The 107,893-nt window shown below is 36.2% G+C and overlaps 7 protein-coding genes and 1 pseudogene across 12 annotated transcripts; all 8 read left to right on the forward strand.

The window, feature by feature from the left end:
- The first annotated feature begins 13,298 nt into the window (after positions 1–13,298).
- Positions 13,299–25,106, forward strand: LOC149005857 (early endosome antigen). The gene is made up of 8 exons (XM_089167841.1): positions 13,299–13,403; positions 16,448–16,593; positions 18,410–21,688; positions 21,837–22,079; positions 22,182–22,340; positions 23,070–23,228; positions 23,507–23,650; positions 24,582–25,106. Exons 2-8 carry the CDS (start codon positions 16,513–16,515, stop codon positions 24,807–24,809), a joined length of 4,293 nt encoding a protein of 1,430 aa, XP_089023967.1. The 5' UTR covers positions 13,299–13,403; positions 16,448–16,512; the 3' UTR covers positions 24,810–25,106.
- A 3,193-nt stretch (positions 25,107–28,299) lies between these two features.
- Positions 28,300–45,048, forward strand: LOC149005858 (uncharacterized). Of its 4 annotated transcripts, none has more exons than XM_089168376.1 (9): positions 28,300–28,568; positions 30,050–30,128; positions 30,348–30,422; positions 30,563–31,305; positions 31,435–31,581; positions 31,694–31,840; positions 31,944–32,034; positions 44,307–44,433; positions 44,541–45,048. In XM_089168376.1, exons 3-8 carry the CDS (start codon positions 30,410–30,412, stop codon positions 44,402–44,404), a joined length of 1,239 nt encoding a protein of 412 aa, XP_089024502.1. In that variant the 5' UTR covers positions 28,300–28,568; positions 30,050–30,128; positions 30,348–30,409; the 3' UTR covers positions 44,405–44,433; positions 44,541–45,048. The 4 variants fall into 4 exon arrangements, with proteins under 4 accessions (XP_089024502.1, XP_089024503.1, XP_089024504.1 ...); XM_089168377.1 differs by having other exon boundaries at positions 30,076–30,128; XM_089168378.1 differs by lacking the exon at positions 30,050–30,128 and having other exon boundaries at positions 28,300–28,564.
- A 2,406-nt stretch (positions 45,049–47,454) lies between these two features.
- Positions 47,455–59,590, forward strand: LOC149005859 (alpha 1,4-glycosyltransferase family protein). The gene is made up of 5 exons (XM_089168543.1): positions 47,455–49,304; positions 50,472–50,621; positions 53,538–53,672; positions 57,135–57,329; positions 58,529–59,590. Exons 1-5 carry the CDS (start codon positions 47,836–47,838, stop codon positions 58,713–58,715), a joined length of 2,136 nt encoding a protein of 711 aa, XP_089024669.1. The 5' UTR covers positions 47,455–47,835; the 3' UTR covers positions 58,716–59,590.
- Positions 59,591–60,086: 496 nt separating this feature from the next.
- Positions 60,087–61,013, forward strand: LOC149005860 (LOB domain-containing protein 23-like). The gene is made up of 2 exons (XM_089169213.1): positions 60,087–60,242; positions 60,684–61,013. The coding sequence occupies exons 1-2, from the start codon at positions 60,087–60,089 to the stop codon at positions 61,011–61,013; spliced, it is 486 nt and encodes a 161-aa protein (XP_089025339.1).
- Positions 61,014–61,862: 849 nt separating this feature from the next.
- On the forward strand, positions 61,863–64,990 carry LOC149005861 (uncharacterized). Its single transcript, XM_089168410.1, has 6 exons — positions 61,863–62,174; positions 63,201–63,425; positions 63,516–63,692; positions 63,792–64,016; positions 64,117–64,245; positions 64,540–64,990. The coding sequence occupies exons 1-6, from the start codon at positions 62,097–62,099 to the stop codon at positions 64,771–64,773; spliced, it is 1,068 nt and encodes a 355-aa protein (XP_089024536.1). The 5' UTR covers positions 61,863–62,096; the 3' UTR covers positions 64,774–64,990.
- Positions 64,991–66,592: 1,602 nt separating this feature from the next.
- LOC149005862 (LYR family of Fe/S cluster biogenesis protein) lies at positions 66,593–76,115 on the forward strand. Its single transcript, XM_089168735.1, is given in 4 exon segments — positions 66,593–66,845; positions 70,397–70,696; positions 70,698–72,178; positions 75,067–76,115. Coding segments are annotated over 2 exon segments (288 nt in total). The 5' UTR covers positions 66,593–66,845; positions 70,397–70,555; the 3' UTR covers positions 70,845–72,178; positions 75,067–76,115.
- A 4,223-nt stretch (positions 76,116–80,338) lies between these two features.
- On the forward strand, positions 80,339–82,729 carry LOC149005863 (toll/interleukin-1 receptor-like protein). 2 transcript variants are annotated; one of them, XR_016175604.1, is made up of 3 exons: positions 80,339–80,955; positions 81,302–82,408; positions 82,701–82,729. XR_016175604.1 is itself a non-coding variant. In XM_089168887.1 (2 exons), exons 1-2 carry the CDS (start codon positions 80,468–80,470, stop codon positions 81,675–81,677), a joined length of 864 nt encoding a protein of 287 aa, XP_089025013.1. In that variant the 5' UTR covers positions 80,339–80,467; the 3' UTR covers positions 81,678–82,694. The 2 variants fall into 2 exon arrangements, 1 of the variants encoding a protein (XP_089025013.1); XM_089168887.1 differs by lacking the exon at positions 82,701–82,729 and having other exon boundaries at positions 81,302–82,694.
- A 5,501-nt stretch (positions 82,730–88,230) lies between these two features.
- On the forward strand, positions 88,231–92,660 carry LOC149005864 (TMV resistance protein N-like; annotated as a pseudogene). The gene is made up of 5 exons (XR_016169961.1): positions 88,231–88,749; positions 89,150–90,258; positions 90,548–90,832; positions 90,919–92,042; positions 92,153–92,660. The product of XR_016169961.1 is annotated as a TMV resistance protein N-like (transcript).
- The last annotated feature ends 15,233 nt before the right edge of the window (positions 92,661–107,893 follow it).

Here is a 107,893-nt window from a genome sequence, read left to right on the forward strand (position 1 = left end):
CGTGGATGGCAGGCAGGCCTATACAGCAACACACCCACACTCACATGAGTAGATATGCAGTTGTATAGGCAAGTTGTATAGAGAGGATCTGGACTCATGGTACACTATATCAACCCAACTCAGAAAGCGGGGAGATGAGGCGACGGCTTGATCGAGTGGAGTGGATCTAGACTCAAGCTTTATCTTGGTATGGACAGCCTTCTTTCAAGGTTTTTAGACCAAATGCAAAAAGATGTGTTAGGTTACCATTATTTTTTATACGACCATCAAACACTCTATAAACGGATTAAGCTTGTGTTAAGGAAATGACCTTTTTTTCCTTTACATTTGATGATAAAAAATACAGTAATATGTTACTCATATGAAAGATTATGAAAAAAATATCAACATCATGCATGAGAGAGCATATACAAACAAATGTATCCAAAGAGTGTATATATACTCTGAATCTATCTGACTAAAGTTTAAGACTCGAAAGAAATTATTGGATTATGTTGATATCAGCATGATATTGATTTATTTTTCTTTTGGGGGGGGGGTGTGTGGTGGGGGACCATGATAATGATACGTATAGGTCTTCTACCAAAAAAATAAAAAATACATATAAGTCTATATCATTTTGTAAATAACATGTACTGAATACTGTAACGATAGGTTTATCAAAAAACAAAAGAATACTGCAACGACAGGAGTCACATTGGAACACATATGACCAGTTAGGTACCAATACCTAAAATCAATTATCGACAAATATCGATGTAGTTGTGAATTAAATTAATCATTAATGGTTGGTGAGTATTTGTTAAAACTAATATAACCACTCATGGATTAAGACACCAAGGGAAGGGAGTTGAATATAAATGTGCTGATGTGAAATTGGATCTGTTGGTGTAACATTGAAGCTTACATTGTGCTTGATAATGATGTCTTCAGGACTGCTAATGTTCAGATAATTTGAGGGATTGAGATTTTTTCAGTGATTGTCGACCAGGATTGACTCACAACTTTCACATTCCTCATATTGACTAACTCTATGTGGCTGAATTTGACTAATTAGAATGACTACCACCAAAATTGACCTGATCCACATGCTTGAACCCCTTATTAGATCTAAGCTGTGTGAATTTCCAATTTGAATTGGATGAACTGATCAAAGCATGTTGGTTCATTCCATGTCAATTAACCAAACCAAACCAATATCGATTTGGGTTTCTATGAATTTAGTAGAAAATTGAAAAAAAATAAAATACCAACTACGGAGAGAGCAATCTACGGCAATATGTGGGCTTTGATTATTTATTGGGGTTAATAAATTGATATGGTCTTAATACATTAGCCACGATACATGCATTGTTATTCAGTTTAAAATATATTGGATCGATCTATTGTAAAAGTGGACTAAGATTTGTAATTCCCTTTATAGAAAGTCATGATAGGATTCTTCCAATCTTTGCGTCCTTTATTCTCTTTTTCCCACAAGTGAGGGATACGTAAAGAAAGAAAATTAGGTTGGAAAAGACTTCACCTTTCTTTAGATTCCAATATTGAATGTTTGAAATAATTATCTTCAATATACATGTGGGGTAAGGTATAGTTATTTGTTCCAAACTTTTCACAATGTATTTATTGTTTTCTCTATTTTTCATTAAGGTTTTCAAAAAGTCACATAAATGTTATAACAAGAGCACTAATAATAACCAAAAAAAGTATAACAACCTGAAAGAGATCAAATAGACCCTGATCGAATTGATAAGTATTGAATTGATTTCTACCTAATAGTTTGTTCTGTTGCTATCCCTTAAGGAGTGTGGATCATTCCCTAATTTGTGCTCTTTCTACAATATTAATGGATTATAACTACAAATTATGTGAGGTCTATAAGTAAATAATAATAAATGTTTTAAAAAAATAAAACTCATTACCCTTATTTGTGGTCAATGGTCGTCGGGAGAGCACAAAATACTTTCCATGAGAAAAATGATCTGTACTTGCCCTTAAAGGGTGCAGCCCAACTAAAATAGAATTCAAGCAAATGACACCCCCACACCCAAACAAGGATTAACTAAATCAGAGAGTAGAATAATATATTCAAAACAGAATGGTGAAAGTTTCTTCTCATGGTCATCATTGTTACTCTCATGATACTAAAAATTTGAAGTATTTGAGATTACTCAAGAATTCCATTCAATTTGCACCAGAGTGATGGTCAAAGCGAGAATCAATTCATCATCTGAGAAATAAAACTTTTTCTACAAATAGAACTAAAAGTGAAGGAGACTCATATGACATTAGAAGCTATTAATTAGGGAAAGTGAGTGGTTATGGAATGAATTGTGACGTGAGAAACCATTAATGAGCATAAATATTAATAGGGTCCACAAGTGAAATGTGAAAATGCGTATTCTTGTAGTTGAATTTAAATCAAAGACCCAAGGGGTGGTTTGATTACACCATGAAAATCATACGTATAATATGATAGTATTTGTCGATTAGGAAAAAGAAAATGGCGAAGATTAGCTTTTCTTTTCTCACATAAGGTTATCAAAATGAAAAGTGTTTGATTTTTTTTTTTTTTGACACTCATATTAGTAGAATTTAATTTTATTGGAACCAAGGTTTCTCTCTTATATCTAAGCTTTCCTTAGAGGATTATTTGAGGTGTACAAAAACTTATCCGAGCAACCAAGAAACGGATGAAAAAGAAAAACAAATTGAGAAATTTCAACTCTATGACTCTTATCTTTTGATGACCTTGCTTGTATGGTGTGTTTGACATACTGGTTCATATGGTATCCATTGTTAGATGCATGCTACATGGATTTCATTAAATTATAACAATTGAAAGTTTTATGTGTATATTTTAACCAAATTAAGTGAAATAAATCAACTTTTTTAAATGAACCAAACCATATTTTGAATAATTGAAATTTAATAAAACCTAGCACCACCACGTCAACCGTACTACATGTGTAAAATTCCTCCATTTGAAGCCTAGGTTGAATGGTTGGTTGGCTGCCTTTAGAATATCAAGCAAGGAACGGAAGGTAACTTCTAAGATTGCAATATTTCATCACCGAGTCAACCCGTTTTCATCTACCATTAGACTATGAGAGTGGTTATTTATCAGATTAGCTAGCTAGTAGCTCTTCGCATCTAAGCATGACTTTTCTTCTTTCCCGCTTTGCACCCCATTTACTAGTTAATCCCGGATTGAATCGGTCTAGGTTCTAGGTTTTCTTCTTAGGTGTATTTGATTTTTGTTGAAACAAATACTACAAAATAGTGAATTAAAAATAAATAAAAACGAAAACACAGAGTTTTAACGTGGTTCACACACTAATATGGTATAATACGTCCACATACGAAAAAGAAGAGTTTTTTCACTATACAGAAGAATAACTGAAAGAGATTTCACAACCAATCGCCAAGAACAGCATTACAATAACTATCACTCAAAACCTTAATTGAAAATCCTAAATCTCTCAATAATATAGTAAGTGAATCATAAGATACATATATATTGACTCCAGTTGAGTAAATGGGTTGACTCATCGAATCGGGTCCATCTATTTACTACTTTCACTACAAATCTCCACAAAAATATATCAATGCAAGTGCATCTTCCAAATCGGGTATAAAACATAACAATTCTTGATTTTCAAAAGTAGGCTACCTTGTTCCAACAACATTAACGAATTCACAACTTTTATTGTATTGCACGTTTGGTTGCTTTCCACCCCTAAATGGAGAGAGGATATGACTTGTCGTGAGAACAATAAAAGTTTCAGGTATTAGCTGAAGTGCAATTATGCTGTCTCATCCGCCAAACTACCCGTCTATTTTGCAAATAAAGAAGAGAAACTGGCAGGTATGGGTGTTTTTCATAAGGTATGGAGAACAAAGAGGAAAGGATTATGTTGTTGTCTTGTTGATCAGGCCTTGGAAACAGAGGTGAAAGGACTATGAGATGTAAGAATTGGTATTGAAAGCTTGTAACCTTATGAGTTATGACCCATTTGATAATTCATGGTGTTTATTATTGCTTCGAGAAACAAAAAAAGTCGTTGAAAACCGTCACTGGGTTTAAGTGAAACAATTTTAACGAGGGATATTCGTGGAATTTGACATCCTTAAACATAGGAGCTTTGCTAAAATCCTTATATATCGCGATAGAACTCTTCCATTCGTTGCTTTTTCAGCTCTAAAAGGGGATCTTTCGCTTCATTTTTTCTCTATCTCCATTGACCAAAGTTCATCTTCTCTACTTCTAGCAAAGCCCTAGCCCCTGTTTTCGCAAAAAGGGTTCCTTGATCTTTATCTTCTCCATCAACTGTTACTGTCACAAATGCTTGCAAATGTTTCTACTTACATAAACAAGCCTTATCTAATGTTTGTAAGGTGTTTCTGTTTTCATAAATACTCAAAACTGTCTCCGATATTTCTCGAAGCATAAAGAATTGGTGAGTTATTAAAAGCATCCTTATTTGGCATTAGTTAGGTCTAATTAAAGAAACAATTTACTTTATTGCTTAACGGAATAAGTCTCTTCCTTTGCACTTTGTACAATTCAATGTTTCATATTGGCATATACACTTAAAGAATGTTAATGGAAAAAAGGAGGGAGAAACCTTGAAGCTTCGATAGTTTTTGTGAAGGACGATATGATATGAAACCTCAAAAGAACTTTTTTTTTTTTGGGTAAAAGGAAATATGTAATTTCATTGTTTATGTAATTGAGGATTTACAACTTAAATGCGTAAGGATGGACAACCTAGATGACCTTTAACTAGTTAATGCTACATGTTTTATTTAAAATATGAATCAAAAAAGAAAAAGAAAAAGAAAAAGAAAAAGAATTTGAATGTTTCTTGACCCTCCATTTTCACATGTATGGTCTTAATATCCAGATGAAATAATAGTCCCTTCCATTTATTTTTTATATTCTAATTTATCATTTAAAATTTGAGTCAAATTAAATACATTTAAAATGTTATTTATTTATTATAATAGATTAATCATATAAAAAATATTTTGTCATGGTAGACCATATCTTAGCAGTTACCGCGAATCCCTAATATATTAAAGGCTCTTTTTTATATCAGTTTTTTACTTAGTTCTAAAATAAATCAATACTAAAATCCATTCTTGACCAAAAATAAAAATTGATTTGGTAACTATCATTCATATGAAGTGAAAATAAGTATGTTAAGTGAATAGCCGTCAATAGTTTTCAATTAAGATCCAAGTGACGGTCTTTAAAATAAGCCAAGACAAACGTGTTTTTTTCATACATTTTAGAGTAAATGTCGTTCTTATCATTGTTTTTCACGTCATATGAACATATGTTCATTCAAAGCTATTACAAACATGATAAAAATGAAATTTTGCCCAAAAACTATAATAGACTAAAAGCTTCTATTTTTTTCTCAATAAAAATAAATTTCATAATAGATATCAGAAGCATACAAAAATAAAATACTAAATAATAAATAAATGAGAATAAAAATGTATATAAAAAAGCTCTTTTATGTCTCTAAGTGCTTTTGTTGGTAACCTAAATAAAATATTATCTCAATGGATGAAGAATACCACCGCTAAGATTTTTCTTTTTTATATTTTTTTATATTTTTTTATATATTTTTTTATTTTAAGGTGGAGAGGGAGGGGGTGTGTCAATTATGGGGAGTGAGATGAAATTTAATGTGAAAAGACTTTTTAGACTCAATTTCTGATTATTTTTCCTTAAAAAGTGATTTGAAAATGATTGACTATTGTTATTATAATTTTTTAAAAAAATTAATCCTAATATAAAGAAGGCAATAAGAGCAACGTGCAAGGTTTGAATTGAAAGTCAAGAAAAGGATAAGCTGACAGTCATTGGTAATGAATTTGATTAGTCAGTCATTATGCTATTGCTTTTGAAAACAGATCAAACACCGTATGATGCAATTCCAACTTGTTCCCAACCCCGTTGCCCCCTTTGAATAAAATCGTTGTTTACAAAAAAAAAAAAAAAAAAAACAATTCCAACTACAATTCAAGCTGTGAGCTTGAAAAATGATAACATTCATTGTGAAAGACTTTTTTTCCTTTTTTTTTCTTTTTTTTTTTTCAAAGTCTATAACTGCCAACGGCTACGGCATCCGCTTAACTAAAACCATGTTTCTAGGAATAAAGTTCAAACTAGAAGAAAAAAGAGGCATCCATGAGTTTCACAAAAACGTTTGTTTATATTGCTTGTGTGGGTCAATATATTCTCTTTGAGCAAGTTATAGTTATATTTGGGGCAAAATTCTTTATCACTTACTATTGTCTCATAAATTACATTATACGTAAATTACAAATTACCTATAGTTAACTTTAATGTTACAATGGATTATAAAATTATTCTAATGCTTTTATTTTTATTTAAAGTTCCTCCCGCCATATGCCTCTTTCAAAGTAATCCACTTATCATCTCTGTTTCACGTTTTTTTTCCGGGGGGGGCCCCCCTTTTTTCCCCGTTTCCTTCATAAATCCCGTTACCAAAAAAAAAAAATATTGCTTGTGTGGGTCAATATATTCTCTTTGAGCAAGTTATACGGCGTTAGTTATATTTTGGGCAAAATTCTTTATCACTTACTATTGTCTCATAAATTACATTAACGTAAATTACAAATTACCTATAGTTAACTTTAATGTTACAATGGATTGATTTTATTATCCTGCTTTATGCGAAATGATGCTCCGAATCAAATTCAACCCCCCCTAACTAGCTCTATCAATAAGAGTTCGAGTTATAGTTAAAGTATCAACAAGTTGTAGAGTTTGATTGTAAACAAGTTGTAGTTCAAATTCAAATATTTGAATTGTAATTCATATAATATTAATATACATCTCCCACTTATTAATCTTAATGTGAAAGAGTTTTCTCAAAAAAAAAAAAAAAATCTAACTAAAGCATTTAGAATTTGAATTTTAAATTACCTAAATAACATCTAGGTATAAATTGATGATAATATCCCCCTTTTTTATTCAACAAATGATATTAAAACCCTCACTGTAAATTTAGTGATTCAAAAACTGAAGTCCAATTACGAAAATGTTCTCCGTTAAGTGAAATTACTAAAATACCATGCATTTACATGTAGGTGTCATGTAATTACGAGGCAATAGTGGGTGGTCAAGGGTTTTGCCCCAAATATGGCATGTCGTGTAAGTTGTTCATTTTATTTTTACCAAAAAAAAAAAAATATTGTGATGTAATTTTAAAAACCATTATTTTTTTTCCAATAACTTTCTAAAAATGAAATAAAATTTGGGGGTATTACATATTTGCTGCTGGTAGGGTTTGAACCCACACCTCTCCATTAACCGTCCATTGGTTTAAAAACCATTATTTTTTGGATTTGAAGTTCATCTGGGCTAGCTTGCGCGCACCTCAACTACATCCTTAGGGAAACTTTATATAATTAAAAATCATTATTTGTTACTTAAGCTCTTGTTCTTTGTTCATAGTCATTGGATCATTTGTTATGTACGTGGCGCAATCTTAATGAGAGTGTGCCTAGCAACCGGGTACTGCTACTGCAAAATGAAGAGTCCGGCTAGTTTGTGTTCCCCCTACGGCTATTGACCACAAATTACAGGGGGACTACAAAGTTAAGGTGATGGGTTTTATTTTAATGTTATTATATTATTTTTTACATGTGAGCCCCACATAATTTGTGGTTGTAATACCATTAGGGGAGCACAGTTCTCTCTCAGGGAAGATGATACACACTCCAAAATGAGGACTAGGATTGTTGAAACCAATTGGTCTAGGGAAAAAATTGGACCTGGGGTAGTAAGACGGTGGGCTTTTCATGGGCTTAATTTTCTTATGTAAACATAGCTAAAGCCCAACTCAGTTCTCCATGCTTAGCACAATGTATCATGGCAATGAGAGAGAGTCTTCCACTGAAGGGACAGTGAATCAGCAAAATCTAAAATACCCAATTTGTCCTTACAGTAAATTTGATGCATAACATTAATTCTCCAATTATTTTAATCAGTAAAAGAATGTTTATGCATAAATTGGTCTGGATCAAACCAAACCAGTTTGTGTCCAGCCCATTCATGAACCAATCCAACCAGCTAACTGGTCCAGGTTGTCAAATACTCTCAAATTGTTTAAAACTGGTGGCGATCTTTTAAAAATTTGTATCATGTCATGTGAGTCCTGCCATGCCCAGTTGAAAAGCAGGACCCACACACTCTTTGCTGTTTCAACATGCATGCAAGAATAAGTAGCATCACTGTAAAGACAATTTGTCTTTCTAATTAAAATATAAAAAAATAAATAATTTTCTTAATCCATTTCAGTATTAAAGAACCATGGCCATATCTAGGCCTGTGGGATATCTATTTCCCTAGAGAGAAGAATAATTAAATAATTGCCATCTTGCTGTTATGATGCTTCCTCTCATTTCTCCCCCCCCCCCCTCTCTCCAAATCCTTCTTGTTAAGACTGTTTGGTCAGATGTCACTCTATGACTCCGGAAAAGTCTAAATTTGTTCTACTTAAGCAAATTGTTCACTCATCCTCCCACCTTTGCAGTGAGTTTAACACATACTTATTTGTGGTACATACGCAAGCCCATGTATAAGGGTGGAGAATAGAAAGACAGACAGTTGGGAGGATTTGTACTCCGCTCCAAAAATCCCCTAGTCTTGTAGTATGTGTGTTTCTATTAGATGAAAACTTACTTACCAAAAAGAAAAAGAAAAAAAAAACTCCCCCCCTTATTTTATTGGACACATGAATTTTATCATATATTACATTCTTTCATGCTCTCACTTTTAGGAGAGGGAGATTTCATCCTACATGGAAGCCCTAAATTTGACTCATATTAAAAAATTTACATCAATTTCTTAAAAAATTAGTATATTTGAAGTGAAGTAATCTATTCTTGGGCATGCTTGAATCAGAAGTTGTATGACGTTTTTCTTTGAATGAAACCATTGGTCTTGAGTCTGGACTATCTCCCTCTGATGATGCTTCTTTACTACAAAATTATGTGGGGTCCATGTGAAAATACTGGAGATTTTACGTCTAAATTTGTTTATTATTATTATTCTAGATGCGGATTTCACATCAATTTTGTGGTGAAGAAGCATCTGAACAACACATACTGCTCTTCTGTCGGAAAGATGATTCGGATTCATTGGTCCCACCAGTATTATGAAAGGTAGGAAATACTCTAAATTTAGTCTAACAAGTTCATAGGGGTGGATGGAAACCATCGGTGATGGAGACTGGAGAGAGAAAGACTGCTCTTTTAAAATGTCTACTCTTCAAAACAAACATTCAAATATGAATCAGCCGGCCAGAATCGTCAAGAAGGGACGGTTACAGACTTACAGCTTACAAATCGGAGCAAACCGTCTTTGTCAGTTTGTGAGTTCAAGTTGCAACATCTGCCTACCGAAAGAGAATTAAAAAGAAAAGTAGTTTTTATCGCCGGTAGGAAAGGTCGGTTTGGACGGTCGGCGGGGGACCCCACTGATGAGAAGAAAAAGTGATTTGGTCCAGTTGGGATCTAATTACCAAACGAGCCTTAACCAATTTTCTAAATAACGATTCCCCTCACAACTCTATCTTGGAGGCTTGCACGCAATAATTGAGTTTAATTAACGGCAGTAGCAACTAGCAACTCATTCCTAAAATTAAGTTTGAGGAAGCTATCACTTCAGTCAAAGAGGCTTCTTGTGGTGTTAATTAACCTTGATTTAGTGTCTAATCTTTTCTAATGGCTATAGTCTTAGTCAATAGGGTAGACAAAGTGAATAGATGTAAATGGGGTCTTATGTAATTAATATATATTTTCTTATAGTTTAAATAAAAAATTTATATTGTCATTCTACGATATGATGCTAAGATAGATGAGTGGAAAAATTAAGAAAGATAAAATAATGAATAATCATATTAGAGTTAAACTTGGAGTACTTTCCGATAAATAATAAACTACGAAGAAGTCAATTGAGGTGGCACGAGGATGTTCAACAAATGCCTTTAATGCCCCCTATGTAGTAAATCAACTTACTCCAAATGTAAAGAATTAAAAGTAATCTTAAGAGAAATGGTAAGAACAGAAATGTGTAGCTTATATCTTTTGTTTAGTCTGACTCAAATAGAATTAACTGAAAGACAATTGTAAATAACTGACTTCACCTAATTCGTAAAAAGCTTGTTGTTATTGTTGCAATTATAATCGTGATCCGTGGATAATTTCTTAACATGGTAAAGCACCATGAGCAAGAGATAATGCGATAAACCAATTGGGTTAAAATATTAAAGGTGGGGTTTGTTTTTTGGGGGTGGGTGGGGGTGGGGGGTTCAAATCTTAAATTTGATTCTAAATATGTAGTTGTTTAGCAACAATCCCCCCCCCCCCCTAAATTACTTGTTAGATTCCTCACCAGTGGTACTAGAGTGGTTGGCCATTATCCATATGTTCATATAAAAATATTTTGAAAGATAATAAATTGTAATTGAACTTTTATGTTACTTTTCAACTAAAGCAAGAGATGTCATTAAGATCATTTAATTATAATGATCCCCACACCAATCCCGGAGATCATTATGCTAAAATATGGTGATATGTTTTTCTTCCCTATTTACTTTTTTTCTTACAATAGAAAAGAGATGGAACACAATTACGATAAAACCATAAAACCAAATGTCCAATTAATGGATGGGTGGGGAAGGATTTTTTTTTTCGCAAAAGAGTCATTTTATAAAGCAAAGAAAGAAAAAAATACAGCAATTAGAACCTTAAGAGGAACCAACCTCGCTCACCTATAATAACAGTTGCCCCCAATACACCTTTCCTCATTGGTTCCTACTCATGTTTGATAACTATTAACCATTAGAATTGGGCACTTACTGACATCCACTTTTGGTTTTTTTTTTGCCCAATAAAATGTCTGGTTGATGAGTCATTAACAAAAGTTTAAGAGCCTTCCTTCCAGATGCATTACCAATGCCGCGAATATTCCAGAAGAAAAGCTTCATAGTAACAGTTACATAACAAAATTGTCCTCTCCCAATGAGAGGCTCTTATTTACTATAGATATTTTTCTCTAAAGCTGTATCTATTTTCTTGAATTCATTTGCCATAGAACTTTTTTTTTTTTTCTACATAGAACTCTTTTTTACTTGTTAACACTTTATTCACTGCATGAGCCTTCTTAGGACGACCAGGCTTTGGACGAAAAAAAAAACTACTTCCAATTGCAGCTGGCCGAACTCTGATTGGTCCCACTAGATTCCAAATCATCCTCCCTAGTTGCCACATCAGCCCCCATTGAGCTCCCTCTTAAACACTTTCATTCATTAACTGAATTTCTAATTACCTTCTTAGCTTCTGGTTTTCAATTTGATAAGAATTTTTACCGTAACAAGGCGTTTTTGAAATTCAAATGAATTAACCGAACAAAAACTTCATTCTTATCTAGTCCCACCAGTGAATTCCTTTTTTGAAATTCACATGTATTTGTCGAATCACAAACTTCATTCTTATCTGCGGGTCCCATTATTGAATTCCCCAGAGAAAAGTTACCGATTGATTTAGAACTCCTAGCCGCATCGAATAATTTTTTAAATTCAAAATTGTTGGCCGAACCACTAAACCCCAATTTATCTTCGGGTCCACTTGATAACTCCTCAAATTAGGGTTTTCAAGTAGTTTAGAACTCTTTCATGGTAGGATTTTTTAAATTTCAAAAGGATCGTTATCCTGGGTAGGAGACGAAGAAGACTGATTCGCATAAGAATCCTTACCCAAATCCAAAACCTCGTAAACTCTGGATTTGAAGAGGAATTATGTAAATTGCTATTGGCTGACGGAGAATCTACCAAACCTGCCTCCATTAAAGCCGCATGAACCACTCAAGAGGACGAATTTCTTATGGGGAATGATGCTTACTAGAGCATAAAACCATATTGAATATCAAAATTTGAAGAGAACTTCAACAAAAATTTTCTAATTTAAAAAATCTTAACAAAGATGCAATTAGAGAGCTTTGTTGCTAAGTTTCACTGAGAAATATAATAGGGTTTAGACGATTACCCAAAACAGAAAAGACATAGTAGGGTTTAAATACTCGGAATCAAAGTCCAAATGAGCATATGAAGATTCCTATAGGGTTGGAGAATTTCTCTCTGTGGTCGTATAGGTTTCTCGTTTGCAACTTAGTAACGTTTTGGAAAAATTATATGGTTAGTTACAATTGGGTTTCTTTTTTCAAGAGTAGTTATTCAATGTTTAAATTAATAAAACTAGTTAAAATTAACTTTGAGTTTGAGAACTAACTAAAACTATAAACCTTTTGAACACTTTTTTTTTTTTAGTTTGCCAACCCGGTGGTTCAAGGCTTTTATCCGTGCTGCCGTCGGGAGTCTTCCAAGGGATTTTTGCATCCACAAGGTTTCTCCGGAACCATCATTGCTTACCACTTGAACACTTTTAACCCTAAAACTAACCATCCTAACATACAAGGCAACCATCATCTTCTTACTAGATCCCCGGCCTCTTTTTTCTTTTTTTCGTTTTTGTTTTCATTACTCTCTAGATTGCCTTCAATACATATTGTTAGTTTTAGGGATATAAATATCAAAAGGGGATGAAAAATCATTGTTATCATTAGATTTTTAAACCAATAAGCAGTTTTAGCTGGTTTTATTAGTTGAAACATTAAGTGACTACTTTTGTAAAGAAAAATCTAAAAGTATCTAATCATGTAATTATTCCAAACATTTTTCAAATCCGACGATTGTAATTTCTTTGCATTTGGAATCACAGTTTCTGAATCTTGAAAATGTTACATGTCATGATGATCATAAAGCCATGTGCCAACAAACAAAGGCTCGGGATCAAATCAGAATTGGTCCATACAGAACCTACGTAATTTGAATTGGTCCATTTTCAAAGCATTAGAAAGAGAAGAGGAATTTGGATCACCTTGTTGTTATGAGAGAGCAATGTACTTCTCAGATGCTTTTCCACCACCATGCCCTTAGTGACCTTCACGTGGGCCCCACCACTATTGTGTTTATGGAAACGTCAGGTGAGCACATTGTTCTCCCGACTGGAGAGCTAATCTGAAGTTCCTTACCCAGAACAGAGAGGAATGTAAGGTTAATTTGGTAATTTAGTGCAAATATAGAGGTCAAAATTGGCCCGTTACCTACCCTCGAACCCGAGTATCCGGTCGTATCAGCTGCTCTAGTGGGTCCACTTCGACAGCACTCCTAATTCCTTAAAACTAAGAATTTTTCTCTTTATCTCTCTCCATTTCTCTTTCACTCCTCCTCACTCGTCAAGCCTCATCAATTCAGAGGAAGAAACTTTAATCCAGAGTTGCGTCTATCGATCTTCAAGTAAGAATTTCGGTTTTCTTTTCCTGATTTCGATATTTTATTTCTTCTTCTGCGGTTCTATGTATCTTCTCTATGATTTTTTTTCCCTCATCGATGAATTTTAAAGCTACTAAAAGCGATTGCTCTTCTAAGTTAAGTTCCTGAGATCAGAATCGTGATATTTTTTCATCTTTATGAATCTGGATTGAAACGCTTTTTGATTTGTTTCCATAGACTGCAATCAAGTTTGATTAGAATCCTAAGTTGTTTATTCTTTTCAAATTCCCGCTTTATAATCTGTAATCATTATGTGGCTGATTTTCATCTGAATCATTGTTCACAACTTCCATGATGCAGTAATTGAATTGTGTGATGTCTGTCTGTTCTGTGTGTCTTCAATCGATTTGATGAGCTTACTTATAATACTTACAATTTTGCTTGAAAGGAAAGGGTGAAAAATCCTTTTGATTAATTTATTTTGTGCTAATCGATTCGATTACCGTCGGAAATGGTTTTATGGATCGATGATCATTTGCTTTTGAAATTTTTAGTTGAAATGAATCTATGCAGAAGCTCCTTTGTATTCTGTTCCTGAAATTTGAGCAATTCGACTTTTCTTTACTCCGTGAACTATCGGTATTATTAAGATGATCTGTCTTGTTTTGTTATTATTTAAATTTAGATCTGGCAGCTTAGATCTTACGGTAAACCTTTCGTTACTCTGTTCCGGCCTCTTTTTTTCCTTCTTTTTTTGGGTTAAAAACTCTGTTCCGATTTGATGCATTGGTCTTGCAGTTTCTTTTCCGGTAAAACAGTCTTAAACTGTTTCACTCATACAAATTGAATATTAATTAGAGCTAATGGTATTATTTTAGAATTTACATACCGTTTTCCCATATTATTATTATTTTTTGGTACAAAATTTTTAGTTATTATTATTATTTTTTTTTTTTGCCAACCTGTTTTTCAAGGTTTTTCCCTGACTAATCCGATTTAACCACATCTTTTAGTGAATAATTTTTTCATATAATTTAAATATAAAACGGGAATTTATCCGTAGCATTGAGGAACTTTGAAGGATTTTCGATTGTTATTTTGTTTGTATTTTTTTTGTGATTCACATATCCGATATGTACCATTTTTAAGATATAATTATTGTAATTTTCTATTATTTTAGTATAAGTATAGCTATTAAATCTTATAAATAACACATCATAATCCAAAAGCTACGCAGAAGATACCCACAAGATGACCGAACAACTCCTTTAGACCTCTCTTTTCTCTTTATTTCTGTTGAGCCCTTAAAAGGTTTTCTGTCAGTGATGAAAGAGTTTTTCTTTTTAACATGAAAGAGAGGTATATAATCATATAAAGCTAGGTCGTGCGAACCATGCTTTTGGTTTTACCAAGATAGGTTAGCTATTAACTTATTAACGGTGTGCACTGAATCTCGGCCGTCCGTCTATGTCAAACCTGCCAAAATAAAAAATAAAAAAAATGGAAAAACCTATATGAAACATGATTTTTGATGTAGGATATTGTGAATCGTGGTCCGTTGAACAATGAACTTAAAGAAGGGTCGGTGATTCTTTTTGGAGCTATCAACCACCCTTCTCTTTTAGGAAAGAGCATTATCGGTCATAATTTAAAATTATGCTATTAACCGTTTGATTTCATATTTGCTGGAGAAAATAATTTTGAAAGATGGATAGTTGTTCATTGAGAAGAAATATTCAATATTAATGCTCTAAAGATTTGATAAATTTAAAGCAGCATCCAACCCCCGCCAAGTGATCTGATCCTACAGATGTTAGGATTCTAACTTTCGAATGGGGAATGCAACCGAATAGATTTATTAGCCGCCATAGTTATCCAGTGTTTATGATTAAGGAGGTCTTCATATCTAAAGAGTTTTGGGTCCTAGATACAATGACCCAGTTTCACTATTCAACAAATCGGCTTCAAATTGCTCAATTCAACAGCCAAATTTTAACATTTAAAACCTGGTTTAGGTATTTTGTTTATATAAAATTTTGGCCTCTTAGTTTAGAGAGATTTAGGGGGAAAAATATCTTCTACTATGTATTACTCTTTCGTGTGCAGAATAAAGCACATATATACCAAATATGTGACTACGAAACAAAGAAATAAGAAAACTATCTTTGAGCTTTTTAGTTTTAAAATTAAAATTTTAATCTCAGTCTTTTATTTGGTATAAAAGCTGTATTGCTATACACAGCGGAGTGATGTGCATAATTAATGATTTTTTTCCATTCATGTACATGGGATTAAGATTCTCTAACTTTCTAAAATTGTATTATATACCAATCCAATGTTCAACTACTCTAATTTTAAGTGTTAAATTTTGAATATTAAATAAGATCAGTTGTTGACTTTTAGATTAATATATTTGTGTTTTTTTTTTTCTTTCATTTTTCCTCATTTCTTTGAGAGATTGATATACTTGTTGAGGTAGAGATTTAGTGCACCACACGTGTATTTACAGAAAAAGGTACACCACACGCGTTGGATGACATTGTTATTCATTTGGATTGGATCGGAAACGATCTATGGGCCCATCCTAGCAATGGACTCTTTTTTTTTTATTTCCAAAACAAAAAAGCAGCAATAATAGCAATGGACTCAAACCCCGAATTTGATGACAACGGTCTATCAATTGAGTCTGTGTGCCCGGTTGAGGTGGTTGAATGGAGTCACTAGTTAGTCAATGTTACAAAGGGACATAGAGTTAAAACATCGACCAACACGAACCGGGTTCAAGTGATTGCAAGAGCAGACTTGGACTCTTTGGTTGGATGTTTTGTCATTTTGTGTTCTGGCCTGTCATTTTCCACTTTTGGGTTAAAAACGCCCACCGAACTCAAAGGGGGGACGTCCTGGGTCCCCGCCCGTATACTGCGGGCAGGTGGACAATTCTGACTTGGGTCCACGTTCACCAACTCTTTTCCAGTTTCCACTGTTCTGTACAAGTGTAATTCCGTATAAGGTATAACCTTCTTGTTATCATCGGATTCTGACTTAAAGTTCGGGTTAATGCTTTACAGGTTTTAGAGGAACGATAGTGCTGGTTGCTGGAAAATCACGCTGCTTTTTCTAGAAACGGACAGCCATGGAAGGAGAGGTTCAAGCAAGTTCAGATGTTCAGGCGAAGGTGGCTGAAAGCAAACCCGACGGCGATGTCCACGTTAAGGTATAATCGTTGTTTGATTTCTCAGATTTGGTTGAATTTAGGATGAAATGGTACACGAGGGTTGGTAGGAAATAGGACATAAAGAAGATGACTAAGAGATCTGCAGCAGTGTATCATGGCGCTGGACTCTCTGAAATGCAAAATTGCCTAATTAAGGGGTGAAAGATTACTTGTCAGGAAGTTACCTACTAACACACACAGAGTAATGGAAACACGCATATAAGCATCAACTAGGCAGACATTTCTATTTTCATGGGTTAGGATGGTCATTTCCTGCTCTGCCTGCTAAGGGCCTAAGGCCAACCTCACCTTTTCTCTTTTGTAAAACATCTCACGGAGAAAATTTTCTAATTCGTAAGAGCAATCTGATCGTGATAACCATTATACCAATTACAAACTGGATGGTCCTTTTCTCGTTTCCATCCGAAGTCGTCGTGGTTTTATCAAAAATTACTTTCACTTGAATGTATAGGATTCGATTAGAGCCTTGACTCTAGCTGACCAAAACATTTGATCACCGAGGCCTGTTAAATTTAAAGTGCTTTCTTTGACGTATTGGTATCCTGATGGCTGCATTGTTCTGCAAGCTCAATTGTGGATAGTTTACTTCTAGGCAACACTATTGATTGTTTTCTCAACTGCTCGTAACCTGGTAATTAGGCTGTTGTACTAACCTTGAACGAAGTATGGTTTAAACTGTACTTATTTTTGGTGAAGCTTGGTAACTTGCCTCTTTCTCCTGTCCAAGTTCAGTACAAGTTGGACTGGAAGCATTTACGCATCGGGGAATGTGCCCACGTGGTCATAGCTCGTACGTCAAGAAGCATGAGACTCCTTGTATCATTTGTAAACGAACAAAACAGATGGTAGCTCCTAGTTTATACAGTTAACCAAATCTGTTTTCACTATGAGAATGCACGTTTCCATATATAAACTAGTTTTCTAAACTCGTCTAACAGGAAGTAAATGACTTAGACTGAAATAATTAAAAGCAAAATGCTTTTAAACATAACATGATTAATTAAAGATGTTTGCAAATGTCTAATGTATTGCTATGTTTAAAATTTTTACTCCATTGAATACATGATGTAAACTATGTGTAATTTTGACTTAGAAAAAGGGGAAGTTATGATATGCTTTCATGTATTTGTTGTGGATACTTTCTTCCATTTATGCTGATAAATTTTATTGAACATTTGCTATGGCAATGTATTGAGGAGTATTGGAAATTGTCATTTCAAAAGACCAGGTCCTGTGTTTCTCCATTATACATTACTCCTGTTTTGATAACTTGACCATGAGGTCAATTTGTAGAACCTGGACCTTCCAATCAGTATTATCCATGTTCTAGAGCACTTTTGCTCACTTTTTTAATGGACTAATTCAAGGTTATGGTTCGCCAGTCCTGCCAAAAGGTCTTAATCATGAACAACTCAGTCATCCCTCCCCCAAAGGATAACTGTATTAGACATTTCAGCTATTTATTGATTAAAAATAAATAATGGTACAAATGGAGCGTCGGGATTCCAGTACTGCAAGTGTAGTATTTAGAATTAGTATTTGTTTCCGCGTTTCATTTTTATGGTTGAGGTTGTCATTAATATTGTGATGCTCCTGTAATTTACTTGCAAACCAGCCCAGATTCATAGCTGCACCTGTTCCAAATTTGTTCTGTATATCAAAGCGTATGAAGTCATCCAATGTCTTGCAGTTGGTTTATGGGACTACACATAATAATGATTTAGTTAAACAATCGATATTTGTTGATTCAATCTTTTACTTGATGATTAATGGCCGTAATGATTTCATATTGTAGGTGGAAGGAGGTGAAGAAGATATTCTAGTGAACGGGATATTAGAGAAAGAGGTAAAAGGACACAAAGAAGATGAGGAAGCTTCTCTAGATGGAGAATTCATAAAAGTGGAGAAGGAAGGCTTGGAGGTGAAGGACAGTTCCCATTCAACTGAAGCAGCTGAAGCTGGAGATAAACCAGCAGTCACAGAAAGAAGCTCAGGCACTCCAGTTACTAGCAGAGATCTGTTAGAATCTCAAGAGAAGATCAAAGAACTTGAGTTTGAATTAGAAAAAGTGGTTGGAAAATTAAAGCATTCTGAAACTGAAAATGCACAGCTGCAGGAGGAGGTTCTACTTACAAAGGAGAAACTGAACGAAAGTGTGAAGCTCTGTGAAGAGCTTGAACTTGGTCAGAAAAGATTGCAAGAACAGATTTTACAAGTAGAGGATAAGTACCAGTCACAGCTCAACAATCTTCAAGAGTCATTGCAAATGCATGAAGAAAAGCAAAAGGAGTTGATCAATGCAAAAGAAGCACTTGAACTGATGACTGTAGAGATTGAGAAATCAAAAAATAACATTCATCAGTTAGAGGAAGAGCTACAGTCATCGGCAGGCGAGGCACGGAAATTTGAGGAGCTAAGTAGGCAGAGTGGCTCACATGCTGAATCTGAGACGAAGAGGGCTTTAGAATTTGAAAGACTTCTTGAAGTAGCAAAACTGAGTGCAAAAGAGGTCGAAGATCAAATGTCTTCTCTACAAGAAGAACTCAAGGGCCTCTATGATAAGATTGTGGGAAGTCAGCATGTTGAAGAAGAGCTAAAGAATACTGCTGCACAGCTATCTGTAGTTAAGGAGGAGCTGGCGCTTTCTAAAGAACAGCAGCTGGATCTGGAACAGAGAATTTCTTCCAAGGAAACTATTGTAAATGAACTGAGCCAAGAAGTGGATCTGCGCAAAACATTAGAAGCACAGATGAAGGAAGAAATTATGTCTATAGAGAATCTGTTTGCCTCTACTAAAGAAGATCTCCAGGCAAAGGTTGTTGGGTTGGAAGATGTTAAATTTAAACTTCAGGGGGAAATGGAACTGAGAAAAGAGGTCGAAGATGGGTTGAGAAATCAGGAGATACAGCTCTCAACAGTTAAGGAAGAATTAAATAAGGTCACTAGAGAGAAGGATGCTCTGGAAGCTGCAGTAGCCGATCTAAACAGCACAATAACCCAATTGAAGGATCTGAGCAGTGATCTTGAGACCAAGTTAACAATTTCGAATGAAAATTTCTCCAAAGCAGATTCTCTTCTAACTCAAGCTTTGTCAAGTAACACGGAGCTGGAACAGAAGTTGGTGTCTCTTGAACAGCTCCATCAAGAATCTGGTACAGCAGCTTCCACTGCTTTGCAGAAAAACGTTGAACTTGAGGATATCATCCGTGCATCAAATGCAGCAGTAGAAGAAGCCCAGTCACAGGTAAGAGAGATCGAGATGCGGCTGATATCATCAGAACAGAAGAATGCTGAGCTCCAGCAACTGCTGAACTTGGAGGAACTCAAAAGCAGCAACGTTGAAAGAGAACTAAAACAAGTCTCTGAGAAAACAGCTGAGCTCAATGCTGTGTTGGCAGCAATTGAGGAAGAAAAGTCACAGCTGGAGAAGCAAACACAAGAATATGATGGAAAAATAACTCAACTGGAGTCTGCTCTGAACCAATCATCTTTGAGGAACACTGAGCTTGAAGTGGAGCTGAGGCAAATTGCCGAAAAATGTGCTGAGCATGAGGGTCGAGCTAATACGACACATCAACGCGGCCTTGAACTGGCAGATTTGATCAAGCTGTCTGATGCCAAAGTGGAGGATGCTGGCAAAAAGGTGGGTGATTTGGAGTTACTGCTAGAAGCAGCAAACCACAAACTACAAGAATTTCAGGAACAGATAAGTACATTAGAAGCAACATGTGGGAATTCTGAATTAGAATCCAAGCAATTTTCTCAGAAGGCTTCTGAACTTGCAGCAGAACTAGAGGTTTTCCAAACAAAAGCATCAACCCTTGAAAATGCACTACAGGTGGCAAGTGAAAAAGAAAGAGAATTGGCCGAATGCGTAGGTGCAATTACTGAAGAAAAGAAGAAGTATGAAGATGAATTGAACAGTTCCACCTTGAAGCTTTTGGAAGCTGAAAATAGGCTCGAGTCCTTGCAGAACAAACTGAAATCCACACAAGAGATTCTTGAGATTGTAGAAGAAGATCTTAGGGCTTCTGGAATCAGAGAGAAAGAGTTACAGGAGAAGCTCAAATTCACAGAAGAAAAATTACTTGAACAAGTAAGTGCAATAGAACAGGCGACCACAAGAAACTCTGAGCTGGAGTTATTAAATGAATCTCTAACCCGGGATTTAGAGGGAAAGCTTCAGGAAGCAATATCAAACTTCACCAGTAGAGATTCTGAGGCTAAATCCTTGTATGAAAGCCTGAAGACTCTTGAAGACCAGTCAAAGTTTTACAAAGAGCAAGCAGCTGAGGCAGCTGAAAGATCAGCCTCATTGAAGGCTGATTTGGATCAAAGTCTAATGAAGGTATCTACTCTAGAAAGCACCATTGATGATCTCAAAAGAAATGTCTTGGAAGCGGAAGATAGAGCTGCCCAGACCTCCTCAGAGAATGATCTCTTAGCTGAGACCAACTTACAGCTCAAAATCAAGGTTAATGAGCTTCAGGAACAACTAAGTTCTGTTCATGATGAAAAGGAAGCAGCTGCTCAACTACTAGCATCACACATGAATACCATAACTGAATTGACAGATCAGCACTCAAGAGCCTTGGAGGGTCAATCTACTGCAGAATCCCGAATTAAAGAGGCTGAATTGCAGTTAGAAGAAGTTATTATGAGATTCAATCATAAAGATTCAGAAGCAAAAGCCTTAAATGAGAAGCTGAATGCTCTTGAAATCCAGGTAAGGAAGTATGAAGAACAGGTGCATGATTCATTGGCTGTTGCAGAAACTCGGAAGTGTGATTTGGAAGAAACTTCACTGAAATTAAAGAATCTGGAAAGTACTTTTGAAGAAACAAACTCTAAAGCTAGTCAATATGAGAAAGATTGCAAAGAGCTAGCTGAGGTGAACATGAAACTCAGCCAGGAACTTGCAGCCTGTGAATCCAAAATGAATGATCTACAAACAACCCTGTCAGCAGTTCTTGTTGAGAAAGATGAAGCCCTTGAACATTCAAAATCTTCTAAGCAGGCAATAGAAGATTTGACAGAACAGTTAGCTGCTGAGAGGCAAAGCCTACATGCTCAGGTATTCACTATGAAAGCACCATTTCTCTTAATGCTGTGAAACGTCGTTTCCATTCTAGATGATTGGTTGATAAGCCTAAATGGAATTATACTCAAATCATTATTTTTTTCTCCAGTTGTCTTAATATTTGCAAGAAACTTTTTTGCAGATATCTTCACTTATGGAAGAGAACAACATGCTCAATGAAACACATTCAGGTTCCAAAAAAGAACTTCAAACAGTGATAGTCCAACTAGAAGAACAACTGAAGGAACAGAAGGCGAGAGAACTCCAGTTAACTGGAGAGCTGGAAAGTCTTAAAGCTGAGCTTACTGACAAATGTGTTTTGCAAGCTCGGGTGACTGAACTTGAACAACAGCTGGTGTTGGTTGGGACTCAAATGAAAGAAGAGGTATTGCAGTTATTATTTTTTTCCCTGAAAAAAAAAACCCCTTCTCATCTTTGTTATATTTTATATTAAATGATCTAAAAGTGCATAATACACTGGTTTAAGGTTGAAAGAGTCAAAGTAGCATCCACTGAAAAAGAGGCTGAGCTAGCCAACAAACTGGATGAGCAAGCATCGAAGATCCAGGATAGAGATGTTTTAGGTGAAAAAGTGCTGCAACTTCAGAAGGAGCTAGATGTTGCATACTTGGCAATTGATGAACAGGTTATCCCTTGCATACAGTTTCTTTTTCTTTTTTTTTGATGAATAGATAAATTAATTACCAAAGAAGAGAAGGGGGGGTGGGGGTGGGGGAGAGAGAATACAAGAGCACAACGGCAAAGCCCAAGCAAAGCAAGATAAAGAGCTCAACTAAATGAGCAACAAGAGAAAGGCACTGAGCCAAATAACAAGCCGGGCACACTAGACAAAACTCTCTTTTTTTTCCTTCTTATTTCTTGATGTCTTGAAGTCATCAATAAATTCTTCGCCAATTTGGTGATGCCCCTTGTTTGCGTGACTAGTCCTCCTACAGCCCTCATGATTGGAGGTGGACATAGGAGTCTAGATGTTGGTCTCGGTAGCATCCTCAATAGAGTCCTTGTACGTACAGTTTATTATTCTTTCTAAAACCTTTTTGGTAGGCAGATCAATTTTGTTTTTTCCCCCCTTTTAAAGGCCCACTTTTGCTTTAATCTTGGAAGTAAATGTTAGATATGCTGATCTACCAGAGTACTTCATTGCTGCTAAATCTTTGAAGTAACTAATCTCAAATGCATAGCATGCATGAGAATAGTTCCCCTTGTGAAGTTCGAAGGAATGGCTTTGATATCTATATATTGGTTAGAAACCTAATCTTGTGATCTAGTCTAATGTCCTAAAAATAAATTAGAATATGCTTTTTGAACCGTTGAAGAGTTGTGCTTAACGGGTTGAGAATGTCCAATTGAACAGAAAAAAGCAGAATCTAAGAAAGAGTTCGAACAAGAATCTTCTGTGAAGCATTCACTTGAGGAGCTTGAGACAAAGAGCCAACAAATCATGCTTTTTGAAAAACAAATTGAAGAGCTGGAGAAGCAACTGCAGCTTGCCAATGAAAAAATAAAAGAGAAGGTCAGTTATTTATTTTCTGAATATAAACTTGGGGTCAAAATAGGTTCTTTTTATTTCCAAGTAAAGTTTGGTCTCCAAACACAACTGAAGCCCTTCTTCATTAGTCTGTTGTCCAATTTCCTAAATTTCTTTTTTTTTTGACCAACATGGTTTCTTCTGTTCATTGCCTCTTAATGTCTTCAGAGTTTCAAGAGAAGATCATTCTTCTTGTCTCTTCAAGAAAATTATATCTTCCTGTCAGAGATTCTCTTGGTCATTGACATAATTCACACTTGCAGGATGAAGAAGAGAAAAGGCTAGCTTCTGTCAGTGCAGAGTTAGATGATTTGAAGAAAAGATCCAGTCAGACTTCTGAATTAGAAAAGAAGATTGAGGAACTTGAGAACAAGCTGAAGTTAGCAAGTCACAGTGCCCAGGATCAGGCAAGCACAAAAATTATATCTGAATTCTATTTTATTAGGGCTTACTGAAGGCTGAATATGGTAGCATAGACAACTATTCAATTCCGTAAAATAGGACAAATGATTAAATATACATTCTACAATGGAAACATATCCATGTAAGTTGGAGTCCAAGGCATGTAGATGATCTTGGTGCAATGGTAAGATTTCTCCATCGCGACCTAGTGATTGGGAAACAGCCTCTCCATGAAGTGGGGGGTAAGGCTGTCTATATATTATGATACTCCACAGACCCCACAGTTGCTGGTGCATGCACTAGTATGCCTTCTTTTGGTGTTTCAAGGTAAGATTCAGAGTACATTCTTAACTTATTGTGCTGGTGTACAATATAATTGGAGAGGAAAGCTAAAATTTTTTGGCATTCCTTGTATCAAAACATGTGGCTTCTGTTTGTCCAACCTTACTAAATTGACCTCAACTGAAAGAAATCGTACTTCTAAAGTTCCATCGTCTCTTCATATCACTAGCTTACTCCATTTTCATGTCACCCATCTACAAAATAAAGCTCTTATTTCTCATATTAACTGAGTCACTACTCACTAATAAAGGTTAGTATCTGTAGTTGCAAAGTGTGTGCTTCTCGTTGTCAACATGCATGTAGATTGTTTGGTGAATGGATATTCTTCTTAGTTGTATCTAGTGCTGAAGAGACTATCAAAGATGGTGTTTGCAGTGGTTTCTTAATAACGAGTTGAGAAAATTAACATTAAATCATTGATGATGTAGTAGATGTGGAAGCTTTATACGCCTACTTTGTGATTCACTCATGACAAATGATTAATTTCTTTCAGCTATCTTCATGAAAGATCTTTCCTGGGCATCAGCCCTTATCTTGTATCTGTTCTTCCAGTTTAATCAGAATATCCTTTTTTTACATTTTTTTATTTTGCAGGGTGGAGTTGAGGTCAAATCTAGAGACCTTGGATCAACTGTATCAACTCCGTCAAAAAGAAAGAGTAAGAAGAAAACTGAATCAGCATTTCCTCAAGCATCTTCGTCTTCTGGCCTTCATGCTGAAGCGCGTGAGGCATCTCCTTCTCCTCTTATGAACTTCAAAATCATGCTGGGTGTAGTATTGGTGTCAGTGGTCATAGGCGTTATACTTGGAAGGCGTTATTAGTTGCTTTGCTGTGTATATTGCTCCATTTTTGAGTGTCTAGATTGAGTATATGTGGTTAGTTTTTTTAATTTTTATTGGGCCAAGGAAAGGAAAGTTTGGTTATCTTTTCCTTTCTTTCTTTCTTTTCTTTTCAAGAAATTGGGTGGGGAATTTGTTTTTATCTAATACCTACCTGTATGCAGCTCTTCTAGAATTTGATTCTTGTATTCAAGTTTGCATTACTCCATGGAGTCTCTGCTTTGCAAATGCTTTTATTTATTTGTTTATCTTATTCAATGAGTTCGTGAAGTTTCATCAGCTCAAGGTTTTGATGATCAAGGCATGCAGAAAATTTAATTCTAGAGATTCTGGGTTGCGACTCTGTATTGTGTTACAAATAACGTTGCCTTATTTAGTCAGCTAATCCCTGATAGAATCTGGTCTCAGACCATAAAAAGTATTAACAAAGGAAAGTTGGTACTGCTCTAATTGGGTTGCTACAACATCCGGACTTGGTAGGTCTTCTCAGTTCTGGAGGATATCAAAGCCCAGATCCATAATTTTGCTTTTATCTCTAGGGATTTGAACATGGTAGCTCATCCCTTTGCCTGGATGATCTGGCCGTGTGTGGAAGAGTCTGGACCGTCTTCCAGTCATCTGTGCTCCGTGATGGCTGTTGATCACAAATTAAAGAAATTAAAGAAGACCTCAGGATTTGGTGATGGGATTTATTCTTTTAAAATATTTTATTATTTTTTATTTGTAAGTTTTACATAATTTGTGGTTGTAAAACTGTCAGGAGTACTCTTCGTCAGGGGAGATGATCTACACTTTGTGTGGAATGACAGTTTGGTTGTTTAGATCACCTCCCCATCTATTTCTTATACCATCACATAATAATGATAGGGTTTATGTGAGATTTATTAAGATTTCATTTTTAAATTATTTTATTAATATTTAAATATAGACTTTACATTTATTGTGTGATAAAAAAATGATAGAGATCAATATGTGTGATTTTCATTCTACATTGAATTAATTTTTTTCTAATTAAAATGAAAAAAGAAAAAGTAAAGTTGGTTTTTACCCAAAATGGAGAAAGGAACCAAAAAAGGGAAAAGCAAAGTTGGTTTGGTGCAACAATTAAAAAGTTGTACGTAATTTATCATAAAAAAAAAAAAAAGTTGTATGTGGCACCAACTACCATGAAATCTTGTTGACTGTCAGGTGGACCCCATGCTAATAAGGGTGCTGTATTCTTTTCCCTGAAAAAAAGTGTTGTATCTATTGGAGGGGAGGGTCCTTCTAGAATTTCTTTAATGCCATTAACATGGACGGAAAGTCTGAATGTAAAAAGGAAGAAGCAACAAAATTTGACAATTAGGAATTGAGTATGAGAGTTAATTAGAAGGGTTTTTTCCCTATATATTCCTTAAAAGAAAGAAAATAAAAATTAATGATGGTATGTGCACAGTGCACCCAAAGCGTAATTAAAGAAACACTTACTTTAGAAAAACATAAGTACATAACAATTTATATTGCAAAAACAATTCTTTCTATGGTAAAAATTCATAAATAACTTTTCAAGGGCACAAGACATTGGAGTAGTGGGTGAAGTAACTCCTAGCTGTAGCATAGGAAGTAAGGCAAACTTGCTTCAGTTTAACACGCACGCGACCGTCAAGCAAGACTTCGGTCTGTTAGATCGAAATGTTGACCGTTAAATTTTAAAAGTGGTGATCAAATCTCGATCTCAATTTAACGGCTCAAAATGTTTAGCTTGATTGTTTTACGCATGACTGAAGCAAAGTCCAGAAGAAAGGGTGAGGGTTGTGGGTGTGTCCGAATTTGATTGGTAATCTATCTTTTTTTGCCAAAAAAAAAACCTTTAATAAGTTTTTTGGTTTTTCTTTTTATGTTTAATTAAAAATTAAAATATAAAATTAAGGGTATCTTTATTATGATTATAAAAAGGTCCAGTTTGATGATGTTGATGGAAGAATCTCATGTGTATAAGTATTTTATATTTTAATTATTTTTATATTTATATTTATATTCTGGCAATAGGTTTGAAAGTTCGAGATGTCTTTTGGAACATTATAAGTATTGCTTTTTCTTTTTTCTTTTCTAAGTAAAACTTGAAAGTAAGGTAATGGTATTTTTGGGGTACATTTGAAGGATACTTGATAATTGATGAAAAATACAGATGAAAAATACAGATACCGCAAAATTATGGTAAGTTGGTAATAAACTTTCAAAATGTATCTTAAATTTGTATGAATAGTCTATTTTGCTAAATCATTATTAAATTATTCATAATTTCTAAATTGTCTTTTAATTTCTTGTGACTTAATTTCGATAGCCTACTTTGTCTTCATTTGTTCATTGTTTTATATTATTAGACATAATATAATACAATTAATGATATATTTATTATTTTTCAATTCAATTAATAATTCTAACAAAAAAAAGGAAGGACTACCAATTTGACATACTTTTGAGATGTCTATACTTTTGGCCAATTATTATGAAATGTCTCTAATTTTTTTTTAATATTTTTCTTATTAGATATTCACAAATGTATTGAATGATTGTTCTAGAATAATAAAACTATGCACTTTGGAGAAGACGTGTAAAATTCAGATTTGATAATTTTCTTACCAAAAAGTTTTGATAATTTGGACTTAATACTGGAAACTCTTAAGTGGGGTCAAATTGATTTCTATAATTTGAATATGGATTGGAAATGAAATTCTACCTTAAAAAAAAATTCTTAGAATTAAGTTTAAATTTAAGATCCAACTTTCCAACCACCCAAAAATATAAATTAATCAATCAATTTAGGTTTAAGATGCTCTATGATCAATCAAATCAACCAATTTTGATTAATCAAATTCTCATTGGTAAAGCAAAGTTTTGCTCAGATGAACTCCCTTTTCGTTACTTACTTGAAGGCCGTTTCAGTTTCCAGTCCAAAAAATTAACCATATTCCTCGGTTAGTCTCGCTCCTGATGAATAAAGCACTTTGTTACCAAAAAACAAAAAGATACACTATAGTGCACAATCCATGATATAATTAATTAAATAAAATGTCAAATCTAATTGTAATTAAACAATCTATTCACTACCAAAAAAAAAAAAAAAAAAATTAAACAATCTATTTTGATAAAAAAAAATCCAATAGGAAGAGAAGAAATATAAATATATAAATAAACTACAAAAGGAATACTTGCAGACGAAGTAGGAGGTGGTGGTGGTGAGTGAGTGAGAGTTTGACAAATAAAAAAGAAAGGGTAATTTAGGTATTTCAATAAAAAATGGGGGCAAAATCGTCACAAAAATTATATTAAAAACACTGCCATAACACCGAAATGGGCAAGATACGAGCCGTCTAATTGGCCAAAATATGGAATCCCTAACGTCACGCCGTCGCAATTTTTGTTTTTTAATTCAAAAAGTTAACCAATAAACTAATATCTTTTAGAATCTTTGAACGCGTTCGGAGTTTAACACCTCCATCAATCTTCATTTCTCTTTCTTTTTCTTCTCTTGATCGCGACATCAAAAACCCATCTCTGTGTCGTCGCTGATCCGTAACCTTTCAATTCTCCGGCCGGTGACAATCCTTCCACTTCTATCTCTTTCTTCTCTTTCTAAAAAAACTGTTTTTTTCTAAGTGAACTAGGGTAGCGAAGAACGAAATCAAGTGCTCCACATTGTTGATGGGCAGCTGTGGTTGTGGTTCACAATCATACATAGAGATTAGAAAGCTTGAGTAGGTGATTCTCTAATTTTTTTTACTTCTATTCAGTAAGCTTTTGTTGTTCGATCAAGCTTCAGGTACTGAAATTTTACCTCTCCCAAAATGGCATATGCATATCCCTTCTTCTTTTGGGGTTAGATAGACCATGCCCAAGTTGAGAAATTTATTTCTTTTGTACTTGATACTTGATGATTTGGTTGTGAAGGAATCTTTAAACCTGATATTGCTGCTAATTAGGGTGCTCTTTCTTTATCTAGGAAGTCGTAGTTTCTGGGTTAGTGTTTGTTAGTGCATTAACTATTGTTTCTGTTCCTTCTACACATCCATGCTCAGCTGAAAGTGCCTTTGTGATACCTATGTACTCCTCTTACCCTACCTTCTAGCATCTTCGTATTATAAATTTGATTCCCTTTGATTCCTAAGTGGGTTCTGCATTTCTCAGTTGTGGGCTTAGCATTCTCGAGAGTTCATTGCTGTTGTTATAGTATTCTGTTTGCTGGTTTTTCGTTGCTGCTGTGAATGTGAAGAAAGTGTCATTTGGTTAGTGTAGATGATTAAAACATCCATGTCATTTTGTAGGCAAGAATCTAATTCATTTAATCCCTTGGAACAGTAAAAGTTTATTGTCTTCTCATATAGTCTCTATATGAAGTACCAGAGTCTACAATCATTAGTTGGAGAAAAAGATGATACAGTAATTTTGCAGGGGAGAATCTAATTCATTTAATCCCTTGTAACACGTAAGCCTGTTGTCTTCTCACATAGTTGCAATACGATGTACCAGAGTCTACTGTCATTAGTCAGAGAAAAAGATGACATAGAGCATTACCAGCTTCTCGTTTCCAAAGATGTGCAGTTTGCTGCTACCCATTATTTTTCAGATTATGAGGCAGTTATATGTGACTGGTTATTTAATACAGTTAAATTAATGCACCATGTTTAACCCTAACCATCACCAGATTGTGTAATAAAAGTTCAGCTATGCACACGTGGTATAAGCTACAGATTTATGATGCAGAGAGATGCATATAAAGAAGAAAAAGACCAAAATACTGTTCAGGTTGCTGTTCACATAAACAGTGTTACAGCCCTGTCAAATTATATTTATTTGGCAAGCATTGAACCTGATTAACCAAGCCCATTTGTGCTTCCATAAAAGCTGCAAGAAAAGTAGTGCTGCATGATTTTTTCACAAAGGTGGTCTTTGACCTTTCAATTTTGAGCTTCCCAATTTTTATTTTTATTGGTTACTAATTCTATTATTCTTGCATGTATACAAGCTGGATTCTAAAGCCTTTAGTGGTTTTACATCTAGTTAGTTTCTATTTTCAGTCAGTTACAATTGTCATTAGTTGCTAAGTTTTAGTAGCTGTTATTTTTTGCTTTCAGTTTTAGTAGTTGTTATTGTTTACTTTCTATTTTCGCAAACTAGGGTAAGTCATCAAATAGGAAGTTTCTCTAAGAGATTGTCAAGTAAATTAATGAATAAAATTTCAGGCAATGCTTACACATGAATTTTTCAGAGAGTCCCTAATCGACAGCTGAGATAGCTGTGAGTGAGGGGCCCGAGGTCGAGGTAGCCTACTATCTTGCTATCCATTACTATTTTAATCTTTTGCTATGTTCCAGCCTATTGATTGTTTCAACTTCTTTTGCAATTTATCATCGATCCTACTGTAAAGTGTTTCTTAATTGTGCGACCTCTACATTATTTTTTCCACATAAATAGTTTATTTGGTCTTGCAACTTCAAAACCTGCTGGGCTGAGTAACTAATGTGAACATTTCAATTGCAGTGCTGTCTATAAGTATTTGCGAAGAACTTGACTGTACAACTTTTTGTTTCTATTCCATGTGAATGAAAATGCTGGGTAAGCTGCTATTGTAGTTGTTTTTGTTAAAGGAATTTATTCTTATATTAACAGAATTCTGAGCTAACAATTCTGTGTACCCCTGGGGATGTGGAGGTTGGAAGGATACTTATTCAACCATGTTGATATGGATGTTTCAGACCTTTCAGGAATTGAAGACAGCCCTCATGGTTTGGATAATGGAGCGAGTGAGAAACCCATCCGGGTACCGGTTGTTGGTATGACATTTAAGAGTGACAATGAGGCTCACAGGTTTTATAATGCATATGCAAGGACAAAAGGCTTTGGTGTAAAAAAATTGCACCTGGAACGTACTCGTAAGGATGGCATCCAGGGTGAGGCTGTTATTCGAGTATTTACTTGTCTTGAGGGGTCAAAAGATGATAGTAACAAGAGTTGCAAAGATAAGGAGGTTCAGTATCAAGATACAACAAGGAGTGATTGTAAAGCTACCATGCAGATTAAGAAATGTCCTAATGGATGGGTCGTCACAAAGTTCATTGAAGATCATAATCATGAACTTGTTCCAAGTCTATGGCATTTGCAGCGTACATGTGATATACTTATTCATATGGCTAAAGATTCGAAAGAGAGATGCAATGTTGCAATGGAATTCCTTAAAGAAGCCATCCAAAAATGCTCTCGCATTGAAGTGAGGTCCTGTGCTGACCCCATTGCGAAACAAGGGGGTGCACAAAATAGCCAACAAGAGAGTACTAGATTACTAAATTTTGACTATAGCAGCGTATCTGACCCGGGAAAGACCAAAGGGTGGTCATACTCCTCCAGACCTAAGTCATGGTACGATCAACATGCATCCAAGAACCGCAACAAGTGTGGGAATTGTGACGAACTTGGTCATAACTTGAGGACATGCCCCCTGGTCTGTGATATTCAGTAGTTCATAGCCTTCATTTTGTCTCATTTAAGTCTCCATTTATATAATTGTTCCTCCCTCTTTATTCGATAATCATAATCATCTTTATTCTTATTTTTGTTTGTACTTTTGCAGCCCCTAAACCCAGAACGTTTGAAGTCTTGGAAACCGGCAACATGGCCAGCAAACTCTACACCAAAAGAATTGTATGATGAAGCCAAGAACCGCAACAAGTGTGGGAACTGTGAGGGACTTGGTCATAACATGAGGACATGCCCCCTGGTCTGTGGTTTAAGTGGTTTGCACTCAGCATTTTCTTACATATATCTATAGTTAGATTAGTCTGGATTATTACATTAGTCTTAAGGTTATTTTTTGTTTTAATTCATGGAAGCCTCCAAATCCACACCGTGACAAGTCTGGCAAAGCCTCAACACCAACCACATCAAAACCCAAAGCATGGAATGACCGAGCCAATAGTCATGACAAGGGTGGTAACAGTGATGATGGACATGATAATAATCTGAGGACGAGCCCCTTGGTTTGTGATTTTGGGTTGTTTAATTCGTTTTATTTACATACTCTTTACTTTTATAAGTACATCTTAAATAACTCTGATTGTTTCTTTTATTTGTTTATTTCAGCCTTTAAACCCAGACAGTAGCAAGTCACAGAAACGTCATGCAGCACAATCCCCCTCAAATATGCAAGCCTTTACTTCAGGCCATCGCTTAGGTATAAAGTCATTTTGTGAAATAATTATTGTTGAAATAAATTGAGTTCTTATGTTTGGTTCGGTTTCTATTTTATTTCCATTTATCAGACTTCTATTAGAATTAGGATCGCAATACTTTCTTGTAAATTAATTAGTATTATATAAATAAAGGTTGTGGGAGAGTAACTGCTTAGTATGGCAGTCCATGTTCTCCTGCCCATTCTTCTCATCTTTATTTATACTCGGTTCTGGTTGTCCAGGTTTTTAGCTCAGCCAATAGGTGGGTTGTGAATTGCGATTCTGGTTTGAGCCTCTTAATTTCATTCTTCTTCCAAGGTTGCTGCATACCGATACTTCATAGTATTGAATATTAAATCCTAGTAGAAGCTTTTCAATTGAAAATTAGGGTTTGAGTGCTATCATTTACCTGAAGTAAGGTGAAGCTGCTGTTATACTTAAAGACTTTTTATCTATTAATTCTAATCCAGCCAGTGGACCATTATTGTTCTTGAAGACATTCTCTGTTTCCTGTGGGCTTGACATTTATTGGTTTCTCCAAATTGAATCTTAAAAGAGGTCACTGTGTATTATTGACTACTGGTTCTTTGCTGCTTTAGGTAAAACACTTGAATTAGGTTGGATCGTTTAAGACCCTAATCTGGTGATTGTGTTATTTTCCCTAGAAACGAATCTCACAATTGCCTTATGCTGCACATTTCCTTTTATTCTTCTTTCTTGGGGGTTGGGTATTTTTTTTGGGGGGGGTGTGCGAAACCCTAATCTGCAGTAGATGCATGGTGCAATTTGTTCTTGGGTTTCAAACCTATTTCTGCTGAGTCATCATTGCTATTATATCTTAGGTTTTCAAACCCTAAACTAGCTTGGTGTCATTGTGTTGCTATATTGGGTTTTATCAAGCGTCAACCCTTCTCTGGTACTTGTTTAGAGCCAATTGCATTTTTCCTCCTGCTGCTTTATTTTTGGGTTTTCAAAACCTGATGATTATTATATTGTTGCCTTCATTCGTTCTGGTTGAGTGATTGCATATTATTACTGCGACTCTTTGTTTTTAGAGTTTTCTTACTTGTAACTCACTTAAGTGGGGTTGAAACTCTTGTTGCATAACTTAAGTAGGAATTTTTTTTTGTAACTCACTCCTACATTACTAGGAGCTCACGCATAATAGACTCAGTTAGATTAAGTTTCAAAATGAAATGACCAAAATGCCCTCTAATATTAATTCCCTAAACTATCCTTGTGTCACATTCCATACCCAACCCTTAGGTGGGTGAAATGATTCTCCCTTCACCCATCTTCTTCCTACACCTTACCGGAAACCAGCCACCGCAGCTTGAAACCACCTCTGCCCCCACATTCCCCCTTCCGGAAATCATCCATCATCCACCGGTGGCTAGTACCGTGACAAGCCATTCCTCTCTCTGTTAGAAGGGTGTAGTGATCGGTCAAGGGTGGCTGAAAACTCAAAAATCGATGGTGTTATCATCAAATGGCTGGAGCATGGCCTGATTCGAAGCCACCAGCAGAGGAGGCTTCTTCTTAGAAATTCCAACGGCGTCCTGAACACCGATCTCCTTCAGAGCGAAACCTCTTCACCAGTTAGGGTTTCGATGCATAGGGCTTTGGAACATGAAGACAGGTAGAGCTTCGCCTCTAAAACTCATCCTCATCAGTTGACACATTGTCTCTATTCCTCAGAGAAAACTCTCCATCCAACTTTGCAAGCCTCAAGTTATTCCTTACAATTATCATAATGGACAAAAAGAGAAAAAAAGGGCCTCTGCAACGGTATCTCAGTTGTTGCCCTCTTAGTGAAACTTACTGACTTCCAATTAAAGGCCTACAAGTGAAGATAAAAGGCCAAAAAAACTTGTAACTGCAGAGAAGAAGAATCTTCTTGCAATGCGACAGGTTGATAAATCAAAAACCAAAAGAACTGCGAAAAAGAATACAAAAACGATAAGCAAAAATTCAGAAACAAGAAAGGCAAGAAACAGAGAACAAAACAAAGTAACCAGTGGAATCATACCTAATTTGTCACTCCAGCAGCTTAAAGGTAGAGAAAAGTTGAGATCTTCAACTGAAATATGAGTGTGGAATCATAAAGAAGCGGTCAATCTCGTAGGCAACTGTTACTTTGCCCTTATGTTGCATCTCTGAAAACCCTAGAACAAACGGCGATGTTGAAACTTTCAGGAAGGAATCTGTCGGCGATGTTCAGATTTAATGGAATTCGATGTTTATATCTGCTTTTCTGTGTGATGTTTCAGAATGAGTGGCGAGCGATTGGTGTTCAGCAAAGTCGTGGATGGGTTCACTATGAGATTTCCAGTAGAGTTTTCTGTTAGTGGGTGGTTGATTTTAGTGTGGAGCTCGATGATAAGAAGTTCTTTTGGGATGAGAATTGTATAGATTTCAGAAAATTGTTGAAGGAAGTCAGAGACATTCGGGCTTGAAACGGTGGATGGAGTGGCTTGCAACGGTGGATGGTGGGTGATTTTTGATAGGGGACGGTGGTGCGTGATTTCTGGCTGGGGGAAGGTGGGGGTGGGGATGGGGATGGTGGTGGGTGGTTTCCAAAAAGTTGTAGGAAGATGGGTGAAGGGGTCCCCATTCACCGACCCAAGGGTTGGGTATGGAATGAGACAAGGACAATTTCATCATTTAACATTCAAAATTTGAATTACTCATCAAAATCTAACTGAATATGTTATGTGTGAGCTCCTAGTAATGTGGGATTGAGTTACAAGTAATTTTTCTCACTTAAGTGAGGTAACAAGAGTTTCAGCCCCACTTAAGTGAGTTACAAGTAAAAAACTTCCAAAAACTCTTGTTTGTACCAAGTTATACTTATGGCTGACCCTACATCTGATACTTCATGCACTGTGTCCCATGAACATTGCAACTTGTTTGTTAGATAGTAGTGTTTTAAATTTCGCGAAATCTAGGCAAAATTTCACTGAGATTTTGGTGTTTCGGTACACACTAAATCAAAATATCGGTCGAAATGTAAAAGTCTGAAACTTCGGTGGAATTTCCAAAATTTTGGTTTCATCATGGAAGTCCTTACCCTTATGACACTTTGTTTAAGATGGGTTGGCTGTTTTATGAGGATGATGCTTCCTACAGAAGGGCAATGTCTGACTATGTGGAGCACTGCATGGGTCTGATGACATGGGCTGATTATGTATACCATTTACAGAGGTAGGCCTACGGGGTTGAGACGATGGAGCCACCACCACGTAACAACTATTATTAGGTTATTCATAATTGTGATGTGTATTGTAAATTTGTAATTTGTAATTCATTCATATACTGTTATGTTACACATTTATACTGTTTTAACTGTGTACTACTGACTATTGACTTCTACACTTGTACTTGACTTACTTGTATATTGAATTTCAGTTGTTTTCTTTTTAAGGAAGATTTTAGGTTTCTCTTGCATCATATCCATATTTACATTTGTTAAATTCATGTTCCAATCTTCTACTTTCTCCTGGATATAGCCCAACATTTCCAAACAAAAATACCACTTTGGGTTAGGTTTTAGGCAAAAATAACGGACCCAATGTGTTTATTGGCATCAAATTAGGCTGGACACAAAAAACCGGACCAGAATGACCCGTAAAATCCACCAAAACTTAAATGGTGTTCTAGTGATGGTGAGCCTATGTTTGAAGCTTGGTTATGTTCTGACCGCTGGAATGATGATTTTGAAGGGAAACTGGAAATAGGAAATTATGAAGGTGATTAGAAATTAGAAAGTAAGGGCCCATTTGGTAGTCCTTTTGTTCTAAAGCAGATCTGCAAAAATGTTTTTCCCCCCTTCTTTTTTGTGCTAAAATATGTTTTTGAACCATAAAATGGTGTTTGTTAAACATATTTCCGAAACTCTTTTTCAAAGGCAGAGGTAGAAGATGGAGACTTGCAGGTGTTGCTCTTCTTTGTTATTGTTTAAGCCTCTGTTCGGGAAAAGATGTCTTATTGGAGTCTCTTTTTCATTTAAAAAACGTTTTGAAAGTCAGCAAATAAAAGTTTTTAGTGTTTCAAAAATCTTGTTTCTGGCACAAAAAAGAAGCTGGTCTGATTCGTTGGCACACCAATCAGAAGTTTGTGTTTTTCTGTTCTACTATCACAGAAAGAATGCCAGAAACAAGGAGCAGAAACGTTAAAATATGGGCCCTTAGTGTCTATAGGGGATACTGTAGCTGTCTGTAGGAGAATGAGTGGATGATCATATGAAGGATATTGAATGGAATGGGAGTCTTATTAACCCATCTGCATTTATGATTGGATGAAGGGTTTAGAAGCTGGAAAGTTGCAGCATGTAGTCAACTTACAAAACAGTTGCAAGGCCTTTTTAGTTGGAGGGTCAACAACAGACATCCAGTACTCAATGGCTTGAAGAATCTGCACCAGCCTTCGTCTTTTCTTTGTGGCAGCAAGAATTTGGTTGGAAGAAACAAACATATGCTTTTGCAGTGGCAAATTTGCAATTACAAACAAGTGTCTAGGGAGTTGAATTTAGTAGTTATGCAATCTCAAATGAACTAGGCTAGTTCTTTCAAGATCTTTAAGGGAATCAAAACTCACTTAAGGTGAATAGCGTTGATTTTTTAGGGGAAAAAGTTAAGTTAGGGCTTTGTGGTTAAAAATCACTCTCTTAAATAATATTTAGGATACCAAGGATACATGCCCCATCCCATGGGAGATGTGGGATAAATTCCTTGAGATGAGAAATGGGTCTCATAGGTGTCAGAAAAGTTTGGTTGGGTTTGGATGGTTAAATTAGAAGATATAATGGTTCTTGTTTTGAGGGTTTTAGGAAGTACAAAAATTCAAATATTATATCTTGAAATTGAATTGTTAGAATGGGGTCAAACCAATGTTCAAAATTTTGTCTCGTCTAGATATTGAGATTTTGCTGATATTTCGGTGAAGCATGGTACAATGGTGTACCATGTTTCGGTTGACTATTTTAATGGGTTTTAGGTGGTTTTTGGGGCTGATTTTTGGCGTGCAGCCTAATTTAAGGCCAATAAACACAATGACAATGTTATTTTTACTAAAATGTAACACTAAATGGTGTTCTTGATTTGCACATGCTCGGCTGTATTTGGTCGAAACTAGATCATGTATTTTCATGAATGTAAACATGGATAAGATTTTGCAAAATTTTGTACATGGGTCACACTAGGATTTATGGTCACTGGGGTTGGGGGAATGATGATGTACCTATAGTGTCTGCTATATCTAATGGTTAGATTGGTGTAACTTTGATGTTGAATTTTGAGTTTCTTGAATAGTCAGAAAAAGGGCGAATCTGGTACCTAAGGTTTCTGCATAAGCAGAGTTCGATGGCAATTTTCCTATGCGGTCTTACTCGAACAATTTTTGTTGAGAGGTTGTTACAGTGTCTTGACCTCAGAGTTGGGACTACAATTGTGGTCCATAGACCATTACACTAAGGCCTGCCCCTCTTGAAAAGTCCAAAAGTTGAAGAAAATTCGAGGAACATAAAAAAGGGTGTGATGTGAAGGGGAATGGATTGTAGGCAATCAGATACTTGGATGAGGAGCCTTGTACAACTTTGGACTGAACATAATGACTTCTTGACGGCTGTCTATTCAGCCATGGCAGGGATTTGGCTTGACTTCACCAAGAACCTCAACTGAATACTCAAACTTGGATCTCTTTGACCAAAGTTGATATAAAGCAATGGTTGCAGCAGCAACACATACAAAAGCACTCAAGGCTTGACTAGAAAATAATCTTTGAAGTAAGTGTAGTCCATTCTAATCATTGGGGAGGCTATTTATAGCCTTACATAAGAAGTCTTAATGATGCTGGACCTGCAGCCCACGGCATTGCCAGCAGCGCTATAGCATATTTTTGGCACCAGGGATATTTTGGGGTAGTCCTATCCAAGCCAGCAAGGCCTGTAAGGACTGAAAGAAGGCATAGGGCTGCTGCCTAGCACCCTGTGGCACTACTCAGCAGCATAGGAAGTTTGGCCCAACATAGGGGTAATTTTGGGCATTCCTAGTCAAGCTCAATTATGTCTAGTTGAATTTGGAATTTTATTAGGAGCCTAAACCTATTTTGATTTTATTATTTGAGTGACTCTGGGTTTAGATAACTAAGAGTCCTATTTGAAGTAAGAGTTCTATATAAAATAGAAGTCCCTTATGGTTTTGGTTTCTAAGTTGAGTACTAGTAGTAGTCTAATAAAAGCTATAAATACATAGCCTGTGCTTGTCACCTAATTAATTTTCACAAATAAAATTATTGCAAATGAGTTTCAACAGGAGATTGAAGGTTCGACTAGGGTTTCTAGCATTCCTCAGCGCAGGAAAGGCCTGTGGTTGCGTTAATTTTGTGTTTTCTTCTCCAATGTCTTTATCCCACTTCACCTATCAGTAGTAAGTATTGACTCCTTGCCCTTCCCCCCCCCCCAAAAAAAAAAAAACATCCCATTGCACCTTAGTTTTTTTCCTCTCTCCTAGCCTGCGGCACCGTCTCTCTTTTTACACAAACCCTAAATTCTCTATCTCTTAATCGTCTCCACAAAATCCCAACTGGTCCCCTTCCCTAACACTCGATTCCTAGCAGCAGCCCTAATCATTCCCTGGAAACCCTAGAAATTGAAACCCTTGTTCTCCCAAAACCCCTAACCCTAGGAATTTGAGTCTGAAAATGAAATAACCAGAATCAGATTTAAGATTCAGGCAGCCTGACCCATTACCCTTCTAGCTGAACCCTATTTACATGTCCTTTCAACCTTAACATCCTTTTAAACCCTAGGAAACCTAATGTGAACATGGGGACCCGCTGTCCAAAACCCTTAGTGGGGCCCTAGGATGGATCCTGGAAGCCTCCATAGGCTGGCCAAACCCTTTATGGGGGGTTTTTTGGCCTTTATTTTATCTTATTCTATATCTGAAATTATTATTATAATTTCCTTAATTGCCTTTATTTTATCTTATTCTATTTCTGAAATTATTATTATAATTTCCAAAATTTTAGTTGAGTCCAGTTTGGTAATTTGAGTCTGTTTAGAATTTACTTGCAGTATTATATTTTGAGTTGAGTTGTTTTAAGTTGGTTGCTTTAATCGTAGGTTATTTAATTAGCATGTGCTTAAAAATAAAGTGTGTTAGTGAGATTCCAATCGAAGGGTTGAAATCTCGTAGTAATTTGATTCCTTTGCTAAGTGTTAAAAAGAATCCAGTTTGAGTTGTAATTGGATTTCATCAGTTAAGGAGATCCCAATATGAGTTAAGTGTGTTTAATTTAGGCTATAAATAACCTATATCTGCATTGTAATTTTTAATCTTGGATGAATTCATGAATCGGGTGTTTGAGGTTCAGGGTCTCCTGTGTGGGTAGGCCTTGATGGGTGAAAAGCTTTCAAGTTCTCCTTGTTTTCTTCAATTCAGCAGCTCTCAAGAGATCTTTAGGCATCCAAGCAACCATTCCGGCAAACATTCCCATTCCCAGTAAGTACAACCCCCTCCCCCTCTGTTCGCAAAACCCTAAAAGCCTTCCTATCAACTGTAGCAGTCCCAGCCCCTTCCCCTTTGTTTCAGGCCTGGAAAACCCTCCCCACCCCCATCGCAATTCTCTACTGCACCTTTCCTTTCAATTCCCTGCAACTCCAGCCCTGTCTCCCAACACCCGAGACCCTCCCCCTAACTCTTTCTTCCTCATGGCTTCCCAATCCCAACCCCCGTAGGATTCCCTGATTCCCAGCCCTAAAACCTGCCATTCTACCCTCAGTAGAATAGCAGAGACCCCTAGTTTCATGCCTTTCATGCCTAACATCGAGTTCATAAAGCAGGCCTATTTCTGAGTTTTAGAAATTCCTGCACTTCATCTTCTTCAAGTGAATTGCAAATTTTGATAAATTTTAGGAAAACCCTAATTGATAAAAATTAGGGTCTGAACTGCAAGACAGCAAACCCTACCTTCCCCCTAACCCCAGCTGAAAACCTAATTGCCTTTGAATTTTGAAACTCAAATCTGAATCTCGATCCTAATAGAATTCAGATTTTTGAGTTGCACATTCAGCAGGCTTAAATTGTGTTAGAAAACCCCCTAGAACCCCTCCGCCATTGCTGGAATGTTCCTGGGCAGCCATATCCTAGGAAATCACAACTCTAACCCTAACCCTAGATCTGTGGTAAAAACCCTAGCTGAAGGATTTAGAAACCAAAATTTTCTGCTGGTTCCATATTAGATCCTGGATATTTGACCTCCTTCTATTCAGGTCTACATCAAGTGGTATAAGAGCTATGGGTTTTTGAGGTCTAATATCCTGGATCTAATTTGGAAGCAACAGAAAATTAGGGTTTCCTAACCCTGCGATTAGTCGCTAGTGTTTCCTAGGGTTTAAAGGGATGTTAGGGTAGGGTAGGATTCAGCTAGAAGGATAATGGGTTAGGCTGCCTGAAACCTAAGTCTGATTCTGGTTACTTCAGTTTCAGATTCAAACTCCTAGGGTTAGGGTTTTGGGAGAACTAGGGTTTCAATTTCTAGGGGTTCCTGGGGAATGATTGGGGCTGCTTCTTGGAATCGAGTTTTAGGGAAGTGGAGGGGGTGGGATTTGGTGGAGGGGATTGGGAGAGGAAAATTTAGGATTTGGGGAAGAAGATAGAAGATGTGTAGGCTAGGAGAGAGGAAGAAGACTAAGGTGTGATGGGATTTTTTTTTGAAAGGGGGGGGGGGGGGTTTAGGAGTGATGCTGTTAAGTGAAGGAAGTTGAAGACTTGCTTGAGAAAACACCAAACCAAATGCAAGCCGCAGGCCTTTCCTGTGCTGGGGAATGCCAAAAACCTTGACCAAACCTTCAAAACTGATTTAGTTACAAGCGTAGGCTATGGATTTATAGGCTTTGTTAGACACCTCATACTAGTACTCAACTTTGACACTAGAACTGATTCAAATAATAGTAGGACTGGACTCCTAATAAAATTCCAAATTCAACTAGACCTAACTGGCCTTGACTAAGACTTGCCTAAAATTACAAAATTGCTCCTATGTTATTCTGAACCTCCTGTGTTTTTGACTATTGCTGCAGTACCTGGCAGCAATCCTAGGCCTTCTTTCAGTCCCTGTGGGCCTTGCTCGCTTGAATAGCATTGCCCCAAAATTACCAGAATTACCCTCGTGCCAGAAATGTGTTTAGTTCTGCTGGCTTGCTGTGGGCTGCTGGTTCTGCATCACTTGGTGAAGTTAGGTCTTAGAAACTGACTTAAACTATTAGAACAAAATTTTGTCTCTTAAATCTAAAATAAAACATAAGAAAAAGACTATTCTACCCTTATAACTTGAGTTGGGAAAAATTTACTCTATTAGAGCAAATAAACTAATAAGCTAACCCATTTTCGTACTTGGCCTAGATGCTGAACTTTTGGGCCATAGAATAATTCCATGACTGCACAAATGTGTAAAACTAAGGCTCAACTCCTATATCAATCAACCCTTGGTTGATTTCAAAGAGAAATAGGTCAATACGGTGCTGGATTTGCATCAAGGAGAAGTAGATAAAAGTAGAAGAGGGTTGGGGTTGGCTATATCAACCCCAGGTTTCTCATGCATGGCTGGCTTAGCTGTTGAAGAGGGCTTATTCCATGAGAAGTGGTAACATGGCTTGCAAATTCGGTTCCTCCAGATTCTATTTTTTCACTGCAAAGAGGAACAGAAACTATATTAAACTTCTAAATCTCCAAAGTATAATGCCTCTACAGGATTTGATCTTGAGCCCTAGAAATCTTCAAGGAATATTCCCAGATAATGGGCTGTGACAATGTTTATGTGAACAGTGTTTTTGCCTCTTTTTGGCCCTTCTAGAAGACTATATGTGAACAGAGGGATATCCCCTGTTCGAAACCCTAAGTGGGCCCCCCCATGATGGATCCAAGAAGCCTCTATAGGCTGGCTGAACCCTACAAGAGGGGGTATGTTGGACATTCTAGCCTTCAATCTACTCCTGAATTTAATTTAGGATTTATTTCAGAAGGAGAATCAAGTCCTTGAAGTCCAACACAGGTTGATTGACAAAGATGCCCTCACAATGTGTAGAAGCATGACCAAACGAACAATGCCAGTCAGAGTTAAAGAGGTACCTACACCATTGAGGACCCCATATGTTCCTAGCACCTTGGAGAAGATGCTGCCCCCATACATTAGGGTTGTACCAGCACCAATTCCTTGTGAGACAGGCCCTCCCTTGGGCCTCATACTACTTCCTGGGAGGGACACTATCCAAGCCATAGTCATGCTGCTCAGAGAGGTGGTGATAGAGAAGGACTCTAGAAGCTTCACCAGCCACTAACTTATGCACTCCTAGTTCATTGGAAGAGAGATTCCTAGACTTGGATACCACATCCCCCAAGCAATCATTATTCTAGAGTTCTGTGTAGGAGCAGTATTGGTGGCCCTCTGCCTAGTACTTCCTCTGGATCGCAAGATGCAACGAAGAGTCTCCACCAAGGACTACGAAGGCAGTGATCCAAGAGCACTAGAGCATCACATTTGTCAGGAGATGAATGTTTTTAAGAAGGGGGAGTATTGATGTGAACATAGGCACCCCCCATTCGAAACCCTAAGTGGGCCCTTGAGGATGGACCCAAGAAGCCTCCATAGGCTGGCTGAATTCCATAGGAGGGGTATTTTAGTCCTCAATTTTCTCCTGAACTTAATTTACGATTTATTTCAGAATTTCGTTAAGTCAGTTCAAGTCTAATTTGGATTGTTTCGATATTTTATAGCTGAGTTGAAGTTGTGTTTGAAAGAGTTCAGTCTGATGTAAGTTGGTTGCTCAAGTCTTAAGTAATCTGTTTAGTATGTGCTGAAATAGATAACTTAAAGTAGGTAATGAGATTCCAACTCGTAAATTTGATTCCTTTTTAAGTTTAGGTAAGAGTCCAATTTGTTATGTGATGGAATCCTTATTTGATAAAGATCTCCTAAGTTGAGTCTGAGTTTGTTATTTTAGGTTATAATTAGCCTGTTATAATTAGCCTCTTCATTGTAAGTTATTTTCGGATTTGATGAATTAAGAATTTTAGTAAATTGCCTGAGCGTGGCAGGGTTCCTAAGAGGGGGACCGTGCGGTTGTCTTTGAAGCTTTCTAATTCAATTCCAGCATTCAAGCATTCCATCTCCAAGTTCAGAAGCATCAAACAGCAAGTACAACAGCCACCTTCAAGTCTTCAAACCATCCCAAGTAACTCAGAGCCCCCCCCCAATCCTCCCCTACCTCACGCACCTTCCCCAGCCCCTTCTAGAGACCCTCCCCCTTCCTCCTCCTTCCCCACTGCTTCCCAGTCCCAACCATAGCAGGGATTCCCCCTTCCCTTGCTCAGTTTTAACCCATTCAACCCCTATTAGAATTGGAATAACCTCTAGAACCAAGTCCTAACCTTACTTTCCCCTAAGCAGCCCAAATTCTGGTTTTCAGAATTCCTGCACTTCATCTTCTTCAAGTAGTATTTGTAGAATTTTGAGAATTTACATAAAAACCCTAAACCTGCAGAATATTGCATCATTGGCATTCTGGCTGCAGTAGAACCAACCCTAAACCCATCCCAAACCCAAGTCGAAACCCAGTTGACCTAGGACTTGAAATCTTGAATCTCAATTTCAACTTTTGATATAGTTCAAATCTGAGTTTCACATTCAGTTGACCTTGACAGTTGAAGAAACCCCAGAATACCTATTATACCTTTGCTGGAAACTCCTGGAGTCCTGGGCAGCCACATTCTAAGGAAGTTTATCTCCTAAACCCTAACCCTGATCTGTGGTTTACAACACCGGCTGGGCTGGTTTGAACTCGCATGGTCCAGTATTGGTATATATGGTCCTGTTTCCATGGTCCCAGCCTTTGAATTGGCATCTTATATGCTTCAGCTTTAGGGGGAGTGTTGACAAGCATCTGGTTCTACTTGTTTAGGATTATTTATGTTTGGTTTGATTTCTATTTCTATTTATGAGATTCCTCTTTTCTTGGTAGAAATTATGAGAATCCTGTAAGATTTAGAACGTTCTTTCTTTGTGATTGTAATTAGCACTATATAGATAAAGGGTGTGTGGAGGGGACTCTTAGGTTTGGCAATCCCTATTTTTTGTCTCTATTCTCCTCATCTCCATCTTCTAAATAATCCTGGTTGTAAGTTGTAACAGCACTATGTGATTATTTGTTTTGTTGTTTCCATTGTAGTTCCAGGTATATGTTGAATACTTTCACAATTCTTTTTTAATGATACAGGAGAAACAAGAAATGAACTTGGGATTGATACTTGGAGAGCTGGGGTTTTAGCAACGCAAGCTGCATTGCAAGCTTCGTCGGCAACAAGGAACAACTAAAGCTAGTTTTCTGTGGCAGTTCACCCTTGGTAATTTTCACGTTGCTGTGCCCCCATGAAGGATTTGAGTTTAATTAGGGACCTCTCCCGTTTGCAACATACCATTACTAATCATGAATTATGTGATATCTTCTCAGGTGAAGGCAAAATTCAGGTAGAAGGGGGAGGCTAAGTGCAGATGAAGTAAAGCTTTCTTTGGTTGTCTGCATTGTGTATAACTGATTGCCTCATTGGTTCACAAGGGAAAACAAAAAGGATTGACATTGTTGTCGGTTAAACTTGGTCTTAACATGATTGTTGAGTGATTTTGTTTCCGAGTTGTAATTTGACTAGGTTTAGGGATAGATTTTCACTTGTTAAAGCGGGACTCAACTTGCTTAATTTCATAGTGGGACCTCTGTTATCTGTCTGTATATACATTCCGTTATGAAATTGAATTCAGTGTTGAATTTTTAATTAATGTTCTTAAGAGCTGTGTTTTCTTTTTTCCTGAAGTTCCTTATTTTCTTGCAATTTGACGACTGAATGGTGACATAATGTCTTTATAATTTTATGTTTATATTTATATTTTCAATGTTAATGAGAGGAAACGGTAGCATTTACATGATCATGGATCTTCTGCTATAATATACTTTTAACATTTAGAAAAAGAAAAAGGAAAAGAACACCAGTAAAAGAAAACAAGTAAATAAAGAGAAAGAGGTTATGCCATGCATGCTTCTAAGAATGCTGTTTCAGATTGGTGGTTTATGCCATACATGTGTCTAAGCTTACTGTTTTAGATCAGTGGTTTCAGCTTTTCTAGTGAGTAAAGCCTTGAATGTAAGTCAATTCATCATAAAATGTGATCTGTGTCATTTTCCATGAGGTGGTTTGCTAAGATAACATACATGCATTTTGTTATTTTCCTGCATACATTTGTATTCTTGAAGTTATAATATGTAACAGAATGATGTACTCTTTTCCTCCATCATGATGTGAACTGTGAAGATGGCTTCTCTTGCTGGTCATTAGGCTACCGAGCAATTTAAAACAAGGAATTAGGATGGGAACCAGTCCTTGCCGATGCTTCAGTGTTGTGTCTACTTTCTTGAAGGGAACAAATATAGCAAGGAAAGGTGGAAGTTTTGGTTGACTGTTGTAGATTCTTTGACCTGTGTGGACATGTATTATCCACATTGGAGTCCAAACCAAGAGCCATACCTAAATGTAATATTTTGTTGATTTCATTATATTTTTGTAGGTAGTTTATGTGGGTTTCTTTTGGTAGTATCTGTATTTGATACTCTTCGTAGATTATTTAGTCTCCTTTTTAAGTTGGGTTTCTACTTTCTATTACTATGTAAGGAAGTTTTCCCCCTTTACATTGGTGATGAAATACAGTTCAAAGGGAGAATAGAATGAATATGAGATGAGTGAAGTGAAAGTCAGCAGGTTGCTGCATCACCCTTCATGAGTTTGTTGGTGTGATATTTCCTTGTTCTCTTCCTGGTTCTTCTCATTTCTTTCTTCCCCTGTTTCTTATTCTTAACCAGTTCTTTCATCTGTTGCAGCAATGGAAGCTTGACTAGACTAATTTTTTTATTTTCACAGCAGAACATCTCTGTTGTTCTTAATCGATTGCTGCCCTCAAGCCACCTCTATTTTCCCTACTAACAACTATTTTTGACCTTTTTCCCTACTAGCTTGAAGTCAAGGCATCAAAACAGCCTCTCTACAAAATTTCTGGGGTAAAGCTGCATGGAAAAATTGCCCTCCCGATGTAAACTGTTTCCAGGGGCAGCATAAGGCCGAAGGTTTCTTTGCGCAGACCCTATGGCCCCTAATCATACCGGGGATGTTCTTGTTATTTTGACAATATTTGTAAATTGGATTGGCTCAAGTCTGGGGTGACAATTGCTTTTTGTTTATTCAGTTCAGAGGAAAGATTTCTTGATGGACATGCAGGTCGCCGGTGGCGATTCCCTGTAAGCTTTATTCTTTGGTTGTATACTCAATGGATATAGTCTTATTATTGGTCAGAAACTATGGTTACAGTTCTCTGAAAATGAGAAATCTTGATGAAAAGGTGGAACATGATGATTTTGGGAGACGGATATGTGAATTAGAGACCACCTAGAGATACAGTAAAACACTTGGGAATCGGTCAAGAGAAATCTGAGATTGGTCTCTAGAGATACAGTAAAACACTTGTGAATTGGTCCAGAGAAATCTGAGATTGGTCTCTAGAGATACAGTAAAATACTTGGGAATCGGTCATTCTGAGATTGTCACTGCAAAAAAAAAAAAAAAAAAAAAAAAAAGAAATCTGAGATTGTTTTTTTGAGAGATCTCAAGGCTTCAAGAGTTGGAGGATGAGCAATTGTTGTTGCAAAATGCAAAGATCATCAAGCTACAACAGTGAGGCTTGCAAACTGGTACAAAGGCAGAATCAATATGGTATTGTATGCTATTTACATATCTAAGTCACGAGTACCGCTTACTTTGTGGTGTGTTTTCGCCCCTTAAGGCGCTTGTGACGGTGGATGCGTTTTTTTGCATTGTTTGAGTTTATCTGCAGTTGTACGCATAACTTTATTTTTAAGGTTCTATTGGATTTTACCCATATCTTAGCCTGGAAGATCCTGTTTATTTCATGTTTGATTCCTCTCCTTGGTTGGAATGTTCCTGTTCAAATCTTGTGTTTCATGCATCTACCTTTTTGTTTTTCTTTTAGTAGTGTATCTTTTATGTTATGTTTATTTACTCTTGTTCAGAGTTCACTGAATGAAGTCCTCTCTTCTAACCCAAAAAAGAAAAGAAAAAAGCCCTAGTCATCGATTGAGGTGTAACAAGTCAATTTCATGCCTCGAAGAACATTGAGTTGGGATCCACTACTCGACAAGGTACTGCCAACCTTTTCTTACATTTTCCACCACATACTAAAAATAGAAGAGGAGGTTTTTCCACTTCTAAGTTATAACAAAATGAATTGAAGGTGAGACTTCCTGGATGCTGCCTCCAAATATGTGAAGAATAGGTGTGAAGGGAACATAGACTTCCACCCTAATGAGTCGATCCGGACGCAAGAACACGAGCTCGGATCACCTTCCTGGCAAAACAAAATGTTCCTTGACGCTTTCCCACCAACCAGTAGTGGTGGTTCCTGTTTATAAATATCGATCGATAAAATAGTAAACACATATTGTTCTGTGCCTCTCGCGAGGTGATCCGGACTCCAAGAACATCAAGATCATTTCATGTAGATTTTGTTGGCTAACTAACTACAATGTGGCTGGATCATTTGGTGCACCGTTGGGTCCGGTTCGCCCAAAGAATTTTATTTATTGTGAAGACAGCTTTCCACTGAGATGGCAATCACGGTCCAAATTCAGTTTTCCGAAAACGTTTAACGGAATTACCTAATCGTCTTATTCTTTGATTCACCGGAAAATGTTCAGAACTCTCCGTAATCGTCGGCGACCTCGTTATGGACCTCAACTCTGTGCCGTCGCCGCTGCACTGCTTCTCCTACTCTCAGTTTCCATTCTCTACAGTCGTCTCGGCTTCGATCGAGGAGCTCAAGCTCAGCCATTCTCTTCTTCAAGACTAGCCGATCCGGATCTCAAATTCTCCCAACATTCATCCAACGATATCGACGATGTCGTTGCCAATCCATTGCTGCAAGATGTCGATAACGATGGTTCTAATAAGAACGACGATGATCGCATAGATGAGCTTGATGTTGTAGACGAGGATGATAAATCTAGGGTTTCAACTGAAGAGGAGATTCTCACTGGAGTTGACTTTGAAGAGGAATCGGAATCTGAAGGACTTGAAGTGGAGAAGAATAAGCTATCAGGATTTGTGTGGGATCATGTTCTTGGAGTTAGAAGACGAGCTTTTGATAAGCGTTCCATTGATGACCATTGGGAGGATTATTCGAGTTCTGATTTCAATCAGAATACAGAGGATCGGAGTAAGATCGCTTTTGCATCCGATGACCAGCCTGTGGATGAGGACGTAAGGAGGAAGTTGCAGGAGATTAAGGGGATCGAGGATGCTTTGTTGTTGAAGACGAGTTCGAGGGTCTCACCCTTAAGAGAAGGTTGGGGGACTTGGTTTGATACGAAAGGTGACTTCTTGAGGCGTGATAGGATGTTTAAGTCTAATTTGGAGGTTTTGAATCCTTTGAATTATCCTCTTTTGCAAGATCCAGATGGGATTGGCTCTACTGTTTTAACTAGAGGTGATAAATTAATGCAAAAGGCGTTGTGGAATGAACTTAAGAAAGTGCCTTTTCCTGTGAAGAAGCCATTAGGAACTACACAAAGTAAAGATGGTGGTGAAGCTGCCACTAAGAAGGGGAAGATTGTGAATTTGGGAAATAGGGGATTAGGGGAAGATAATACAAGAAGTGAAAATGAGATTAAAAGGGCTGAACGTAGATCTTTACATGACACTTCCGGAAAAAGCGCTGATGCTAATAACAATGTGAATCCTTCAAACTCTTCAAAATTAACTAAAACTGCTGATGACAGGAGTTTTCCTGATGGGAAAAGCAGAGACGAAGTTATGGATTCAACTAGGGGCAAGCAGGATCATCAGGGAGATTCTAACAGTCTGGCTTCTGAAAAGATTAAAACCAAGTATTTAGGTCATATTTATGCTGATGGCAAGAGATGGGGCTACTATCCTGGCTTGAATTCTTCTTTAAGCTTCTCTGATTTTGTTGATGAGTTTTTTAGACAAGGAAAATGTTCTTTAAGAGTTTTTATGGTGTGGAATTCTCCACCTTGGATGTATAGTGTCCGGCACCAGCGAGGTCTTGAAAGTCTTCTACACCATCATCCAGATGCCTGTGTTTTAGTGTTTTCTGAGACGATTGAACTTGATTTCTTTAGGGACTTTGTCAAGGATGGGTATGCTCTCGAAACATATTCCCCTATATACATATTAAAACAAATTTTGTTTTCAATTTATTGTCTATGGCTTTGATGTTAGTTCTACAAATTCTCTCTAGAAATGGACTAAATGTCACATTTACTGAATTAAATTAAATATGGTGAAGAAGGCTTGGTGTGAGAACGTCAGAGAACTATAGAACAGAATAGCTTTAGTGTCTCTATAAATCTAACAGTTAGTAAGCCAATTTAGTCATTATGCACTGGTAATATAGAATGCTGATTATGCCAATCAGAGTGGGTTATAATTCACTCATGATTTTACGTTTGGAACAGTAGCATAATGATGAAGTTAACTTTTTATACTTTGAAACAGTTATATTTCTCCATATTCTTTTGGGATGGTCTTTCACTTTGGGCTTAACAAACTACTAGTTCATTCGAAAAAACATACCCCTGCTTTGGGGGGGGGGGCGGGGTTGGGGTTAAGGAGGAAGGGAGGGATGGTAAATTAGCTATATGGACAATTTTCCTTGAATGTTTTGAGAGATTGTTTTCCCAAATTTTCCAGCTGTTCTATGGTTGCAGGTTTTTCTTTCTTCCTTTCTTTCTTGATCATTTATCAAAATGTGCTGTTGAGTGGTACTTGAAGCTAAGCCAATGAAATCAGGTAATTTTACATGAGAAGTCAGTAGGTTTATGTAAGAAAACAGATTGTCATTTTGTGGATCAGCCTAACCCAGCCATTTTTTTATCTTCTATTAAATCATTCTCATGTTTCACCTTAGGCAACCCAGGCATCTTTTGCTAATTGATCTACTCAGTGACTCTCCATCTGCATTATCTGCTGTCAAGCTAGGATGTTTGGCTGGGCACCAGGCAAAGGATAAGATTAGGGTGGGTTACTAAAGTTACACTAGTAATGGTGTAGGGGACGAAAGAGATTGTAATGATTGGATGTCAGCATTTAATCTAAGAATTATAGTTATTTGAAATTCCTAGTTTCTTTTTCTATAACAAAAATGAAAATTGTTGACTTTTTTAGTTTGTATAATTTGATGAATTTTACTTAGCTTTGAAATATGGAATATGGACAGCTTAAGAGTTTTGCATTCAAAGCCTCTGAAATGGTTATGAGGAAAGAATTCTTCTATGGTTGAAAACCGCTTCGTTCTCTTTTTCCAGCTACAAGATTGCCGTGGCTATGCCAAATTTGGACGAACTGTTGGAGAATACCCCCACCCATGAATTTGCATCAGTATGGTTTAAGTGGAGAAAGACAAAATTTTATTCTACCCACTATAGTGAGCTTGTCCGACTTGCTGCTCTTTACAAGTAAGTATACCTAATCATGTCTTAATGTTGTTTTGCGTTTTCTACATCTGGAAAGGGAGAGTGCCCTTCTTCATTGCATGATTGTTTGGAAGAAATTGTGTTTTTAGTATTTCTTTCTGATAAAATGTCAAGTAACATCTGTATAGGGAGTGTGGTTAGGTGTTATTGTAATATCATACTCTTTTCTCACTGTAGAAACAATTTAATCAGAAAAGGTCACTTTGTGGAAGAGTTTTGTTTACATTGTATGATGATAATAGATATCCCTTCCCAGATGAACTATAGTACAGCTCTGGAGCCTCTTTTGTTATCTTACTGGAGTACTTGGGACAACTCTTATTCAGTGAAGACACGAATACCATGAAATTGATATATTTTGGCAGAAATGTAGGATACGGTGATAGCTGACATTAGAAGTTCTATTGATTGCGTATCACAGGACAATTTCATAAAGTGTATTTGGTAGCTGGAAGCTTTTCTCAGTGGATCTTTGCCTAATAGTATGCAATTCCACTCCTATTGTCTTAAATGCTTGAGTATAGGGATTTTGTGAATGACACCTCTGTAGGTGCTTCAGTTGTCACCTTTGAACTGTCCTTTGACTTATATGGTTTTTAAGACAGGTCTATAAAACAGTTCTTAAATAACATCATCATCAAAAAGTTGTCATCGTCATGCAGATTTTTCAAGCATGGATATGACATGAAACCATTAGCCTCATCGTAGGAAAAATTGTATACCATACCAAAAGGGAAAATTGTTAGGTTACAAATTATTTGAAACCCCTAATAAGAAACCATACTCATATGACCATGTAAATTATGCATTTGTAGGCTGTATGTATGTATGGTAACTAGACGAGTGAAAAAAGAGTTGTTGTTTCTGGATAATATAAAATGTGTAGTCGTGCAATATTGATTACAATCCTGATTTACGATGGAAAAGAATCACTGGCTCAACACTTTGTCAGGTTAAAGTCTTGGTAACAGCATCTCTGAAAACAAGAGTAAGGCTTCGTACATTTGACCTTGTTCACTGGGATGACCTTAGGAATCCATCCATGGATCTTATGTTTGTTTTGTGTTTCTATTTCCTCTGTCATTCGCCAGACTGGAGAAAAGCTACTAACATAATCATAAGGATGATCAATCTTGATGGATTTTTAATCCAGGTTAAGTCTGTAAATTTAGATTAGGCCTGATTGGCATGGAAAGAGGTTCTTCAATCAGTTTAGGCTCTTGGGTATCAATGATCTCTCAGCAATGCATGCGTTGATCGAATAGGGCTGCAGCTTCAAGGATCTCTACTGCTAGAGTGGGATTCAAGGCCCAAAACCAGGTTTAGGTTAGGCTGTATAGGTGGTTGTTTCCCAATTAGTTTCAAATAATTGTGCTCTAATTCCTTGGCTGGAGCTCGGTTTGTTTGATGGGATATTGATGGTTAAAAATTGAAGGATATTTTGGGTGTGTAGGATACTTTAGCCCATCTCATGGGAGGTTGATACATTCCTTGATATGGTGTAGATTTGAGATGGGATGAAAACTCAGGGGAATGGGATAAAACTTGAAAGGAATTTGTATTTTGTTCCTTAAAATGGTCTTCTTAAGTTTCAATGATTTTGGATGGGTGGTGTGGGAGATATTGAGTTTCTGGATTTTGGAGGGAAATAGAGTGAAATATCAAGAATGGGCTGGTCCAGGGTTTGTTTGGTCCGATGGGGCTCAAATTGGGATGGATGGTCTCTTGGGTTGAGGAATGAGGTTCCTTCGGTTGTCAGATCTAACGGTTGGATTGGCATATACGTGACCTTGAATTTTGGGTTACTAGTAAAGCCTGGAAATTCTAGAAAATCCCCCCCCCCCCCCCCCAAAAAAAAAAAAAAAAAAAAAAAGAGAGGAAGAAGGAAAGAGATGTGGGAAGGGACGGGAATTGATGAGGGGTATTAATAGTACCTGGTTTAGACCTGAGTTCCTGAATGGAGCGTGGATAAAGCAGGAATGTTGCTGTTGATGATGGTTGAAGGCTGTCTCCTACACCCACTGTAGAGGATCTGAGGTGGACTTCACTTGGAACCTTGTTAGGGTTGATTCTTCAAACTTATTGACACCTGCTGCTACAACTTGAATCCTCAAACTAATTGACTGATTCAATACTAAAAAAGTAAAAAAAAAAAAACAAATAGTGCTCGAATGAGAAGTTTTATTACTCAATAATCAGAACTTCCTCTCCGCATTGAGTGTAGGGGTTTATTTACACATGCTAGGGGCAGCGTTTCCTACTTGGACTTGGATTCCCAGCCCAATACTACTAGAACAATACAACTACTATGTCTTGCAGTCTGACCTTTACAAGGACTGATCCAAAACTCCTATTTAAACATGATTTCTAATAGAAGAGTATTACATGCCAGATATACCCCTCACACAGACAGTATTTACAATTCTTCCTCTGACCTGAGTAGGTTTAATGAAAGGAATTAAAATTGAAACTGACCATCTAAAACTGGAAACAAAGCAATTGGGCAGCAACCCTAGGTGGCTCCCTTGGCCCTTCATTTGGTCTTGGAGTGGAGGGCTTGGATACTGCATCACTCAATTTCCACTTGTGCTTTTGGAAACTTTTTCATTCAATTTCAAGTACTACCTTCTTTTTTCTTATCTTAACATAACTAGAGCTTTGAATTACCTCGTCAAAGATGGCATCTGTTTGCAAATTTGGAAAAGAACAGTTGATCAATTATGTTATTATTTTTTCCCATTGTTTCATTTATCTGGTGAAGATGATTTATGATCTTATTGTATTTAGCAATGTGGTAAGAAGCAGATTTGATTGACTGCATTTGATTTTAAAATGTTATACTTTTGAGTCCTTCTATTCATATCTAGCTTGAATCTTATTTTTTTTTTCTGCTTCCAGGTATGGAGGACTCTATCTTGATTCTGATGTTTTGGTGTTGAACCTGTTGTCATCACTTAATAATTCTGTAGGCTTGGAGGATCAAGTGACTGAAAGCTCTTTAAATGGTGCTATAATGGCATTCAGGAAGTTCAGGTACATTGCCGTCCTATTACCGAGCAGATTATTTTTTGTTGCTTGTGGTCTCTTCTTTTTCAGGAGACCAGAGGAACAATGTCGATTATATTTTGGAAGCTCATAGTAATGAATGTATTGTGTTTCTGATTCAATTTCAAGGCCATCTATTTAGTTCCTTTTTGCAATTGGAATGTTTCGTAGTTGACTTAAATCAAGATTTTTACCGGTTTAAGTATACAGAGGAGTCATTATTCCTTTATTACATATGAGCCCCATTCAATAGTTGGGTGTAAGTTCAAGAATTTTTACTGCATTTCTTATCTTATATGGGGTTGCAAATGGAAGTTGAGGGAAACTGATGGTACTCGGTTTTTGTTCATAATATAATTTGATAATGCCAAGAGAATAGTTGAAAAGATCATTTCCGTCAATACCCTCTAGAGTTAGTTTTTGGTGCACCAAAATGAGAATGTTTGTGATAAATTAGTAAATATAAAATAAGAATGACAAATTCTGAAATCAGTGCTAATTTACAAGTAGCTTTATTATATGAACTGTTGCAAGAAAGTCTCATTTGAGGTGAATGGATATTCAATGGAGACTTTTCATGCGTAGTATGGATGGGTAGTTTATTTGGATTAAAAGAGAAAAAACAGCCGGGGTAGGCCTACAAGTCTAGAACAATACTAGGAGAAGTGGTGAAGAAAGAAATGTAGCTTGGACTGGTATGTAACACTTGTTGGAGAAAAAGGATATGTGTGTCCAACCTGATTGGTTGGGATAAGGGTGCATTGAGTTGAAAACAACTCATGTCAAAAGGTAACTTTAGAATAATTGGTCTTCTATTTAGTTAATGCCCTTTTAATCTTGAAGTGTGGGAGAAAGTTGTATGACTTGTAAATAACATATAGTATCTTTTCATAGAATAGAATTTTGACTGTGTTCTAGTTTTATTGATTAGTGGTATTATGGTGGCCATTAAGGATAGATAACGATGGAAGAGTTATTGTTTGTCATGTTAATTGACTGTGTGCTATGAATTCCACATGTGACAGCAGGACAAAACCATCCCTCTTCTTTTGTCTTCTTTTTTTTTTTTTTTTCTAGGGTGGGGGTTGAAAAGGGAGAAAACTCCCCCCCCCGGGATGCCCCTGGGAAGGTTTGTTTAATGCTTGCATCTGGAGTCTCTCTTAGTAGCTTTTAGTTGACCCTGTGAAAATACTGTATAACTAGGGTATATATTTGTGATATAGAATATAAATATCTGTTGCTCATTTGTTCCATAAATTAAATTAGCTAAAATTTTCTTGTATGCCTTTTGGGGAAGAATATCCTTAACAGAGCACTGAGGATTTTGTGTGTAAGAAAGTCATGTGGCATGTCTGCCCTTTAAGATTTCTTGAGAATGGTCTATGTGAAAATTTTAGATACTGAGAGCCAATGCTGTTGAAGATATAGTTGACAGGAAGAGTTTAAGGTGCGACTACCTTGGCAGCGAATGGCAATACTAGCAGCCTGTCCTCCCAACCCCAAGCCCATCCCCCCTCAATCCCACCAAATTTTTATTTTTTTTACTTATAATCAACAATTCAATATGTAGTACATAAATATAGAATCCTATTTGCAGTAGGTTTTTGACATGAAATATAGAAATAGCTCAAACACTAACATAGAGAGCAACCCATTCACCCAATAAAAGAACTTAGAGACCAGGTCCTGAACAGACTAATACTGCAAGGCACCAAATCTTTTTGGAGGACTGAATCTTCCTATCAAGTTACAACTCATTGTACCGCCATAATACATATAATTAGAAGTCTGAATGGGCCAAGTGTCAAATTTCAGTGCAAATTCAGTTGCTAACATTCCCGTCTAATGCAACCATTCAGTGCATCCTGTAGGAACTCTAATTTATCAATGGTTGCAGCTTTTGCCAAGTGACAAACTCTATTTGGCTGAAACTTAACATGTTAGCAGGGGAGCACCTTGGATTCTTTCTGCCCCACAAATTTGAGCTATCTGACCAGATCTGCTTGATGAGGAGAGTCCTTAATGTCCATGTAAGAAAACCAGGTCCATAATGTTATATACTCTCCATCCCACGAATACTGCCTGTTTAGAGTTATATTATTTCTCTGTTTGTTTTTCCCCTTTAGGGTAGCTGGTCTCAAATTGTTTTTCCACTTTTATGGGTTTTTTTTTGGCATGTCCAAAATACCCTTTGTTATGCATTCTGTAGAACTTGAAAGGTATGATTGCGTGAATGAACAGTAAAAAACAGTTATGTACATAATTGGAAGCCTTGAATGGATGTAGTTGGTAATTGGTGGTTGGATGATATAATCCTTAAAAATTGAGGTTTGTTAAAAAGAGTGTCATTATGAGTTGGGTAGAGTCAATTATATAAAGTCATGCAGAAGGTGGCCCTGTACCACCATGCTTTGGTTACCAGTCCCTAAACATTTAACATTGTTGATTGTTAATTGCCATTGAAGAGATTTCCTAGACCATTTTTACTCCAAGCTCCTAACAGATTAGATGATCTCTTTGGATGGCTTACTGTTTCTAAGTGCAATCTCCATTCTCACCCCTCGAAAACCCCAACCCCCACACAAAACAGGAAAAACCTCCTTGTGTGAAAGTAGGCATCCTACTTGGTACAGCACACAACTATATATACCTCTATCATATGAAGACAAATGTAAGAGTTACTATAATACTAGCCATGCTTAATATTTTTCATCAGTAAGTCACATCTATATTTCTATTTTCAGGCAAAAGATTCCTGGCTATGACCCTACATGTAACACACTGACCTTATTTTAGGTGATAATGGATTATCTCATTTTTATAGTACTTATTTTTGTAGTACTTATTAATGCTGGCTCTTTGTTCTTTTTTTTTTTTTGGGGGGGGGGGGGGATATATGTCTGTGTTTCCTGTAGCTTTTCATTCTTTGATTTGCCGAGTATCAACGAATAGAGAAAGTCTCTTTTGTTTGTCATTGTGCTAACTTTAACAAATTGCAAAATTGGATTCAAATGTTTTTCATTTCCCCATATCCCACTATTTAATTTCTTTTTAGATCATCCTTAATTTCCTGAGTGCCCACTGTTCTGAGACATTCTACTGAAATTACATGAAGCTTCCAGAATTCCCTGGTGTGAAATATCCACCTCACTCATGAGAACTTCAAAATTATAAACGTAGAACTTACTGCGTTGTCTGTATGGTATATATCAGCAACAATGGATCATTAGTTTCCATAAACAGGCTTCATTGATTTTTCAAGTAGTCTTCAGATTTTGAAAATGCATCTGGGAGCGGGTTAGATTTGAGATCTTCCTTGACCCTTGTCCTCCCCTCCGCATATGGTTGGTTATCTGTTGAAATTATTGCCTTCACCTGTGCTTTTTGACTGGATTTATTCTGTTATAGTTTTTGTGTCATTTTCTATGCTGACCTGAATTTTATATACAGTCCTTTCCTGATGGAGTGCTTGAAAGAATTTTATTCCACATATGATGCTACACAATTGCGATGGAATGGGGCTAATCTGTTGTCAAGAGTAGGAGAAAGGTTTCTCACAAATGGGAATAATTTGGATGAACAGCCAGAGCTGAGAGTGCAACGATCTTTTCTTCTGTTCCCCATAAGCCAGCAGAATATTGCAAGGTACTTTCTACTTCTACTGAAATCCTCTCTCTCTCTTTCTATATATATGTGTGTGTGTGTGTGTGTGTGTTGACTGGTGAGTCTATCTCTCCATTAAGATTCAGCCCTACCTGGTCTGTCATGCTTCTGATTTACATTCCTAATCATTGATTTTGCATGTTTTCATTTCTTCTTCGTTCACTTGTTACCCAGACCAATGGATTGTACCTTTTATTATTGTTCCATACTGTGGGAAAAACATGTGTACATTAGATTGTTACTTTTCTGTTCAAATAAATTCCTCTGCTATTGATGATGGTCTCTGGCTGTCTTTGTATCTGTATGTGACACAAAAATCTGTGAAGTTCTGGGAAGTGTGTTTCTTTCTTCTAGCATAAACAATTTTATATGTTGATGCCAGGTAATTGGTGTCACTCCAACTATGAACTTGATCTCTGCTGTCCAATCCATTTTCAGGATTTATTATTCTGATCAGTGTCCATAAACCATGTTTTAATTGCATGGTAATTTCCATCCTAATTCTTTCCCCATCTTTTAGAGTAAAATTGTGTGTTAAAATAAAATAATACATCCTTCTAAGCAATTAGAGGTTGACATGGGGCACCAAAAAGCTACTGATAGAGCTCTGGGAATTGGATCTCCTTCCTGCATGGCTTACTGCTTGTATTGAATCGACCTGTGAGTTTGAATCTTTATGGACAGTTTGGGTGGACATGAAAGCGATGTGTTTGACATAGAGGCTCTTGTTTAGTTTTTCTCCCGAGCCCTAAATAGATTCTGACATGATTTGTTCCTCTCAAATGTTATTGTTTTGGATTTCCAATCAAAGCGGTCTATCTTGGCTCAGTTTCTGGTCTGACCAATCTATTTTTGGGGAATTTAATTTCCAAGAAGATACCTGATTTTCCAGAATTATCTGTTAACTGTTTGTTGATTTGTATGAGAGAATAATTGTATGATCAACAATGTAGCTGTCTATTGTTTTTACTTCTTAGTTATTTTATGGGATAATTACGTTAGCAGCTTTGCAATTCAGGTAGGATACTTAGGGTTAGTTTTGGTTAATTTTAAATTGTTAAGCATCCTAATATAGTTGTCTAGTTCCCCGTCATATGCTTCTCTATTCTCCTCTTCTCGTCCTTTTAATTCATTTTTCGTCTCTCCCTCATTGCCTTTTTTTTGTTTTGATTTGAGAACAGATACTTTGTTGCTCCGGCTGATGGGGCTGAAAAATCTCAACAAGATATTCTTTTTACAAGGATCCTGGATGAGTCACTCACATTTCATCTGTGGAACAGTATTACATCTGCTCTTATTCCGGAGCCTGATAGCCTTGTAGCAAGGCTTCTTAATCACTATTGCCTCCGTTGTCTTGATGTGTTATGAGTTTGTTAGAAGACATCAATTTCCCCCCCCCCTTCAGCAAGCTCAATAACATCGATGTTGGACTTCGTGTTCCAGAACTGATTTATCTAACGGAAGATCCCCATCTTTCAACATCCAATATGTTCTGTGGATTAGAAAGGAATCAACCAAGAGATCTTTTGGGTAATGTGATTTGGGACCTGACTTGGGAATATGAAGACAACATTATTCAGTGTACAACTATTATGTGTTGTAAATCGTTACATCGTAGACCAGGTGTTTACCACCTCGAAATTATACTGATGATACAAGATGGAAGCTGGTGAGTCAATGCAGCTTTGGTGTTTACTCCTGAGATGTGGAGATTGGTCAATGAGCCCTGCGCACGTTGTATTCCTACACTAAGCGGTCTTGGTTGCACAAGGATCTGGTCTGCTTGGTCAACACTCCCCATGTTAGGGTTTCCGATGCATTGTTAGAGGATCAGCACTTATTGCAGGAATTTTGTAAGAGTACTGTAATACTGGTGCAGTTTACAAACTTCTCTTTTGTGGAATTTCAGCTTCCTTACATTAAATCAAAATGTATTAGATAACAAATAGGGTTTGTCTCTTTCTTTCTAATTTTTTTTTTTTAAATGATTTCCTTCAAAATTCAAGGTGTTTGCCTAACCACATGTTAAATTTCACATTGTGGAAGAAGGTTATTAGCTCTCGATGCTGAAAACTATTGTTTGGTAATTTTTTCTTGATTCTATTTTGGCTGAAGATGCAACAATGATTTCTCTGTGGCTTGTGTGGTAAAATATCTGGGTATCCACTTGACCTCTTAAACTGCACTTTAAATAGATAAATAAAATAATACTAAATTCAGGCAGTGTGCGGCATTTCCCCAATTACAAGGCTATTTAAGATTTTTCAAATTTGAAATAAAGTTATAAATCTCAGCAGAGGATTTTCTTCCCCTAAAAAAGAAAAAAAAAAGAAAAAAGAAAAAAGTTGTTTTAGAGCTCCCTTTGATATAAAAGAGACGAATGTGAGAGAAAGGAAGTCCCTTACATGTTTTGGTAGTTTGGTTTCTAGTTACCATTCAAGAAATCTGTCATTCCCATATCTAAACTTACCTTTTATCCTCAAAAATTGTTTTAGATTTCTAGCTGTTGTGACCTTTCCAATCATAACTCTAAAGCACCCACCTAAGTTTTTAAATTTATAGCCGTTATTGCCTTCCATTTTGAGACTATATGCAGCTCCCATAGCAAACCATGGAGGCTGATGATGTTCTTTGTATATTTGAATAAATAAGAAACAAATCTATTACAAAATCTCACAGTAAGATTTGGCCTACAGAGACTAAATCCATCTCTAGATTTTCCAAAAAATCTTCCAAGAAATGTCTCATTCCACTCGCTGTTCAGCTTGCAAATCTCTAAGAAGAAGGTGCCCTCAAGATTGCATTCTGGCTCCTTATTTCCCTTCAAATGATCCTCAAAGATTTGCTTCTGTTCATAAAGTCTTTGGTGCCAGCAATGTCACTAAGATTTTACAGGTAAATCTTTACATATTTCCCCCCTATACCTATAGGCACTGAATCTTCTATCAATTGAATTTAACAAGTAGAAACCCATCTAAATCGTTTCACCTTCAATTTTCTTCTTTTTCCTTCCAAAACATTAGTAATATAACAGATTAGTTATCAGTGAATATATTTTTTTATCTCAATTCTAATCGTATTTCTCTCTGGAGAAGTTTGTGCTCCTTTTTACGTCGCTTCACCATACATTAAGGGTGGGTCCACCTCTAAGTGCGGATAAATTAATCAGAGGTGGAATTCCAATAGACCACACTTAGCCTCTCCTCTTAATATATGTGAGGGAAGCAAGACCTCTACTGTGACCGATAGAGCATCTATAACTCTCTCTATCAAGATATTTTTTTATTCAAGTTAACAAGAAGTAAGTCTTAATGCTTCATTGTTCTTGTGGAACAGCGATTACCAGTTCATCAACGAGCAGAAGCAGCAGATTGCATGTCATTTGAAGCAACTTCAAGGATTCAAGATCCAGTTTATGGTTGTGTTGGGATTATATCTAAATTACAGCAAGAGATACTTACAACTCAACGTGAACTTGCATTGACACAAGCTCAACTTTCCTTCCACCATGCACAGCAAGAAGCCCAACAAGAGAAACCAATTGTTCGATCTCTAGTTAAGGTAGATGGACCACATGTACCATCGTGGTTCAGTCCGAACCAGCAAGATTTGTTTCATTTGGATCAACCCTTACTAGATTTTCATCAGCCACCTGGCTTTCTCTAGTTATTTTCCACTTTGGCGATTGTTTAAATTATTCACATATATTCGAAAGTAATGTTCATTGACCTGTGGTGCATTGTCAATTTAAAATTCGAACCAAATTATATTGTTTGATTTTAGTTTTAAAAAATAAAATCTAATTCGATTAGGTATGATTTCAGTTTCATTTTTTCAAAGAAAAAAGGAAAAAAAAAAAAAAAAAAAAAAAAAAAAAAAAAAAAAGAAGAAGAAAAAGAATAAGGGTTTAGTTGAATGAATATATACATATATTTTGATAAACTGGTTGAATATAATTAATTATTGAAGAAAGAGTACCTATATAGTGATTTAGGTTACCGGCTAATCCTCAAATGAAGATCCTCTCAAGATCAACCCTTTGAATTTATTTTCTAAACAAAGGAATGATGTTTAAAAAGACACTTATAAATAACTAAACTCACCCCAAAAGTCAATTGTATAATTATGATTTAATTTATTTTTTTGATAATAGATTTTATTAGTTTAGTTTACAACAATATTACACAACAAAACTAAAGAAACAACTTTTGCAAATCAGGCTCATCCCCTCCTCCTTCGATTCTGTTTATGCAAAAGCGTTGGCACTGGATTCACCTTTTTATTTCTTTTGTGCTTTAAAGAAACACTTCAATTGGATTGATTTCAGTGTTTAAGAAGTTACATGATTATTTGGTGATTCGAAGAATACGTTTGAACCAACTAAAATGAACTGGCACAACTTGAAAGGGAGAAGCTAGTTAGATTAAGAAAAATAAAGTAATTTAGGTATTTAAAACTATGAAAAGAGAAGTCAATGCAAAGAGAAGTCAATGCAGAACTGTTCTAGTGGTTGAAATCAACACCTCTTAGTGAAGAGATTGTGGGCTCAATTCTCATTGAGGCAATTTCATCTACTATTGATGCAAGTAGTGATTTGTTTCACCAGTTCTGTTTCTCAAACATAGATGCCCCGTTCAACATTCAATGGTTTAAATTTAATAATTTTCGTGGTAGGAACTTGTGATTGAGAACCCCCAACAACTTCTGAGATTAAAGACTTGATTGATCCAAATTCTGAAACATGTCTGGATGATCTCTGCCTTCTCAAAAAGTCTCATACCTTTTGGTTCGCAGAAGATAAGCTCATCCATCAAATCTTTTTCTCAGGTAAATTTCCCTCTGAACCCTCTGTTCTGTTTGGCTCTCTGAGTTCTAACTGATTTCCCTCTTTGTTGCTGTTGTTGATCTGCTCGAGTTATTACAATCAATTGTTTTTATAGAACAAAAAAACTAACTGGGTTGCTTTTAATTAGTGCAGCATTTTGATGAATTATTTGGTTTTCACCATGGAGACATGCTTTTTAACTTTTTGCATTAATGTAGTGGAGAAAATAAAAATAGAAACTGAAGCCCGCTTCAATGGAATTTCTTGTCCTTCTTCGATGAAACTTTTTTTTTCTTTTCTTCTTAACGGGCGACTTCCGTCGAGTTGAATAATTCTTTTCCTTCTTTTTCTGAAATGGGTCTCAGTTTCTTCATCAAAATGAACTTGTCTTTCATCAAGAACATAATCAATTTCTTAATGGTCTGGGGAAGCAGAGGACTAGACAAGGCAGTCAATGAATTAAGTTATAGAACAAATCCTGAAAGCGTCACTATTATGGGGTCAGCCAAATTAAACATTATGAATAACATCTTTAGGTATATGAATGCATCAAAATAATCGCTAAATTGGCAGGATGTGCTTAGTTGAGGTACAATTTTAGGGTTTGAGATTAAGACTTTAAACATTATGAATAACATCTTTAGGTATATGAATGCATCAAAATAATCGCTAAATTGGCAGGATGTGCTTAGTTGAGGTACAATTTTAGGGTTTGAGATTAAGACTTTCAGTTTCCAACAGCGTTTTGTTTCTGCCTTCTAATGATTTTGCTGTACTTCTAATATTATAAGAAGAGACTCAGATGATTTGATGTCTAAATGTTTAGGGATGAGGGATAAGATTGCATCTTGATTCTTGCATCACAAGCATGTTGGTTTGTAATGATACTTGGGAGTTCATTGGGAACTTAGTCTTGTGATTTTGTTTTAGTTATTGTTCCATCGATTTGGGGAGTTATAATCTCCAGTATGGAAAGCACTCTTTCCTCTGTATCTGGTAGTACTAAATCTGTTGGTATTGTTGTTTAGGGTACTACTCAAATGGCTAAATCAGGACTGGATGAGATATCTGAAACTGGTCATTTCGACCGTAGTCCATCAACATTTCGCAATTTTATCTCCAAGCATCCGTCCTCTCCTTTTCCTGCAGAATCTGGGAGGTACCATTTGTACATATCATATGCTTGTCCCTGGGCATCAAGATGCATTGCTCATATTCAATTAAAGGGGCTTCAGAAAGCCATCAATGTCACAGTATGTTATTACTCACCATCATCTTAGGTCATGGATAGTCATGGTCTGTCACCATATTACATATGATTTGTGTGTTCATGCTTTGTGTAGTCAGTCCAACCCAAATGGGGAAGAACAAAGGAAACCGATGATCATATGGGATGGGTTTTTCCTCCTTCAAGCACAGAGGTGCCAGGTGCTGAACCTGATCCACTAAATGGAGTGAAAAGTATCAGAGAACTCTATGAGCTTGCTAGTGCAAACTATTCTGGAAAATATACTGTTCCTGTATGTAATTAAACCCTTTGTTATCTTCTTTCTAAGGTTTACTTTCTGCATTTCTGTTGTACTTTCTCAATCATGTTATATTATTTTCCTGCCCAACAGGTTTTATGGGATAAGAAATTGAAAACAATTGTGAACAATGAGAGTTCTGAGATCCTCCGTATGCTCAATACTGAATTCAATGATATAGCTGATAATGCCAGTTTGGATCTTTATCCTCCTCACTTACAATCTCAAATTGATGAGATTAATGAATTGGTATATGATGGGATAAACAATGGTGTTTATAAATGTGGATTTGCCACCACGCAAGCAGCCTATGACGAGGTAGCTCATGCTATATAGTGAGGTATCTCAGTACATAATCTTACTTAGTCCTTAACATTTGTTATCTAACATTTTCAATGCATCTCTTCTTATTTTAAAGGCTGTGACAAAATTATATGAAGCTTTGGACAAATGTGAGGAGATACTCAGTAAACAACGCTATTTATGTGGCAACACACTCACTGAAGCTGACATTCGGTTGTTTGTCACTCTGATAAGATTCGATGAGGTATTAAAATGTGTTACAGTTAGACTCAAATGCATCTTTGTAGCTTTGTTTATAGGGGCAGAGCCAAGGTTCAACATTGGCTTTGGGGGGGGGGGGGGTTGAGTTCCCCTGGCCTTGGGGAGGCTCTCCCCTACTTGTTTACCTGGTAAACATGAATTCTTTAGGTGTCCAAGTGAACTTGCTTGATCCACTTAATTTCTCATTACAATGAGATAGCTCTGTATGGTTATTACTGCACTTTCATGATTCTTTCAGTGTGTTTTGGTATCTTACTCTTCAAAAGTTTTTGAACAGGTTTATGCTGTTCACTTCAAATGCAACAAAAAGCAGCTGCGTGAATACCCAAATCTGTTTAATTACACCAAAGACATTTTTCAAATTCCTGGCATGAGCTCCACTGTCAACATGGAGCATATCAAGGGACACTACTATGGAAGTCATCCTAAGATCAATCGATATGGTTTGATTCCTATTGGTCCTAATATAGATTATACTACTCCACATGATCGAAACAAATTCTCTACCTAAAAGTATAGTGTATTTCTCTTTGTAATTTTTGAATGCAAAAGGTTTATTTTCTTTGTTATTTGTTTCCCAAGATTGTAAGAAGAGGTCTTGACATGTCGAAACTGTAATAAGCTTTGTCTTTGCTCTCTCATCCCATTCTCAAATACTTTTAATGAAGTTAGGAGTTTCAAGTTCTTGTTAAATATAAAGTGATATGTCTTATCAAGTTTAGGAAAAAGTAGAGTCACGATCAATAACATTAACAACAAGACTTGTTCTAATTCTGCAAATGGTTGCTGCTGGTTTTGAACTCGTGTAAAAAAGGGTTGGTGTATTAGGTTTAAAAAAATTCAATCAAATCGTTTTATATGAATTTTAAGGATCTTAAGTGATAAAGTTTGTATTCATGCATTATGCTTTACCTCTAAACTTGTATCGAATAATTGCATTTAAGAATCCAATAGTTACATGTTTGAACTAATAATTTTCATTTGTTACCCAAAAAATAAAGTAAAATAAAACTAATGTAGTTTGGCATTTTACCCAGAAAAATGTAACTTGATAAATTAGAAAAAAGAAAAGAAAAGAAAAGGAATTTTCTGTGCTCCCTTTGATATGATTTATATGTGTATTAATATCCTAATTTTTATTTTCACTAAGTGTTTGGTATAATTTGTATTACCATTTCCTATTCGCCATAAGATTTGGACAGATCACAGATAGCTCAAATCCATTCTTTCTATTGCTTTCTTTTTGGTAAGCCATTGTTGTTATTTATGCCTTTCTTTTTTCTCTTGGGTGTGGGGAGATTTCAACATCACCCCCTTCAGTTATCCCCTAGAATTTTTGTCATCCCTTAAATTATCTAGTGTGTCAATCAAATCCCTTATAAAGGAAAAAAATATATCAAAGAAACCTCCTACGTAATGTGAGGAAATCATAGATAAGTGTTAATGTAGGCATCAGTCTAAAGTTTGATTCTTATACCGTCCCAAGAATAATCTTAAATGAAAAACTTATGCTTGACTCATTTTCTGGTCTCGCTCTCTCAAAAATAGATCTTCACAAAGTTTGAAGATATGCATCACAAATAGCATTTTTCAATTTAATGTGGGGGTAACATTGTAAATAAATAAATAAATAAAAACTTCTAGGACCGCTGGAGCTAACAACATTAGTTGTGTTAGGCACACACAAAATATACTAATAACAAGCAATAGCAGATAATGTAAAATAACCATCTTAGCATAACTTTGTCAAGACATTGATTATTAGAACCGGTCTAAACTGAAATCAAAGATATTTGAAAATTACTTTGTTTAGTTTTTTCCTTGAATTTTTCCCACCGTCCAAATCCTCCGCGTCTATTCGCACGTGAAAAGAAGATGCCAACTTGATTTAGCACAGCTACCGCAAAGTAAGCAGTGAGTACCGCATTTACCGGATATCCCTACATTTCAAAAGTCGCCACTAAATTTGAATTGTTATTTAATACCGACTTACAAATATGGGTTCATACCTATACTTGATCATTAAACAGTGGGAATCATATACTTCAAAAATGATATGGATCCAATCAAAAGAACCCTAAATGATGTAATAACACAATCGGGATATGGGGCCATGTTGGTGCCCACGCTTATGCTGTAAGCGCAACTAACTGCCCGTTAGTTTCGGCACTTAATCACGGCCGTGGAGTAATAAATGACTTATATGGTCCATTAATGGGACACCCAACATTTAATCTTCGCAACCCAATCAGATTGTTCGTGAAAGAGCGAATTAATGCTGTTTTTTCGTCTGTGCGTCCACCGATTTTGAATGATGTATTCCAAAACCCATCGAGAGTGCTCCCGACGGACGGGGTGATGATCCGGATTCTTGATTGTTGTTGCCTTTGGGTTAAGGAACCCAGTGCTCTTGTTAAGGCCTCTCTACGAATCTAAGTGCATACGTGGATTCAGTTGGAACAAGTTTCAGAAAGAAGACGAACTTCGCACAAGGAGTGGCGTCAATCCTCCAAGGACATCTCGAAATCCAGATCTCTCAGTTTCAACCATTCAAATCACGCTCTCTGCAACAATTTCGTTCTGGTAAATCAATTTCTCACTTACCTTATTCAACTCAAATCTGTTTAGAAACCAGAATCGTTGGATTAGACATGTTCATTTCAGCTTTCTTAATTGTATGTCATCATCTCAAAACGCAAAAGGTAAGGTTGTGTGACCCAATGGATCTTACTTTGGATTAATCATATAAAGACTGGCATAATCTCTTAACTTGAGATGAATATCCAGAGCGCATAGGCAGTGGTTTGAATAAATGTCGGAATGAAATTTTGGGGATTTTGTTGTTTACGGATGTAGAATAAAAGCTTTGAGTTTAAAGAATGTATTCTTCTAATAAAAATCATAAACCTGTTTTAGTTATACAATAAATTGTACAAATTGTAAACATACGGGGATAATTTGTAGGCCATAATTTGTTGTAACAAACGATTTAAAAATAATCAGTAATTACAAATACCAAACATACCAAACATACCAAAGAGGGCCTAAATCCAAACTAAAATTAATGGTTGATTAGTAAAAGTGGTAAGGTGAATTAACAAAAAATAAATGGTTATTTAAGATGGAAATGTTTCATTCAATTGGACACCATCGTCGAAGTAGCTTTTCCAAAGTTCTAAAAATCATATAGTTCAATATTATCATGTGCTAGCCCTTATAAAATTCCATTTGAGATCCATTTACAGGAGAAAAATATGGACAGAGGACCACATCTCATTGCAAAAGAACAGCCTAAGAAAATGTGGCTGCTACTGTTAGCCATCATACTGCACCTAGGACTAAATGATCAACAGGAATGTGGTGGCCAGCAAGAGATATACTAGTTGGTAGTCCTTGATCACATGTTCTTTGTACTAATGGATGAACTTTGGGGGAGAGTCTTACCCAATCCCTTCTTCTAGAAGAAATCTTTAACTGTGTTGGCATGAGGTTTATAGGTTATTCAACAAGTAATAGGTAGACTTGACTGGGAATGCACAATTTCTTGCCATCCCCCACAATAGCCAGTTTGGGGAGGGTTCAACCCCAACTTCATTGACTTAATGGCTTTATGGCCTCAGATAGGATGAACTAGTGATTGGCATGAAGTTTATAGGTTATTCAATAAGTGACACGTAGACTTGACTGGGAATGCACAATTTCTTGCCATCCCCCACAATAGCCGTTTTAGGGAGGAGTTCAACCCCAACTTCATAGACTTGATGGCTTTATGGCCTCCAATAGGATCACCATGTTAAGGAGATCTTCATTCCTAACATTTTTTTATGATTTGGATATGAAGGGCCAGTATATAAAGGAAATCCCAGCCCAGCCAGAAGTTTTTTGGTTTTTGATTACAAATGATTATATCATTAACACCATAATTGGGAAGCCCAGTCAAAATTATTTTTAGTTTTTATGAATAGTAATTTACCCAACCCAGCTGAGGGGGAGCTTTGTCGAACTTCATGGGCTTCTCACTGTCAAGGAGTAGATTGGTCTAACCAATCACATAAGCTTAGACTTGAAACACTAAGCTGAAAACTCTTTTGAAGTTGAGAAGGCAGCAACTGGTAGAAGTCTGCTTGAGCAAAAATTTAATTAAAAGTCTGTTTTCCTCCTCTGCTCAAGCTATAAACAGTGGGGCTTAAAGCATAATTCTAACAAGGAAAGCAACTTGTAACAAATACAATAAACTGCCTTCCTTGAAATCGTGGGTGGTGTGAACAAGTCATAATTACATTCTACTTTATTATACTGCTATCTGATGACAGCTTAGATTGAACCAGCCACAAAACCTAATTGACCCACTTGAACTGTGGTTTGATCGAATTAACTAAAAATTTCTAAAAAGATGTGGAAAATTTCATACTCACCCTTCGTGCCCCTACTTTAGGCCCTTAAAAGTTGCCCACTGTGTAGGAAACTAGAAACCCATGGTATCAAGCACCCAAAACATACGTGTCCCCAGCCTAGGCTTATTCGTAGTCAGAGATGGCCAATTTAGTAGTGGATCTGGGTATCGAAACAGCCTTTTCTGTGTAAGGAATGCCCCTCCAGACTCTGCTTGTTGGAAGCCTTCGGCACCGGGTATGCCCCTTTTATCTGTATAAAATCTAGGGTGGTGGTTGACAGGATCCAAGGATCATTCTCGACGCTATACTCAAAGCAACTACTTTGTTGGCGTGTAAGTATTGGCCCCGATCTCATTGTTCCCAAATCCCACTATGAACTATCAGTGCTTGGGGAGGGGAGAAAAATGAGGTTGTCTTCAACCTCAGTCCAACGGACCAACAAGATCAACATCAAGGTTGATGGAAGGATTGCAGTCAAGTTCACCATGGGGTGGAGGTTCAAACCTATGTTTCTTCAAAAGGAGGCAAGAATGTCTGATGGCTCTACAGACATGAGGCTTAACAATAAGTCTCCTTTTACCACCAGAGGCGACTCTTGAAAAGGTTTCAGTTTATGTCACAAAAAGGGAGGTTTTGGGGATGTACTTGAATTGCACTGGGGGAGGAAGCTTATTCCCTGACTTGAAGAGAGTGAAGAAGGATTGAAGAAGGTGGATTCAGTTATGCAGACTACAAGCGTTGCCAAAAAAAAAGGTTCATAGTAAAAGAAAAACAGCAAAAAATAATGGAAGAAAGAAAGATAAGGGGAAGAAAGTAACAAACATCAGGGAAGAAGATAAAAGCAGAGATTGATGGGGAGGAAGATGGTAGAACCTTGGTTTGATACCAGATTTGTGGAGGTCCAATGAGAGAAGGGAAATAATTAAGATGGAACTTAAGAGTTCTACGGTGAAAGAGAGTCGCAGAGCCTCACCTTGAGCATTAACTCAAAATCAACTTTCCATTTTCAAAATCTGTTCATCTGGCACAGGCAAATTTCTATATTAAAATTGTAGAACTCCAAACTAGAGTGTAAGACTCAGCAGACTCAAAAACTCTTTTATCTATCAACTCTAGAACTATAATAGAATTTAAACCTAACTATCCAATCTCTTATGAGTGTCAACATGAATAAGAATATAAAAGGAAATAACTCAAAAGGACAGAACCTATGTTGGGCTCTGGGTCTGTTATGCCTGTGTTTGGCCAATTGGGTTTGCATTTCCAAACCCAATCGAGTGCTAGCTCATCACTGTTTCTCTCCTTTTCTGCCCCTGCAACTCTTCTGCAATTTCTGTCTTGGTTCTTTTGGAGGATTCTGCTTTCCCCTTAACATGTGTTCATTATGCAACATTAGATCAGCCAATCCAGATAAGGGGATTCAAAAGAGTTTGTTTGTGGGAGGGCAGGAGGGGTTGGTTTTGGGGAAATCTCTCCAATTCTGTCAATCTGTTCCCCAGTCCCAACACCTAAAACTGCATGTGTCGAGTTCAAAGTTGAACTCTTTAGTTCATTTCAGTAGTTCAAAAGACATTGTTCAAGATCTTGATTGTTCCTATATTCAGTATTATCATATTTAAAGATAAAGATTCTACTCTACCTCAACTCCATAGAATTTTTTTCCTCTTACAAGTAAAGCTTTGAAATTCAAATTGGGTGTTCTATGCTTCTGATATCTCTTTGAATTTCTATCTGTGACAGAAAAACAAAATTTGCATCTAGGATTCTTTATTCTTCTATCACATATTGTGTACCATTCACACTGAATCCTCAAAAACTTGGAGACATAAAGAACTTTTGTCTGAGATCAACAGTGAATCAAGATCAAGAACAAGATAGAGAGAGGGGGGTTATTTGACGATGGGATCAAAGGGAGGAGTAAAACTATCAGGTATGCAGAAGCAGGTGCTGTCGTTGTACAGAGGGTTTCTAAGAGCAGCTCGTACTAAATCCCCCGAAGAGCGCCATCACATCGAATTGACTGTCTCTAGTGAGTTCCGGCCAGAATGCGAAATCCGTGGATCGTAAGAACTTTGTGTACATCGAATATCTGCTTCGCCGTGGAAAGAAGCAGCTCGATCAGCTTAAGAGCCCTGCGATCGTTGGATTGTCTTCTGTTAAGATCATACCCAATTCTCAATCCAAATAGTGAAGTCTAAGCTCGGTTAAGTTCAACAACTCAATTTTTTGCCTATGTTAATTCCCCAGTTACTTTAATGTCATAGTTCAATTAAAAGTTAAATAAATAACATTTTTTTTCTTTTTCATTGCCTTCTTTTTGTAACACTGGATTTGCTCATTTCTTCTTCTGGCAAAGATGCAACATTATAAATGTAATGTCTTGTTTTGATATTTGACATTTGTGATCAGCTTGTGTATGTCTTACCTAATTCAAAACCTGATGGATGAATAATAATGGTTCTCAAGTGAGTGGTGACATAGGGGAACACACCAATGAGGAACGAGGAAACGGTTTCATAAATAGAGGGCATATAGGTCATTTCGTGTGAGGGGAGACAATGGGAGATGTTGCGGGTGTATCCTTGCAGTCGGCTTAGACAACTTTTTCCCAGAATGACAATAATGAGATTGTATTCGTCCAAAGAGAAAGAAATAATAAGAGATGGTCTATCATAATATTTGTATTGGGAAAAGGGTTCTCTCTTTCTCTGTACTCACATGAAATGACCTATTTTCCCTCTATTTATGAATCGTTCTGCCTTATGGGTTCATTTCCCTTGCATTGCTTGCTCAGAAACCCCTCTCCCTATTTTTAACATGAAAATGTTCTTCAATGGCGCTATCCTTACTGACTAGGTATTTCAATCTCTGTGCAAGGTTGAATAACCTGCTAGGAATATTACAGCTGATGTCAAAATATTATTTGACGGTGATATGCGTCCTGGTTTTTATAGTCAAAATCCGAATGGGAAAAGACAGGATATTGATGAACTGGTGTGGGTCTTTCCTGCTTCAAGCTCAGGAGAACAAGGTGCTGAACCTGACCTATTGAATGCCAGAAGTATATAAGAGAACTCTATGAGCTTTCTAATGTAGTTCTAACAGAATTAAGGGAAGGAGAAGAGACTTGTAAGCTGATAGAGTTATGAGATTTTCTGTATGCAGAATATTGAATTCAATCGCATAGTAGAGAATTCCAGTTTGGATCTTTATCCTCCTCACTTACAATTTCAATTTGATGAATTAAAGTTGCTGTATGTGATGGGATAAACAATGGTGCATCCATATGATGAGGTAACTCTTGCTATGGTGAGTATTTGTATATTTATTTATTTACAGTCTTTAGTATATGGTATATTACTAACATTTTGTATATCCTAATATTCTAATTAGGAATGCTGTGCCAAATCGTAGGAAGTTTTGGATAAATGTGAGGTCAAACTCAGTAAGCACCATTACTTATCTTGGAATATGCATACCAAGCTGGCATTCGATTGTTTGTACTTTATAAGATTTGACGAGGTATGGAAGTTTGTTATCCAAGTTAGGCTTAAGGTTTGCTTTGTTTAGCTATTTTCATCAGGTACCCATACTGTGTCTTAATTTATTTTGGTTCTGAGTGTGTTGTCTTGATCCATGAAGTCTCTTACTACAATGAGATTGCTTTGTCAATTGTTGGTACTGCTAAAATCGAGGTGCTAGCATATGCTATGCTGCCAGGCAGCATTGGTGTCCCTTGCACTTGATATCTTAAAAACTGCACTGCATCACTATTTCAATCAATCGTGTTGTTATCTTACTGTTAAAAGTTTTTGAACAACAGGCTTATACTTTTCACTTCTAGTGCAACAACTATCTATAGCATTAATACCCAAATGTAGCATTACACTAGATGCATTTTTGAAAATCTGGGCATCAGGACCGCTTTAACATGAAGCACATCAAGCACCACTAATATGGAAGTTGTGGTAATATTAACCTATATGCTATAATTCTTGTTGGTGAGGAATCAGACTCTCCCAAAAGTAGTGGTAAGGCGGCAATTCAACTATAACCTTCTCATTAAAAAAATAAGTAAGTAAAAAAAATAAATTCTACTATACCCTTTGGTTACGAGGACTTTGCTAATGCTTGCATAGTTTGGAGCCACTGGCCTGCAAGGGAAGTTATGACTTGATTCTGATATACTACCTCTGGCTAGCTCACTGATCCAGGTGAGCCATTGGTTTGGCTTATAACTTCTTAGATTTGCTAGCATTCTTCCATTTCCTTACTTGGGGGGGGGGGGGACTTTCTTGTTGGTGTAGTAACCTTAAAGCTCTGTTGTTGGATTTGAAGTTTATCCAACTTTAAGGGTGTACCTAGTGCACCAGGTTCTGACCACTGCATGATTTGCGCCACTCATAATATATGTAATATATGTAGCTTTACTTTGCTTTGTTGAAGAGGTCATTTCTAAACTTAACCTAGGAACACTTGATCACAATGAGAAGAGGTAGACACCTTCGGAATTTTTTTGGCTCTCGTTGGTCGGCCCTTTTCCGTTTGTGCCAACAAATGGAAAAGAATTCTTTGCATGCTTGAGTCTGCTGAACCCTTTTTCCTGCTAACAATATCTGAATACGGATAACCAACAAAGGGAAAAGAATTCTTTACATGCAACCCCTCTGAATTGAAACCAAACTCTGTGCACCCGCTCCAAAATCAAAACCGTATGAATACCCCCTCCAATTCTCACACAGTTAATGGCCGTTTGCAGCAAACAGTTAGAATTTATTAAAATGGCCATATTACCCTTACAGGGATAATATGACCAATTTATCCTACTACCCTTTCTTCATCTGCTAAACCAAATCCCAAATCCGTTCCATTCTGACAATCCTTTCATCTCTACCGGCATTGTCAAGGAGTCCCATGGAACTGCAGTAGAAACTCAACTCTTGCCCCATCTGAGGAAGAAGAAAACTGGAAACGGAAAGCAGAGGGACGGGGTGGTTTTTTTTTTCTTTCCCCCTTCTCTTTTTCTGCTCACAACTTTTTCCAACTGCCCTGTGCTAAAAACTGAGAGCTTCTATAGATCCCAGATGTGTTTTGAAATTATGGAGGAGCTCTTCTAACTTGTTCAGGACTCCTTTAATTAAGCTTGGAGGGAACTTTTTAAGGTTTTGGTTTTGGAGGAGATGACCCGTGTTTCCAATGGAAACAATGGGGGCTCATGTAAAAGACTCAAGCAGAAACAAAAGATAAATCATTAGGGCAACCCCGTTCTCATTTTTCCTTTCTTTCTTAGAATCAAAGTTTTGGCCAATGTCTGCAAATTCATGTACAAGACAAGGTTTTACTCAGAAAGAAAAGGTAGAAACAAAATAGCCCATGTCCATGGAACAAAATTTGTACTGCCATGCTTGGTTTTATTCTCTTGAAGTGAAATTGTGGTATTATCTTTAAAACAAATAATCCATCATCTGTTTCTACCTCTTCCTTTTTCCTTAACCATTTTAACACATTCTAGCCTCTAAAAAAATGTGCATAACATTCCAGATTTACCTTGAAGATTTTCTGTTCTGTTTCAAGATAGGTACTCTAATGAAACAGAAACTAAAATCCAAAATTTTCTGATATTTATTTATATCAGGGGAATCATTAGAACAGGTTACCATCTTAATTCTGGTGCATTGTTCAATAACAAATTGTGTTTGTGCTTTGTTAATCTTCTATTTTTTTTTAACAATTTGTATACTGAAGCCCCTAGCCTCTTATTTTACTATTACAGGGAATTTTGATTATAACTATTGATTTTTATTCCCCTACAAGTTTGTAAAACAAAAATTTAAAGAAAGATGTGTTTTTTTCTTTTGACGGGTAAGAGAAGAGGATAATTTTTTTTTAATAGAAATTTCAACCTGAGGCCCCTCCATTTCCATTGTGGTATTATCTTTAACAAATCATGCATCATCAAAGGCCACATGCTTAGCTCTGCATTTCTTTCGCATTGGTGCAATGAAGGCTCTCTGTGTCATTGACCAATAAGGAAACTGCGTTGGTCTAGTAGGGTCTTTTGCCTTTTGGTTCATTTGGGTTGTGCTAATATTGTATCTTCTGGTTTGATTGTATCGTGGTGTGCCACTTGTGCCGGTGTTATGCACTTGTTGTATTGAGCCTATCTTTGGCTTTGTGTTTTTCCATTCCCCTTTTTTCTTCTTTGGTTAATGAATTTATTTATTCATTAAAAAAAAATCATGCATCATCTGTTTCTACCTCTTCTTTTTTCTTTTCCCATTATTAACATATTGACTTGCTTAACATTTAGATTTAGCTTGAAGATTTTCTTCTATTATGTTTCAAGGTAGATAACCTGAAAAAGAAGCTAAAATTCAATTGTTGTTTGGATATTTATTTTTATATGTCAGGTGACAAGCAAGGGCCACATGGACTGCCTAATTTCTGTCCAGATGAGCAAAGAACTCAGGTACACAAGTGTGATATGTAATGACCTCATTTATGAATTGATTTCAAGTTGTGGTGGAGTTCAAATCTCCTTTCATGTTCTGGGAAATGAAAGGCAAATTGATATCAACATATACAGCTTCGTCACAAATCTTGTGTTGAGGCGGTACATACCCACTAAAGAAAGCTCCTGATTTTAATTATGGTCTGAAGAGGGTCAAATGTATGAAGTGTTAACTTTTTTCAGAGGCTATTTCTACTTTAATTATTGATAAGGTATCTAGCAGTTGAACCCTTAACTTATGTCAAGCACATTCCCCGTAGGGTATGGAGTAGGACTCTCTCTCTCTCTCTCTCTCTTTCTTTTCTAATTTCAGTTTTCTTGCATTTTAGTGCAGAAGTTCAAAGAGGCCGTTGAAGGGGTGGATCAACCCAAAGTAGGTACAATTCTTTTAGTTCATCCCATCTGCCTGGCTTAGAATTGTACATGTTGGGTTGTTGAAGATTTTCATCAAGACTTTGAGCTGATCTTCTACAAGGAGTGTTTTTTTTTTGGGAAGTAAGCAAAAGCCTCTTGTTTGCCTTCTATGCTCTTTCACTTATATAAAGTGGTGAGGGTGAAAGGTCAATACGGCTGGAGAAAGTACAAAGTGAGCTATGAGTTTGTGGAATAATATTTGATTTTGAACATCTTTAGGGAGTTTGTGAGTGTGAATTGATAGTGGATATAAAATGAGCAGATTTCTTGGCAAATTTGGTGGCCAAAAGACTAGTGTCTTCTCCTGGGTTGGACTGCTTTTGAGATGATTATTGTTGAAATGGGCAGAGATGAAGCTTGATAGCCTAAGTTAAGATCTTTCCCTTCCCTACAAACCCTTTCTATCTCTTGTGGTAGCTCAAAGAATCACTTTCTATCTAAAAATTAAAAATTGAAATCAACTTGTAGAGTTCCAAACACCATTATCAATGGAGTCACAAACACGAGTATATAAGATAATTCCATTGGGAATGACTTGCCCAGGTATACAAAACAACTCTGAATCCTAGGGTTATGCCCAGATATTAATAAATATATATAAAATAAAAGCTAAAGATGTAAGTGGGAAAAATAATTTGAATGATGGAAATTTCCAGGAAATTAAGCATGCAACATGATTCCCAGCTGTTCATCTCCTTTTTTTCTTTGCTTTTTCTTTTATGGTACAATCTACTTTTTGCTTTGCAATACTTTATTCTTATCAACTTTATTCGTTCCTTACCAGGAAAATGAGTGGAAAAAACTTGAATAAACATGTCAGATTTTCAAACACCATTATCAATAAAGCCAAAAAACGAAATTAAGGAAATAATTTGGCTGAAAAAAGTAAAATTACCATTTGCAATGATTCTAGTATTTCTCTCCTTGAAAAGATGAGATACTTTTGATTAATTCATACACCATGTTAGTGGTCCTTAAGTTTAGTTATCTTTAAACTAAAGTTGTCACAAAATGTATGTTAGCTGAAAAGAAAACTTATCAAACAAAATGTTATTCGACTTGCTAGCCAGGAGGGCCAGCCCTTCTCCTTCAACACTTTTGAATTTTTTTTTTTTTCTCGTCCAATACACTTTTGAACTTTTAATTTGCTCAATGTACTTTTTTTTTGTCAAAAAGAAAACAAATCACTTTCGGGGACAGGAAATTAAGATGTATATTTCCAACTGCTCTAATCCCATATTCTTTTGCTTAGCAATGGTTTGTTATCGAAAACTTTGTTTGTTAACTAATATCCAGTGTTTGATCAAACCTTTGTTTGGTGAACAAAGAATCTCAAGAAAGAAAATTTAAACTTAAGCCTTGAACGAGTTTGTTATCTTTCTTTTCCCTCATGATTTTAGGGCATGTTTGGTTACATGAATCCAAAGATTTCAAATCTCTGGATTCACAAATGGGAGATTTCATTGCTACTATAAAAGCGCTAAACATTTGAACCATGACTCCGTAGATTTTTTTCCGGATGAATTTATAGATTTTATTCAAAAAATTCAGACTAACTAAACATCTAATTTATGAACCATGACTCCAAAAATTTGACATCGTTAGATTTTTAAAATCTCCTGAATTAAGAAACCAAAGGAGTTTTTGCGTAAAGACTTAAAAAGACAAGTTTGTACTTGGGGTATTAAGATAGACATGACCCCTTCCATAGTTCCATGTGGGACCCCACCCACGGCTGTTAGCTGTTTAGTCTTTAAGGAAATAGCCAAAATGCAAAGGCCGTCTTCTGACGTGATTGCACGCCTAATTTGAATGGCAAATGGATCCTCCACTATTAAAGTGCAATGAAAAGTATAAGAATATAAAGACTGGACTTTAATGAGTACATGTGTGAGCCTTATCTTTTTTCCCTTTTTTTTTTTTCAACGATAACCATATCCGATTACGCGGTTTTTATATAAAATAATATAAAATGCAATGCTAAGCATAAAGCTACAAAAATAGGACTTTAATGAATCTTCAAATCTGATTAAATATTTCAAATTTGAAAGTCAGTCGTTACCCCTTGATATGTAGAGTTCATCTTTGGAGAGTTCTTTTCGTGTTAACTCCTTGTCTCTGAACCAACAAAATACTTCATGGCTTTCAAATTCTTATAATGAACAGTGACTTAATGGTCTTTTGTCGTAAATTGAACTAATGTATCTATGAAAATTCAATTTTAGAGCCTTTGTGTTTTTAAAACATAAAATAGGGTGTTTGTGCTTTAAAGGCTCCATTTTGGGGTATCAGTGTAATTTGCTTTTAAAATAATCAATGGTTTGGTGCTATCGTGTGCCATGCAGTGCTTATTCAGAGCAGCTTCTTGAGTGAGTGTCGCCGAGGATATAAACCCCTTTGGCTTTGTGTTTTTCACTTCCTCTTTTCTCCTCTTTTGTTAATGAATTTATTTATTCATTAAAAAAAAAAATCATGTATCATCTGTTCTACCTTTCCTTTTTCCTTTTCCATTTTAACATATTAACTTGCCTAACATTCAGATTTAGCTTGAAAATTTTCTTCAATTCTATTTCAGGGCAAATACCCTAATGAAACATAAGCTAAAATTCAAACTTTTTTTTTGACATTTATTTTTATATTCGGTGTCAAGCAAAGGCCACATGGACTTATATCTAATTTCAATCTGAGGAAAGAACTAAGGTACATAGGTGTTATTTGTAATGACTTAACTCGTGACATTTTTTCAAGTCGTGTTAGAATCCAAATTTCCTTTTAGAGAGATGACTAATTTTTCCTAGGTACTATTGACTGTATTTTCTATGGCGAAATCTTCTTTCATATGCAGGGGTGATGTAAAGCAAATTGATATCAATGTATACAGCTTCATCACAAATCTTGTATTGAGGCAGTACATACCGAATAAATAAAGCTCTTGATTTTAATTATGATGTGAGGAGGGTAGTCAAACGTACAAAGTTTTAACTGTTTTTTTTATAGGCTATTTCTGCTTGAATTCTTGATAAATTATCCAGCAATTGAACCCTTGACTTATATGTCAAGCACATTCCTCGTAAGGGTATGGAGTGTTTTTTCCTTCTTCTTTTTCCCCCTCTTCTGATTTCAGTTTTCTTGCATCCTACTGCGAAAGTTGAAAGTAGTTAAAGGGTTAGGTACAATTCTTTTAGTTCATGCCAGCTGCCTGGGTCAGAATTGTACAGATTGAGTTGTTGAAGATTTTTTGATAAAATAAAAACTAAAGATGCTAGTGGAGAAAAGAAATTTGAAATTTCCAGGAAATTATGCACGCAACATGACTCCCAGCTGTTCATCTCTTTTTTCTTTTTCTTTCTTTTCTTTTGTGGTACAGTTTACTTTTTGCTTTGCAACACTTTATTCGTTTCTTATCGGCAAAATGAGTGGAAAAAACTAGAATTAAGTTGTCAGATTTTCAAACACCAGAGTTTCTTATCGGCAAAATGAGTGGAAAAAATAGAAAGAAAAAAAAAAAGAAAAGAAAGAAGAAAAAAAAAAAGAAAAAAAGAAAGAAAGATGAAGGCTCACGCAGAGTTTATTATTGCTCAAATCAAGAACTTTCCAACGTCTCCTGCAACTAGATTGAGATGTCACTTTTGAACTTTCCAACACCTCCTGCTGGTCAGCTGAAATTGAACTGTGATTTCTCTTGGCTTCCCAACGAATCTCGAGGGGGCTGTGGTTGCATTGTTTGCGATTCTAGTGGTGCCCTCCTTCTGGCTCTATCAGTACCTTGTCAGTCTCAATCAGTCCTGGTGGGGTGAACCTATTGGTGTCTTAGAAGGTTTGTTAGCTGTGATGGAAGGTGGATTTAGCGAGGTGATTGTTGAGACAAACAATATGTCTCTTGCTCGCATGATTAATTAGGAGATCCTCCCGCTTCTTGAAGTGGCCCCTTATTGAAGACATTCAATATATTTGTTCTTTTCGTGTGGATTTTGTGGTTAAGTCTATTTCTAGGGAGGCTAATTCAGTTGCTCATTCCCTAGTAAGGATGGCCGTGTCTTTGGCAAACAAGATTGTTTGGCCTCTTTCCTCTCCCTGGATCCTTGGTCTTTGTAATCAGGGTGTCTAGGTGACAGTTTGCCCCTTTACTTAATAGAAATTTTCTCTTACCAAAAAAAATAAAAATAAAATAAGAGTAAGGTAATAATTTGGCTAGGGTATACCTACAACCCATAGATATACCCATAAATCAGAGGTCATGCCTGAAAAAAGTAAAATTACCATTTGCAATCACTCTAGTCTAGTATTTCTCTCCTTAAGAAGATGAGATATCTAATAATTAATTATACAAATTTATTCATAATTAATTAATGGTATTTTGGGTATTAAGACAGACATGATCACCTGATGAACCAGCAGTTAAGTTAATAGGAGTCCAGTAATTTAATTAATAACCCATCATCCGCAAATGGAATTAATATATATACATGAATCCATGTGAGAACCATATATATCCGATGACTCATCGCGGTCTTTATATAAAATAATATATGATTAATTAAAGCATAAAGATATAAAAATGCGACATTCGTTATGAGTCCAATGTCGCATCACCCATGTGAAAACTTTTTGTTGTTGGGACTTTAATGAGTGCCCCCAGCCCATCATCTCATGTGTGAACTGACGACCATGTCTTTTTCTTTTTTCTTTTTCTTTTTCTTCACACCTGATTGAATATTCTAATCCGAAAGTCAGTCGTTGCACTTGCACGTCACCTCCCTTGGTATGTAAATTGATATAATAGAGTAGCTCATCCTTGGAGAGCTCTGTTCGTGTTAATTCATTGTCTCTGAACAACAAAATTCTGTTCGTGTTAATTCCTTGTCTCTGAACCAACAAAATACTTCATGGCTTCCACTTCTTCTTCTTCCATCACAACTAGATTTTCAACCTATGAAGTGTTCCTCAGTTTTAGAGGAGAAGATACACGCAATTCATTCATTAGTTATCTTTACAGAACTCTCAAACAAAGCGGAGTCAATGTGTTCCTCGATAGTAAAAGTTTATGGACTGGAGAATCCATTGGCGAAACACTACTTGCAGCGATCCAAGGGTCTAAAATCTCGATCCCTGTCTTTTCTGAACGTTATGCCGATAGCAAATGGTGTTTAATGGAGCTTGCTGAGATTGTTAGATGCCAAAAATCCATTGGTCAATTGGTCTTGCCTATTTTCTTTAACGTTGATCCATCAAATGTTCGGAATCAGAAGGAAGGAAGTTTTGCAAAAGCATTTGAGGATCATGAGAAGAATTTCACACCCGATACTGTAAAAGGCTGGAGGGATGCTTTGAAAAAGATAGGAGGTTTGACAGGAAAAGTTGTCAATGATACCACGTGAGTCCTCTAAATTTTGTTACATCTTAAACTTCATAGTTTACATGTTTATTTGATCATCCGTCTATAATAATTTTGGTGTGATATCTATTATTGACAATATATTAGAAGTTCCCTTGGGATGTAAAGTGATTCATGATTTTTCAAGAATTAAACCCATCTTCAACTTATCATTCAAATCGTCTATATATTGTTTCAAGCCCAAGATTTGGTTGATTGAGTGTAGAGTTTTCAAATTTCTTCCTATGATTGCATCACTTTAAATTTATTTTTCCCAAAAAATTATAAATTTAATTGTTGTCAATTTTTGTTGATGTATTTTATTTTTTATATATAAAATTTGCAGGGATCAAGGGGAACTAATTGAATCGGTTGTGGAACGGGTTATGGCTGAATTGAGCAGCAAAACCCACTTGGCTGAATCTAAGTACCTGACAGGAATAGATTCTCCTGTAAATGAACTACTATCTTTATTAAATCTTGATTCTAACGATGTACAGTTGTGGGAATTTCGGGTATTGGTGGTATTGGAAAGACAACTATTGCCAAGAATGTGTACAATCGCATTAAAGCAACCTTCAAAAAGCATAGCTTTATCTCAGATGTCAGAGAACATACAACATCAAGCACAGGCCTGGTGTCTTTGCAGAGGCAACTTCTTAAAGATATCCTCAAAAGAAATGACATTGAGATACCTGATTATCATAGAGGAAAAACATTGATAGAAGAAAGATGTTGTGAAGAGAAAGTTCTTATAGTTCTTGATGATGTAGATAGCGCGAAACAGGTGGATTATTTGGTTGGTCAAACCAATTGGTTTGGTCAAGGAAGCAAGGTTATAATAACAACCAGAAATGAGGATATTTTGAATAACGCTAAAATATATAGGCATGAAGGTTTAAATCATAACCAATCTCTTGAGCTCTTTAGTATGCATGCCTTTGGAGAAAAGCTACCTCCGGACAATTATATGCAACTTTCAAATGACATGGCAAGCTATTCAAGAGGATTACCTCTAACTCTAGAGGTGCTTGGGTCTTCTCTATCAAATGCAGACATAGAAGAGTGGGAAAGTACATTACAACGTCTGAAAGAAATTCCTCCAGAGAAAGTCCAACAAAGGTTGAGAATAAGCTATGATAAGCTAGAAGAGCGTTATCAAAAAGAAATTTTTCTTGATGCTGCATGCTTTTTTATTGGATGGGAAAAAGAAGAAGTAATTTCCATATGGGAAGCATGTGGATATTATCCAAGGTCTGCAATACGCATATTAACTAAACGATCTCTCATTAAATTTGAAAATGATGCACATGGTAGATGTCAGCTGAAGATGCATGATCAAGTTCGAGACATGGGAAGAGGAATTGTCCTAGGAGAAAATTCCACCGATCCAAGTGAGCGTAGTAGGTTGTGGTCTCGTGATGATATCTTGCAAGTATTAGAAAGTAACAAGGTAATACTAAAACATTTGCCTTTTTGTTTTTGTTCATGCCATGAGTAATACTATATTTTAAATTCTACATCTGGACGTTGTTTTGATTCGACTCCACTAGTATCCACCAATTTCTATTTTCTTGGATTATTTATTTATTGTAGGGAATTAACATCTAGATTATTTTTTCATCAAAAAAAAAAAAATGTTAAAAGGCATGATCCTTCCTCATGCATCTTTTTAATTGCCAATTATTTATTTATTCATTGGTTTCCTCCAACTTCTATTTACTTTGACATTTTTTCTATTGTAGGGAACTACCAAGGTAAGAGGATTGGTCCTCTCTAATTTGGCTTCTCAGATGTTTCTCTACATCAACATCACTTCAACATGATGCCACATTTGAAATTTCTTGACATTAAATCGGGAAGTGTCAATTGAAAACTCTTTAAGCCTTCCTAGGACATTAAGGTGGTTCCATTGGAGAGGTTGTCCCCGGCAAGTTATACCTACCACTTTTTATCACAAGGGTCTAGTTCATCTCAAGCTATATGGAAGCAATATTAGACAAGCCTGGAATACCGAACCTCAAGATGAAAATAAGGTGAAACATTGGACTTTTTCCTTTTATTTTTTGATTGATTATTATATTTTATTAATGATAAGGTATATGTTTTCTTTTTGCATGACAGCAGTTCCAAAAGTTGAAAGTTCTCGATCTTAGTTATTGTGATAATCTATCTGAGTCTCCAAAATTTTCATGGTTTCCTCATTTGGAGCAATTGGATCTCTCAAAGTGTGAATATTTGAAAATTTTGGATGAATCCATTGGGCAATTGAGTCGGCTCAAAAGTCTTAGGCTTGAAGAGTGTACCAATCATGGAGTTGCCTAATTCCATTGGTAATTTGAAGTCTCTAGTCAAGCTTAACTTGTCAAGAACAAGAATAGAAGAGCTTCCACATTCCATTGGTAATTTGAAGTCTCTAGTCAAGCTTAACTTGTCAAGAACAAGAATAAAAGAGCTTCCAGATAGTTTGCGTGAGCTGAGCTTTCTGAAGAACCTCAAGCTCATTGGATGTCTTGCACTCAAGAAGTTGCCTAATTTCATTGGTGATCTAAAAAATTTGGTTGAGCTCGATTTGTGTCTTGATAGTTGGAAACACGCCGTAGGAATTGAAGAACTTCCTGAGGGTGTTGGATTTTTGGAGAATCTTGAGGTATTAAATGCTTCACATCGGGGTAGACTAGCGAAGCTACCAAGATCAATGGGGAGAATGAAGTGTTTGCATACCCTTGATTTGGTTGGAACCAATATTTCAGATTTCCTGATGATTTTTCAATGCTCTCAAATTTAGAGGTGTTGGAGAATATCTTATAATCTGAAATCTTTCCCGAGAGATCTGATCCAGTTGAAGAAGTTGAGGATATTAATGCTTGTAGATTGCAAGCTATTGGAAGAGCTCCCAGAGGTTGCTTCAAGTTTAGTTGAACTTTGTTGCAATAGTTGCAATTCATTAGAACGAACATTCGACATGTCAAGGCTGAAAAATTTGAAGGTGTTAGAGTTTTGGTCTTGTGAAAAGTTGAAGGAGATTCAAGGCCTTGAGGGTGCAGAATCCTTGGAAAGGTTTCGTGGTCGGTATATGTCCTAACATGACAAATGGAAAGAGGAATGTATATGAGCTGGTAGGTAATTATATAAGTGTCGTCATCTTTTCTTTAATAGGTATCAATTTTAATTAATTATTCTAATTAATGGGGAAATTGACTATTATAGATACTGGTGGCGGGATACTCCCATTATCTCTCTATCTCTCTCTCTATTTTGTTTTGTTTTGTAGGGAACGTTGCTATGTTTTGAAGAGGAGAGTCTTCGGCAGAAAAAGCATTATCGCTTGTGTGCTACTAGTAGTAGTAGTAGTAGTAGTAAGGGTATAATTTTGTGCTTTGTTGTTAGAGGTCGGTATGACAAGTGGCTTAGCGGGAGTCAACTACGTAAAAAATTCAATTTGGGGATTGAAGCTACAATCCACCAGAATGATAAAGCAATCAGGTGTTGGAATATGCTGGATTTTACGGGCATTGAGCGTACTAGTAGAGGAAGAGATATGATCTGCCTTCACCATTTCGAAAGCTTTGACTGGTTTGGGATTCCTTTGCAAGGTAAAGATTCCATTGTGATTCAATTCGTGAATGTGACATCCTTGGCCGTGTGTTGATGTGATATTTTGGGAGTTATTGGTTGAGGAGGAGGAGGACAGGGAAGCAGCAGCTGGCCTTCAAAAGCCGCCTATTGATCCAGCCCGAACAGTAGCAGATTTCTTCATTTGGAATGACGAGGATAACTCTGTTTCTGAAGCTGTGGGAGTGGGGGCCAGAGGAAGAGTCGATGTCAAGGCGGAGAAATAACTACGATGATGATGATGATGAACCATCAGTTTCTTCTCTTCAACAAATAACTAATTAACTAGGGATCGAGTATGAGGCAGACAACCAGGAAGAAGCAGAAGCAGAAGCAGATGAGGAGGCTGCTGGTGTTGACTTTGGACCTAGAGAGCATCATAATTCAACCAGTATTTTTTTTCTTCCAATTAATTTGTTTTCCATTTACTGATTTACATTTACATTTATTTTGCTTTCTTCTCCTTGTATTCATAATTGATAGTTGACAGGTGGGGTGGAATATCTAGGTGCCCCGGCCGGCCCCTTTACGATCTTGTTTGAAATTGAAAAAGAATTTGTAAAATCGTTCATAAAAAATCATAGCATAGTGAAGATTAAAATCATCATGCATGCTCAACAGATAGAACTCCGTGTTATAAGGATCTTAAATTAAACTATACAACTTTTCTATATTCAACACTTCAATAAATTATTTTCACCGGCTTAAAAAATCATTCTCTTAATTATGTGGAGAATTCAAGTTTGGATCTTTATCCTCCTCACTTACAATTTCAATTTCATGAATTAAAATCGCTGCATGTGATGGTGGGATAGACATTAATGGTACCAGCATATGATCGATGAGGTAACTTGAAAGATGATATAAACAAGGTTTTCGGTTTTGGATACAGGACGGGTATGGATTTAATTAAATCCCAAGCGTTTGTCACATAAAATTTTATTTTCCACCTCTACCCAATATATATATATATTGAAGGGTTTTCCACTCCTTCAATATGGGACCACCCACGGCTTCTTAGCTGTCTAGTATTTAAGGAAAAAGTCAAAAGGCAATTTGGTTTTACTCTATATTGTCCATGAATCAAGCACACATATTTTTTTTGGTTCCTTTATCTTTTTCAACGAGAACGTTATCCGATTACGTGGTTTTCATATAAAATAATCTATCATTATGCGGTTTTCACATCTGATTGATTGAAGGCTTTCCGTGTCATTCATCAATTGAGAAATTGTATCGGTTTAGTCTTTTGGGAGTGAACTTGAATGCGCAACACCTGCTGCAGACGGTCGACCGGGATTTTGATTTTGACCGTCTATTTCACAGGTGGTGAAAATTGAAACAGAAGAAATCTCGACTGTAGATAGCATAATGTTGGGCATTAAATTTGCAGCACTGAAGTTGAACCCAGTCTTTTGACCTTTTGGTCTAATTAAGTTGTATCTTCTTAGTTTGATTGTATTGTTATATGTCACTTGTGAGTTGTGCCGGTGTTATGTAATTGTTGTTTTTATCTTTTTTCTTTTCATGATTTTAAGAGTTCTGCATAAAGACTTAAAAGACAAGTTTACCATTAATCAATGGTACTTTAGGTATCAAGTATGACAACCTGATGAATCTTAAGTTAATAGGAATTTAGTAATTTGATAATTAACCCATTCGCAAATGGGATTAATGTATATGACATTTTTCTCAAAATGCATGAGAGGATGATATAAAGTATAAACCGGCTGTGTGAAACCACCCACTGCTTGTTAATTTAGTCTTTGGAGAAGAAACCAAAACGTTGTAATTTTTCTGTTTAGTTTTCCCAAGTGCTGTCGGGCAATTTGGCATTGTTAATGTGCTGCCGTGACTCAAACGCACCTAATTTAAATTGCAAATGAAAACACTGCAATGCAAAGTATAAAAATATAAAAATGGGAGTTCAATGAGTCCATGTGAGAACCATGTATATATGAATATTTTTTTAACTTCAAGTGGGTTATGGAAAATGCGAATAAAATAACTCTTAAATCGACCTTATTCAAATTAATTATTTTAAATACATCATTCACATTAGAAAATTACTCAGTCTTCAAGAGTTGCAGCATCTCTGAGTCCAAGCGGATTCCATGGAAATTCTAAATTTGCTATCATAAAAAAAAAAAGAAAAAAAAAAAAGGTGGCAAACAAACAAGATTTGATCACCAGATATTCCAAGTGCTGTGTATTAATTAATCAAATAGATTAAGCTTAGTGGACGGCACGATGATGATTATCATATATTTATGAAATTAATTATTATGAGCCAAAGTCTTCTAATAATGCGATAGCCAAGTTGATCTTGATATTCGATTCCTTATACTGAATTGTGGGATCATTCACATGGAGATAATTAGTGGCTTTTTACTGCTTTTGTGAAAATGGAGTGGCTCTCATTGAAATATTTAATGAAAATTATTATTCTATCAAGCATTTACTTCCAGAAAACGATTCTTCTAATAAATTTATGTGTAGTGAAAATGAATGGGACGAGTAATAAGGATATTTAAGTCAAACAAGGATAAATTAGTAATTTTATATCTTTTACGAGGATTTTTTTTCACCTATACAAAGTGGTAATGGTCGACAGAGTTGAAGAAAGCATTTAGTAGTGAGCTGTGAGCTTGTGGAATTGTATTTGATATAAACATCTTTTGAGGGTTTGTGAGTGTGACTTGAAAGATAATATAAACAGGATTTTCGGTTTTGGATACAAGACGGGTATGGATTTAATTAAATCCCAAGTGTTTGTCAAGTAATATTTTATTTTCCAGTCTCAATTATGCCCTTAAATACTTAGTATTTGTGAATTTGCTTTGAATATTTTTGGTTATTCATGATTACCATTCATATTATTTACAATCACTATTCACTTGTTTCGGTATTTCACCATTTTCCTTTACACGAGTAGGAGAAGAATTATTGTTTTTCCAACACCATATTACTAGCCCAGTTGCTCCTTCAAGGTAGATTCTCGTGAAGAGTCGAATATTATATTCATTCACCCGTCTAGGCTGAGGTAGCAACTAGATTTTGTAGGGAAGCGAATAAGGTAATAGCTACGTACGCTTCCCTACAAACCCTTTCTATCTCTTGTGGCCTCGTTGAAGAGTGGCCCAATCGTAGATTTGGTGTTCGTTCAAACCTTTGCTTGGTGAGCAAAAAATCTCAAGAAAGAAAGTCTAAACCTAGCTTTGAGCAGAATTTTTCAACAAAGACGAGATAACAAGAAGGAAAATCTATCCTTGGTTTTAAGCAGGGCTTCTCAATGTAGAAGGTTAGGATTTTTTTTTTTTATCTTTTTTATTTATTTATTTTTTTTAATTTATGATTTCAGGAGTTTTTGCATGAAGGTTTATTAAAACACAAATTTTCCCTTAATCAGTAGTATTCTGGGTATTAAATAAGACAGCCTGATGAATCATCAGTTAATAGGAATTCCTGAAATGAGATTAGTATATGATATTTTTTTCAAAATGCATGAGAGGATCGATGTGGGACCACCCACGGCTTGTTAGCTGTTTAGTCTTCTGACTTTATTGCAAATGAGTACTCCACGATTAAATTAAGTGCAATTTGCGTAAGAATATAAAGACGGGAGTGACTTTGTCATTGGAGTGCTCTGTTCGTGTTAACATATTATCTCTAAACCAACAAAATACTTTTCATGGCTTCGTCCTCTTCTTCTTCCACCACAACTGGATCTTCAACCTATGAAGTGTTTCTCAGTTTTAAGGGAGAAGATACTCGCAATTCATTCACTAGTTTTCTTTACAAAACTCTGAAACAGAGCGGAGTCAATGTGTTCCTTGATAGTAAGAGTTTATGGACCGGAGAATCCATTGGTGAAATGCTACTTGCAGCGATTCAAGGGTCTAAAATCTCGATTCCTGTCTTCTCTGAACATTATGCAGAAAGCAAATGGTGCTTGATGGAGCTTGTTGAGATTGTTAAATGCCGGAATTCCATTGGTCAATTGGTCTTGCCTATTTTCTTTGACATAGACCCATCACATGTTCGGAATCAAAAGGAAGGAGGTTTTGCAAAAGCATTCAAGGATCATGAGAAGAGTTTTGATCCCCATATTGTAAATGGCTGGAGAAATGCTTTGAAAGAGGTAGGAGGTTTGAAAGGAGGAGTTGTCGACGATACCACGTAAGTCTTCTAAACATTATCACATCTTAAACTTGATAGTTTACATGTTTATTTGATCATCCATCTGGTGCAATATCTGTGATTAACCATATATTAAAAGTTCCCTTTAGATCTAAAGTGGTTCATAATTTTTTAAGAATTAAACCCATCTTCAACTTATCATCCAAATATATGTTGTTTTAATCCCGAGATTTTGGTTGATTGAGTATATAGTTTTTTCAATTTTCTTCATATGATTCAATCACTTAGTGAGGTTGTGCTCTAATTTATTATTATTATTATTATTATTTTGCTTTCCAAACCATTGGAAACTTTAAATTTCTTTCACCCAAAAGGGTATAAATTTAATTGTTTTCAATTATTGTTATTGTATTTTTATTTTTATATGTGAAATTTGCAGGGATCAAGCAGAGCTAATTGAATCGGTCGTGGAAAGGGTTATAGCTGAATTGAGCAGCAAAACCCACTTGGCTGAATCTAAATACTTGCCAGGATTAGATTCTCCCGTAAATGATTTGCTATCTTTATTAGATCTTGATTCCAACGATGTTCGGTTTGTGGGAATTTCGGGCATTGGCGGTATTGGAAGACAACTATTGCCAAGATGCATACAACCACATTATTTCAACCTTCAAAAGGCATAGCTTTATTTCAGATGTTAGAGAACATGCAACGTCAACCACAGGCCTAGTGTCTTTGCAGAAGCGGCTTCTTAAAGATATATACAAAATAGACATTGACATACCGGATTATCATAGAGGAAAAAAATTGATAGAAGAAAGACTTTGTAGAGAAAAAGTTCTTATAGTTCTTGATGATGTAGATAGTGTGGAACAGGTGGATTCTTTGGTTGGTCAAACCAATTGGTTTGGCAAAGGAAGTAGGGTCATAATAACAACTAGAAATGAGGATATTTTGAATAACGCTAAAATATATAGGCCTGAAGTTTTAAATCATAACCAATCTCTTCAGCTCTTTAGTATGCATGTCTTTGGAGAAAAGCTACCTCCGGACAATTATATGCAACTTTCAAATGACATGGCAAGATATTCAGGAGGATTACCTCTAACTCTGCAGGTGCTTGGGTCTTTGCTATCAAACACAACAAGCATAGAAGAGTGGGAAGGTACTTTACTACATTTGAAACAAATTCCTCTAGGGAAAGTCCAACAAAGATTGAGAATAAGCTATGACAAGCTAGAAGAGTATTATCAAAAAGAAATTTTTCTTGATGCTGCATGCTTTTTTATTGGATGAAAAAAAGAAGAAATAATTTCCATATGGGAAGCATGTGGATATTATCCAATGTCTGCAATACGCATATTAACTAAACGATCTCTCATTAAATTTGAAGATGAATATGGAGATGGTATATTTTTGCTAAAGATGCATGATCAAGTTCGAGACATGGGAAGAGGTATTGTCCTAGGAGAAAATCGCACAGATCCAAGTGAGCGTAGTAGGTTGTGGTCTCGAGATAATATCTTGCAAGTATTAAAAAGTAACAAGGTAATTCGAAAGAATTTGCCTTTTTGTTTTTGCTCATGCCATGAGTAACATTATATTTTAAATTCAACATCTGGATGTTGTTTTGGTTTGACTACACTAGTATCCACTAATTTCTATTTTCTTGGATTATTTATTGTTGTAGGGAATTAACATCTAAGATTATTTTTTCATCCAAAAAAAAAAAAAAAAAAATTGTTAAAAGGCATGATCCTTCCTCATGCATCTTTTTATTTATTTATTCATTAGTTTCCTCCAACTTCCATTTTTCTTGACAAATTTTCTATTGTAGGGAACTAACATGGTAAAAGGCATGGTCCTTCCCAATGGCTTCTCAAATGTTTATTTATATCAACATCACTTTGAGATGATGCCAAATCTGAAATTTCTCCACATTGCTTCGGAAAGTGTCAATGGAAACTTTATAAGCCTTCCTAGGATGTTGCAATGGTTTAGTTGGGAAAAATGTCCATGGGAAGTTATACCTACCACTTTTTATCACAAGGGTCTAATTCACCTCAAGCTTTCTGGAAGCATTAGACAAGCTTGGGATACAGATCCTCGAGATGAAAATAAGGTGAAACATTGGACTTTTTTATTTTTTTTTTTATTATTATGTTTTATTAATGATAAGGTATATGTTTTCCTTTTGCATGACTGCAGTTCCAAAAGTTGAAAGTTCTCAATCTTAGTGACTGTGATTATCTATCTAAAATCTCCAAACTTTTCATGGTTTCCTTATTTGGAGCAATTGGATCTCTCAAATTGTGAAAAATTGAAAATTTTGGATGAATCCATTTGGCAATTGAGTCAGCTCAAAAGTCTTAATGTTGCATGGTGTTACCATATCATGAAATGGCCTAATTCCATTGGTAATTTGAAGTCTCTAGTCGAGCTTAACTTGTCAGGAATAGGAATACAAAAGCTTCCACATTCCATTGGTAATTTGAAGTCTCTAGTTGAGCTTAATTTGTCAAAAACAGGAATAAAAGAGCTTCCAGACAGTTTGCATAAGCTGAGTATTTTGAAGAACCTCAGGCTCAATGGTTGTTTTGCACTCAAGAAGTTGCCTGATTTCATTGGTGATCTAAAAAATTTGGTTGAGCTTGATTTGTGTTGTGATATTTATGGAGAAGTTGAAGGAATTGAAGAAATTCCTGACGGTGTCGGACTTTTGGAGAATCTTAAGGTATTAAATGCTTCAGGTCGACGTAAACTAGTGAAGCTACCAAGATCTATGGGGAGAATGAGGTGTTTGCATACCCTTAATTTGATTGGAACCAATATTTCAGAATTGCCTGATGATTTTTCAATGCTCTCAAATTTAGAGGTGTTGCAAATGTCTGGGAATCTGAAATCTTTCCCAAAAGAGATCTGATCCACTTGAAGAAGTTGAGGATATTAAGGCTTGAAGAATGCAAGCTGTTGGAAGAGCTCCCAGAGGTTTCCTCAAGTTTAGTTGAACTGAGGTGTCGCGGTTGCAATTTGTTGGAACGAATATTCCACATGTCAAGGCTGAAATATCTGAAGGTGTTAAGGCTTCAGGATTGTAAAAAGCTAGAGGAGATTGAAGGCCTTGAGGGTACAGAATCCTTGGAATGTTTTAAGATCATTAATTGTCCTAATGTGACAGATAGAAAGAGGAATGTATATGGGCAGGTAGGTAATTATAAAAGTCTCGTCATCTTTTCTTTACGTATCAATTTAATTATTCTAATTAATGGGGAACTGACTATTCTAGATATTGTGCGGGATACTCTCTCTCTCTCTGTGTTTTGTTTTGTTTTGTAGGGAACACTGCGTTTTGAAGAGGAGAGAGTCTTGGGCAGGAAAAGCATTATCGCTTATGTGCTAGTAGCAGTGGCATCAAGGGTATAATTTTGTGCATTGTTTTTAGAGGTGAGGAAAATTGCACGTGGCTTAAAGAGGGTGACCCAGTAGAAGGCTATTTTTCTACTCGTTCTACAATCCACCATAAAGATAAAGCAATTGAGTGTTGGAATACGCTGGAATTTGAGGGCGTTGAATATACTAGTGGAAAAGATACGATCTTCCTTCACCATTTCAAAGGCTTTGACTGGTTTGGGATTCCTTTGCAAGGTAAAGATTCCATTGTGATTCAAGCCGTGCATACGCCATTCTACCCTTTTGACGTGAAATTATGTGAGTTATTGTTTGAGGAGAAGGACAGGGAACCTGGCCTTCAAAAGCCTGTTGACCCAGCCCGAACAGCAGCAGATTTCTTCATTTGGGGCCAATACGGACCAACCCAAGAAGAAGAAGAAGATGATGGCGATGAAGAGAGGAGTAATACAACAATGGATTTCCTGAAATGTGTAGAATTCGATGACTATGTTTCTCAAGTGGTGGGGGCAGAGGAAGAGATGTCTAAGGCCGAGAAATAATTCAACCAGTCTTTTTTTGAATTAATTTGTTTTCAATTTACATTGCTTTCTTCACCTTGTATTGATAATTGATAATTGATAATTGATAATTGATACTTGATGGGTGGGGTGGAGGATCAAGGTGATGTAATGTGATGCTTCAAAACAAGATACCATCTTGTTTTGAAATTATTGAAAAAAAATTTGTTTCATATATTGATCAAAAAGCATAGCATGGTGAACCATATATCAAGTTATCTTTTCAGGATATTGATGATCGAACAGCTGGTGCGGGTCTTTCCTATTGAACGCTGGAAGTATATCAGAGAACTCTGAGCTTGCTAATGCAATTCTAACAGAATTAAGGGATAAAATATTTGAAAAAGAATTGGTAGCAGCTAGTATTTATATATATCTTTTATCTTACCAAGATTGTGTTTATCCTAATGTTATAATTAGGAAAAATCATATGAAGCTGTGGACAAATGTGAGGTGAAACTCAGTAAGCAGCATTACTTATCTAGGGATATATATATATATACCGAAGCTGCTCAATTCTTTGTATTTTATAAGATTTGATGAGGTATCCAAGTTAGGCTTAATAAGGTTTGATTTGTTTAGCTATTTTCATCAGGTACCCAAACTGTCTCGTAATTTATTTTGGTTCCGAGTGTGTTGCCTGGATCCACAAAATCTTTTATTACAACGAGATTGCTCTGTCAATTGTTCATACAGCTGTAACAGAGGTGCTAGCATTTGCTACACAACCAGGCAGCATTGTTTTCCCATATAGTCGATATCTTTAAAACAGCACTTCATGAATATTTCGAACAGTATGTGTTATGTTATCTTAGGGTTAAAAGTAGTTGAACAATATATAGGCTTGTACTTTTCACTTCTAATGCGACAAATATCCACAGCATTAATACCCAAAAGTAGCATTACACTAGATACATTTTTGAAAATTTGAGAAGGGTAATTGCTGTATAGTCTTAATCCTACATCTAGTAGAAGTGAGAGTTGTTATCTCACATCAAAAATAAGTGAGAGTTTGTTGAGAGTTTTAGTCCCAGTTCGAGTAGATGTGGGAGAAGGTAGGATGGAGAGAGGCTATAAAATGATGTCTCCCCTTCCACATGTAATTCATTCCAAAATTTTCCCTCATGTATATTTCTTTATCTATAGTGGAGTTTTCTCTCTTGTCCGTGATTTTTTTTCCTCTAAGGGTTTTCCACGTAAATTCTTGTTATTTTTTTTTTCTTATTTGTTGATTATTCTATTTGGTAGGTTTTTCATAATCCGATAGTGGTATCAAAGCAATGCTTTGTTTTCATTTTACGGAGGTGCTTCAGAAATTTTTTGAAGTCACTATTCAAGTATTTGTTTTCTTTCCGGTATCATGGAAAGGTATATTGGGTGATTAAGTGCATGTTTAGGAAAATTTTGTATCTAAGGAGTCTGGTATTTAAGCAGACTAGTTGTGTCCCTCCCTTTCAACAATATACCAGTTGAATTTATATATATTTATTTATTTGTTTACCATCTTTAGTATATAGAATATTACTAACATTTTGTATATCCTAATATTCTAATTAGGAATGTTGTGACAAAATCACATGAAGCTTTGGACAAATTTGACGTAGCAATTAAGCAACATTACTTATCTAGGAATATATGCATACCAAGCTGACATTCGATTGTTTGTGAAAAAAAGGAAGTTTATTATCCAAAGTTAGGGCGATTTGTTTTTTTTTTTTTTTGGTTTCCGGATTTTAAATATCTAGAGATTTCAAATCTATAGACTTCAAATCTTGGAGTATATTTATAAAATTGGTTGGTGTGGAATGAATCGTGAATTCATCCATTTATTTGCGCTGATTTTGTGTACATTGTGCTTTTTGAATCTGGATTTCCCCTTCCCATGAATCTAGATTCACCTTTTCAACGTGGGTTCTGTGCTTTTTACACCAAACGTTTGATTTGTTTAGCTTGAAATTTGATTCATCAAGCAGCCCTTAGCTATTTTCATCAAGCACCCATACTATACTGTGTCTTACTTTATTTTGGTTCTGAGTGTGTTGTCTTGATCCATGAAGTCTCCTATTACAACGAGATTGATTAGTCAATTGTTCATACTGCTAAAACATAGGTGCTAGCATATGCTATGCAGCCTGACAGCATTTTTTTGCCCATACATTTGATATCTTAAAAACTGCACTTCATGAATATTTCAATCATTATGTGTTGTTATCTTACTGTTATTTAAACGTTTTTAAACAACAGGCTTATACTTTTCACCTCTAATGCAACAACTAACTATCTATGGCATTTTTGAAAATCCTGGCATGAGGACCACTTTAACACGAAGCACCTCAAGCGACAATAATTCATTCTCATGTTAACCGATATGGTATAATTCTTGTTAGTTTATGGTATAATTCTTGTTAGTTTAGTATCCAAAATGAAAACCCTATTTATGCCCATGAATACTTAGTATTCGTGAATTTGCTTTGAACATTTTTTGTTATTCATGATTACCATTTATATTATTTACAATCACTGTGCACTTGCTTCCGTATTTCTCTATTTTCCTTTACACGAGTAGGAGAAGAACTATTGATTTTCCAACACCATATTCTACTATCCCAGTTGCTCCTTCAAGGTAGATTCTCTTGAAGAGTCAAATATCATACTCATTATCCCGTCTAAGATGATGAGGTAACAACTAGATTTTACCAATCCCTTTTCAGGTGTAATTCATTGAGGCTTGAAAGCTGTTTTTTTTGTCTCTGTTTTAAACAATATGTCAAAGCAGAACAATAGTTTTCTTTAATCTCCTTGTGAACTTTTTTAATCACATTTGAAACTAGATTTGCTTAAATAAAAAGATTTATTATTTTCTATTTAATTACAAAGTAAATTATTATTACTATTATTATTATTTCGTGAAAATTACAAGGCCGATTCTAGGAAAGGGAACTAAAAAGAATTTCAAAGTAAAATTTACCTCTTCTTTTTTCCTCAACCATTTTAACACATTCTAGCCTCTAAAAAAACGTGCATAACGTTCAGATTTACGTTGAAGATTTTCTGTTCTGTTTCAAGATAGATACTCTAATGAAACAGAAGCTAAAATTCAAATTTTTTTGATATTTATTTATATCAGGGGAATCATTAGAACAGGTTACCATCTTAATTCTAGTGCTTTGTTCAATAACAAATTGTGTTTGTACTTTGTTAATTCTTATTTTACTATTACAGGGAATTTTGATTACAACTATTTGATTTATATTCCCCTACAAGTTTGTAAAACAAAAATTAAAGAAATATGTTTTTTCTCTTTGACGGGTAAGAGAAGAGGATAAATTTTTATTTTTTTTAATAAAAATTTCATCATGAGGCGCCTCCATTTCCATTGTGGAATTGTCTTTAACAAATCATGCATCATTAAAGGCCACATGCTTAGCTCTGCATGTCTTGCAAATTGGTGCAATGAAGGCTTTCCGTCTCATTGACTTGCTTAACATTCAGATTTAGCTTGAAGATTTTCTTCTATTATATTTCAAGGGAGACACCCTTAAATAAAAGCTAAAATTCAATTTTTGTTTGGATATTTATTTTTATATGTCAGGTGACAAGCAAGGGCCACATGGACTGCCTAATTTCTGTCCAGATGAGCAAAGAACTCAGGAACACAAGTGTGATATGTAATGACCTCATTTATGAATTGATTTCAAGTTGTGGTGGAGTTCAAATCTCCTTTCATATTCAGGGGAAATGAAAGGCAAATTGATATCAACATATACAGCTTCATCACAAATCTTGTGTTGAGGTGGTACATACCCACTAAATAAAGCTCCTGATTTTAATTATGGTCTGAAGAGGGTCAAATGTATGAATTGTTCACTTTTTTCAGAGGCTATTTCTACTTTAATTATTGATAAGGTATCCAGCAGTTGGACCCTTAACTTATATCAAGCACATTCCCCGTAGGGTATGGAGTAGGACTCTCTCTCTCTCTCTTTCTTTTCTAATTTCAGTTTTCTGGCATTTTAGTGCAGAAGTTCAAAGAGGCCGTTAAAGGGGTGGATCAACCCAAAGTAGGTACAATTCTTTTAGTTCATCCCATCTGCTTGGCGTAGAATTGTACATGTTGGGTTGTTGAAGATTTTTATCTAGACTTTGAGCTGATCTTCTACAAGGAGTGTTTTTTTTTCGGGAAGTAAGCAAAAGCCTCTTGTTTGCTCTTTCACTTATATAAAGTGGTGAGGGTGAAAGGTCAATACGGCTGAAGAAAGTACAAAGTGAGCTTTGAGTTTGTGGAATAATATTTGATTAATTTTGATCATCTTTAGGGAGTTTGTGAGTGTGAATTGATAGTGGATATAAAATGAGCATATTTCTTGGCAAATTTGGAGGCCAAAAGACTAGTGTTTTCTCCGGGGTTGGACTGCTTTTGAGATGATTATTGTTGAAATGGGCAGAGATGAAGCTGGGTAGCCTAAGTTTAGATCTTTCCCTTCCCTACAACCCCTTTCTACCTCTTGTGGTAGCTCAAAGGATCACTTTCTATGTAAAATTTAAAAATTGAAATCGACCTGTAGAGTTCCAAACACCATTATCAATGGAGTCACAAACACGAGTATATAAGATAATTCCATTGGAATAACTTGCCCAGGTATACAAAACAACTCTGAATCCCAGGGTTATGCCCGGATATTAATAAATATAAAATAAAAGCTAGATATGTTAGTGGGAAAAATAATTTGAATGATGGAAATTTCCAGGAAATTAAACATGCAACATGATTCCCAGCTGTTCATCTCCTTTTTTTTCTTTGCTTTTTCTTTTATGGTACAATCTACTTTTTGCTTTGCAATACTTTATTCTTATCAACTTTATTGGGTCCTTACCAGGAAAATGAATGGAAAACACTTGAATTAACTTGTCAGATTATCAAACACCATTATCAATAAAGCCAAAAACAAAAGTAAGGTAATAATTTGGCTAGGGTATGCCAACAACCCGTAACTCAGGGGTCATGCCTGAAAAAAGTAAAATTACCATTTGCAATGATTCTAATATTTTTCTCCTTGAAAAGATGAGATATTTTTGATTAATTGTTGTTCTATTGGCCTAAAATGAAGGTGTTGTCATTGTTGGCAATTTAAGTGGGTTTTGATATGGTACAGCAACACACAAAAAGGTTCAGAGAGAAAGAATCCAATTCAAATAAAGAAAACTCAAGAATCCCGTTTTTGAGGGTCTATGTCCAGTTTTGATCAACCTCTTCATCGGATGGTCATCCAGTGTCCGATTGAGCCGATTTTTGGAGGAGAGCTTCAGGACTTCTTGATCTTCAAATCCAACGGTGGGATTGTTCATTGGAGATCTCTAAGTTAGTCCGATTGGTATGTCAAAACACTCCTTGTTTAAGTCAGATAGGAACTCTGAGTTTGATTCAAACTCTGAGTCCAGTTTTGATCAACCTCTTCATCGAATGGTCATCCAGTGTCTGATTGAGCCGATTTTTTGAGGAGAGCTTCACAACTTCTTGATTTTCAAATCCAACGGTGGGATTGTTCATTGGAGATCTCGAAGTTAGTCCAATTTGTACGTTAAAACACTCCTTGTTTAAGTCAGATAGGAACTCTGAGTTTGATTCAAACTCTGAGTTAAATTAATCTATAAAAGGAGAGCAAACTCTAGCAAAAGGAATAACGTTTTGAGGAGCTTGGGAATAGCGTGGAGGTCGAACCAGAAGACGTTGGTTGGCTATGGAGATCTGAAGCTTGGGAATAAGAAGTCTTTTGTTTTGTTGAACAAGAAAGAAAGTGAAAGAGAAGAAAAAAGAAGCAGAAAAGAAGGGAACATGGTTGTATGGCTTTTTTAAAGAGAGAAAACTGAAAAAGATTGAAAAGAGAAAAAAAAAAAAAAAAAAAGTTGGAGAAAAAGAGAAACAAGTATTGTTACCATGCATCTTACACAAGTTGAGGTAACCCGTATTCACAAGTGATTGTCTATTATTTTCTAGGTTATGTTTAGTGATGAAGAATCTAGCTCATGAATGTAATTTGGGGAACTTGAATTTTTGGTTTACATTGTGACCTAGCAAGTTGGAGCTTGTCTAGGGGGTTGGGGTTGGTGCCCTTGTCTGAATTGCATTTTAGACTATAACAGGGATTGGTGTTCCTGGACTGTTGTAGCAGTCAAAATATCTAAGAGTGTATTGAGTAATATACGAAACCCTAGGTAGGGTATTATTCCGTGGATGTAGGCAATTTGGCCAAACCACGTAAACTCTGGTGCATTGCGTTTTTGTTTATTTTTCTTTGTTGCACATATTGGAGTGCCTTGATTGCAGAGTGGTGGTACACTGTCTGGTAGACCTAGCCACATTGTGGTAAATTTTTGAAGACACTAATTTACCCCCCTCTCAGTGTCAATCTGGGAATAACATAATCTATACACCATGTTAGTGATCCTTAATTTTAGTTATCTTTAAACTAAAGTGAAATATGAGTACATGTGTGAACCATATCTTTTTCCTTTTTTTTCAACGAGAACCATATCCGATTACTCGGTTTTTATATAAAATAATATAAAATACAATGCAAAGCATAAAGATACAAAAATGGGACTTTTAATGAGTCGCATCATCCGATTATGCGGTCTTGAAGTTTGATTGAATATTTCAAATTTGAAAGTCAGTCGTTGCACCTTGATATGGTAGAGTTCATCTTTGGAGAGCTCTTTTCGTTTTAACTCTTTGTTTCTGAACCAACAAAATACTTCATGGCTTTCAAATCTTTATAATGAACATGGACTTAATGGTTTTAGTCATAAATTGGATTAATGTATCTAATGAAAATTCAATTTTGGAGTCTTTGTATTTTTAAAACATAAAATAGGGTATTTGTGCTTTAAAGGCTCCATTTTGGGGTGTCGGTGCAATTCGCTTTTAAAATAATCAATGGTTTAGGTGCTATCGTGTGCTACGCAGTGCTCATTCAGAGCAACTTCTTGAATGAGTGCCATCGAGGATATAAACCCCTTTGGCTTTGTGTTTTTCACTTCCTCTTTTCTCCTCTTTTGTTAATGAATTTATTTATTCATTAAAAAAAAAATCATGCATTATCTGTTCTACCTTTCCTTTTTTCTTTCCCATTTTAAAATATTGACTTGTATAACATTCAGATTTAGCTTGAAGATTTTCTTCTATTATGTTACAAGGTACATACCCTAAAATAGAAGTTAAAATTCAATGTTTTTGTGGACATCTTTTTTATATATCAGGTGTGAAGCAAGGGGGTCCCATGGAGATGAGCAAAGAACTCAGGTACGCATGTGTGATATGTAATGACTTAATTTATGACATAATTTCAAGTTGTGTCGAGAGTCTAAATTTCCTTTCAAAGAGATGACTAATTTTTGTTAGGTATTACTGACCTCTATTCTCTATAGCTAAATCTCCATTCATGTTCGGGGAAAATGTAAAGCAAATCAATACCAACATATACAGGTTCATCACAAAGCTTGTATAGAGGCAGTACATACGGAATAAACAAAGTTCTTGATTTTAATTATGGTCTGAGGAGGGTGGTCAAATGTACAAAGTTTGAACTGTTTTTTACATAGGCTATTTCTGCTTGAATTCTTGTAAATTATCCAGCAATTGAACCCTTGACTTACATGTCAAGCACATTCCTCGTATGGGTATGGAGTAGGACTTTCTCTCTCTCTCTTTTCTGATTTCAGTTTTATTGCATCTTAGTGCAGAAGTTCAAAGAGGCAGTTAAAAGGGTGGATCTACCCATATTAGGTTCAATTCTGTTAGTTCATACCAGCTTCTTGCCGCAGAATTGTACATGTCGGGTTGTTGAAGATTTTCATCAAGACTTTGAGCTGATCTTCTACAAGGAGTTTTTTTTTGGGGAGGCAAGTAAAAGCCTCTTATTTGCCTTCCATGCTCATTCACCTGTATAAAGTGGTGAGGGTGAAACGTCAATATGGCTGAAGAAAGTAGAAAGTGAGCTTTGAGTTTGTGGAATAATATTTGATTTTGAACATCTTTAGGGAGTTGGTGAGTGTGAATTGAAAGAAGATATAAAATGAGCAGATTTCTTGCAAATTTGGTGGCCGAAAGGCAATTTGTGTGCTTAATTTCCTGGAAATTTCCAGCTGTAAGCCTTGGAGGCAATCTCTGGAGTCTTTAAGGAAAATGCCAAAAGGCAATTTGGCATTGTCAAAGGTCTTCTGACCTTATTGCACACCTAATTTGAATGGCAAATGAATCCTCCACGATTAAAGTGCATTGCAAAGCATAAGAATATAAAGACGGGGCTTTAATGAGTCCATAGTGTGAACCATATCTTTTTCCGTTTTTCTCAACGAGAACCATATCCGATTATGCGGTTTTTATATAAAATAATATAAAGTGCAATGCAAAGCATAAAGATACAAAAATGGGACTTTAATGAGTCCCATCATCCCATGTGAGAACCATATAACCTTATTCGATTACGCGGTTTTCACATCTGAATATTGAATATTCCAAACTCAAAAGTCAGTCGTTGCACCTCCCTTGTATGTAAGGTGATATGGTAGAGTTCATCTTTGGAGAGCTTTTTCATGTTAACTACTCATGAACCAACAAAAAAAAAAAACATACTTCATCTATATGTTGTTTGTATTAGAGCTCAAGATGCACAAAAATAGTCATTAGTTAATTAATGTAAATTACAAGAATGCAATTTTCAATGGAGTAGAATTCATGACGTGGAAGGCAATTTGGAATTGTTTTACATTGCCAATTCATGTACCTAAGGTGATATGGTAGAGTTCATCTTTGGGGAGCTCTGTTCATGTTAACTCCTCGTCTCTGAACCAACAAAAAAAAAAAACACTTCATCTATATATTGTTTGTATTCGAGCTCAACATGCACAAAAATAGTCATTAGTTAACTAATGTAAATTACAAGAATGAAATTTTCAATGGAGTAGAATTCATGACATGTGTAGCATGTTAGGTAGAATTAAATTTTCCATCAAGAAAACCTCTCTTGATGTGCTATCTCAACGAAGCCTGCTCTTTTACAAGGTAGAAATTGGAGTGAGAAAATCAACGGGAATGATTGATACTATACTTAATAAGCTGAATTAAGTTATAATAAGCCAATTCAGAGCAGTGGGATCACCATGTAAACTGGAAATCACTGCCTTACAATCAGAGAAGAGCTTAATATTCTTTATCCCTATAGTAAAATTAACTTGAAGGATGTCATACATCGCTTTCAACTCCACTTGTGATGCAAATAGACAATTTCAATTTGAATTTAGACCCAAAAAACGAGTCAAGAGGGTAAGTTTCATGCCTAATGAAAATTTTGGTTGTTACATATTTAAATTGACTAACCATGTGGACCAGTCAGCAATAAATGGGGGATTGGGGCCCAGAATGCGTAGGCCCTTTCAGGCTAATAATTAAACGGGTTAAATACAACGTAATCCATTACACCCGAGCCCACCTGATTTTACCGTTAAATGCATGCTAACCAGTCATTAGCGATCAACGTCATGACTGAGCTTGGCTTGTATTATTTAATTCAGTTGTGGTCGTTAAAAGTCCATTTTCTCTCTTTCTTTTCTTTCTGTTTTCTTTTTTGCTGTGTGGATTTTTGTTGCAAGCACCAAGAAAAAGAAATGGAGTTCGGATCCTCTTCACCCAGACAGTTCATTCTATTATTCTGCTATTTCTAAGCATGACCTACTCATGGTATAAGAGTCAAGATCTTCTCCAACCAGATGGACTGTCCCCCCATCTTGCCACCTTCACAGTACAAGGGTCGATACAAGTGCAAGCTCATGTGTTAGGGTGGGGGATTGGAGGATGAGCAGTTGAGTGGAGATGATCTACATTAATGGTACATGAAAAAGCTTGTATCAGCTATGGGTGCAAGTTTTGACCTGACAACCTTGACCCGCCCTAAGCATGTCCTGAGTCTGAATAGGCGTTCAAGATTTGTCCTGAGGGCGGGTTAGGGCCAAAATATTATAGCCTTGAATAGGGCCAAAGATGGGCTTTGGATTACTCTTTGGCCCGTCAGACCTGTCCCAATCTGCTCCTGATTTTTTACCTTGAACCTAACTCTGATTTTGGCCCTAACCCTAACACTGATTTTGGTCTTAATTCTGGCCCTAATCTTAACCTTAATTTTGTCCATGGTGCTTGATTTTAATGAATTACGAATATGGACAAGGATAGGATCAATCAAGGTTAGGGTCAAGAATATGGTCAATCAGGGCTAGGGCTATAGACAATGTCAAATTTAGGGTCAATCAGGGTTAGGGACAGGGCCAGAGATAGGGCCAAGTATAGTATCAATCATTAGGGCCAAGTGAAATTGTTTCACTTGTGTTATTGTACATTATGCGTCTCTTTTGTTGCATTAGTATTTGTTAATGTTTAGTTATGACTTATAACTCATAACGACCACTCACTACCATTACTCCGGCGACAACTCCCGACTCAAACTCATACGACAACACATGACTGCAACATGACTTAGACTCATATGACAACTCATGATGACAACACCTCACAATAAGGACTCACTCGCAAAGACGACTCACCACGACAACTTTCAACAGAAGACTCAACTCAAAACTCATACACATACCCAATAACTTAAAATCGACAACTTAACTCTAACCATGACTACAACCCAAGTACAAGTCATAAACTTTAATTATTGTGCATTATTCAAACATGGTATATTATGCTTTGTTTGTTCAAATTTCTAATCCAAGTTTTCTATTATTCACTTCTAAGAAAGTTTGAGTCACTTCTTGATCTATGACTCAAGAATGCTTTCATTACTGTGTTCTATGGTTATGATTATCCGAAAACTTAGGGCTCTAATACCATTCTGTCACATCCTCCCAGCCGGTACCCTAACTGGCATACCCGAGAGTGTGATCCACAGCCCAAAAGATCAAGTTTAGGAACGATCATATCCATTTCGCACAATAACATAATCAAAAGCAATAATGTTCAAGTAATTTATAATAAAAGTCAAGAAAGGATCTCAGAATGATCACTAAGAATATCAGAGTGCGAAAACATGATACAAAATCAAAAGACAACTGTAGAGTATAGCGGAAATATACTCCACAAACATATGCGGAAAGTAAATCGAAATCTAAGTAAACCTCTAAGCTAATACATGTAAGGTAAAAGATAAGTCTAAAAGAAACAAGAGAAATCTAATCCACATCTTCAGTCAGCTCTTCTTCATCTTCAGTCTTCATCTTCTTCACCTTGCACTTCCTCACATGTACCGTCATAGTAATCTGAACCTGTAGAGAAGTCTAACAAAAGATATGGTACAAAAGGAGTGAGTTTCGAAAGAAACCCAGTAAGACAGTTAAATCCATAATAACATAAATGGCAGGATTTCAAAACAAACATAAATGCAATATGGTATGAGACAAACAATGAATGTATGAATCTAACTCTATGTATGCTGGTCTCTATTGGCAGACATGCTTTAAGTCATAGCACCGTACTTCTTTAGGAAAGTCTCATTCACTCATCATCAGTTGGTAATGGGTCATTCATCCCTCGGGACATTCCATGGCTGGGGGTATAGGTCACCGCTCTCTCACATCACCATTGGTCTAAGTACTGACGCATGTCAGGGTTAAGCCTAGCCAAATGCAAGTCTTCTACTTAGTTATATCAAGTCGATCCGGATACGTCCATTCCTCGCCCCCGGCGATCCTTTCCGTATCCTTCACACTAGAGTCCTCATAGTCCCTGACTACGGACTCATCAACCCTATTGGTCATCCACATATGGTAAACGGGAAGCTCTCACGTCCTCTCACGGGTTGGTTATCGGTCTTGAGCGCCCGTGAGCCCAAGTCTATCCATATGCAACCCTACCAATAAATGGCCCCCACAATGTGATTCTTGTCCTCTCACGGGTTGGTTACCGGTTTTGAGCGCCCACAAATCCCCATTGCTACCACGGGTCGTTCGGTCTCAATACCCCTCCGATTAGGGTCTGACATAACGGGACATCCTAGCCAAACACTACTAGACAGTCCTAAATATGTCATCCAACAGTTTAGGAAGGTGTCCAGAGGGCATCTCCGAAAACATCCCATAATATTCCCGTAGTTGTCCAAGGACAGAAGTGTCAAAAGGACACCTCTCCTTCCCGAACCATACTTAATCAATCACAATCACAAATCAATCATATCATACACATTTACAGTATATAGAAAATATACCATAATAAGATTCATCTCATATACTGTTGACAAATAAAGACTTTCATAAACTAAAGAAAGCAAGTAAATAATGCTACTGTAATTGAAGTAAATACAACAGTAATATATTCATAAAAGAATCTAATTATGGTAACAAATCCGAAAGATTCTAATATAGAAACTAAAATCACACAATCTATGCTATTATAAAAGTAACCATCCTTACCTTATATAACTTGAAGAGAATCTCCAAGGATCAAGGAGAATCTTCCCAAACTTGGCAAGAAGGTCCTAAACAAGTATATATATCATATTAGGAAAGAAACCTAGAAGGAAAGATATCAAAACATCCAAAACAGACCAAATCTGGAGTTGCTGTACTCATTGGTCGATTGGATTGGTCTACTGTCCCAGTCGACCAATCAGTCGACCAATGGAGACAGTGGCCTACAAAATCAGAGTTTTAAGAATAAAGAACCAAATTTGATGGTTCAAAAGGTTACTAAACAAGGGGTAACCTACATTGGTAGTATCCTAACATATAGAGGACCTCAAAACACTAATCGAATCAAGTTTTCAAGTTACAAATTAGGAAACAAAAGTTACCATAATTAGATCAATCATGGTTTTTTGAAGAATTCATGGTAACAATCATGGACAAGAACGATAGGATGATGGATCATTGATTGTGATAAAGAAATCATGAAAAGCATGCATAGATCTTCAAGAAAAATAGATCTAAGACTGAAGAACATAAATCTAAATAAGGAAACAAAACTTACCATAAATGTATCAGTTATGGTTTTCGAAGAAAGCATGGTATGATCAAGAAGAAAGAACTAAAGATTGACAGGTTACAACTCTTGTAAAGAAAACACAGCGATTAACTACTAATATGATCAATAAAACAGATCTAAGAAGATCAGAATTTGAATCAAAAGATGAACAAAGACAAGATCATGATTTAGATCATGATTCCTTCAAAAGCTTGCAATGATCATGGTTAAGATCATCGCATTAACCATTAATCCTTAGGAAGATCATGAGGGATGAGTAGAGAGATGTTTGCAACAGAGAATGCAACATCTTCTCTACTATGTCAGCCCAAAAAGGAAAGAAAAACAAAAATGGAGAAGAAGAAGAGAGTGTAGACATACCTTTGATGCAAGAGGAAGAAGATTACTTGAGTTCTTGCAAGGGATCAACCAAGGATGCAAGGAAATTGATTAAAATGGAGTTCTAACTCGTTCCAAAGGCTTAGGAGGCAGAGGAGACGAACTAATCCCGAGATTGGACTTAAATAGAGCAACAAAGACCTAAATCTGAAAAACAGATCTCATTGGTCGATTGGATTGGTCTCTCGGCCCGATCGACCAATCGATCGACCAATGGAGACAAAGAAGGTACAGATTGCCTTTGTTTTGGTCATAACTTCTTCGTTTGAAGTCCGATTGATCCGAAATTCGAAAGGGAACTTCACACAAACATACTAAGACTATATAGCATGAATTGGGCATCATCCATGGTCCAAAAATCAGTACTTTATAATTTGGGAACATGAGTTTCTAAATTGGAAACAACATGGTTCTCATAGCAAACTCACCATGGATTCAAGGGAAGAATTAGAGAGAACAAGGCTTCTCTCTAATGGAATATCAAGAACATATCAGAGGCAAGAATAACTAAATAGAAAATCAAAAGAATACTAATCCTAGAATGAGAGGAATCAAAAATAAAAACTTACTAGAATGCTTATATCAATGGTCAACATAGAAGGCTAAAATGGCTAGAAAGAAAGGGGAATTGATTCAAGGATATGAAACACATTGGAACAGCAGTAAAGGCTAAGATCAAACATGTTAAACATTAATGAGAAAAGAAGCTACAATAGAATGATCATGCTGTCCAAAACTCAATCAAAATCAGTGAAGAATTGAGGAGATTCACCATGTGGTTTCAAGGAATGCATAGAGTGATTGGGGTTCACTCTAAGACATAAGGAGATTAGAGAATAGGTAGTTATAGTAGTGTAACACCTTCTCCATAATCAAAACATCAAGATAGAACATAAGAAGAAGAAAAGAGAGAAGAAGGAGATAGAAAACTGAAATCAAGGTCCAACTTCAAGATGTAACATTAAAATAACCTTTCTTCATCCAAAATAGATAGGGTGTCCTGGCTAGGTTTGGGCTGGATTTCACATTCTCCCCCCCCCCTAAAATAATTTTCGTCCTCGAAATTGGGAGAGTTCCTGGATTCCGAAAGACAGGGGTACTTTCCTATTACCTTGGCTTCCTTCTCTCAAAGTCCACGGAAAACAAATAACAATAAGTCTTATGTAAGGAAACAAGGAACATATCTGACATGCTTTGAAATCAAATCGAAAGTATGATCATGGCTTCATGAAGATTTCACAAGGATCATGGCGAAGATTAATATGAAGATCATAAAACTTTAAGAATGAAAGGAGATTGTAGAAGAGATGGTTGCAAGGATCAATATGTTGCAAGGATGCGGCATCTTCTTCATAATCTCAATCTCAAAGAATAAATCATAGTAAGAGTAGATCAATACAACACAAGAGAGATTACTAATCTTTGATTGAAGAATAGGAGATGAAAAGCTTGAAGTCTTGAAACAGTTAGAAGGAATAAGAAATCATGAAGATCACACTTGATTTCTCTTCGAAATCATCATGTGGAGAATTCACAAGGTTATAGAGTGTATGGAGATCCACTCTAGAATAGAAGGGATAGAAGGATCAATCATGGGAATGATTTAAGATCATCCTCCTATCAAAGGGAATGTAAGACATAAGAAGAAATCGTGGAGAGAATAGATCAGCTTTGGGATAAACTTCTACCAACGAAACTAGGCATTCGTACAATAGAGAATAAATCGAACAATGCATATGGTATGCATATGGTATGTATGCATTTGGCACAACAGCAAGGTTAGGGTTAGGTGGGATCTCACAAT

Source organism: Hakea prostrata, chromosome 9 (genome assembly GCF_041222555.1).
Source record: "Hakea prostrata isolate BN-2017 chromosome 9, UWA_Hpros_2, whole genome shotgun sequence".
Lineage (NCBI taxonomy): Eukaryota > Viridiplantae > Streptophyta > Magnoliopsida > Proteales > Proteaceae > Hakea > Hakea prostrata.

Coding starts and splice junctions, on each gene's coding strand:
- LOC149005857 (XM_089167841.1), top strand. CDS start 16,513: ATGGAAGGAGAGGTTCAAGCAAGTTCAGATGTTCAGGCGAAGGTGGCT. Junction 22,341..23,069: donor ACTTGGCAATTGATGAACAG/GTTATCCCTTGC, acceptor CCAATTGAACAG/AAAAAAGCAGAATCTAAGAA. Junction 23,651..24,581: donor GTCACAGTGCCCAGGATCAG/GCAAGCACAAAA, acceptor TTTATTTTGCAG/GGTGGAGTTGAGGTCAAATC.
- LOC149005859 (XM_089168543.1), top strand. CDS start 47,836: ATGTTCAGAACTCTCCGTAATCGTCGGCGACCTCGTTATGGACCTCAA. Junction 53,673..57,134: donor ATGGCATTCAGGAAGTTCAG/GTACATTGCCGT, acceptor TTTTATATACAG/TCCTTTCCTGATGGAGTGCT. Junction 57,330..58,528: donor AGCCAGCAGAATATTGCAAG/GTACTTTCTACT, acceptor ATTTGAGAACAG/ATACTTTGTTGCTCCGGCTG.
- LOC149005860 (XM_089169213.1), top strand. CDS start 60,087: ATGTCTCATTCCACTCGCTGTTCAGCTTGCAAATCTCTAAGAAGAAGG. Junction 60,243..60,683: donor ATGTCACTAAGATTTTACAG/GTAAATCTTTAC, acceptor CTTGTGGAACAG/CGATTACCAGTTCATCAACG.
- LOC149005861 (XM_089168410.1), top strand. CDS start 62,097: ATGATCTCTGCCTTCTCAAAAAGTCTCATACCTTTTGGTTCGCAGAAG. Junction 63,426..63,515: donor AGAAAGCCATCAATGTCACA/GTATGTTATTAC, acceptor TGCTTTGTGTAG/TCAGTCCAACCCAAATGGGG. Junction 63,693..63,791: donor CTGGAAAATATACTGTTCCT/GTATGTAATTAA, acceptor CCTGCCCAACAG/GTTTTATGGGATAAGAAATT.
- LOC149005863 (XM_089168887.1), top strand. CDS start 80,468: ATGGCTTCCACTTCTTCTTCTTCCATCACAACTAGATTTTCAACCTAT. Junction 80,956..81,301: donor AAAGTTGTCAATGATACCAC/GTGAGTCCTCTA, acceptor TAAAATTTGCAG/GGATCAAGGGGAACTAATTG.
- LOC149005858 (XM_089168376.1), top strand. Junction 31,306..31,434: donor ACTTGAGGACATGCCCCCTG/GTCTGTGATATT, acceptor GTACTTTTGCAG/CCCCTAAACCCAGAACGTTT. Junction 31,841..31,943: donor ATCTGAGGACGAGCCCCTTG/GTTTGTGATTTT, acceptor TGTTTATTTCAG/CCTTTAAACCCAGACAGTAG.